The 144,179-nt window shown below is 44.6% G+C and overlaps 1 protein-coding gene across 12 annotated transcripts; it reads right to left on the bottom strand.

Annotated features, from left to right (window-relative positions):
- Window positions 1-32,273: 32,273 nt before the first annotated feature.
- Window positions 32,274-133,781, bottom strand: LOC119969567 (tumor protein D54-like). Of its 12 annotated transcripts, none has more exons than XM_038803341.1 (9): window positions 133,612-133,781; window positions 129,850-129,959; window positions 125,427-125,575; window positions 107,860-107,919; window positions 84,238-84,339; window positions 65,905-65,931; window positions 64,669-64,713; window positions 64,308-64,356; window positions 32,274-33,239 (listed from the first exon to the last, which is right to left on the bottom strand). In XM_038803341.1, exons 1-9 carry the CDS (start codon window positions 133,628-133,630, stop codon window positions 33,132-33,134), a joined length of 669 nt encoding a protein of 222 aa, XP_038659269.1. In that variant the 5' UTR covers window positions 133,631-133,781; the 3' UTR covers window positions 32,274-33,131. The 12 variants fall into 12 exon arrangements, with proteins under 12 accessions (XP_038659269.1, XP_038659266.1, XP_038659267.1 ...); XM_038803338.1 differs by having other exon boundaries at window positions 129,850-129,986; window positions 133,612-133,761; XM_038803339.1 differs by having other exon boundaries at window positions 64,669-64,710; window positions 129,850-129,986; window positions 133,612-133,761.
- Between the last annotated feature and the right edge of the window lie 10,398 nt (window positions 133,782-144,179).

Below are 144,179 nucleotides of genomic sequence, written 5' to 3'. Positions count from 1 at the left end.
TTTTCTATTTTACTTTACTTAAATCCAATAGTCGTGAAACGCCATTTCACGGGGGAACATATAAAGGCTGCGTCCAGAGAAAAATAACCAGTTCAGGGGCTGTAAATTTAATTTCCTTATCTTAATGCTGACAGATGTGACCCCACAAGAAATAAGCAGGAATTTGGAACACAAGCTTCATTGTTTCATGATGTGTCATCCCCACAGGGCTGACCTCATTCAAACCAGTCCATTTTCAATGCTATAACATGCTGCTTGATAGGTGCCTGCTTCATGTTTCACTTGAACCATTCTGTGCTGCCTTACGTCACAGGTCTAGTTCCCATTCATAAGCAATCAACAACCTTACTTGTCAGTCGCGACTGGAAAGCCACAGTGAACCAAACATTTTTATGTCATTTGCACAGCGGATTCTGTAGATTTGAAATATCTTCCATGGAGCCCTCCAGCCTCACCACATACCCCAGGCCCAATCACCATATCGTAAATTAATTACAATTCAGATTATGATAGTTTTTGGTTAGCTGCTGTGATAAATCACTGAATTAAATAGCCTCAAAATGACAAACTGAAGTATCTATGGTGATAAACCTACAGGTTTCCGGGGCTGAGACAACAAGAAAAATATACTGATTGTCTGAGTCCCACTGAGACTACAACTAACTAAAAGGACATTTGCATTTCTCCACATCAGGTTGTAAACTGACCCTGAGAACATTTGCACATTCCAAATTAATTGTGACAGATTTCAGTGACCGAGACCAGTTCAGAACCCAAATAACAGCACGTCATGGCCAAATCCTACCAATCTACAATGAAGAGCAATTCTCTGCCCATTCCCACCCACTTTCACAATCTAACGACAGAAGTTATATGAAGCCTTTGTTTCCCCCTTTCAGTATGTGTTTACATACTGTATTAATGTAATCTGACAATGTTTAATCCAATGTTGATTGGGCTAGCAACAGAAAACACCGAGAATGAGATTAAACAACTACAGTTTTAAGAATTAGATTGAAGTAGAAGGTTTTCCAGCATTTAAAATATGTCAATACCTCTGGGAATTTTATTCCACAGGTAGGAAGTGATGATCTGTCTTGATTCAACTGGAACTAATTGATTTCTTTTGGTGTTTGGCAGCATGGTTAGCAGTGGTTAGCACTGCTGCCTCACAACGCCGAGGACCCGGGATCGATCCCGGCCCCGGGTCACTGTCTGTGTGGAGTTTGCACATTCTCCCCATGCCTGCATGGGTCTCACCCCCACAACCCAAAGATGCGCTAAGTTGGCCCTTAACTGGGAAAAAAGTATTGGGTACTCTAAATTTAAACAAAGGAAAAGAAAAAAATGATTTATTTTGGTGCTAGTCATGGACAATACCATAGAATTAAAATTGTGCTAACTTTTCTGTAATGGCTTGTTTCTCTTATATTTTCAAATTTTTATTTGCTCTTCCCTGTATATTTCTTCTTTGTATTTGTTCCACCGTCTTTCTCCTTACTCTCTGTTCCTCTGTATGGCTATCATGTCCTTCCTTATGTTGTCTCTACACCTTTCCATCTCTGACCTTTTTCTTCATCTTTCTGTGGGTTAGTCCTTTCCCATCTCTTCTTACTGACTCTGCATGAAAGCAGCTCATGTGGGTGGCACGGTGACGCAGTGGTTAGCACTGCTGCCTCACGGCGCCGAGGACCCAGGTTCGATCCCGGCCCCGGATTACTGTCTGTGTAGGGTCTGCACATTCTCCCCGTGTCTGCTTGGGTCTCGCCCCCAAAACCAAAAGATGTGCAGGGTAGCTGGACTGGCCATGCGAAATTGCCCCTTCATTGGAAACATTTTTAAAAATATTTTGTTATTGATTTTATGAATGTATATCTTTAACATTCTTTTTGAAGGGCTCTGGCAAGATAAAAGGAGAAATACACCGGCCGGCTTTGGAGATCTGGGCTTGGTGAGGGAAAATTATCTGGGAGGTGCTGTAATATCTGTAAGGGGCGGTGTGTCAAAGCCTGCCAAGGAATGGAGCTACTAAACTGAATTTGCGACTCTGATTGATACCAGCATACCGCGAATCATTGCAAAACAGAGAAATGTGAGCATGGGCAAGACCATTGGCAGAATTAATGACCACTAACTTGAAATGGAAACACAGGAGATTTGAGGATCGGAAGAGTTGTACTCAGGGTCCTAGATTAGAAGTGGCAGAGTGCCATCCATGGCCCAATAGCAGAGGGGCAGGGTATACAGCAAGACCCAGAGCTAGAGCCAGAGCTGGGCAGCACGGTAGCACAGTGGTTAGCACTGTTGCTCTGCAGCTCTAGGGTTCCAGGTTCAATTCCCAGCTTGGGTCACTGTGTGGAGTCTGCATGTTCTTACCGTGTCTGCGTGGGTTTCCTCCGGGTGCTCTGGTTTACTCCCACAGTCCAAAGATGTGCAGTTAGGTGGATTGGCCATGCTAAATTGCCCCTTAGTGTCCAAAATGGTTAGGTGGGGTTACTGGGTTATGGGGATAGGGTGGAGGTGTGGTCTTAATGAAGGTGCTCTTCCCACAAGCTGGTGCACACTTGATTGGCTGAATGGCCTCCTTTTGCAATGTAAATTTTATGATTCCAGATACTTAGGAACTGGAATTGAGTCAGGAGTGGAAAAGAGCAGATCAAAGTCCATTGTCCAAAGGGGGTCCGTTTATATGTTATTGAGTTATTTACCTTTAGAGCTAAGAGAGGTTGGCTGGTTTCTAAGTTGGAGAACCATCAGCTTAGGTTTGAAGAGGATGCGCAGTTTCAATTTTAGACCCAATAGAGCATCTGGTTCCCTATTGCCGATGCTGCTGTTTCCCCTGATACAGTTACTTACATATTTTGGCCCAGCTATTCCCATATTCAGCACATGCCACTGATCACACTTCCTGGATGGATAATTAATGATGAATACATGGTAAAATGTTGTTTTATTGTATGTAATTTTATTGTACATTATTGTACAGAAATATTATGGAGCCGATCTTAAAACCAACCAACCCATCACTTTGAACAAAAGAGGTATTTTAATAAAAGAGATGGTGAAGGAATTACAAGAACAGGCTTTTATAATAAGCTTTAAATAAAAATCTTTATTAGTGTCACAAGTAGGCTTACACTAACACTGCAACAAAGTTACTGTGAAAGGCCCCGAGTCGCCTATTCGGGTGCACTGAGGGAGAATTCAGAATGTCCAATTCACCTAACAAGCACGTCTTTCGGGGCTTGTGGGACGAAACCGGAACACCCGGAGTAAACCCACGCAGACACGGGGAGAACATGCAAACTCCGCACAGACAGTGACCCAAGCTGGGAATCGAACCTGGGACCCTAGCACTGTGAAGCAACTGTGCTCCACTGTGCTACAGTGCCGCCTGAGGCTTATCTGACTGCAAAGATCGTGCACTATTTGAACGCATTGGCACAAACAGAAGTTTGATCAGTTCCCGGACACCAGGACTAGCCATTCCATTTGGGGGTTGTGCTTAAAGGTTGTCGGAGCAGATATGGAAAATAATGCACATTCCCCATATCACTGTCTGGTTGAACATGGAGAAACAGGTTCAGAGCATCATGCCCTTACAGCAGTGTACATGGTAGCCAGCAACCAAGAAAAGAACAACCAAATACAATTAATAATACAATCAGCCTGGTGGTGATAATAGTTATTGCAGTTAGTTTAATATTTTTCTAGCTCAGATATTAGTACTCATTCTAATCATTTTTTCCTGCAATTACAGGGAGGAGAGCTCACCTAAAATCAGTGTTTATGCCAGGGATTACGCTGATCACCAATAAATCACTGAATGAATTCCTTTGAAAAGGGTGCTCTGGGAAATGAAAGTGCCAGGAAGTCTCAACGCTCCTCCATATCACATTATTTAGTCTCTTCACAGTTCTTTCAGTTGGTAGGCCTGCAAAGCATCACTTCTCAGAAGGGAGGCTTGTCAAAGATTGCTCCAAGTAACGTCATGGAGCTGTAAATTAAGCTGCACATCTGAAGATCCTTCGTGTCCACATAAAGTTTGAGGCTCTGAAAACAGTTCATTTTAAAGTTTGACAAAAATTGTTAGGACATTTTATCATCAAATATTCTGTTTTAAAACTAGCAACATACATGTTGCAAGTTCCTGCACAAATTTGTAACATTAGAAATTACTTTTGATGATAACAATGGATGTACACACTGTGCAAGTTAGCAGGCCCATTAGCAAATCCTATCTTGGCCACCAAATATCACAAGCAGCCAAAAATAGGGTTTGCACCAGGGAGATTGTCAAAGATGTGCCGGATAGGTGGATTGGCCATGCTAATTTGCCCTTAGTGTTCAAAAAGGTTGGGTGAGCTAACAGGGTTATGGGGTCAGGGTGGAGGTGTGGGCTTGGGTGGGGTGCTCTTTCCAAGGGCTGGTGCAGACTTGATGGGCTGAATGGCCTCCTTCTGCACTGTAAATTTTATGATTCATCATCACTGCAAATTAGACTACCTCAGTCAGGCTAAAACCGAAGGTTCTGAACTGTACTGTAAATTCTATGATTCTATGAATCTATGATTTCACATCACGATTTTGCCAGGCCCTCCCTCTCCGTGACACAATCAGGATCACGCCCAAGAAGGTCACGAACCTGTGAGGTCCCGTGAGGTGACGGGTGCACTGTATGTAAGGGTTGTTGACTATGACCCCTTTGACCTGGACCAGCCTGGTAGGATAGGGGGGTTAGAGGGTTTGGGGAGATAGCAGGTCTGCCACAGCTGTAGGGGGTGAAACACTGCACCTGTGTTGCTCTCCGCACCCCCTGGCACTGGGGAGTCTTTCATCAATTGGGAGTGGTTCCACTCCCTCACTGTCCAGCTGGTGTGCGACCACCAGATATGCATCGTGCAGATGTGAGCCTGTTTCCCAGGAAGCATACATTACAGCTACATCCTCAGCTACATCCACAGGAATCTTCGATGGACACCCTAAGTTATAGGGATGGCCCCTTGAGGACAAGGGTTATCTCCACAGGTCGTGGCTGATGACGCCAGTCTGGAGATCACAGGCCGCAGCGGAGCCTGGTACATTGAGGTCACAGTGCGACCTGTTTGGGCATCGAGCAGTACATTGGTCTGTTAAAGATGCGGTTCCGCTGCTTTGACAGGTCCGGTGGGGCGTTTCAACACAGCCCCCAGATGGTCACCCACGTTGTCATAATCTGCTAAACCCTCCACAACCTGGCTCTGCAGCAAGGCGAGGAGCTTCCTGAAGACGACCTTGAGGAGTGGCACGTGTCCTCGGACGAGGATGACTTTCAGTATAGAGTTGTGGAAGTGTCCACTGAGGATCCGGAGGATGGAGACCAGGTGGTGACGAGCACGTGCATGGGCATCAGGGCTAGAGATGCCTCATCAACTCCCGCTTCATTAGCTCGCTGGCCGACAGTGTGACCAGGGGATGAAGGTGGAGGAGATCTGAATTACCAGGGTTCTGAGAAAGGGGAGTCCTTGAGTGCCTGATGCCCGGTCAATGCAGGAGGGCGATGATGACTCACAGTGAGTTCTGTGATACTCCTCTACTACTGCTAATGTTTGTCTCCTGTCTGTCTGCTGACAGCACACTGACTCCCCAGCCCATGTCAGAGCAATGATCTGTGCTACATTCCTTTGTCCTTTAGCTCTGGAGGGGGATTAGGGGTGAGGGTCTATGGTCCACTGAATCATGCCGCCTGAGTCTTATCACTGCGAGTGAGACATTCACACTGAGAGGGCCTAACTATCTGGCAGGCATGGAGGCCCAGTTATAACAGCGGTGTCCCAATGGGGAGAAGTGCCATGCCACTGGGAGGTGGGTTAAAGATCCTGAAGCGTTAAAGTGATGATGGACAATAATACTAGAACATAGAACATAGAACATAGAACAGTACAGCACAGAACAGGCCCTTCGGCCCTCGATGTTGTGCCGAGCAATGATCACCCTACTCAAACCCACGTATCCACCCTATACCCATACCCCAACAACCCCCTCTTAACCTTACTTTTTAGGACACTACGGGCAATTTAGCATGGCCAATCCACCTAACCCGCACATCTTTGGACTGTGGGAGGAAACCGGAGCACCCGGAGGAAACCCACGCACACACGGGGAGGACGTGCAGACTCCGCACAGACAGTGACCCAGCCGGGAACCGAACCTGGGACCCTGGAGCTGTGAAGCATTTATGCTAACCACCATGCTACCCTATATTAATATTATAGTGACATTTCAAAAATTGACAAGTGGCAATGTCTCCCAACATGTGCCGAACTTCACCTTTGCCCACACTGTGCCCCTTGATGCACCATCAATTGCACAAAGACAAGAGTTGAATACAACTGAGGCTTTATTACACTAAGATGTGTGGTATCCTACAGCAGCTGGCAAAATGGCTGCTGTATGGGGAGCACACATATTTATACTCTGCCTACTGGGCGGAGCCAGCAGGCAGGGACTACCCCCGTAACTGCAGTACAGGGCCTTACCATACATACCCTATTATATACAGCAGTGGTTACTACCACATTCACACCCTGTTAAAATTGAATCCGGCGGGGGTGGTGGAGAACTATATAGAGCACAAGTTTAATATACAGAGAAAAAAAATTGAGTCCAGAACCAATTACAGGTTTAGCCGGTCCGGAGCTTTGATCTGATGTTGGGAGCGACACAGTAGTGGCGGCGATTCCGGTGTCGGTGGGGTCCTTGGTGACTCCGCGAGCGTGCCGAGATCCTGTACATCCTCGGGCATGGGCAGGGGGAGGACAGATGGTCCTGGGGGGCTTGCTGCTGGGTGTGCCAGCGGAGAGGAGCATGGCGCCGGGCCGGGGGGGGGGGGGTGTGTGAAACCTGCTGGTGCCAGGTCCCTGAGAGAGACAGTATCTTGGCGGCCGTCGGGGTACGCTACGTAGGCATACTGGGGGTTGGTGTGGAGAAACTGCACCCTTTCCACCAACAGGTCCGACTTTTGGAGTCGTACGTGCTTACGGAGGATTACGGATCCTGGAGATGCGAGCCAAGTCGGGAGCGACTCCCCGGAGGTGGACTTCCTGGGGAAAGCAAAGAGATGTTCATGGGGTGTGTCATTAGTCGCAGTGCATAGGAGCGACCAAATGGAGTGCAGTGCATCGAGGAGGACCTCCTGCCAGCGGGAGGCCGGGAGATTTCTGGACCGTAGGGCCAGCTGGGCAGCCCTCCAGACTGCCCCGTTCTCCCTCTCCACCTGTCCGTTTCCCCGGGGTTATAGCTGGTCGTCCTGCTCGAGGCGATACCCTTGTGGAGAAGGAAATGACACAGCTCATCGCTCATGAATGAGGATCCCCTGTCACTGTGGATGTAGGCGGGGAAGCCGAACAGAGCGAAGATGGGGTTGAGGGCTTTGATGACAGTGGCAGATGTCATGTCGGGGCATGGGATGGCGAAGGGGAATCTGGAGTACTCATTGACCACACTGAGGAAATACGTGTTTCGGTCGGTGGAGGGGAGGGACCCTTTGAAGTCCACGCTGAGGCGTTCAAAGGAGCGGGAGGCCTTCACCAGGCGCCCACGGTCCGGCTGGTAGAAGTGCGGCTTGCACTCCGCACAGACTTGGCAGTCCCTGGTGATGGCCCTGACTTCCTCGACAGAGTAGGGCAGATTGCGGGCCTTAACGAGGTGGTACAACCGTGTGACTCCCGGGTGACAAAGGTTGTCGTGCAGAGTCTGGAGTCAGTCCAGCTGTGCACTGGCACATGTACCTCGGGATAGGGCATCGGGGGGCTCGTTGAGCTTACCAGGGCGATACAAAATCTCGTAGTTGTAGGTGGAGAGCTCGATCCTCCACCTCAAGATTTTATCATTTTTGATCTTGCCCTGCTGTGTGTTGTTAAACATGAAGTCTACCGACCATTGGTCAGTGAGGAGAGTGAATCTGCTGTCGGCCAGGTAATGCCTCCAATGCCGCACAGCTTCAACAATGGCCTGGACCTCTTTTTCGACGGGGGAGTGCCGAATTTTGGAGGCATGAAGGGTGTTTTGTCATGCTCTTGACGTAGCATAAGCTGCTTCCTTGATGTGCATTCTGACAAAGGAAGGTTCAGACTTGGAGATAGCTTTAACACATTTATTAAATTGTTAACGATTCTCCTACTTGGATTCGACTCTCCTGTTAATCCTGCTATAGCTACTCAGACTATCTAACCAGTCTGCTACAATCCACGTGGTGTGTGTGATATGTTCAATCAACCCTGTGTACTCACTAAGTGTCTCCACTGGAAAGAGGAAGATCATGTGTGCTGTGTCCTTATATATGAGTTGGTGTAATGCCCTCCTGTGGTCGTGTCAACTCTGTGTGTGTCTTGAATGCCCATTGGTCGTGTCCTATCTTACTGGCCTATTGGTTGAATGTGTGTGTCATGTCTCTGGTGCTCCCTCTAGTGTCTATCTAGTCTACATGTATGTACATTAACCCATTGTGTATTTACAGTGATGCATATCACCACAAAGGGTTCATGAAAAGAATGCCACGGGCCTGCCTGCCTGGTTGAGGGTGGCGGCTAGAGCGATGTCTGATGCGTCGCTCTCCACTTGAAAGGGTAACATCTCGTCGACTGCGTGCATCCCGGCCTTGGCGATGTCGGCCCTAATACGGTTGAAGACCTGTTGAGCCTCTGCCGTCAGGGGGAAAAGGGTGGACTGGATGAGTGGTCGGGCCTTGTCCGCATAATTTGGAACCCACTGGGCGTAGTAAGAAAAGAACCCCAGGCAGCGTTTGAGGGCTTTGGGGCAGTGGGCAAGGGGGAGTTCCATGAGGGGGCGCATGCGGTTGGGGTCAGGCCCCAGAACTCCGTTCTAGACCACATAGCTGAGGATGGTTAAACGGTTTGTGCTGAATACGCACTTCTCCTTGTTATAAGTGAGGTTTAGGAGAGTGGCAGTGCAGAGAAATTTGGCACGGTTAGCAGGATGGTCCTGCTCATCGTGGCCAGAGATGATGACATTGTCTAGGTACGGGAAAGTGGCCTGCAGCCCGTACCGATCGACCATTCGGTCCATCTCCCTTTGGAAGACCGAGACTGCGTTGGTGACGCTGAAGGGAACCCTAAGAAAGTGGTAGAGGCGGCCATCTGCCTCGAAGGCAGCGTATGGGCGGTCCGCCTTACGGATGGGGAGCTGGGGTAGGCGGATTTTAGGTTTACAGTTGAGAAGATTGACCATATTAGATATGCGTGGGAGGGGGTACACGTCGAGCTACGTGTACTGATTGATGGTCTGGCTGTCGTCCACGCCCATTCTGTGTTTCTCCCCAGTTTTCACCACGACCACTTGGGCTCTCCAGGGGCTGTTGCTGGCCTTGATGATGCCTTCCCGAAGCAGCCGCTGGACCTCGGACCTGATGAAGGTCCTGTCCTGGGCGCTGTACCGTCTGCTCATAGAGGCAACGGGTTTGCAACCCGGGGTTAGATTTGCGAATCGGGAAGGTGGGTCGACCTTTAGGGTTGCGAGGCGGCACACAGTAAGGGGTGGTAGGGGCCCGCCGAATTTCAATGTTAGGCTCTGGAAGTTACATTGGAAGTCTAGGCCGAGCAGCAGGGCAGCGCAGAGGTTGGGGAGGACGTAGAGGTGGAAGCTGGTAAACTCCACGCCCTAGACAGTGAGAGTGGCTATGCAGTAACCCCGAATCGCCACGGAGTGGGACCCGGAGGCCAGGGAGATTCTCTGATTGACGGGGTGTACCACGAGGGAGCGGCGCCTTACCGTATCGGGATGTATGAAGCTCTTGGTGCTCCCGGAGTCCAGCAGACAGGAGATCTCGTGTCCATCGTCTTCACGCTTGTGGAGGCGGTTGCTAGATTGTGTGGTCGATCGTGACCGAGACGAGCCGCAGCTGGTTGTCGCTGGTGTCAGACAATGGGGTTCCCGGGAGGCAGGGGTCCTGGAACGATGGTGGCGCCCACATGCTGTGGGGGAGACAAGATGACGGCGCCTGACAATCCTGAGGAGGACAAGATGGCGGCACCCATGGGCCGCATGTGGCAGGGGTTGAACAAGATGGCGGTGCCAATGGGCCGCACGTGGCATGGGGAGGGGAAGATGGCGGCGCCTACTGGCCGTGCGTGGTCCGCGGGGGGAAGCTGTCGGCGGCCACTTTCCGTACGCGGGGGGATCGGAGTGATAGCGGTGACTGAGCGAGCCTGGCACACCACAGCGAAGTGCCCCTTTTTGCCACAGGCCTTGCAAAGGGCGCTCCGGGCCAGGCTGCGTTGGCGGGGGTGTTTTGGCTGCCCACAGAAGTAACAGGTGGGGCCCCCGGGGTTGGCTTGTTGGCGCGTGGCACAGGCGTAGGGTTGGCTGAGTGGGGTCCCCGATGGGGCGGCTGTCTGAGGGGTCCACAATGCGTAGGAGGGGTGGGCCGTGCGGCTGGGGGTGTAGGCCTGGATATTGCGTGAGGCGACCGTCATCGATAGCGCCAGCTTTTTGGTTGCCGCGTGGTCGAGCGTGGTCCCCTCTAAAAGTCGCAGACGGATGTGATCTGACGCAATCCCCGTAACGAAAGCTTCCCACATGAGTAAATTCGAGTGTTCTTTCGCCGTGACAGCCTGACAGTCACAGTCTCTGACCAGGGGAATTGGGGCACGCCAGAAATTGACTCACCAGGGAGTTGACTACGAGTTGAGAGGACGTGCCTGGCGTAAAGCGTGTTAGTCCGCTGAGTGTAATTCTCTTTCAGTAGCGCCATGGCTTCATCGTAGGTCGGTGCGTCCTGGATAAGCGGAAAAAAGCTGGAGCTCAGCCGCGTGTAGAGGATCTGGATCTTCTGAGCTTCCGGAATTGGGTCTGGTGCAGACATGATGTAAGCTTCGAAACAGGCTAGCCAGTGTTCAAAGTCCTTTTTGGTGTTGCGTGATGCGAATCCAGCTTCAGGCGATCCGGCTTGATGCGGAGGTCCATCTTCTGAAAACTTTAGCGTAATAAATTGATGCACGATCAATTGCACAAAGTCGAGAGTTGAATACAACTGAGGCTTTGTTACACTAAGATGTGTGGCCTCCTACAGCAGCTGGTGAAATGGCTGCTGGAGGGGGAGCACACATATTTATACTCCACCTACTGGGCGGAGCCAGCAGGCAGGGACTATCCCCGTACCTGTACAGCAGGGCCTTACCATACAAACCCTAATATATACAGCAGTGGTTACGACCACACCCCTTCAACTCTTTAGCCTATCGTACCCTCCCACTATGTCTAGGTGTAGCCCCAGGATGCACATCAGAGGTGGAGCTGGCCTGCTGATTTCCATGCCCTGCTGCCTGGGATACCCTTGGTCGGCGCAGTGTAGATGACCTTGCTGGAGGGTGTCCTGCCAGTCTGAGGGTAGATTGCTGCCCTTCTCTCCTCCACGACATCCAACATTCTGGTTAGGGACCCCTTTGCGAGGCGTGGAGCTGGTTTCCTCGCTGCCACCCTCCTGGCTTTAGTGAGAGCAGGTGCAGTGGAGCCACTCAAATGCAGCGCCCCTTGATTAAAGTGCTCAGGTGATCCCCCCAGGGCAGGTGAATCAGACACCACAGGTGAGGTGTTTTCGCGTGGGGAATAATGTTTTTTTCAAAGTACCTCAAATTGCAGTCTGGATCGTGCCACTGGAGCTGGCAAGATTCGCCTCGGTTTTTGCGCCGTAAGTGACACTTGGCGGAATCCGCCGACTGTTTTATCAGAAGTGGCCGTTCATGTCAGAGGGATATTCCAGTCCCGCCGATGCTGCACCCCCACCACGGGTGAACAGATTACAACCTCCATATATCTGCATCCTCCAGTGTTGGAAATGGTGTGGTTCAATTATTAGAACTGCACAGGAAGGTTACTAACATACTAAAGATGGTAGAAATGAATTGAATATCATATATGCAAGGAATGAGAGAAACAGGAGCATTGAGAAATGTTTGTGTGTTTAGTAATGAGTAATTATCACACATTTCCAATTTTTTCAACTTCCCTTATCTGACTCTGCTTTTAAAGTTTCCTTCCCTGAAGATTGATTGTTTGAATTAGGTTGTACCTTTAGTAGACTACAGAAACTTTAAACAGCCTTGTTGCATGCATGTTCCAACTGTATAGATCGAAAGACTGAGCACCTCATTGGAAAATGGCGCGGACTGTGTTTGCACACATTGCACTCATTTGAAATTTGAGCCCAGGATATGTTACTGATCTCTCGTATTTTTTATGGTTGCTATTTATTATTCACATGTGTGCTCTACAGATCTCCAAGCCTATTTATAAACCCTGGGATTGTACCAAAGCTAAGTCTGCACCAGCAAACGGAAAGTTCAGACCACATGAAAGCTGATGAGAAACCCAATTGGAATGTAACTACCAAAAAAGTGTTCTAGAGTGTACAGTTATGGGACCATCATAAAAGTGTTGCCATAGATTTTGAGGCCAGGGAATAGGGTTCCAAACGCTTCTGGAATCTTGCATCTCTTCCCAGCATCTCTTCCCAGCATCTCTTCTCCAGCAGCCAGGGGGATCGGCCTTTTGATTTCCTGCTATGGAGCATCCATTCCATCCGTGACATGAGCAACAATACCCACAGAGCCAATTGCAGCATCAGCAACATGGTTAGTGGGATCAGTCAATAAAGGAGTAAATAAAACCCAGAGGACTTAGTGTGGGCAAATAGTGAAAGATCATTTCTATTGATGGGAAAAAAGGGAAACAAGGAATGGAAGCCAAGGATTCTCACCGAAAGAAGCAATTGGGGAGAAAGATTTGGTGGGGGGGGGGGGGGGGGGGGGGGATTAATAGATCCTGGACATACTTCACCATATCTGCCAAGTGAGATGCAGACTAAAGCTTTGTGCTGAATTTTATGAGGGATTTCTGCACCCCCCCCCCCTCCCCAACTCTCTGAACTCCTTTAAGTAAAGAACAATTAAAGACTACAAAAATCTTCCACAATCCTTGATCACTGCAGACACTCTGGTCACATGATGATGTAGTTACTTCAGAGGTGACGTGTCAAAGGATGTGGAGGAAAGCAGACAGAGGGACGTTTAAGGAGCACCTTTGCGTTTAACAGGGATGAATCCCTGGAAGAGGATTTCTCCAAGCACGGGCAGATCTCTGAAGTGAGTGATTAACGACAAAGACGGGGACAAATTGGCCAATTATAATCTAGCTGGGGAAACACAAGACTGGGAAATTAACAGATCTCCATCTCCCACCTATATAATAAAAAATAAATCACCAGTAACTGAAAGGGAGGAGGTTGGATCTCAGAACAAGACCAAGTCTCAATGTCATTGCTTGTTGGAGCTACGTCTTCCATAGCTGCTGCCTCCCTCACCCAAGGAGTAGCTGTCTCACCGAGAGTTGTACTGGCGAGAGCCACAGCCACTGCCTCCCGACCTTTTCTCAGTGTAGTCCACTTGGATCTGCTAACCATTGAGGGTTTTCCATTCATTGCTTCCAGTGCATCACTGGCATTCTCTGGGTTTTAGAAATTGATGAAGCTGAAACCGCGGGATGCCATGGAATGTCGAGAAACATATAGCTATGATTGACAGCTCAACCACTACAAAAGCAGTTAAGTGCTTTCTGCTGAGAAAAAGAGGATATGAAAGCATTTAACTCCAAGAAGATTCTAAACAATGCGATTAGTTTTGCAGCAGTGTACCTGAGATCCATTCAATCGTGAAGGAAAATTAAACTAATCAATCCAGACATCTGGCTGTCTGGAAGCTGTCAATTACAAGCTACTAAAAACTCTTTGAAGTGAATATAAGTCATGCAGGTCAAACGTGCTCAGGGGTTCATAGAATCATAGAATTTACAGTGCAGGAGGCCATTCAGCCCATCGAGTCTGCACCGGTTCTTGGAAAGAGCACCCTACCCAAGGTCAACAACTCCACCCTATCCCCATAACCCAGTAACCCCACCCAACACTAAGGGCAATTTTGGACACTAAGGGCAATTTATCATGGCCAATCCACCTAACCTGCACATCTTTGGACTGTGGGAGGAAACCGGAGCACCCGGAGGAAACCCACGCACACACGGGGAGGATGTGCAGACTCCGCACAGACAGTGACCCAAGCCGGAATCGAACCTGGGACCCTAGAGCTGTGAAGCGATTGTGCTATCCACAATGCTACCATGCTGCCCTTAAGAACAAATTAATTTACACTCCATTCATACACTCCTACAAAGAAGGCACCCACTCCAGAAAAACTTAATCCATGGCTGCGGCCACGGAATAGATTTACAGTTGGGAGCAGTGGCCAACTTTTTCCATTTACCTCAGAGCATCAATGACAGCTCAAAGATGTAATGCAGAAAGTGTATGGGCACATTCTTCGCTATTTTAATTTCCACCAAATTAATAAAGGAACAAAGGTTATGGATTCGAGTGAAGTAGATGCAGCTTCACACCACCCCCTGCTCCCTTGTTACTAACCTCTCTGATCACTTGCATGCTCCAGCTGGCAAGTTAGCTGCAGATTCCTCTGGGATAATTAGAATCTGCAACAAGGGACATACTAAGTACATGTTTATCAGACTTGCCTTGCACAAAAAAGACAAGCATCATGAAAAAAAAGGAAGATAAAGTATCTGCTTGCTGTCTATAAAATTCCAGAGACTTCAACCAGTTTATTATTTACCCAGGTGCCCTTATTTGCGAGATGAACAACAGACAGACACAAGTTCACAATTCAACCCAAGTTTATTTTCAAACACAATAAAACAGTTATCTCCCCCCCCCCCCCACCACAAAAAATTATACCAACTATAATATGCCCAAGATTCTAATACTACCTGTGCTGATGAACTGGATCGATTTTCCTTCTTTCCTCTGGTCTGCCGTTGAGTCTTCTCCGCTGCTTCTGCGCGAGTCTTCGGTGGGGAGGGTCTCTTGTTCTTATCCCCTATCCGTGACCTTCCAGAGGTTTCCCTGGTTCTCAGCCAATAAGGTCACGAGGCGGGGATCGCAACACCCAATGAAGTTGCCGATTGCAACTCTGCAGGTCATCAGGAACTCCCCCCAGGGGTCCATTGTCTAATATAAGGTAACTGCGGGAAATCAAGGTGCCAGAAATTCTGGCTTCATTTGGGCAATCCACAACCATTGATCCATTTGATTTGGACTGATTATCTTCCTATGTCTTGTTTACAGGGCAGACCCAGACTTGTCCTGGCTGTCTGTTTTTGTCCCGTGTATTTGAGTTTGGCTATTTGACTTTTCATCAGGCCTGTCTGGTGCTCACTGTGGTTTTAATTTAATGTATCCAATCCTTATTTAAAGTGTCCAATTCTGCGTTGGGCCTAAAATTCAGGCCATTTTATCACATGCTGTAACATTCAATGATTTTATCACAACTATTGGATCGCTGAGGTATCATTTCAAAATAATATTTGACCCGAAATCTAAATACAGATTGTACCAGAATGATTTAACATTCTTAAGTTCTATGCATGAAATAGATAGTATCACTAAATAATGCCTCCTTGTCTTATATTGATTCCCCATTAATAATCATTGTGTGTTATACTGAGAAAAGACCAGCATATGCTCCACTGTAAGCAACCATTGCGGAACTAACATTTTTTGCACCTCCCTAACAGAGAGGGCACCAGAGAGGTAAAACAAAATGCTCAGTTTGTTAGGAAATAGATAAGTTTTAAGTAAGTTATATTTGGGTTGTGGGTGTTTGAATAAGCCATAGCTTTAAATTTAATTTATATTTCTGTAGTTGTCTTTTATAGAACAAAGAACAAAGAACAATACAGCACAGGAACAGGCCCTTCGGCCCTCCAAGCCTGGACCGGTCATGATAGCAAACTTTGCCAAAACTTTCAGCACTTCCTTGTGGCATATCCCTCTATGTCCATCCTATCCATGTGTTTGTGAAGATGCCTTTTGAAATGCTTCCACAACCACCCCTGGCAATGCGTTCCAGCCACTCATCGTCCTGTGTGTAAAAAACCTGCCTCGCACATCTTTGCCCCACGGATCTTAAACATATGTCCCTTGGTGACTGACCCCTCCATCCTGGGAAAGAGTGCCTGCCCATCCACTCCCCTCATAATCTTGTAGATCTCGATCAGGTCACCCCTCAACCTCCGTCTTTCTAATGAAAACAGTCCGAGTCTATTCAGCCTCTCCACGTAACAAACACCCCCCAGACCAGGCAACATCCTGGTACACCTCCTCTGCACCCTCTGCAAAGCCTCCACTTCCTTCTGGTAGTGTGGCGACCAGAATTGTGTGCAATATTCCAAGAACTTACCAAGGTTCTATACAATTTTAGCATGACTTGCCAGTTTTTATACTCGATGCCCCATTCAATGAAGGCATGTATTCCGTATGCTTTCTTGACTACCTTGTCCACTTGTGTTGTCACCTTCCAAGACCTGTGGATATGCACACCCAGATCTCTCTGACTTTCTATATTCCTAAGAGTTTTGCATTTACAGTATACAGTAGTCCCCCGTTATACCGCGCTCCGCAATACCGCGGTTCGCGATATACGGCGGGGGGGGGGCTTATGGACCCCAATTTACTCGAAACAGCCGGTGCTGTCAGCTTCCCTCTCCGGATCAAAGTGAGCCGGCCGCTGAAGTTGACACTGCCGGCTGATTGGAGGGAGATTATGTTTCAGTGAGAGAGGAGCAGCTCACACAGCGTCCGGAAGTGGATAGTGCAGAGGATTGGAGCAGGGGGTTCTTTAAACCGGTGGCGGTCAGGATTCTGGATGGACCGGACCGGGGATCTTTACATTGCAGTAGCGCCTAGTCACTCCGTTTTAAAAGTGGCACCTGTCACTTTAACCAAGTTTAACTCGAGGCTTCAGGGGGTCTGACTGTTGCACGTTTTACTTGAGTGTAATTCGCGTTTATTGGAGTGTATTAACACGCCTCCGTTTAAAGGCCGTGTGCTTAACACTACTAGGCTCTATGTATGTATTTTCAGCTCAGGAGTCACCAGGTGCCGTATCTAGACACCTCACAAATATTCCAAGGTCAGGTTCAAAGTAATAAAACGATACACCGATTAGTAAGTTCCAAACAATCAATATTTATTATACAAATATAATAAATACGCATGCACACGCTAAGGGACTAAGCTACAACTAAACTAAGCGATCAGAATACTTAACTAAACAGGAACAGGCAAGGTCAGGGAGCGAGGCCTTCGTTCCGATCTTGGTCTGCAACCTTCAGAGAGTGTGCTGGTCGCTGGGGGTCTAGTGGGCCTGGTTCGCGTAGCGAGCATCGTACTGGCACTTACGGTTCGGCGGCTGGTGCTCAACGGCTGGAGTCAGGATACAGGTCGAAGTTCTTGGTCAAAGCCGGAGCACGAAAACAACAGACAGGACCATGTGTGGGGTCTATCTTTTATAGGGCCCCAATGTCCGTGCCTCTTTTGGGGCGGGCTTTACCTTCAGGTATCGATTGGACCAAATTCTAATCGATATCTTTTGAATTCCCCCAATGTGAGGGTCTCTTCTTGATGGAGGGGGCGGTTTCTATAGTGGATACTTCTGGTGCCGCTCTGTCTGGACATCCACTTAAAGTATCTATTCAAACCTAAATGTTGCCATTGTGTGTGCCCAGATCTGGATTGCCTCATTAATATGCAAAGCGTTTTGCCATTAACACCTTTGGTTTGAGATCTTCCACCTGGCCAGAAACTATTTTTGCTGCTTGCAAAATGCTAATCAGTCTTTGCAGACTGCTGTCTTGGCTAAACTGCTTTTTCCCTGCAGTCTGGTCTGACCTCTCCCCCCCGCCCCCCGTCCTCCATATCACAGAGGACTGAAGACACAGTCATGGATTGTATAGTGGTTTAAGCATGCCTCGTAGACTCACAATGGGAAGCGCATGCATAGATTTTAAAATAAATTTAAAACCCCCATCGTGGATATCCGCGGCTCGGATGTAACGCGGGTGGCTGTCTTGGACCCCAACACCCGCGTTATAACGGGGGACTACTGTATTGCCTCTCTATGTTAGACCTACCAAAATGCATTACTTCACATTTGGCCGGATTAATCTCCATTTGCCATTTCCTCTGCCCAAGTCTCCAACCTATCTATGTCCTGCGGTATCCTCTACCAATCTTCAACACTGTCTGACACTCCACCAACCTTGGTGTCAGCCGTGAACTTACTAATCAGACCGGCTGCATTTTCCTCAAATCGTTTATGTACACTACAAACTACAGAGGCCCAAGCACAGACCCCTGTGGAACATCATTAGTCACAACATTCCGAAAAAACCCCTCTACTGCTATCCTTTGCCTTCTGTGACTGAGCCACTTCTGTATCCAGCTTACCACCTCACCTCTGATCCCGTGTGATTTCACCTTTTGTATCAGTCTGCCATGAGGTACCTTGTCAAAGGCTTTACTGAAGTCCATGTAAACAACATCCACTGCCCTCCCCTCATCAATCATTTTTGTCACCCCTTCAAAAAACTCAATCAAGTTAGTGAAGCATGACCTCCCCTTCACAAAATCATGCTGTCTATCACTTATGAGACCATTTGTTTCCAAATGGGTATAAATCCTGTGCCTGAGAATTCTCTCCAATAATTTATCTACTACCGACGTGAGGCTCACCGGCCTATAGTTTCCAGGATTATCACTGCTACCTTTCGTAAACAGCAGTACCACATTAGCTATTCGCCAGTCCTCTGGGATCTCACTTGTAGCCAATGAGGGTACAAAGATGTCAGTTAAGGCCCCAGCAATTTCCTCCCTTGCTTTCCTCCGTATTCTGGGGTAAATCCCATCCCGCCCAGGAGACTTATGTACCTTAATATTGTTTAAAAGACCCAATACCTCTTCCTTTTGATGTTAACATGATCCAGACTGTCCACACATCTTACCCAAGAATCATCTTCCACAAAGTACCTTTCTTTGGTGAACACAGATGCAAAGTACTCATTTGGCACCTCGCCCATTTCCTCTCGCTCAACACATAGATTCCACCCACTGTCCTTAAGTGGTCCAATCCTTTCCCTGGCCATCCTCTTGCTTTTTACATATGAATAAAAAGCTTTGGGATTCACCTTAATCCTAGTTGCCAAGGACATTTCATTACCCCCTCCTAGCCTTCCTAATTTCCCGCTTCAGTACCTTCCTACTTTCTTTATACTCCTCAAGGGTTTTGACTGTCCCCACCGTTCAAGACCATGCAAAAGTCTCCTTTTTCTTTTTTATGAAGTTCACAATATCCCTTGTTATCCAAGGCTCTCTAAACTTCCCATACTTATCCTTTGTTCTGTCAGGACTGTTCATTTCCTGAATCGTAATCAACTGTCGCTTGAAAGACTCCCACATGTCCAACAGCCGCACCCAATCCAAATTCTTCAATTCCTGTCTAATGTTATCGTAATTTGCCTTTCTATAGTTTAGCACCTTAACGTGAGAGTTACCCTCAACCCTGTCCAAAAGTACCCTAAAACTTACAGAATTGTGGTCACTACTCCCAAAATGTTCCCCTACTGAAACCTCAACCACCTGTCCAAGCTCATTCCCCAATACCAGATCCAGTACTGCCTCTTCCCTAGTTGGATTATATTGCATCCAGAAGGCTCCCTGGATATACCTTACAAACTCTGCCCCATGGCCCTATGTGAGCCGCAGTCAATATAGGGGAAATTAAAATCCCCTACCACAACAACCCTGCACCTATCCAAAATCTCTCTATCTATCTGCTGCTCTATCGCTCACTGGCAGTTGAGGGCCCTGTACTAATTGGCCAACATTGTGATTGCCCCCTTCCTATTCCTGAGCTCTACCCAGATTGCCTCATTGTATGAGCCCTCCAAGGTATCCTCCCACAGTACTCCTTATTCTCCTTAACCAGTAATTATGAAATGGAAAATCTGGGGTTTGGTGATTCCTGCATGTCTGTGGATTTCTCTGTATACCAGCATTTTAATTAGGTTTTATGACACTTGAAGTAGAGAGCTGCGTTATCAAGGGGCTCGTGATTTAGTGAAGTTAAGACAAGGTAGAAAAACTAAGCTGACACAGGGAGAAACAGAAAACAGTTTTAATTCATTTGGAGGCAGGTGAGGATGGGGGAGGGAACTGCAGAAAGCAGATTTTCTAAAAGAACAAGGTCCCAGAAACCAGGGAATGGGACAAAAAGAAAAGAACTGGAAGACACTTAAGGTAAGGAAAAAGAACAGGATTCTGAACATGGTCCTGTTCAGTTAAAGTAAAGCAAGCAGTAGAGTATTAGGAATTTGGGAAATTAATGGAGTTAAGAGTGAATTTGAGTTGAAAACAAAATAACAGACAAGTAACAGGTCTAGCAGGCTACAAGAGGAATAATGAGATGCGATTTGCATACTAACAAGATTAGCAGGCATCTAGAGACATTGAGGTGTGAATGGCCATCAAAGAAATATTGTTTATCAGAGATTAATGGGGCTATGCAAAATGAAAACTTCTAAAGGCAAGGGATTTGAGGCAGACAAATCCACAGGGTGGAATATCAAATTATAACTCCTAGCAACCTCATTGGGGAAGCAGACTAGGTCTCCAGCTAACGGTCAGACAGGGCCATTCCATCTATAATCTGAACCATGGAGGTCAATTCCAGCTAACATCTAAAACACGGCGGATTGCAGGTATTCTCCTCTAAAAGATAGAGCTTTGTGCCTTTGCTGAACCAGGAAGAGATGTTTTGCCCAGACTTGGTCACCAAAGTGATATTGTGTGGTAATTAGTAGCTGGATGTGACCTATAGAGATATTAAAATTGGATGTTGCTTGGGAAAAGGGGTGTTTCAGGGAACATGACTATATTTTGGGAACAAGAGGTAACTTCAGATAAAATGATATGTTTGGTTATTAACATACTTAAGTGTCATAGTCTATATTAGTCTTTTGTAGTGTGTATTTTCCTTTCCTTTTACGTTAAAAAAATTATTTCTTTAATTGTTTACACAAAACTGGTCTGGTTGCTCAGTGAGGTGTACACTGTTCCCGACATTATTGCAAACAGTAATCTGCCACTAAGAACCAATGTTTCAAGTTATCCTTCGGGGTTTTGAGACACTTTCACAGGTAGCATCAGCGGGGTTCTTTGTTCTGTATCAGGCCATTTACTCAGCCGTAGACGGAACCAAAGAACATAGAACTCGTGGATAGCTATAACTCAACAGGTAGGTTTTTATCACTCTCACAGACTTAAATACAAGACTAGGCCCAAAGCCTGTGCACCTGAGTGATGACATCACAAGTGCTCACGTGACTCACTTCTTAAAGGGACAATGCCCAAACATAACATACACCAACTATACTACATAACACTCACTCCCCCTTTACTTTGAAACTTCTTCTTAAGCAAACACTCCCAATATTTACATAGTTCTAAAAGCAACACATACGCACAAGGATCAAAACTATTACATAGACAAGAAAAATAGTTTCCAGTAGATACACAAACATGATGCACACTTAATAAGAGAGTCTGTCTGGTGGGCATTTGTTTCACGCCAGCTGTCTCTATATTTCTAGTACAGGACTGTCCCCCATCTTATGGATATTGGGGACCGCAGGTGAAAAGAGTTTGTCCTTAGTGGGCATAAAGATAGTCCCTTCCTCAGGAGCGATATCCTCAGTGACTACAGTGGTTTGTTCTGGGGATGGTATGTGGACTTCAGCTAGTGAGGCCAATGCCTCTTCTTTTTAAAAAAAAATTTAGAGTACCCAATTATTTTTCCAAGGGGCAATTTAGGGTGGCCAATCCACCTATCCTGCACATCTTTTGGGTTGTGGGGGCGAAACCCACGCAGACATGGGGAGAATATGCAAACTCCACACGGACAGTGACCCAGGGCTGGGATTCGAACCCGGGCCCTCAGCGCCGCAGGCAACAATGCTAACCACTGTGCCACGTGCTGCCCTCTAATGCCTCTTCTTGAGGCCCTGTGGTGATAGGTGGTTCCAACACTTAGGAGTGTGCCGCTAACAGCTGGTCAGCAAGCTGGTTTAGCACATGGCTAAATCGCTGGCTTTGAAAGCAGACCAGGGCAGGCCAGCAGCACGGTTCAATTCCCGTACCAGCCTCCCCGAACAGGCGATGGAATGTGGCGACTAGGGGCTTTTCACAGTAACTTCATTTGAAGCCTACTTGTGACAATAAGCAATATTCATTCATTCATGCAATCTTATCCCTAGTCTGGACCATGTAGGATTTGGGATCTGTACCGTGGCAGATACCCACTGTCACGTTGTAACTGCGGGCCAGTATTGTCACACTATGACAGAAACTCCTCTTGGAGTTAGTTTCCCTTCTGGACATCTGGGATAATTGGTTCCTTTCAGCATTTCCCTGAATTTCTTCAGATGGCAAGAGATCAAAGTTGGTTCCCAGCTTCCTAGGAATTGTCTTAGTTTTATTACACCATATCCCTATTTGTGTGTGGAATCACTCCAGGAGCAAAGTATCCTTTCCTCACTTTAAAAAAAAAGTATTGGTGTTCCTGCCTGGTATCCGAGCAAATGTTGGGGTCTGGTCCGCGCTCGTAATAAGTCAAATTTGGGAAAAACATCTGCACCACTTAAAAGAACTGCTTGAAAAAACCCAATCTCGTCATGAATCTAAGAAGTTGCTAAAGCCCAAATTTAATATCTGGGACATATTGTGGGATGTGATGGAAAAACACAGGCCATTTGGGATTTTCCAGATCCCGCCACAAGAAAAGAGATTTTGAAGGTTTCTGGGATTGAACAGATTATATCGCTAGTTCCTGCCAATGAGATGTCATTTGAAGTATTAAAACTGTAAACTCAGAATAATGATGGAACAGGGAGAAGCCATTTGGTCGATCATACATATGTTCGTGCAAGATCTTCAACTAGACCTACTTATTTTAAGCTAATATGGAAAATAAACGGTAAAGACATTGTATCTCAGTTCTCCATATACCATGACTACAGGGAAAGGGTGAAAAGATACAAACAACTGAAAGGCTGCAGTCATTCAAGAGGCAATAGATGCTGTAATAGGGGATCATAAGAAGGATGAGCCAGATTAAGCGAAGCACCTGCTGTATTGGTACTACCTTTAATCTTATGTCAACCTAAACACTGGATAATCAGTAGGGTTTTTCTAGTCTTATAGAGATTTGTGGCAGAATTTAACTCCCTCCCACAAGGCAATCTTTGAGGTAGGGGTATTTAATTGGACATAACCATGCCCTCTGCGCTGATCAAGACTTAGGTGGGAAGGTTCATGGATGGCCTTGTTGCCCTGCTTCCAATTGAGGCTGTTAAATAGAAAATTCACACCCACTTAATGGCCACATCCTGCCGTTGGGCAACCAATCACCATGCAAATCTTGTTGGGGTTCCTTGTGGGTCCCAGAAGGGATCCCTTGTTCAAAGGAACTCGGTGCATCTTCAGGTAGGGGTAGGCATGCTGAGGGCCACCCCCTTCTGCTGGCCCTCATTCATGTTGCCCTAGTCCCTCAGCAATCGTCAGCCAGTGGATAAATTAATGACTGTTATCTCCACTCCCCAGAGCCACTGCCTGCAGCAGACAGACGCCGTCCTCTGAGTGGACGCTCTTGGGTGTGGGTCAGAGTTTCCACTCTCAGGGTCTTTGATCACGGGGAGCGCCTGGTCACTAGAAATTCTTAATACCGGGGCGCTTCCCAAACAATATGGGCCGGGGTTTTCGCCATCTCTTCAGCCGTTGCCTGCATTAAATACTGCTCTCTGAGAGGTTGGATTCTTAACTTGTGAAGAACCGTTAAATGAAGAACAATAAACATGCTGAAACTAATGGATAGCACTGCTCCAAATTATATGGCGATTTAAAGTGAACACTTTAACAGTTGTAGAATTAACACATTTTTTGTAAAAGCATTTAATGTTTTGTGCATTCTGTGTTGATTGGAATAGTGTGAACCAGAAACAATTTCTTAGCCGAAGAAGTCTTACATCACTTCTCTGTGGAATTTAGATGTTATACTTTTTTTTTTAAAAAACAATTTTATTGAGGTATTTTAGGCATATAGAAAAAGTGACATTGTACAGAACAAAAAACAGTCAAGACACAAATTAAATATAGTGCAAACCACGGCTCTGTTCACGCAAGGACCTGCCTCAATATCCCCCTACTCTGCTCTGCTCTACCCCCCACCCCCACTAACACTTACACCTCTGCGAAGAAGTCAATAAATGGCTGCCACCTTCGGGCGAACCCTAACAGCGAACCTCTCAAGGCGAACTTGACTTTCTCTAAGCCAAGAAAGCTTGCCATGTCCGATAGCCATACCTCAGCCCTCGGGGGCTTTGAGTCCCTCCATGCTAACAGTATTCGTCGCTGGACTACCAGGGAAGCAAAGGTCAGAACGTCGGCCTTTCTTCCTGGACTCCCGGGTCCTTCGAAACCCCAAAGATTGCCACCACAGGGCTCATTACCACCCCAGTTTTCAATACTCAGGACATGACATCTGCGAATCCCTGCAGTACCCTGTGAGTTTAGGGCACAACCAGAACATATGTACATGGTTAGCTGGCCCTCCGACGCATCTAGCACACTTGTCCTCCAGCCCGAAGGATTTGCTCATCCGGGCCACCGTCATGTGGGCCCAGTGCACGACCTTAACCTGGATCAGGCTAAGCCTGGTGTATGTTGCACCTTAAACTGGATCAGGCTGAGCCTGGCGCATGTTGCTAGATGGTATACTTATTGCTAAAACATTTCCCAGGCATTTCTCTTTTACTGATTGGACTGAATGTGAATCATAAGCCTGTTCACTCTCCTTCCCATTCTGGCATATTTCAATCGGTGGCATTTATTTGAGGAGGATGATGACCAGGTTGCTTGTTAGGAGAGTAAATTCAACACCCACAAGACTGTTTTTTCTAAAGGCTGAGAATATTCTTCCTTCGCCGCTAGGTGCATTACTTTATCTTTTAAAATACATTTTCCAATACTATCATTTGTCACCTACATTTATTTGCATTTTTTTAAAAAAACAACCAAAAGGTTAAAAGATGGATTTTCTAGGTAGGGCCATTTTGTAAAATCAGAGTACCTGCTGTGAGAGGAAAGAGATTCTGCCTGCCAGTCATACCTCGACAACAGAGTTGGCATGGCAACAACACAATTGAGGGAATGGGTTAATGTTGCACACTGGAAAAGCTGAACAATTGACATATAATCTTTTGCTTAATGCCGGTTTGGCTATTTTTAAATACAAGTATAAATTTGGCTTTAAATTGTGTATCTTCGAAATTCAAGCCATTCATGACAAAGACACAGAAAGCAGAAATGTTTAAAACTAGGATTAGGAGGGAAACTAAAGGGAAACTGTTGAGAACATGAACACTTTACAAATACAGCAGTTTTCTTAAAAGGGAATGGGCCCAGTGCACGACCTTAACCTGGATCAGGCTAAGCCTGGTGTATGTTGCACCTTATTGCAAGAGTCAAATTACTTGAATCTTTAACTTTAGCGAGTCAGTGACCCTTAATAACAAAGATATTGCAGTGTCAGTAATGCTCACTGTGCCAACTGTTTTATATTGAATAGGGGAATTTCAGATCCAAGTATGATGTTTTGATTATTTTCTAGATTTTTGTTCTTTACTTATCCCATTATCACCTCCTTTTGCCTTGCTCCTTCATACCGAGTATAACTGAATGCTTCCTGCCTTCCATACTGTCAGACCTTCCCCTTTGTTCTTTCCTCTGCTCCCTCACACTTTTTATCTGTCTCTGTACATGTTTATGAACGGTTCAACCTCTAACTTCTCTCAGTTCTGATGATCATTGACCTGAAATGCTGGGCAGAATTTTTGGCCGAGGCGGTAGGACCTGGGGTGGATGGACCTAATTTTCTACCACTAGCCGACATGTCAGTCGTCTGCCATAATCCAGTCTCTGGGCCTTTCAGGCAGAAAGATAAAGGGAATGGTGGCTACCTGCCTGCACGAGACAGGTAATCCATTAGCCAATTTAAAAGGCCCACGCTGTTGAGGTCGAAACACAGGCAAGGGTGGCAGATCAGAAAACCGCACCCGGCCAGTGGTAGACTTCAACTGCATCCAATGGAAAGGTCACCCCTCCACGATGACAACCTGCCTTGTTGAATTTAAAAGTAATTAAAACTCTTCGGAGGGTCTCTCAAATTTCTTGCAATCATGGGGCTGCCAATCCTTCAGTGCCTGAGGGCCTCATATTGGTTCTTCAGTTCTGGGAGCATGGAGGTGCTCTTAATTGCATGCTGGGACTGAGTGGCCAGGCATTTAAAATGGTGCCAGGTGCCGACAACACAAGGGTCAAGACCTGGAACTCCACCCGCAGTCCAGATCCCAGAATGAAAATGCAGCCTGTTACTTTCTCCACAGCTGCTACCAGACCTGCTGAATATTTCCAGCATTTCCTGCTATTTCCAATTTCAGCTTTCCAGCAACCATAGCATTTTACCTTCTTTCTATTGTCACTGGGCTGAGCATAAGCCCTCAGCTGATCAAAGCTTTCAAATGAAAATATTTCATAAGAACTGGAAAGGAGGTGATTTCATAAGACAGATGCTTAATGTGTTTGTATCAAATTCCCTACTTTTAATGAAGGCATAAACCAATTAAAAATTGACAACGCATTAACAACGGGAGGAACCTTTTTCAATTTTATATAGTTGACAATCACTTATTTTTATTTCAAATAAATAGGCACCAGCTGCATGAGGAATGTTCAAGCTTTTTTTCCCAAAGGTCCCATGTACAATTTGAAATCCATGATGCTATTCATTTACATATATTCACAAAGCTGCTGCTATGATCAGATCGTAGTGTTTTGATTTAGCATTTACCGATCAGCTCGTGTTCTTGAGGGTTTAAACTAAATTTGGCAGAGATAGCAAACCAAGGCATAGCATTCAAGAGTAGATGCAGAAAAGATTGGAGAGATGGATAATATTAGAGTAAGAAATAGCAAGGTATTAAGTCGGCGGATCCATACAAGCAGGTCTAAATTAAGTTTACAGTGCATTCAAGCACAAATAGCCACATATGAATATGATGTTGTGCTGACAATGGAAACTTGGCTCAAAAAAGGGCAGGACTGAGTACTAAATATTCCTGGGTATAAGTTGTTTGGGAAAGTTTGTTTTAAATAGAAGTACAGTTACACTACTGGAAGTTTTCTATAAGCTACCAACCAGCGAGAAAGATGTAGAGGAGCAGGTTAAGTTTGCAGGGAAATTACAAAGAGGTGCAAAACTACAATGTTAATAGAAAGCTCAGTAATCCTCATATAGATTAGGATAGTAAGTGTACAAGACAGGGATGGAGAAGAGGTTCTGAAGTGTGTTCAGGAGAATTTTCTTCACTGGTATGTTTCTAGCCCAATGAGGAAGGAGGCGTTGTTGAGGTTGGGTTCAAGATAATGAGGTGCAGCAAATGGATCAAGTGTTAGTGTCATTTATGGAACAGTGATCATAATATTTGAAAGATTTTGGTTAGCTATGGAAAAGGACAATGAGCAATCTAGAAAAAACTACTTAACTGGAAGAGGGTCAAATTCAGAGGGGTGAGAACAGATCCATGCCAGGTAAGTTGGAAACAAAACTAAAGCAAGATTCTGGAAGTTAGAAATAAATGAGATCATAAGAAATAGGAGCAGGATTGGACCATTTGGCCCACCATGCCTACTCCACCATTTAATAAGATCATGGTAGATCTAATTGTGGATTTAACTCCAATCCCCCCCCCCCCCCCCCCCCCCCCCCCTCCCCCAAAACACCCTTGTGGATCAAAAGACTAACTCAGTCTTGAATAGACATGTGGTGGCTCGAGATAATACACTAACGACTTCCAGTAACAAAAAGGGATTTATTAACAGTAGGCAAAAGCAACTACATACAGACACAGAGCAATGCTGGATAGGTCTTATCTCTCCAGCTCTGGGGTCCACACTGCCTGGACCCATGATCCTGGGGCCTCGCGCTGTCTCTCTATTGGCTGGGGTTTTCGGGCTCCGACGGAATGGATCATGTGGACCGTAAAGCCCAACCCCTGAAAGGGGCTACGCTACCACGATGTACAATGACCAAACCTCCACCACTCTCTTTGGAGAATTCCAAACATCAACAACTCAGAAGAAATGCTTCCTCATCTCAGTCTTAAATTGGAGACCTTAATTTATTAAATGGTGACCGATTCTAGATTTCCCCCACAAGATTAAACACACTCAGCATCTACTGTTAAGCCCTCTCAGAAACTGATACTTTCCAATATCATCTCTCATTGGTCCAAACTTCTCATAAAACCCTTACGTTTGTATGATATAGGAGCAGAATTAGGCCATTTGGCCGAGTCTGCTCCGCCATTCAATCATGGCTGAGCTCATCCTGGTCCTAACTCCACTGTCCTGCCCATTCTTCATAACCCTTCAACCCATTACTAATGAAAAATCTGTCCAGCTCCTCCTTAAATTTGCTCATTGTCCCAGCATCCACCGCACTCTGGGTAGTGAATTCCACAGATTCTCAACCCTTTGGGAGAAGTAGTTTCTCAACTCTCTTTTAAATTTGTTGCCTCTTATCCTAAGACTCTCATTCTGGAATGCCCCACAAGAGGAAGCATCTGTTCCACATCTACTGCATCCATACTTTCATCACAGGAGTTCGACTAACAAACTTTTTTAGATGCTTAGATAGTGTCAGGGTACTGGAGAATAGCAAATGTTGCTCCCTTGTGGAAAAACCGATGCACGGACAAACACAGAAACTATAGGCCAGTCAGTTTAACCTTGTATTAGTTTCTAAAAGCTTTCCCAGCACCAAGACAAAATGAGCAGTGACTTGGACATGTGTGCATTAATTAAGGGAAGCCAGTACAGGTTTGTTAAAGCAAATCCCGTTCAACCAATTTGACTGAGTTTTTTGATGAGGTAACAGAGCATTGATGAGGATAATGTGGCTGGTGTGTTGTATATGGACTTACAAATGGTATTTGATAAAGCTTAAAATAACTGGACACTGCTTTAACAAAAGTTTATGGATGATCGATGTAAAATTTAACCAACCCTCGTATGATTTTTTTTTCAATCTTCCATTTACCTTTTTATGCCCCTAAAATGTGGTCCAGGTATCAGTATTAACTTCGGGCTAGATAAATAGGCTTGTTTTTGGCAATGTATAGCTGCATCACTTAATCATTCTTTTATATTGCCATGAACATGTACTGTATTATTATAGATTTTGTAAAATGGACACAAGAAACCTTAAAAATGGCTGCCAAAAGATCTTTTCCACTGCAATGTGATTAAGCTTCCAGAAGATACTTTGTGGATTGCAGGCAGACATGAAAAAGACTTGAAATTCAATGAGCCCTCAAAATGACATTGCCTTTACCTGAAGGTGTAAAATTCTCAGCCCCCTTTGGATATTTCAGCTGAAAGGGGAACTTCAGATTGCTGAATAGGATTAATATTTGCCTTAGTAAGTCACAGGTATTTTAACCTGTTTAAAGATACTCTGCGAACAGCCCTTTATAGAATCCCAGTATGAATTGTGAGGAACATCTTCAGAAAGGGTTCTTGGCCAAGGGAGGAGAAATAATTACTATTTCTGCTGCAAAGTCCAGAAAATCTTCAAGTACCATAACCACAGAATGAGTGAGGAGGAAGCTTCTCTTCCAAAAACCTGCTGAATCCATCCCGAGGGGCAAACACCAACTGGTCAACTGCAAAAGCCATCACAGCAGCTAATCGAACCTCAAGTGTCAACCTCTTCACTTCAGAAAGAAAGGAACTCAAGCAACATGTGTGCAATACCTCTCAGATGGATTTAAAATCTCAAGTGTCTTTATCTGTTTTTAAACTTATCTGTATTTGAGTTCATAACTTGTTCACTTGTACGCAAGTGCCTTACAGTAGTTATTTTTGTAGAAAACTAACCTTTTATCTACTTTATGACTAAAGCTTGTCTGCTGGATTATTTTTTAATTGAATCATTCATAAAATAAAAAGGCCAGGGCGGTACAGTGGATAGCACTGCTGCCTCACAGCGCCGAGGTCCCAGGTTCGATACCGGTTCTGGGACACTGTCTGTGTGGAGTGTGTGTGGAGTGTGTGTGGGTTGCCCCCCCCCCCCCCAACAACACAAAAATGTGCAGGGTAGATGGAATAGCCACGTTAAATTGCCCCTTAATTGGAAAAAAATAATCGTGTACTTTAAATTTATTTTTAAAAATGAATACAATAAAAAGGGCTACATAAAAACTCAAATTCTTAACTCGGGTGACTTTACGCAGTCATGATAATGACTTTCTAAAAGATATTATACCATTTACAATCAAAGAGCGAAAAGTTAATTGAGAATCCATATCAAGGGAAAAAAAACATCAGAATTAGAAATTGTTGGAATTTGAAACTGCTGGAATAAGCAATTGAGCAAATTGAAAGAGGCAAAAACATTTATTATAATTAGATTCCATAATAGGAGTTGATATAAAAGGATGGGTATCCTTCCATTGGCCAAGTGGGTTTTCACATCAATGCATTGAATACCTTGGAAATGTTCCTTTCTTTTGCGCAAACATACATTGTAACTGGAGAATGCCATCGGTGCTGCTGACTAGATTTACAAATTCCTCTGCACAACTAAACTTCATGTTTGAAACCATCTCAAAAATCTACAGGAAATGATTATGACGATGTGCATTACATTGTAGAAACCATCCTGTGGCATCACCATAAGAGCATTATCAAAATTTGTTATCGAACCACACAAGGCAATTAGGTTAAATGATCAAAAACTTGGTCAAAGGGGTAGATTAGAAGGAATGTCACAGGAAAGTTGAGGTACAGAGGTGGAAAGGTGCAGGAAGGCCAGTCAGAGCTTAGGGCCGAAGCAACAGAAGGCACAGCCATCAATGGTGATTCAAATCGGGGATGCTCAGAGCCAAAATTAGATGAACACACACCTTGGGAGGATTGTGGGGCTGGTGAAGATTAGAGACAGAGAGGTGTGTGACGACAGCAAGTGATTTCTTTACCAGGAGCAGAAAAAAAAACAATCAGTAGACAGTCACAGGCTCAGCCTGAAGTCTCTGTCACAGCAGTGGTGGGAAAGGTTAATTCAAAGTTAATTTAAATATTGTGAAAGAGCAAATCTGAGACAAAACTTACGTCTTACAGTGTAGCCCAGAGCTGAATAATCTTCTCGATGTCAAGCTAAGTCAAAGAATATGAAGCCAAGTTTGAGGCAAGACCTGGAGTTTTCCATCTATTTCACTGCTCACAGATCAAACACAAGCAATTTTACAGTTTATTCCAACTTGGCCCAGCACAGAAACGTGGTCTTGGTGTCCAGAGAATTCCAGGAATTTGAAGTCAAATTTGAGAGAAGATCCACGAACAGGCCTTTTCTAAATCTTTACCGATCTCACAGTCATGGTAGGGATTTGAACAAACGGGGGCCATTTAAATGAACAATTAATTTGACGTTTGGGAAAAAATGCACCCAGATAGATCAGGGAGTTTGAAACAAAAGGAGGAGATTTAGGGGGTGAAAGAGCAATGGAGGGCAGCAGATAGGAGCTCCCAAATGAGCTGACTGCTAGCAGCCATCTTGGACTAAGTTCATGTTGAGGGCAGGGGGAGGGGTTGAGAGAAAGTTATGCCCAGTGAGAAGATTTTTTGAGAATTATGCTTCCTTTATTTATTATTTTCTAAAATTGCAATGGTGCAGAACTTGAAAATTAACACCATTTTAACATTAAAAATATTAAGCTCACAGTTAAATAGTTTGTTATACCTTCTATTGCTTCTTTGTATTTTTGAGAATGAGAAAAGTGAAAGCAAAAAGCAAACACCAATTACATACTGGGTGCTTAATCATGCAGTTATACAGCACCAGTAAATTCTGCTGCTCTTTAATAGAGACCAGCCAGTTAAAATGTGTATTTGCACTGTCATTGTGTGCGTATATAGGCAGAATCATATGTTACAGAATGGAAACAGACCATTCAGCCCATCAAATCTGCACCAATGCTTACCTATCCCCGACATGATCCACTCACTTGATACTCAAAAAAAACATGGAATTGTCAGTATAGGCTTCCAGTTGTCAGTGAAATTTCTAAGATTTTAATATTTTGGAAGCATTGTCCATTCAGAAGATTAAATTCCAAAAGGGGGCAGTGGGGAGAGCAGGTGGAGAAGGAAAGGGATTTGGTTTAGTGGTCAGTCAGGGTGGGAAGTGGGGAAAAAACAACACTTATTCTTTTGGAATGCTTTAATAGCCAATGTTTAATTGTGAGCATTCTAGTGATAGAAAGGGAAATGTACAATTATATCCTGGCATACATGGAACAGAACAACCCCCACCTATTGTTTGAAAATAGAAACGGTCAGATAATTATCCATAATGCATCAAAACATTTCTAAACTAAAACCCACATTGTTTAATTCCAGTAAAACCCACCAAAATTTCACATTTATATTCCTCATAGCCCACTGGATATAAACCATAGCTTATAAATAGCTAGTATTTTGGCTTTATTTTTTAAAAAGAAAACTCAGCTTGCTTCAGTCACTAACAAATGTACTAACCATACATATTTAAAGCTGCTGGATGTGCAACAGAAGCAGAAGTAATCCCTGTCCAAATAAGCACTCTTGAAATGATGTATGTTGTGGCACATAATCATCCTATACAAGCTTAAATAGTACTGGAAATTCTATCCACTTATATCCCAGAGTTGGCCCATACATATAAAAGTGGCATTAAAAGCACAAAGTAAGGCTAGTATGATATGAATCAGAGTTAATAGTAGTGTACCAAGTACTTGCTACCCTGTTGAAACTGAGGTTTTAAGGTAGTCAATGCTAGGTTTTCAAACAGTGACAACAGCTTTATAAAGATAATTTGACGATCTCTCAAATTTGGTAGAATTCTGACGGTCAATATTTTTGTTACAAAATGGTTATCAGATTTCCAGATCAGCAGTAATGTACTTTGCACCAAATGGGCATCAAATAACCATATGTACATTAACGGGATGGTTGCAACAGCACTAAATTCAATTTGTGTAGATTTGGGATTCAGTGAGTCACGTATGAAGAGAACAGCTCTTGTTCAGAAAGGTGCATTGTCCTGTGGAAGCTTTTCCTCTGCACTTGGACTTGAAGCAGTAGGAGTATGATAGCCACCTTTGCTGTTATTTTCATTTCCGATAACCTTGGCCTGAAAAAAATAACAATATTAGAAAATATAGGTAATGCTATCATGCTGTCAGAACGTTGGCAATTTAAAAAATAAGCACCTTTAAAAAATGATGAACAAATTGCAGATTTTCATTTATGCAATGTCTCACGTGTTTCACAACCAATTATTCATTGGTATACAATACTGTAATGTGGGTGAACACCATAAGGACCCACAAACAAATTAAATGGAAGGCCATCTAATCTTCAACGGACAAATGGAACATTTGAAAAAGGAATCATTCTGAACATGCAGGTTAAATACATGCTGAATACCTACAAGCTCAGAATAAACAAATTTCATCAATCATTTAATGAACCTGAAGTAAAATAAAGATGTTGCTACAAATCCTACAAGGAGAGGCAAAGGGAAATGGTTCACTGGGATAAATACAATAAACTGGAGCAACACTTGAAAACGACGATCAGGAGAAATAATAAAAGTTCTCAGGACATTAAGAGATCAGAAAAGATGGTGTCCAACTATTTTCTCCAATTAGTCACATGGGAATTCATCAGCAACATGCCCTCTGCATCCAGAGATAAAAGCATCAACTTTCGTCTTAGCTGTACGAAAATTCTGAACAGCCTTAAAAGGTTCAAGACAAGTCGTCAAAAACAGACAATATTAATGCCGAAGTGATGAATGAGAGAGTTTAAAAAAGGCAGAGATTCTTGGGTAGCTACATCATTAGGCCGGAATTTCTGGATACTGCAGCAGCGTCAGAAAATTAATGGGCTAGCTAGCACCCATATTTGAAAAGTGGGCAGAATAGATTCAGGCCCCATCAATTCTCTGTAAAATAATGGAATTATCTGCACAAAAAAAACACTAAGAAGCAGCATGGGTTTAGAAAGGCAAGATACTGCCTGATGACCTCTTTGAAAACTCTGAATCATCAATATAAGTGGACTATAGAAAGCCTTATAATGCTGTTAATATAGAATTAAAGTTCCATACCAAGAGTTTCTAGTTAACAACATAGGCAATGTTCAGGTTAAGCAGTACTGGTTAAAAAAAAATAGATGGCAGGTCAAAACAAGGTAATTCAAAGGTAATATGTCAGGGCAATACTGACAGAGATATCTCTGGACTCAAGCGTTGGGACTGTTTGTCGTTTGCATAAAATATGATTTCAAAAATAGTGTAAATTGTCAAATTTCCCAATGTTCACAAACTATAAGAAGCAGCTGAGTCACAGGAGCCACCCAATTATTGCAAAATGAGTTGGATAAAATATGCAAGGTGAAACAACGAAATGTAATGCAAGTGTTACACAAAGAAAAAATGCATCCTCCATGAATGTTGTTGAAGTAGTCTTCTTTTTGCTCCAGCTTGGCTAAGGAACTTGAGTAAATGAGAGACTAAGCATGTTCGATGTTAAGGCAACAGCTAGAGCACAAAATACAAGTCACAGAAGTCTGATATGATCATGTGTAGGTGAGATCATACGACATAGGAACAGGAGTAGGCCGTTCGGCCCCTCGAGCCTGCACCGCAATTTAATATGATCATGGTTGATCTGACATTGCTCACATCCACTTTCCTGCCCTTTCCCTACAAGCCCGAGAGGTAGTGCAAATATCAAATGTCTTGAATGACATGAAAAAACTGGAGAAACTTGGGACGCGATTCTCCGCAAATGCGGAGAGTCGTAAAGGCTGCCGTGAAACTGGCCGTGTTTCACGGCAGCCTCTGCGTCCCCTCCCGGGACCAGATTCTCCCCCCCGGGCGGGGCTAGCAGCGCGGCCCCGTGAAGCACGGCATCGCGGGCTTAGCGACCGTCGCTAAGCCCGCGCGCCAAGCGTCACGGCGGCTGACGCGCACGATGACGTCATCACGCATATGCGTCAAACCCGAGCATGTGCGGGCCGTCATGCCCCTCAGCCGCCCCGCGGACTGATCCTGCAGGGCGGCGGAGGAACAAAGAGTGCGTGGGTATCGGACCCGCTGCCCGCGATCGGTGCCCACCGATCGCGGGCCCAAGCCACCCTTGGCACAGCCGTGGTGCTGCCGTGCCAATCGCAGCCATGGTTGTCCGGGACGGCACTTTGCGGCCGTTTTCACGAACAGTGAGAGCAGGTGTGTTTGCGTTCGTGAAAACGGCCGTAAAGGCCTGGGAACTCGGCCCATCGGCCAGGGGAGAATCGCTGTTCGCCGTAAAAAACGGCGAGCAGCGATTCGTGTCGTGGGGCGGCCGTGGTTGGAGGGGGGGGGGGGGGGAGAGAGAATAGCGGGAGGTCGGGAAAAATGTCGGGAAGGCCCTCCCGCTATTCTCCGACCCGTCGTGGGCAGCGGAGAATCGCGCCCATGGCGCTTGCAGCCTAGAAAGATGACTTTTGGGGGCAATTTTAGAGTGGTGTACTAGTTACAAGAAAATAAATGGTAAGGCTGGAATATTACTCAAAATTAAGATGCAAAGTATGTACAAAATAGGATACGATAATGCTGCTCAAGCTAGGAAAAGGAATTTAGGGCTAATAACAGGAATTTTTCTTCAACAGAAATGAGCAAGCAACAATGTATGCAAAAACCCTGAATTCATCAGAGACAAATTGAATGTTGAAATGAGTTTTTTTTTTTAAGGAATCATCACAGATGGATGAAGATGGACTGAATGACTTTCAATCTTGTGGAAAGATGAATGTTAGGACACGGGGAAAAAATGGCTTTCTCTTCAAGTAGCACCATGATATATTTAATCACCATCTGAAAAGCAGAGGCCATCTCCCATAATGCAGAGTCAGTCTATGTTACATGCAGAAGTCCTGGAGTGGGGCTTCAACACACAACTGAGTCAGGCAAAACACTACCAAATGCACCATGGTAACAATTAGTCTAAGCTAAGGTTTTAATATATTTAAGACCAGAAGATCAGGAATTAAACTGTAAATGCTACATTGCAAACTCCCTTAGAATGCTAGTCATTTTGTGATGTTACGGTGCGCAAGTTCAATTTTTAAAGCAATGTTTGCGAAGGACAATGCTGTGTAGAGAATTTTCAGTGTAGTGTTCCATCTTATTTTAGCTTCCCACCACCACCCCCAGCTGTCTACAATTTCAGGACCAGGAAACCAGTCTTATTTCTTTCAAAGGAGCACAAGGCTAGGGTTATACATTAGAGTCAGATGGGGGTGTCTAAGCAGATTGCTAGGGATGGTAAAAGGTGGCTTAATATTTTATTAAATGTTCACAACTATTACTGCAAGTTCTATTCAGTTTGACTCAACAGGGATTATTACCAAGCTAAACTGTTAGATTCTGCATTGATAGTCAGGCGAGGAAACGAGGAACTGCAGGAAACTAGGTTAAAGGCCAAAATGCAGTGTAATTATTCTGTTAAAATCAAAGAAGACAACCTATTAATGCAAAGATGCATGGTGTTCATATTGTATGCTTTTATACAAAGAAGTTATATTGATTGATACATGAATCTGTTCACAATTGTGGATCTTTAAGCTCAAGCTCTGTGAAATAAAGGAGCTTCATGATTCATATAAAACGTAATCATATCAATTGTTTGCTTGCTCCACTTTTGAAGAAATACATATGCACAAGTAGATAAGAACATCCAGTTCAGGTCACAAGGGGGTACTGCTGTACCATAATTTGACCTGGAGCTACAACATACAAATGCGATTGACTGACAACACTGCATCCAAGAAAACGGCAGTGGCAATTTAAAAACATTTACTTACTGGATGTGGGCATCGCTGGCGAGGCCAACATTCATTGCCCATCCCTAATTGCCCTTGGGAAGGTGGTGGTGAACTGCTTTCTTCAACCACATAAAAGTCCGTGTGGTGCAGATACACTGACTGTGCTACAGTAGTCCCCCTTTATAATGCGGGTGTTGGGGTCCAAGACAGCAACCGAGCCGCGGATATCCACGATGGGGGTTTTAAATTTATTTAAAAATCTATGCTAGCGCTTCCCATTGAGAGTCTACGGGGGGCGGGGGGAGAGGTCAGACCCCCGTAGACTCACAATGGGAAGCGCTAGCATAGATTTTTAAATAAATTTAAAACCCCCATCGTGGATCTAATTAAAACAGTGTCAATTTCAGCGGCCGGCTCACTTTGATCCGGAGAGGGAAGCTGCTCTCTCACTGAAACAATCAGCCGGCCGCTGAAATTGACACTGCCCGCTGCTCTCTCCCTCCAATCCAACTTTTAAGTTTTAATGTTTCTGATTGGAGGGAGAGAGCAGCCGGCAGTGTCAATTTCAGTGGCCGGCTGATTGTTTCAGTGAGAGAGCAGCTTCCCTCTCCGGATCAAAGTGAGCTGGCCGCTGAAATTGACACTGCCGGCTGATTGGAGGGAGAGAGCAGAGAACACAGGAGGAGGTCATACGGGCCTCTGCAAGACCAGCATTGTCTCACATCGCCCCTCCCCTCTGTACCTGGGGTACAGGCCGTGGCTGCTGCGCTTCAGGCTGTGGCTGCTGGGGTACTGTGGCTGCTGGGGTTCAGGCCGTGGCTGCTGGGGTACAGGCTGTGGCTGCTGGGGTACAAGCTGTGGCTGCTGGGGTACAGGCTGTGGCTGCTGGGGTACAGGCTGTGGCTGCTGGGGTACAGGCTGTGGCTGCTGGGGTACTGTGGCTGCTGGGGTACTGATTGGAGGGAGAGCGCAGTGGGTAGCGTCAATTTCAGCGGCCGGCTGATTGCTTCAGTGAGAGAGCAGCTTCCCTCTCCGGATCAAAGTGAGCCGGCCGCTGAAATTGACACTGCCGGCTGCTCTCTCCCTCCAATCAGAAACATTAAAACTTAAAAGTTGGATTGGAGGGAGAGAGCAGCGGGCAGTGTCAATTTCAGCGGCCGGCTCACTTTGATCCGGAGAGGGAAGCTGCTCTCTCACTGAAACAATCAGCCGGCCGCTGAAATTGACACAACTGACAGTTGGGGTCCATAAGCCCCCCCGCGGTATATCGCGAACCGCGGTATTTTGCGGAGCACGGTATAACGGGGGACTACTGTATTAGGGAAGGAGTCAGTGACAGGGATGCAACGGCGATAGGTTTCCAAGTTCGGATGGTGGGTGATCTGGAGGGGAACTTTCTGGTAGTGGTGTTCCCATTTGTCTGCTGCCCTTGTCCTTCTATATGGTAACGGTTATGGATTTAGTATGTGCTGTTGATGGAGCTATATGGGCGAGTCCCTGCAGCGTATCTTGTAGATGGTACACACTGCTGCCACTGTGCGTCAGTGAAGGGAGTGTATATTTATGGAAGGGCTCTTGATCAAGCAGGCTTTGTCCTGGATGTTGAACTTCTTGATTGTTGTTGGAGCTGCATTCATAAAGGCAAGTGAAGAATATTCCATCACCGTCCTGATTTGTGCCTTCTAGATTGTGAACACCCTATGTCCATAACCCCACCTAACCTACACATCCCTGTACACTAAGCTGCAATTTAGCATGGCCACCTAACTTGCACATCTTCAGACTGTGGGAAGAAACCGAAACACCTGGACGAAACCCACAGACACAGGGAGAAACTGACCTCCAAGGACCACCACCACCGTTGTAGCAGGTAGGACTTCAACCAGCGGAGCCCCCCCCCCCCCCCCCCCCCCCCCCCCTCCCCTCCCCTCCCCCCCCCCCATTGACTCCAGTTGTGCTAGTGCTTCTCAATGCCATAATGGGTCAAATGCTACCTTGTTGTCAAGGGCAGTTACTCTCACTTCACCTCTGCAATTAAGCTTTTCTGCCCATGTTTGAACCAAGGCTTTAATGAGATCAGGAGTTGAATCACTGTTCACTTGGGGGATCAAGGCCAATGATTTATAGCCTTCACAAACATGGGCACAATCACAAAATACATTCACAAGCAGTAACAAATATTCAGGAATCCCATTCATGAAACATGAATGACAATCATAATTTACTGATCCTGTAATTATAATTTTGAAAAAGTTTCACACGACCTATGGTTACAGTACTAGTATCAGACAGTCTTAAATTCTGACAACTTATAGAAATGTTTTTGCCTCATCACATTAGCTATTAATGACTAACAACCCCTCTCCTACATTACCAAGTCTTATACATTTTAAATCTCATTGTGTCATTAAGATCAGAATAGGACACCGTTGACAAAAAGTTCATGGCACATATAAAATCACTGAAAATCCAACAAAGTGGGGCGCTGTCTGTATAGGCCTTAGTCCTTCAACCAGACAATTATTTGAATTCCTCAATTCCACCCTTGCCCACAAAACAAAATAAAATTGGTTTATTTTTTCAAACAACAAAACTGGAAAATATAATTGGGCTTCCATGTCTACATACCATTGGTGATATAATTTGTGATTTTCACATGTATGTTGATGATATCATGTCAAACTCATCATTAACTCTGTTGACTCTGATTCGTTACTGATTATTGTTTATTGTTGGTGGGTGTAAATTTGGGAGAAAATGTGCAAAAGGAGGATAAAAATATTTTTTTAAAAGCTCTGTTGACTCTTCCACTGTCTCGGTGCAACCAGAATCGAACTCGAGTCCTCGGCGCCATGAGGCAGCAGTGCTAACAATTACGCCACCATGCCACCCTTATGACATAGTTTTCAACTGTAATTTGAATTTCAAACCTGGTGTCCTTCCGATCCCCTACAAGACAACCACCGATTACCTCATTTCGTAACATCAGTTTGACCTAGTCTTGCCACTGAAATCATTCAAGCCTTTTTCACTGCCAGATCAAATTTTACCAATGGTCTTCTGAACAGCCTTGTATCTCCATCAAGATCAGCTCAGCCAAAAATCCACTGCTCATCACAATCCTGCTTTTTCAACATCCAAGTCTTTGCTGACCTACAATCAGCTCCTAGTTCTCCAATTCATCAAATTTGAAATTTTCACCGTCACATTAACTGTACCTATGATGTTGGAATATTTTGTTTTACAATGCCCATCAGGGAACTCTCCACCCCTTTGACTCCAGCTCCTTGTGCATCATTCCCCACTGGCAGATGTGTCTTAAGATGTTTAGGCTCCATATTTTGAAATTCTCTTCCTAAATCCCAATGTCTCTACATTTTTGCTCTTCTCCTTTAAAATCCTCCTTATAAGCATTTTCTTTCACCAACTTTTAGTTACCCCCAATGTCTGCTTCTTTAGCTTGGTATCTCTTTGTCTCGATGAAATGTCACAGGCTTTTTTCTACAAAGGTGATATATAAACAACATATATAATTTTCGTAATAAAAAACCCAAACGGAAAAATCATGATAGTTCATAAGATATAGAAGCAGAATTAGGCCATTTGGCCCATCAAGTCTGCTCTGACATTCGATCATGGCTTATCTCATCCTGGTCTTAACTCCACCACCGACTTCCGGTTGTGGCTATGCGGAGCTAAGCCGCACTTTCGGCAGCTTCCGCTAGAAACGGACTTTGGGGCTCTTTTCAGGGCCCCCAGCGGTGCTTTATCGACGATTCCCGACGTGGGAAGGGGTCCGCAGTAGATCCCCAGGGTTCTATGGTCCGGACCAGGAGTGGGGCGAGCAGAAAAGCGGTGGCAGCGCCTCTGGAAAAGCGGGGGAAGGAAAACAAAATGGTGGCCGGCGGAGCCCTCGAGGAGTGGAGGCAGTGGGCGCAGGAGCAGCAGGAGACTCTTCGGCGCTGCTTTCAGGAGCTTAAGGTGGAGCTGCTGGAGTCGCTGAAGACTACCACCGGTAAGCTGCTGGAGACTCAGACAGCCCAGGGGGCCACAATTCGGGAGCTGCAGCAGCAGGCCTCCGAAAGGGAGGATGAGGCCGCGGCCCTCGCGGGGAAGGTGGAGATGCACGAGGCGCTCCATAAAAAGTGGCAGGAGCGGTTTCAGGAGATGGACAACCGGTCGAGGCGGAAAAATTTACGGATCCTGGGCCTCACGGTGGGGCTGGAGGGGTCGGACCTGGCGGCCTATGTGGTCGTTTTGTTGAACTCGCTGATGGGAGCTGGGTCCTTCCAGGGGCCCCTGGAGCTGGAGGGGGCCCACAGAATACTGGCCAGGAGGCCCAAGCCGAATAAGCCGCTGCGGGCGGTGCTGGTGAGGTTTCACCGGTTCGTTGACCGGGAGTGCGTGCTTCGGTGGGCCAAGGAGGAGCGGAGCGGTGCGGATCTGCCAGGACTGGAGTGCGGAGGTGGCTAAGCGGAGGGCCAGGTACAACCGGACGAAGGCGGTGCTCCACAGAGTGTGAAGTTTGGCATGTTGCAGCCGGCGCATCTGTGGGTCACCTACAAGGACCGTCACCATTATTTTGAGTTGCCTTTGTGTAGGCCGAGAATTTGGACTCAAACTGAGGGTCAGGGATGGGGGTTTTGTATGTAAATGTAACTGTGTCTATTTTTTTTGGAGGGGGGGTTCTCTGTTTCATGCAGGATGTGTATTGGCTTTAGGGTGGGTGGGGCGATGTCTTTTTGTATGGGTCTGGTGGACGGGTTCGGGCAGGGATGTAAACTGGGAGTGCGGGGAGCTGGTGGTGGGGACCGGCAATGGGAGTTGCCCTAGAGGAGGCGGGGTTGGGCAGGGCGAAAGCGCGGGCTTTCCTCTGGTTTCCCACGCTGCGCGGTGATGGGGGTGGGGTCGGGGCTGAGAAGCACGGGCCTTTGCTGGTTTTTATTTTCCCACGCAAGAGGGGGGGGGGCCTGCTGATGGGTACGGAGGAGGAGGAGTAGCCCCACGTGGGGAGGGGTTGGAGGTGTGGCGGGAGTCGCAGGGGTCAGCAGAAATTAGCTGGCTCACGGGAGTGCTATGGAGGGGGGGTGCGGCTAGGAGGGGTCCTAGCCTTGGTGGTAGGGGGGGTGGGGGGGGGGTCTACTGACCCAGGTTCGACTGAGGAAGGGATGGGTGGGCCAAGTATTTCATTCAGGACTGGATGAGAAGAATCGTGGAGTCGCGATCCTGGTGAGAAAGAGGGTGTCGTTTGAGGCGTCAAATGTGGTGGCTGATAGTGGCGGGAGGTATGTGATGGTTATTAACCTGGGTGGCAACTTTCAGGGATTTATGTACCTGGATGCCGAGATCTCTCTGTTCATCTACACTACCAAGAATCTTGCCATTAGCCCAGTACTCTGCATTCCTGTTACTCCTTCCAAAGTGAACCACCTCACACTTTTCCGCATTAAACTCCATCTGCCACCTCTCAGCCCAGCTCTGCAGCTTATCTATGTACCTCTGTATCCTATAACATCCTTCAGCACTATCCACAACTCCACCGACCTTCGTGTCATCTGCAAATTTACTAACCCATCCTTCTACACCCTCTTCCAGGTCATTTATAAAAATGACAAACAGCAGTGGCCCCAAAACAGATCCTTGCGGTACACCACTAGTAACTGAACTCCAGGATGAACATTTGCCATCAACCACCGCCCTCTGTCTTCTTTCAGCTAGCCAATTACTGATCCAAACCCGCTAAATCACCTTCAATCCCATACTTCCGTATTTTCTGCAATAGCCTACCGTGGGGAACCTTATCAAACGCTTTACTGAAATCCATGTACACCACATCAACCGCTTTACCCTCATCCACCTGTTTGGTCACCTTCTCAAAAATCTCAATAATGTTTGTGAGGCATGACCTACCCTTCACAAAACCGTGTTGAGTATCACTAATCAACTTGTTCTTTTCAAGATGATTATAAACCCTATCTCTTATAACCTTTTCCAACATTTTACCCACAACCGAAGTAAGGCTCACAGGTCTATAATTACCAGGGTTGTCTCTACTCCCCTTCTTGAACAAGGGGACAACATTTGCTATCCTCCAGTCTTCCGGCACTATTCCTGTCGACAAAGACGACATAAAGATTAAGGACAAAGGCTCTGCAATCTCCTCCCTGGCTTCCCAGAGAATCCTAGGATAAATCCCATCTGGCACAGGGGACTTATCTATTTTTACACTTTCCAAAATTGCTAACACCTCCTCCTTGTGAACCTCGATCCCATCTAGCCTGGTCGACTGTACCCGAGTATTCTCCTTGACAACATTGTCTTTCTCCAGTGTAAACACTGACGAAAAATATCCATTTAACACTTCCCCTATCTCCTCTGATTCCACACACAACTTTTCACTACTATCCTTGATTGGCCCTAATCTTACTCTAGTCATTCTTTTGTTCCTGATATACCTATAGAAAGCCTTAGGGTTTTCCTTGATCCTATCCACCAACGACTTTTCGTGTCCTCTCCTCGCTCTTCTTAACTCTCCCTTTAGGTCCTTCCTGGCTAACTTGTAACTCTCAAGTGCCCTAACTGAGCCTTCATGTCTCATCCTAACATAAGCCTTCTTATAGGGAACATGCAGTCGGGGAAGGCGCCGGGACCGGATGGGTTTCCGGCCCAATTTTATAAAATGTATGCGGACCTGTTGGTTCCCCTGTTGGTTCGGACCTTTAACGAGGCAAGGGAGGGGGGTGCTTTGCCTCCAACTATGTCACGGGCGCTGATTTCCTTGATCCTTAAGCGGAACAAGGACCCCCTGCAGTGCGGGTCATATAGGCCGATTTCGCTGCTACATCTAGACGCCAAGCTGTTGGCAAAGATCTTAGCTATAAGGATAGAGGATTGTGTGCCGGGGGTCATTCACGAGGACCAGACGGGGTTTGTAAAGGGAAGGCAGTTGAATACCAACAAACGAAGGCTTCTGAATGTCATTATGATGCCGGCAGGGCAGCACGGTGGCACAGTGGTTAGCATTGCTGCCTACGGCGCTGAGGACCCGGGTTCGAATCCCGGCCCTGGGTCACTGTCTGTGTGGAGTTTGCACATTCTCCCCGTGTCTGCGTGGGTTTCACCCCCACAACCCAAAGATGTACAGGATAGGTAGATTGAACACTCTAAATTGCCCCTTAATTGGAAAAAATAATTGGGTACTCTAAATTTATAATTAAAAAAAAAAATAAAAAAAATTATGATGCCGGCTGTGGAAGCGGAGGCGGCGATAGTGGTGGCATTAGACGCGGAGAAGGCCTTTGATAGGGTTGAGTGGGGGTATCTGTGGGAGGTGTTGGAAAGGTTGGGGCTTGGGCAGGGGTTTGTCCGTTGGGTGAGGCTGCTTTATGAGGCCCCGATAGCGAGTGTAGCCCCGAATAGGAAGAGGTCGGAGTAATTTCGGCTGCACCGGGGGACGAGACAGGGGTGTCCCCTGTCCCCCTTGCACTTTGCGTTGGCAATTGAGCCCCTGGCCATGGCGTTGAGGGAGTCGGGGAACTGGAGGGGCCTGGTGCGGGGTGGGGAGGAGCATCGAGTGTCGCTTTACGCGGACGACCTGTTGCTGTATGTGGCGGACCCGGTGGGAGGAATGCCGGAGGTGATGAGGATTCTCAGCGAATTTGGGGACTTTTCTGGGTATAAACTCAACCTGGGTAAGAGCGAGCTGTTCGTTGTGCACCCAGGGGATCAGGAGGAGGGGATTGGTAGGCTCCCACTGAAGCAGGCAGGGAGGAGCTTTAGGTACCTGGGAGTCCAGGTGGCTAGGAGGCCCTGCACAAACTTAACCTCACAAGGTTGGTGGAGCAAATAGAGGAGGAGTTTAAAAGGTGGGATATGTTACCGCTGTCGCTGGCGGGTAGGGTGCAGTCCGTCAAGATGACGGTGCTCCCGAGGTTTCTGTTCCTGTTCCAGTGCCTTCCCATCCTTATCCCGAAGGCCTTTTTTAGGAGAGTTAACAGGAGTATTACGGGATTTGTATGGGCGCATGGGACTCCAAGGGTGAGAAGGGTGTTTTTGGAGCGGGCAGGGATTGGGGGGGGGGGGGGGGGGCTGGCGCTGCCCAACCTCTGTGGGTACTACTGGGCTGCCAACGCAGCGATGGTGCTTAAGTGGGTAATGGACGGGGAAGGGCAGCATGGAAGGGGATGGAGATGGCGTCCTGTGTGGACACGTGCCTGGAGGCGCTGGTAACGGCGCCGTTGCCGCATCCTCCAACGAGGTTTACCACGAGTCCGGTGGTGGCGGCTACCCTCAAAATTTGGGGGCAATGGAGACGGCATAGGGGGGAGTTCGATGGAGTCCCCGATACGGGGAACCACCGGTTGGTTCCAGGGAGCATCGATGTTGGGTTTCTGGGCTGGCACAAGGTAGGGATTAGGAGGTTGAGGGACCTGTTTGTGGATGGGAGGTTCGCGAGCCTGGGTGAGTTAGAGGGGAAGTTTGGGCTCCCCCCGGGGAACATGTTTAGGTACATGCAGGTTAGGGCGTTTGCCAGGCGGCAGGTGGAGGGGTTTCCTCTGTTGCCCCCATGTGGGGTACGGGACAGGGTGCTCTCGGGGGTGTGGGTTGGAGGAGGGATGATTTCGGACGTATACCACGTAATGCAGGAGGTAGACGAGGTCTCGGTGGAGGAGCTGAAGGGTAAATGGGAAGAGAAGCTGGGTGAGGAGATTGAGGAGGGGACGTGGGCAGATGCCCTGGAAAGGGTGAATTTCTCCTCTTCTTGTGCGAGGCTTAGCCTCATACAGTTCAAGGTGCTACATAGGGCTCATATGACCGGGACGAGGATGAGCAGGTTCCTCGGGGGCGAAGACAGGTGTGCTAGGTGCTCGGGGAGCCCAGCGAACCATGCCCATATGTTCTGGGCATGCCCAGCGTTGGGGGACTTTTGGAAGGGGGTAGCAAGCACGGTGTCGAGGGTGGTAGGATCCAGGGTTGAGCCAGGCTGGGGACTCGCGATATTTGGGGTAGCAGCGGAGCCGGGAGTGCGGGAGGCGAAAGAGGCCAGTGTTCTGGCCTTTGCGTCCGTGGTAGGATTTTGCTTCAGTGGAAGGGTGCAAGGCCCCCAAGCGTGGAGGCCTGGATCAATGACATGGCGGGGTTCATCAAGTTGGAGAGGGTGAAATTCGCCCTGAGAGGGTCGGTGCAAGGGTTCCTTAGGCGGTGGCAGCCTTTCCTGGACTTCCTAGCAGAACGGTAGGGGAATAGGCCGGCAGCATCAGCAACCAGGGTTGCTGCTGGTTTGGTGGGAGGGAGAATTGTGTACATGGGTTTGGTGGGTGTGGCAGGTGTTATCTCTTTCCTTTTTGTTGTTTGCTTTTTTTTGCTTTTGTAGTTGCTTGGGGGGGGGGTTGGTTGTTGTTCTTTGGTTTTTACTATGGTTGTTTTGTTGTTTGTATTTTGTGAAAACCTTAATAAAAAAAATTTATTTTTTTTAAAAAATTATTTAAACTCCACCATCCTGCCTGTTCTCCATAACCCTTCGACCCATTGCCAATTAAAAATCTATCTAATTCCTTAAATTTACTCAATGTCCCAGCATCCACCGAACTCTGGGGCAGTGAATTCCACAGATTCGCAACCCTTTGGGAGAAGTAGTTTCTGAGCTGTTTTAATTTTGCTACCTCTTCTCCTAAGACTATGATCTCTCGTTCTAGAACTCCCGACAAGAGGAAGTCATCCACACCATATCTACTTTATCTGTACCATTCATCATCTTGTATATGATAAAGTGTTATGTAGAAAAGTTGGACCACAAAAATTGTCTGTGCAACGAGAAATATACAAACTTCAGCAACATAGGGGCCTTTCATTTTGGACTCACGGTAGCATGGTGGTTAGCATCAATGCTTCACAGCTCCAGGGTCCCAGGTTCGATTCCCGGCTGGGTCACTGTCTGTGTGGAGTCTGCACGTCCTCCCCGTGTGTGCGTGGGTTTCCTCCGGGTGCTCCGGTTTCCTCCCACAGTCCAAAGATGTGCGGGTTAGGTGGATTGGCCATGATAAATTGCCCATAGTGTAAGGTTAATGGGGGGATTGTTGGGTTACGGGTATGTGGGTTTAAGTAGGGTGATCATTGCTCGGCACAACATCGCGGGCCGAAGGGCCTGTTCTGTGCTGTACTGTTCTATGTCTATGTCTATGACTTTTAAGCTAGATTCCAGGAATCAAACCTTCACAGTTAAATCCAAGGGGCAGCTGACTATTAACTGGTTGTATATTTAATCAAACGTTAAAAACTCAGATTGTAAAGAACCATCAGGTTCTCCAACAACAACAATAATAATAATCGCTTATTGTCACAAGTTACTGTGAAAAGCCCCTAGTGGCCATACTCCGGCACCTGTTCGGGGACCCTGGTAGGGGAACCTGTCTTTGTATACAAATTCCAAGAACAATTTGCTTCTTCACCCATTACACTCCTTCTGGTCTCAGTGAGCCACCCACAATGAGCCCCTTCCCCATCTTATGTTCGGTCTTCGAACTACTGATTGTATATAAAAAAGAGTAGATGATCTCAACTTCATCAGATACTGCACCTGTAAACAATGCTGCAAACTTTAACATTACATGATCGGAAAACAATGGGGCACCACTTCATCTTTCATAACAGTCCTAATAATATATTTCTGATCAACGAAGGTTGACATAAAATTCATGATTGCAACTACATGCTTTTACCAGCTAGGGTCACTGTGGACTAGCTTAATATTTGAAACTGCGTCTATGTTGTTGCAGATAAAAAAGGCAAACATTATTTTTACATAAATGTTACTTTTAAGGTGAATAATTAACTCCAACTCTTACAAAGCACCTGGCTAAAATTTTTCAAATTGATGCTCTCAAACAATATCTCACTAGCTGCAACATTTCAAAAACAAAGTGTCAGCACAGCATAAAAGCCAACATAAAAGCACAAAACACACCATGCCAAAACCATCAATGAAGCTTTGTTCTCTAGTCTAAATTCACTGATAACAGGCAGGACAAAAAAAAAGCTAAACAGAGCTCAAGCTCTGCTAATGCAAACACACCAATCTTTCTGCTGTCCCACGAGGCAGAAAACCAAAAGAGCTCACAATTTTCCCCATACAGGCAGGAAATACTCAGCACCAATTACACCACCACCAACTTTCTAAAGCAAAACTTGTACTCTCTATTGACCACCAGTGGCAAAGGTTATTGGGTAGCAACTCCTCTGTGTCAATGCAAAAATTCAACTCCACGGCAAAGTTCTTTCCCTTTGCTTCTCTCCCCCCCCGCCGCCATTGAATCAGCTATTCCTCTTTTCCTACTGTCTTGGTGCAATTTAATTGCCCTGCCCTTGCACACTGTTTGATCTGAAAAGTGCCATTGGTCTCTACTATTCATGTGATCATAGGAGATAAACTAGTTCAATTTACTTTCCTACTTTTCATTTCTTACCTAATCTTATTAAGCATTTGTCCCCATCATACCTACCACAAGCGAAGATGGTTGTGGCTGTTGGAGGTCAAACATACCAGTCCCAGGACATCATTGCAGGAGTTCCTCAGAGTAGTGTCGAAGGCTCAAACAGCTTCAGCTGCTTAATCAATGACCTTTCTTGCATTATAAGGTCAGAAATTAGGATGTTCGCTGATGATTGCACAATGTTCAGCACCATTCACAGCTCCTCAGATATTGCAGCAGTGTGTCCATTTGTAACAAGTCCTGGTCTTCATTCAAGTTGGGCAGAAAAGTGGCAAGTAATATTCATACCACACAAATACCAGGTAACGACTATCTCTAAATGATCACCCCTGCACATTCAATGGAATTTCCATCGCTAAATCCCCCACTAACTGGGAGTTACCATTGGCGAGAAACTGAACTGGAGTAGCCACATAAACACTGGTTACAAGAGTAGGTCAAAAGCTGGGAATTCTGTGGCGAGTAACAGCATGATAGCACAGTGGTTAGCACTGTTGCTTCACAGCACCAGGGACCCCGATTCGATTGCCGATTTGGGTCACTGTCTGTGTGGAGTCTGCACGTTCTCTCCGTGTCTGCGTGGGTTTCCTTCGGGTGCTCCGGTTTCCTCCCACAAGTCCCGAAAGACGTGCTGACGTGCTTGTTAGGTGAATTGGACATTTTGAATTCTCCCTCAGTGTACTGTAGCCACCTGGTGTGGCCACGTCCCAATTACAAAATGGACACTTGCAGAGAATGAAGGGAAAAATGGACAATGCTGAAAAAGCAAGCAGGTGCAAGGTTTGTCTGTTGATTGGAGTTTGCAGCTCCCAGACAAGGCCGATACTGCAAAACCATTAGCATACTAATGAGCCATCTCCCGGGACAAAAGAGAAACATTTAGGTAAACGGTATCAAAGCAGACACCCCGGCGCCTGAGGAGACTAGAACAAAGCAGGCCAACGGTCACCTAGGCCCCGCAATCAGGGCAGCCACCCCTTTATTGGAGGATATCGATACCAATGATCAGGATATGGTCCAATTAATTGGGACCAAGTTCAAGGACCGCCCAAAAGCACGCGAAGTCCCCTTTGGGTATAAGAAGCCCCCAAGAGAGAATCGCTCTTCTTGACCTTGGCTCTCAGCGACGAGAGGTCTGCCTAGCAGCTGCACCAGAAAATTTAAGTCCAAAGTCAACGCACACTACGAGATAGACGCTCCTAGCTACTATTCCGTACCAGCTCGACCCCAGCAGCCGCAGAACCGGAAAACGGCCATTGTTCCTCTGACTGAGTGGGCACCCAAAGCTAAGAATAGGCTTTAGTAGTAGTGATAGTTTAGTTGGTAGAGTTTGTGCATGAGTATAATTGACTGTGTGTGTAAATAAATGAGCATTGATTTCAAAATTACTAACTGGTGTATCGAGTCTTTGATCAGATTTCGGTTTTGAACCTTGTGGCGGTATCAAAAAGATACCTGGAGACTCTTGAGCAAACGTGATTAGAATTAAGGAAGGCGACCATATTAACCGCCATAGACAGAGCCAATTAAAGAGAGAACTCAATGAGCAACATTACCGAAACAGGTGCCAGAGTGTGGCAATTAGGGGCTTTACACAGTAACTTCAGTGCAGTGGTAATGTGAACCTACTTGTGACACTAATAAAGGTTGTTATTAGATTATTCCCTCCTGTTTCTGCAAAACCTGTCCAGCATCTACAAAGCACAAGTGAGGAGTGCGATGGAATACTCTCCACTTGAATCCAAGAACATCACCATCCAGGACAAAGTAGTGTGTACCATATAGAAGATGCACTACAGCAACTCACCAAGACTCCTTCGACAGCAGTTTCCAAATCAATGACCTCTACCATATTGAAGGGCAAGGGCAGCAGATTCATGGGAACACCAACTGCAAGCTCCTCTCCAAGCGAACACCAGCATGAGTTGGAACTATACTGTCGTTCCATCACTGTTGCTAGGTCAAAATCCTGGAACTTTTTTCCACAGCAGTGTGTGTGGGCCTACACCACATGGCTTCCAGCAGTTCCATGCTCACCGCCACCTTCTCAAGGAAAATCAAGGATGGGTGATAACAGTGACATCCAGAACCCACAAATGAATTTAAAATGATGCCTTTGTCAGATTCACTACCTTCCCAATTTATTCACACCCCTTCATTTTGCTTGCATTTTCCCATTATTTGAATACTCTCCTCTGTGCAATTTAGTGTAATCTCCAAGTATATTTAACGAAAGTTTGATATTTAATATGCCCGTAACTTTTCTCAAATTTTCAATTTTAGATCTTCACCATTTTCTAATCACTTTCACCTCATTTACATGCATCTTGGTCCATCATGCTGTCCACTATTTTATACTTTAGGAACAATCTCTTTCTCCTACCCTTGTATTCCACAATAGGATCAGCTTCAGACAGGATCCATTGAGCACCCTTATCTTCCACATCATTCTTTTCTCTTGCTGCATATCCAATAATTCCAAACCCCACTGCTGTTCATATCTACCTTTATTTTTACTGTTACCTGCCTTCCTAGCAACACACAGTAGTTTTATACTATGTCCAATAGAATTTTTCTTCCTTGGTTTCATTCTCTTATAAATGCTGTGCAATTACTTAGACGACTCCCACAAACAACGCCTAAAATTAAAATCTTAAAGAACAAAGATTCAAAACGTGTGTCCAATCTAAAGTCCCACTTCTTCAACGCATATCACACTTGCACGGGATGGTCAAGGTGAGGAAATTAAGAGTTTGTAGCGAGATAGTAAGCCAGAAGTATATGTAACACAGACAATTATTAAAGACTAGCTCTTTTAATTGGATTTCCATGGTCGATCTAACTTCATTTTCATTTAAGACCAGTTCTAATCTAATATTGATCAAACGAGAATGTGTTTTTTTTTTAAACAATGTTTTACCTCACATCGCCTGACACAGTTTCACTTCCTACTCGAGCTAAGTTTGATCATTCTCAGCCACAAATTTGCTTCCTTCTTTGGTTGTGTTTTTTAACTAGGTCACAGAGGTTACACTATTCAAAATCAACAACAACTTGGTGCTTACAGAGGGAAAATCCTGTCAAAGACACTTTATATGTGCAACCATCATAAAAGTATTTACAGTTCAACACATGCCATGCTGATCTGATCCATGCCAGTGCCTATGCTACACACGGGTCTCCTCCCAACCTACTGAAAAAGAGATGTTCAATCCAGCTTTTAAAAGTGCTGTTGCAGTACAGGTCAGGACTGCCTTGTGGCAAGGGAGAAATGCATGGAGACGACAGGCTTACAGACTACCACAAAGCTCAGTGCTAACTCCAATCTTGTTCAACATATATACAAATGACTTGTCAGCAACCATGACCTGCAGAATCATCCATGCTGATGACCTTATACCACCGAGGCTCTGTCCTTATGTACTCTAGACCAGATTCAGAATGAAAATGTTAGAAGGGTGATGGACTACGAAAGGACATGGCATCTCATGTGACATCCCACTAAAGCTAAATTGAGTATATTCCGCCTCCACAGTGTTAATGTTAAAGAACTGTATATCATAGAATTTACAGTGCAGAAGGAGGCCATTCAGCCCATCGAATCTGCACCGGCCCTTGGAAAGAGCACCCAACTTAAACCCACACTTCCAACCTATCCCAGTAACTCCACCCAACCTTTTTGGACACTGATGGCAATTTAGCATGGCCAATCCACCTAACTTGCACATCTTTGGACTGTGGGAGGAAACCGGAGCACCCGGACGAAACCCATGCAGACAAGGGGAGAACGTGCAGACTCCACACAGACAGTGACCCAAGCCAGGAATCGAACCTGGGATCCTGGAGCTGTGAAGCAACTATGCTAACCACTGTGCTGCCCATGGCTAGCCAAGGACAAAGCAAAATCCCAACCCAACAAATTTAGAAATGATTCTAGATAGGATCCTGTCCTTCAGGGAACATTTGAAGAAAACAGCAAACGTGAAAATCAGAAACAACCTACTAACCAAACTTGCTGGATCGACATGGGTACTGCTCCCACATCACTCCGGACCTCAGCACTTGCCCTATCATGGCAGTACTCGGCACCTGTCTGGCAAAGGTCATCACAAACACATCTTGCTGACACTCGTAAATGCAACAATATGCATCATAACTGGAACTCTCCACTCAACACCCCTCCCCTAGCTTCCTATCACTCCCCAACACATCTGCTGACTGCTGAAAATCCACAAGCTGGGTTGAAATGATCCCTGATGCACCTCATTCACCACTTCATGACGACTAACTGAACTCACCTAATCCCACCTATCATCTTGGCGTCCACATGGAGCACCCTTTCTGTGCAAGATCTACCAGCAGACATGTTCTGGATTAATGAATAGGAAACACGGGAATTTACTAACAAGTTTCTTGTGGCAAACCCTATCTGTCCAATGGCTTTGAACTGTCCTAGCGAGAGTGGTCCTTGCTAATAGGGTCAGGTCAGGCCAGGGAACTGATGCAGGCAACCTCCAGTGGGGCCTGAGTGCAAATCCCTTATGCACTTGCAGAAGAACACAAACAATGATGCACATTACCACGGTCTGTACCTTCAAATCATCTTAAACTCAGCAAATAAGGAGGCTTGGCTTCACTAAATAAATAATTCCACACAACACGATGGAAGGCATTCTCCGTGTGAAGACATGCATAGTCCCTACAACGTTTCTGTGGTGGTCACTTTTAAGGATACTGTCATGGACAGATAGATGCATCTATGACAGGTCGATAGGCGAGGACGAGATCAAGTAAGTTTTGTCCTCATCAGTTCACTTACCACTTGCTATTTACCCAGTCGAGCACATACATCCTTTAAGACCTGGCCACATCGGTCAGTAGCGGGATTGCAGCGTCACTGTTGGTGATGGACCAATCAACCAAGGTACATTTGCCATTGCCACCTTGTGCTTCCTTCATGTGGTATTCAACGTGGAGGTGTATTGATTAATCAGCGAGGCGGATGCAGTAAATGGGAATCAACAGGAGGTTTCCTTGTACAAGTTTATTCTGATGCCATAATACTTCAATGTTGAGGACACCCAGGACAACTCCCTCTCAACTGTGTATACCACTGAGCTGCAATGTCTGGTGGGTCTACCTTGCCAATGAAACCGGACATACCGAGGGATGATGATGGAAGTTTGTGGGGCATTTTTCTAAGGTATGATTTTGAGTATGAATACGTCAAGCTGTTGCTCAACCAGTACTGACAGTTTCCCCAGTTTTGGTATGAACCCCCAGATGTTAAGCAAGGGTGACTTTGCAATGTTGATGGGGCTTAGCTGCACCACTGTAAGCCAGATCAATGCCAGGTGGTCCATCTGGTTTCATTCCTTATGGACCTTTCTGTAGCAGTTTGATACAACGGAGAGCAGTTAAGTATCAACCAAATGCCGACGGGACTGTTATATGTAGGCCAAGCAAGGACAATAGATTTTCTGTCCCAATATCAAAGCTAAATACTATGGATGCTGGAGATCTGAACTAAACTCGTTATTTCTGTCAGCATCTGTGGGACGAGAAACAGAGGTTACATTCGAGTCTAAAATGACTTCTATGGAGCTACTTCTTTCGAAGAAGTCATATTGGACTTTAAAACATTAGCTCTGTTTCTCTCTCTAGGTGTTGCTAGACCTGCTGTTTTCCCAGTACTGTTTTTATTTCAGATTTCCTACCCTAAAGGGTACCCTAAAGTGAACCAGTTGCATTTTTACAACAATCGACATGGTTTCATAGTCACCATCCGAGACTAGTTATGTTCCAGATTTATTCATGGAATTTAAATTCCACCGCCTCCCATGGTGTGAATTGAACCACTGTTGCCAAAATATTAACTCAAGTCTCAAGATCACTAGTCCAATGGCATTGCCACAATGCCACCATCTCTCTTATACAGACCCTGATTGTTGTCAAGTTGTGCTAAATGCTAATTAGTTAGTATATGTCAAATATTCACAATATTCAACATAGCTCTTTCATCCAGCAACAGAAACACATGATCAGTTGTGCACTTTTAGGAAGAGGGTTGGGTACAATTTATGCTAACCCTCCACACCTTGGAAAAGCGCTCTAAAGTTCCTGAACAGAGCATGACTCGTGGGAGCATAAAAGAATGGTGGCAGAGCACTGAGAACAAGAACAGACTGAGACCAGTGGGGAGATAAAGCATGTTGGAAGTACGCATTTGAAAATAATCTGAGGTGTGGCGTCACAGCATAGTTGGTAAGTGATTGGTTGGTGAACATTTTTCCTCTTCCCTCCTTAAATTGAGAAATTACATTTTTAAATTGGATGACAATGACAGTAAGTGTATGAATAAGAGTGGAAGTTTAGCATAAGAAGCATTAATTTACCGAGACAATGGGTTTATCTGTGGTGGGGTGGAAAAAGAGATAAAAATATTACACTAAGGTTACAGTTTAACTAGTTAAACAACTTAATATAACTATTAATAAGTGCTATTTCTAAACTGGAGACCTATTTAGTTAAATGGAACACAAAATGGCAGGGGTGATGTGTTGTAGCTGTAGCATGTAGGAGCTAGTTGACACCTGTGTGATCCACAGCAATCTGTAGCTCGAGGAACCTCTGGTCAGAGTTGCTGAGCTGGAGTCTGAGTTTTAGGCATGGCAATGCATCAGAGGGGAAAAGTTACCTAGATACATTTTTTTCCCAAAAGACGGTCACGCCCATTAGGTTCAGTGTTGCTGAATTGGTCTGTGCTTAGGGACAAGGGGGTGTGACTACATGTGAGGCAGGTATGGCGATCCAGATAACAATTGAGCAGGCTCTGCTCTTCTCCAACAGTAAGAAGTCTTACAACACCAGGTTAAAGTCCAACAGGTTTTATTTTGAATCACTAGTTTTCGGAGCAGTGCTTTGAAAGCTAGTGATTCGAAACAAACCTGTTGGACTTTAACCTGGTGTTGTAAGACTTCTTACTGTGCTCACCCCAGTCCAACGCCGGCATCTCCACATCATGGCTACCTTGTCCAACAGGTTTGGTGTTCTTTTGGGACGGAAATCTGCCAGCTTTATGCAGTCTAACCTAGGTGCTTGCAGATGTGGTTCATTCTTACTGCAAATGGCCTAACCGGCCACTCAGCTCAATGGCATTTAGGGGTGGGCAATAAATGCTGGCCTTTCCAGCAACACCCAGATCACATGAACGAATAAAGAGGGGGGGGGGGGAGAGAATGTGTTTGGTGGGTTGATACTTTATACTGCAACTAAGGAAAGGTGAAACCAAAAATTGTGCTTTATTTTCATTTTATTTCAAAAAAGATGTATAAGAATGCCTTCGCAGCCATGTGTAACGAGAAGACAGTGATCTACTTTTTGTTCGGGACAAGCTGTATGAATATAAAGTTAATTGACCTCAAGAAGACATCTTTCTACCATGAATTTTAAAACTGAGCAGATAGCAGTCCTGCAGAAGGACAAAAACAAAGGATACTAATTTGGTTTCACAGACTAGGGTACAGAATTTGGGGATCACTTTTTGATTGTGAGCCATAGTTGAGATATTATGTGCATAGAGGAAGACTTAATGGTCTATTCTGACATGGGGGATCAGAAAAGCATGATCATATCTTCACCCTCCACCTGCAATATTTACAGAAGACATCATTCAATAACCTTGGCTGATTTTCCCGCCTGCTAATCTGACAGCATTAGGGTAATTGAGGAAATATTTGCACCAAGTTCATCCATTTAACTCAGGTGTTCACTACACCAACTAACTGGCTGATGTTGGTGCGTGCACGTGTATTTTTGATAATTGTGCAAGTACAAAATTCTCCACAGATCTAATTTAATGCAAAAAGTTAACAGTACCCTCTAGTTATTTGTACCAAAATCTGGAGGGCATAATGAAACACAGTAAAGCCTTTTCCACAATTTGGAACACTACGAATTGACCAGCAGATGGCAATAATAATGCAAATCACCACTGTATTTAGCATTGTACAGAAAGCTGGTGGCCATTTTGTGTGTTGCAGCAGCCATTCAGGATCCTACTGAAGATGGGAACCTACTTGCTGGATGCCATTTAAATGCTGCCTTGGCAGGTTCATAAATATTAATGTACTGCAATTTATGTTGATATCCCAATTCTAAAGTTCATAATTATTATTCCCCTCTCTCACAATTATACCACTGACTATTTTGACAAGGAACACACACAATTCCAGAAAGTCTGAAAATGTGCATTTAAAGTGCTATATTAAGAATGAATGTCTAATTAATAATTTTACAGTCAGGTTTGAATATGCAATTTAATTGACCTAATTTTGGCATTGTCCAACCAGAATTGGGGGGCATGGTGGTTGGCACTGCTGCCTCACAGCACCAGGGACCCGGGTTCAATTCCAGTCTTGGGTGACTGTGTGGAGTTTGCATTTCCTCCCTGTGTCTGCGTGAATTTCCTCCGGGTGCCCCAGTTTCTTCCCACAGTCCAAAGATGTGATTAGGTGGACTGGACATGCTAAATTACCCCTTAGTGTCCAAAGATATGTGGGTTAGGTTTGGGGGTTACAGGGGAGTAGTAGTGTGCTTTTTCAGAGGGTTGGTGCAGGCTAGTTGGGCTAAATGGCCTCCTTCTGTTCTTTAGAGATTCTATGAATAAGTTCCATTTATGGATTGGTCTTAGGTCAGGTTTTTTAAAAACAAATCTAGGTCGGAGACTGGACTGGGGGCACAGTATATCAGCCCTGTAAAACCCATGATGGTGACTGATTCTCACCGTTGGTTTTGGATTTCAATTATGCCACATTGGTAAGACCATAATACCAAAGCAAAATACAGCAGATGCTGAATATCATCGGTTCATCTTGAGTTGCTGCTCTAATGCATTTCCGGGCAATCTGCTATTAAGCTGTATAAGCAGAAGCAAGAAACAGGTCTGCAGTTAGTTGTCTTGACTAAGAAAGATTTCAAGAGATGTCGGAGGGGAAGAAAAAAAACAAGGAATCAGAAAAGGCGACAAAGTAAAGCAAATAAACAACTGTTAATCAGAGACTCAAACTCCCAAGTTAGAATCAGTTCAACAGTAACAATGTTAAACCCAGAGAGATTCCTGAGAATTTTGTTCAAGGTCCAAACTGACGTTTCTGATTATCAGAAAGATGGCTAAAATTCTCAGAAACCGGAGGCTATTTGCTCAATTGCACTTTCAGAAACATAATTGCTGACACTGTCTACCCCCTGGTGTGATAAATTCATGCCAAAAACGTGATGGATATATTCCCTAGTTTTTTTTTCCAGAATACAACTCCCTGGCAGAAGATACTGGAGTATCAGGTCCTAGTACACTGCCTCACCTATTATTAACCTAGTCAATGTGAATGTATGCACCTTTGGTTAACTCGCCCACTGATTTTGCTGTTTTCCTTCAAAGAAACACTGGCTAAGTTTTTCTGTTAAATAACTGCAAACAAGGAAAAACTCAACTGTTACTACTTCATGAAGCAAATGTTCACAACTCAGATAGATGTCCAGGAATGAAAATCATTTTAATATCCATTCAGAAGATATATCATACAATATGTGCAAAGGGACTACTATGAAGTAGTCCGTAAATAAAATTATTCAAAAAGAAGCTGGTTTAAAACGGCACGTTAGAAAGAAAGTCTCGGTGTTTTAGCCAAAAAGTCCATGATTTCATCAAGGAATATTCAGTACAAATTATTATCACTGTTGTTCTTGTACTAACATCTAGCCTGCACAGAAATTTGTTAAGAGTACCAATCATCATTTCTACTTGTAAATGTTAACCATCCCCCTTTGTGTCTGGATTTGATGCACTGGTGCTCAGCTGAGTACATTATCCCCTTCCTTGATGTTCACCAGCTGGAATTCAGCTTTGCAGCCAAGAGAAGCATTGCAGCTAGGTAGCATTCAAAATGTGTGTAAAAAGTCTCAACCACCATTCAGTGAATTTAGAAATTCAACTTGTATTTGCCGTTACACCAATTTCAATTTTACCCAAAACAGTAGAAGCTCACCAATTCAGCCAGCGAGTTCCAAATTCAGACACAGCTAGAATCTCTAGCCTACACTGTCACTCAGACAGAAGCAGCTCAGCCACTTAAATATTTCAGACAAATCCTTTCCAAAGCAGTTTAGAGGCAGATCTGGAGAACATTTTTCAATTGATACCCAAGATGGAGATTTTCATGTTTGATTATTTTTAAATAAAGTGAGTTCTGGTGATGCTGTGTGCACAGTTTGAACAAAGCCAAATTCTCTCAGATTACATTAGTAATATTGTAGATAAAACTATAAGGCCTCTACTACTCAGGAAACTCGATCTAGTAATAAAAGTGTGCACCTGTAGGCATGACTACACAATAAGTAAATTAGCAGACAAAAAATCTTAGAGATGCTTCTTAGAGACAGGACAGTATGGCAATATTCAAATAATGAGTGTGAATGTGCATTGCAAACTTGTATAGATTAATTATGAACATACTAGATATAAAATGTTTGTGCAATATTATTTATGTCAAGTCTCCAACAGGCTATTTCCTGGGGTTTCCTCTGGATACAAAATTAGCATTTGACAAAAACAGGAAGGTGCACCCTTACAGAGGTACAATAAAGTTCAGAGGAGCAGTATCACTGAAAAATATACATAATTAACTCTCTAAAATACTGGTTAAAAATCCTGGAAAACAAAAATAGACGGTTCGAATAGTATTTAGTCACCTTAAATTAGTAGCCATAATAGAAAAGTGAAAGTTTAAAAAACAATTCCAGGATTCCAATTCAATGAAAATGGGATTTGATGGGGTGGCATGATGGTGCAGTGGTTAGCACTGCTGCTGGCAGGGAGGACCCAGGTTCGATCCTGGCCCCGGTTGGTGTCCGTGTGGAAAATGCACATTCTCTCCGTGCCTGCGTGGGTCTCACCCCCACAACCCAAAGAATTGCAGGGTAGGTGGATCAGCCTCTTAATTGGAAAAAAGAATTGGGTACTTTAAATTTTAAGAAAAAAAAGGAAATGGAATTTGGTTTATACGGTCACACTAAATCCATAGTCCTGGCAAGGGTATTTTTTAGTAAGGATATTCCTGACCATCATTGCAGCTCACCGTTTACTCGCAAATACTTTACAATGATCAGTTCCGAGTTGGGTATAAACCATGAAAACAGAGAGGCTCATTTCACCTTGTCGAAATATACCTTTCGTCACAGCTGAAACCTTGCTGAATGTCAAGGGGTGGTTTCCTTATTTAAGGAATGACGTAAACTGCATTACAAGCGGTTCAAAGAAGATTTACTAAACTAATATCAGGACTGGGCAGATTATCTGTAAAGGAAAGATTGGGCAGGCTAGGCTTGTATCTTCTGGATTTTAGAAGATTAAGATTTTAAGACCTCAAGGGATCTTGATAGGATTGAAGTGGAGAAACCCCACAGGAGCAAGGGGGCAGAAGCCCCCCACCAGAATAGTCACCTGGAACGTAAGGGGACTTAACGGCCCAGTGAAGAGATCTAGAGTCCTCACCCACCTTAGAAACATGAGGGCCGACATAGTCTTCCTCCAAGAGACGCACTTGAGGGAGCGGGACCAACTGCGGGTAAGAAAGGGCTGGGTGGGACAAACCTATCATTCCTGTTATGGGGCAAGGGCCAGGGGGGTGGCGATCCTGATTGGCAAGAGGACAATGTTTAGGGCGACAAAGACGGTTACGGACCCAGGGGGACGGTATGTCATGGTCAGCGGGGCCCTGGATGGGGCGCCGGTAGTTCTAGTTAACGTGTACGCGCCCAACTGGGACGACACGAGCTTCATCCAAAAGACCATGGCAGAAATCCCGGACATAGCGACGCACCGACTAATCATGGGGGGGGACTTCAACTGTGTACAGGACCCAACGACGGACAGATCAAACCCCAGAACGGGGAAAACCTCAAACATGGCAAGGGAACTCAGCCACTATATGGAGCAGATGGGAGCAGTAGACCCCTGGAGATTCGCCCACCCGGGGGAGAAAGAATTCTCTTTCTTCTCCCCAGTACACAACGTGTACACCAGAATTGACTTCTTTGTGGTGGGGAAAACGGTGCTTCCAGAGATAGACAAGGTGGAATACTCCGCAATTGTGATATCAGACCACGCTCCACACTACATGGATGTGCGGCTAGAGACGGGAAGGGCCCAGCGCCCCAAATGGAGGTTGGACGGTGCCTTACTAGCTGACAAGGCCTTCAGCGAAAGGATAGCGCAGGCCATAGCGGAGTACACTGAGATCAACCAAAACGGGGAGGTCTCACCCTCCACGTTCTGGGAAGCGCTTAAGGCCGTACTAAGAGGGGAAATCATAGCCTACAAAGCGCAAAGAGATAGGGAGGAAAGGGTGGCTAGGCAGAAGCTGGTCGACTCCATACTGGAGGTAGACCATAAATACTCCGAGGCCCCGACTGTAGAACTCCTGGCGGAGAGAAAAGAATTACAAAGGAACTTTGACCTGCTCTCCACCAGGAAAGCAGTACACCAACTCCGCCAGGCACGCGGGGCCCTATACGAACACGGAGACAAAGCCAGCCGCCTGTTGGCCCACCAGCTGAGAAAGCAGGCAGCCAGCAGAGAAATTGCGCAAATCAGAGATACCAGAGGCACGTTGGAAACAGAACCAGAGAAGATTAACAAAACCTTCAAGGCCTTCTACCAAGAGCTGTACACCTCAGAGCCCCCAACGGGGAAGGCTGGGATGAACCGGTTTCTTGACGGACTGAACATACCAGTTGTGGGAGAGGGCAGAAAACGGGATCTGGAAGCACCACTAGCACTGGGAGAGATCATGGACAGCATTAGCTCCATGCAGGCGGGGAAGGCGCCGGGACCGGACGGATTCCCGGCGGACTTCTACAAAAAATTTGCGACAGCGCTGGCCCCGCACATGCGGGAGATGTTCACAGACTCGCTAGCTAGGGGCACGTTGCCACCCACGTTAGCACAGGCCTCAATCTCGCTGATACCTAAGAAAGACAAAGACCCAACGGAATGTGGGTCATACAGACCCATATCTCTGCTGAATGCAGACGCCAAAATACTGGCCAAAATCCTAGCCAAAAGGCTAGAAGACTGTGTACCTGAGGTGGTCACAGAGGACCAGACGGGCTTTGTCAAAGGTAGACAGCTGACCGCGAACATCAGGCGCCTGCTGAACGTGATAATGACCCCCTCCGGGGAGAGAACACAAGAGGTGATCGTCTCCCTGGACGCAGAAAAGGCCTTCGACAGAGTCGAATGGAAATACCTCATAGAGGTACTGGAGCGGTTCGGGCTTGGAACAGGGTTCACCGCTTGGGTAAAGCTCCTGTACAACGCTCCCATGGCGAGTGTACAGACCAACAATACCAACTCCCAATACTTCCAGCTGCACAGGGGCACCAGACAAGGATGCCCACTGTCCCCGCTGCTGTTCGCACTAGCAATCGAACCGCTAGCAATCGCGCTCAGGGCAGCAAAAAATTGGAGGGGGATCCGAAGGGGAGGTAGAGAGCACAGAGTCTCACTCTATGCGGATGATCTGCTCCTCTATATCTCGGACCCACAAAGCAGCATGGACGGAATCATCGCGCTCCTGAAAGAGTTTGGAGCCTTCTCGGGCTACAAACTCAACATGAGCAAAAGTGAGATCTTCCCATTACACCCGCAAGGGGGGGGGGGGGGGGCAGCACTAAAGGGGCTGCCGTTCAAACAAGCCCGACATAAATTCCGCTACCTGGGGATCCAAATAGCCCATGACTGGAAAGGGATCCACAAATGGAACCTCACCAGCCTGACGGAGGAAGTTAAAAAGGACCTGCAAAGATGGAACACACTCCCGCTCTCCCTCGCGGGGAGAGTTCAGACGATCAAAATGAACGTACTGCCCAGGTTCCTCTTCCTGTTTAGATCCATTCCGATCTACATCCCCAAGGCCTTTTCAAAGCGCTGGACAAACTCATCATGGCGTTCGTATGGGGGGGTAAAAATGCTAGGATCCCAAAGAAGGTCTTACAAAAAACAAAAACCAGGGGAGGGTTAGCCCTCCCGAATCTACAATTCTACCACTGGGCAGCAACAGCCGAGCGAGTAAGGGGATGGATCCAGGAGCCAGAAGCTGAGTGGGTGCGTGCGGAGGAGGCCTCCTGCATGGGAACCTCCCTCCGGGCCCTCGCCACGGCAGCACTCCCATCCCCACCCAAAAAACACTCCAGCAGCCCAGTGGTGACAGCCACCCTCCAATCCTGGAACCAACTGCGGCAGCAACTTGGCCTGACCAAAATGTCGAACAGGGCTCCCATCTGCAACAACCATAGGTTCAAACCAGCACTGACCGACGCCACCTTCAAAAGGTGGAGGCAGGACGGGGGGACACTGACAGTCAGGGACCTATACACGGACGACAGGATCGCAACACTGGACGAACTGACAGAGAAATTTCAGCTAGCTGGGGGGAACGAGCTACGGTACCTGCAGCTCAAAAACTTCCTACGAAAGGAGACAAGGACGTACCCACAACCGCCACGACAGACACTACTGGAAGACCTACTGGACGCAAGTATCCTAGAGAAAGGGAACTGTAGTGACATGTATGACCGACTGGTAGATAGGGACGACACCGTACTGGACGCAACAAGGAGGAAATGGGAGGACGACCTGGGGATGGAGATCGGGTGGGGACTCTGGAGCGAAGCACTGCATAGGGTCAACTCCACCTCCACGTGCGCAAGGCTCAGCCTGACGCAACTAAAAGTGGTACATAGAGCCCACTTAACAAGAACCCGTATGAGTAGGTTCTTCCCGGAGGTGGAAGACAGATGTGAACGGTGCCAAAGAGGCCCGGCCAACCACGCCCACATGTTCTGGTCCTGCCCCAGACTCGTGGAGTACTGGACAGCCTTCTTCGAGGTAATGTCCAAAGTGGTGGGAGTGAGGGTGGAGCCATGCCCGATAGTGGCGGTCTTCGGGGTTTCAGAACAGCCAGATCTATTCCTGGGGAGGAGGGCGGATGCCCTTGCCTTTGCCTCCCTGATCGCCCGCCGTAGAATCCTGTTTGGCTGGCGGTCAGCAGCACCGCCCAGAGCTGCGGACTGGCTGTCCGACCTCTCGGAATCTCTCCAAATGGAGAAAATCAAATTTTGCCATCCGAGGGTCGGACGACGGCTTCCACAGAACGTGGGAGCCATTCATGCAACTGTTCCGGGACCTATTTGTGGCCAATGTACAAGAGGAAGAATAGTCGTGGGAAGGTAGCGGGAGGGGGGGGGGGGGGGGCTACAGGTTCGTTACGGGGGTTCGATGGCTAGCTAAGGCCCAAAACCAAGCTAAATAAACATGTTGAGGGGGGGAGGGGGGGGGGGGGGGCGCAGTTACTACTACGAAGATGCTTACCTGTAAATATGTATGTTAATTTTTGCGTGTTTGTTTTTTTTTCTCTCTCCTAACAATTTGTAATTTGTTCAATATAAAATACGAAAACTGAATAAAAACATTTATAAAAAAAAAGGATTGAAGTGGAGAGGGTTTTCCTCTTATGGGAGAATCTAGAACTAGGGTTCACTGTTTAATTTTAAAGGAGTCGTCCATTTAAATCAGAAGCTTTTTTCTCTCGGAGGAGTCCATGCCTTTGGAACACCCTTCCTCGAAAGGCTGTGAAAGCAGAGTCTTGTTTTGAAGGCAGAGGTGGATAAACAAGGGGTAAGCAGGAGGTTACAGTCAGGTCAGCCATTTTCTTATTGAATGGTGAAGCAGGCTCGAAAGGCCGAGTGGCCTGCTCCTGTTCCAAATGCAACTGATTTGCTCTACAATTAGAAGGCAAAATTGAAACATTTGGCTGGTAGATATTGCTTTCATTTCATACCTTTAGATTTCCAACGCTTTCTTCAAATGACTTAAAGGTAGGCGATTCCCTGAAATCAAAAATACAAGTTTATGAATGATAATAAACCAACTGTATTGAAATCTCAGTTGCTGATAGATCAACAAGTACATGTCAACTAGTAAACTAAATAACTACATTTAATATAAATCATAAAACTATATAATTACAGTAAAACATGAGGAATGATGTTGCTAAACTTGGAAGTATACAAGACAAAGCTTGCAACAAAACAAAATGCTGCACTTTTGGGTAATTAAAGAAGTAGGCATTACCAGCAATGCAGCAACTAAACAGAAAAGGGAAAAAAGACTCTGATCAAGTTAATATAGTAATACATTACCTCATAGCAGGCATGCTTATTGAATGCCGGATGGAGTAGCTGCTACTTGGAAGCATTAAGAAACGAACAAATAGCCCACGTTATAAAAATAAATAATTGCCCAGTGGGCAAAATTATCAAACTATGAACAAGTATGCATCACCTTTTCATGACAGCAAACATTTCTAACAGTAATTTTAGAAATACAAGATCAAAAGCTACATAAAGAAAAACCTGTAACTCATATGACCAAGTTAATTCTTCACACTTTGAAGTAATAAAATATTAGAATTAATTTCCTTTAATGGCAAGAATGTCTGAAACCTATGTTAACTAAGATAAAGATAACCAATATTCAAAAAAGACGACAATTTTCTCCCCTTCATTATATTCCCCATGACATGCCCAATCTCAACTGTATGGGGAACATGACTAGTTTCCAGGTCTCTGCACATGAGCATTGCTCAGTAAACTGGCCTGCTGACTCGCAAATCAGTTAGAATCATCTGGCCTCAACCTGGTGTCTTAAGAATCAGTTCAAATTAGACAAGTAATGTATCTAGGAGGGGAAATAATTAATGATACATTCTTAGAACAAAACATTAGCACAAAGCTGTTTTGATTTTGTACTGGAGTGAAAGTTGCACGAGACTATTTCCTCCAGGAAATCATCTTCGGACAGACTATTAAGTAGTCTTTCAAATTTAAATGGTTCAGAGGTGATCAATGTGATTTTTTAAATGACACAACGATTTGGTAGGGTAGATACCGAGGAACTATTTCCTCTAGGAGCAAAATTCTGCAACTCCCAGCAACCCCCCCCCCCCCCCCCCCCCCCCCCCCCCCAAACAAACCCAAAATAATGCTGGTCAATTGAAATTTTCATGGCTAAGACTGACAAATTATTGTTTTTTAAGGGTTTCAAAGAACATCAATCAAAGATAGTTACATGCATTTGAAGTAAAGATCATGATAGAACAGGCCCTAGGGCCCAAATAGCCTATTTCTATATTCTGGTGTTGGGTCAGGCTCCAAATCAAACTCAAGACTAATTTTGTACTAACTGCAACATCTGTGAAATCAAAACTTCAGATCAAAGTTGGAGTTATTGTGAGAATGTGTCCTTAAACTTGAATTTAGAAAAGCAAGAGCCAATGGTGAAGAAAAAATAAAAATGTAAATCGCCATTTTATGAATACAAAAGGCTCATGTCAGATTTGAGTCTGTGCCCCAGGAAAGTCTATACATTTATCTTACCTAAAGGACTGAGAAAAGGGGTGAGACCTGAAACAAGGCAATAACAAAAAGATAGGTCAGCCAGAACAGATAGAATTCAGGCCAATAGCACCACCAATTTGACTACAGAAAACAGCAAAAGCGTCATATATAATTCATTTGGTGATTAATGTTCATAAAGTCTTATTTCAGGATTATGAAATACCAGAAGCGTACTTCTGAATCTATCAGAAAGCGTTTGGCTGCCATATTGAAAATATACCCCAAAGAGGATTAGAATGAAAGTTCGCAATCCAGGATTGTTCCAATATCAAAAACAGAACTTTTCAGTTTTAGACTTAGAAGAAAATCAGGCTTAGAAAAAAAATCTAAACAACCACTCAAAAACATAAAAATATTCACTATGGGCAGAACGGTGGCACAGTGATTAGCACAGCTGCCTCACGGCACTGAGGTCCCAGGTTCGATCCCGGCTCTGGGTCACTGTCTGTGTGGAGTTTGCAGGTTCTCCCCGTGTTTGCGTGGTTTTCACCCTGACAACCCAAAGATGTGCAGGGTAGGTGGATTGGCCATGCTAAATTGCCCCTTAATTGGAAAAAATGAATTGGGTACTCTAAATTTTTTTAAAAATAAATATTCACTAAAGTAGTTCCAGTTTAATGTAAAAATATAGACACTGTAAAAAGAAAATCTGGTGCGAGAAGCAATACCTGTACTAAGTGCCCATTTTCGGCTCTGAAATATAGACATTTTTAGCAATGCTGACATTGCATCGACTTGATGCAAGCCGTGAATAATGCAGTGATTATATGCATATTGTGAAAGTACTGTCCAGTCAAAACCAAATTGACCTTTTAGTAACACTGTTACTAAACTCAAGGGAGACAATTACGTTTTTTGCCAAAATAACTCAATTTGGCAGCCAAATGGTCCAAGAATTTGACAAATCACCTCCAACCATTAATTCTCATAATTCCCACTAAATAAAAATTGGATCTCAAGAGTACACAATGCACAAGTATGGAAGGATATCCATATATTGGAAGCCCGAGGTAAAGTTGGGAATTTCTAACTTTTTAATTAATTATATATAAAGATAGTCGAATAAGGATCATCTACTTATTTATTATACTTCAGAATTTAATTCAATTCCACCATGTGCATTGAATATTATCCTACGGACTTCCTGTTGCGGCTATGCGGAGCGAAGCCGCACGTTCGGCAGCTCCCGCTATTTAGGGACTTTTGGGCCGATTTGAGGGCCCCAAACGGCGCTGTTTTAACGCATCCCAGTGGGGGAAGGTGTCTGGAGGAGCTTTCCACACGATTTATGGTGCTCACCCGGAGTGGGACGAAGGAAGAAGCTGCAGCAGCTCCCCAAAAAAAAGGGGGAAGAAGAACAAAATGGCGGCCGGCGGGACACCCGAGGACTGGTGGAAGTGGGCGCAGGAGCAGCAGGCCTCTCTCCTGCGTTGTTTTGCGGAGCTGAAGGCTGAGTTGCTGGACTCCATGAATGCAACTACAAACAAGCTGCTTGGGACCCAGGCGGTCCAGGAGGCGTCTATTCGGGAGTTGCAGCAGCAGGCCGTTGAAAGGGAGGAGGAGGCCGTGGTCCTCGTGGGGAAAGTGGAGTTGCACGAGGCACTTCATAAAAAGTGACAAGACCGCTTGGAGGAGCTGGACGTTCGCACGAGGCGAAAGAATTTGAGGATCCTGGGCCTGGCGGAGGGGCTGGAGGGGTCGGACCTCCCGGTGTATGTGACTACGATGCTGAACTCGTTGATGGGAGCGGGGTCCTTCCATTTGCCCCTGGAGCTTGAGGGAGCTCACAGAGTGATGGCCAGGAGGCCCAAGGCAAATGAGCCCCCGAGGGCGGTGCTGGTGCGGTTCCATCGATTCAGTGACCGGGAGTGTGTGCTGCGCTGGGCCAAGAAAGAGAGGAGCAGTAAATGGGAGAATTCGGTAGTGAGGATCTACCAGGACTGGAGTGCGGAGGTGGCTAAGCGGCGGGCCGGGTTCAACTGGACGAAGGCGGTGCTTCATCCCAAGCAGGTCAGGTTTGGAATGTTGCAGCCTGCGCGCCTGTGGGTGACATACAAGGACCGGCACCATTACTTTGAGTCCCCGGAGGAGGCGTGGGCCTTTGTACAGGCGGAGAAGCTGGACTCGAACTAGGGTCTGGGGACATACTATGGCCGTTGCTGTTTTCGCTGTTGCTGTTTTTTCAACTTTTTTTAACTTCGACATGTGTGCTATGTATGCTGGGTTTTTTCTTTTTGCTCTGTTTACGGGTGGGTTTGTCTGTTGGGTATGGTTGTGGGTTAGGTGGGGAATGTTGGGGGTTTGTGTTTTGTATGTTCTCTTCTGTACGGGGCTGGGGGTTGGGGTGAAACTGGATGTTGGGGAACAGCGTTAGAAGGGTGGGGTGTGGCAGTGTGAAAGCACGGGCTTTCCTCTGGTTTCCCGCGCTGCGGGGCAGGGGGGGGGTGGAGTTGGCGGTGGGGGCGGGGCCTCTACTGGTCTTCTTTCCCGCGCTGAAGCGGTGCCAAGGAGGTGTGGCAAGAGGGGGATGACCCCACGCCAGGAGGGCATGGGTGTTGGCGGGAGCTGCCGGGGTCAGCAGAAGTCAGCTGACTCAAGGAAGTACTATGGAGGGTGCGTCGCGCCTAGGAGGGGTCCTAGCCTTTGGGGGGGGGGGGGGGGGGGTACCGGGTTGCTGCTGGAATGACCCGGAAGGAGCTGATGAGGGCCGGGGGGGGGGGGGGGGGGGGGGGGGGGGGGGGGGGATTATCGCCATGGGGAACGAGTTGGGCGGGGTGTGCTGGCCTGGGGCAGACATTTGATAAGCTGTGGCTAGCCGGCGGGGGAGGGGGGCGGGTTGCCCTCTGATCCGGCTGATTACCTGGAACATGAGGGGGCTGAATGGGCCGGTTAAGAGAACCAGGGTATTTTCTCATCTGAGGAGGCTGAAGGTGGACGTGGCTATGCTCCAGGAGACCCACCTGAAGGTGGCGGACCAGGTTCGTCTGAGGAAGGGGTGGGTGGGGCAGGTTTATCACTCAGGATTGGACGCGAAGAACCGGGGGGGGTGGCGATTCTGGTGGGGAAGAGGGTGGCGTTCGAGGCGGCTGAGGTGGTCTCGGACAAGGAGGGCAGATATATCATGGTGAAGTGTAGGCTGCAGGGAGAGAGGGTGGTGCTGGTAAATGTATATGCCCCGAATTGGGATGATGCGGGCTTCATGAGGCGATTGTTGGCCGCATCCCGGACCTGCAGGCAGGGGGCCTGATCATGGGGGGAGATTTTAACACAGTGCTGGATCCCACACTGGACCGGTCCAGTGCAAGGACGGGTAGGAGACCGGCGGCAGCCAAAGTACTGAGGGGATACATGGACCAGATGGGAGGGGTGGATCCCTGGAGGTTTGGGAGACCAAGAGCGCGGGAGTATTCCTTTTTCTCTCATGGCCATAGGGTTTATTCCCGGATAGACTTTTTTGTCCTTGAGCAGGGGACTGATTCCGAGGGGGCAGGATGCCGAGTATTCGGCCATAGCGATTTCAGACCATGCTCCGCACTGGGTTGATCTGGAGATGGGGGAGGCGCGGGACCAGCGCCCGCTCTGGCGCCTGGATGTGGGGATGCTGGCGGATGAGGAGGTGTGCAGGAGGGTTCGGAGAAGCATTGCGGGGTATCTGGATACCAATGATACGGGGGAGGTCCGGGTGGGGATGGTCTGGGAGGCTCTGAAAGCAGTGATCCGGGGGGAGCTGATCTCCATCCGGGCCCACAGGGAAAGGAGGGAGAGGAAGGAGAGGGAGAGACTGGTGCGGGCAGCTCCTGGATGTGGACAGGAGATATGCGGAGGCACCGGAGGAAGGGTTGCTGGGGGAACGGTGCAGTTTGCAGGCCAAATTTGACTTGCTGACACCAGAAAGGCGGAGACACAGTGGAGGAGGGCGCAGGGCGCGGTATATGAGTATGAGGAGAAGGCGAGCAGGATGTTGGCGCATCAGCTCCGTAGGCGGGATGCGGCTAAGGAAATTGGTGGAGTGAAGGATGGGGGTGGAAATGTAGTGCAGAAGGGGACAGAAGTAAACGGGGTCTTTAGGGACTTTTACGAGGAACTGTACCGGGCGGAACCTCCAATGGGGAGAGAGGGGATGGAGAGCTTCATGAACAGGCTATGTTTCCCAAGGGTTCAAGAGGGGCTGGTAGAGGGGCTGGGGGCGCCGATAGAGCTGGAGGAGCTAGTCAGGGGGATTGGACAAATGCAGTCAGGTAAGGCCCCGGGGCCGGACGGGTTCCCGGTGAAATTTTACAAAAAGTATGCGGACCTGGTGGGCCCCCTGCTGGTACGAGCCTTCTACGAGGCATGGGAGGGGGGGGCTTTGCTCCCCGACGATGTCGCGGGCACTGATCTCTATGATCCTAAAGCGGGATAAGGACCCCTTGCAGTATGGATCATACAGGCCTATCTCGCTCCTCAATGTAGACACTAAGTTGCTGGTGAAGATCCTGGCCACCAGGATAGAGGATTGTGTGCCAGAGGTGATACACGAAGATCAGACAGGATTTGTCAAGGGGCGGCAGCTCAACACGAATGTGCGGAGACTGCTAAATGTTATCATGATGCCGGCAGTGGAGGGGGAGGCGGAGATAGTGGTGGCGCTGGACGCAGAGAAAGCGTTTGATAGAGTTGAGTGGGGGTACCTGTGGGAGGTGCTGGAGCGGTTTGGATTTGGGGAGGGATTCATCAAATGGGTGAGGCTGCTCTATGTGGCTCCGATGGCAAGTGCAGTTACAAATGGAAGGAGATCGGAGTACTTTAGGCTCTATCGTGGGACTAGGCAGGGGTGCCCCCTGTCCCCCTTGCTCTTTGAACTGGCGATTGAACCTCTGGCTGTGGCGTTGAGGGAGTCAGGGAGATGGAGGGGTTTGGTGCGGGGTGGGGAGGAACATCGGGTATCGCTGTATGCGGACGACCTACTGTTGTATGTGGCGGACCCAGAGGGGGGAATGCCGGGGGTGATGGAGCTGTTAGCGGAATTTGAGGGCTTCTCGGGCTATAAGCTAAATTTAGGAAAGAGCGAGGTATTTGTAGTGCACCCGGGAGATCATAGAACATAGAACAGTACAGCACAGAACAGGCCCTTCGGCCCTCAATGTTGTGCCGAGCCATGATCACCCTACTCAAACCCACGTATCCACCCTATACCCGTAACCCAACAACCCCCCCTTAACCTTACTTTTTGTAGGACACTACGGGCAATTTAGCATGGCCAATCCACCTAACCCGCACATCTTTGGACTGTGGGAGGAAACCGGAGCACCCGGAGGAAACCCACGCACACAGGGGGAGGACGTGCAGACTCCACACAGACAGTGGCCCAGCCGGGAATTGAACCTGGGACCCTGGAGCTGTGAAGCATTTATGCTAACCACCATGCTACCCTGCTGCCCCAAGAGGAGGGAATTTGGAGGCTCCCTTTTAGGAGGGCAGTGAAGAGTTTCAGGTACCTGGGGGTGCAGGTGGCCGGGAGTTGGGGGACTCTCCATAAGCTTAACTTCACCAGACTAGTGGAGCAGATGGAGGAGGAATTTAAAAGGTGGGACATGGTGCCGCTGTCATGGGCGCATGGCACCCCGAGGGTGAAGAGGATCTTTTTGGAACGGGGTAGAGATGGGGGGGGGGGTTGCCCAATCTCTCGGGGTACTACTGGCCGGCCAATGTGTCGATGGTGTGCAAGTGGGTGATTGGGGGGGGGGGCAGCTTGGAAACGGATGGAGAGAGCGTCCCGTGGGGATACGAGCCTGGGGGCCCTGGTAACGGCGCCGTGGCCGCTCCCTCCCACGAGATATACCACGAGTCCGGTGGTGGCGGTTACCCTCAAGATTTGGGGGCAGTGGAGGCGACATAGGGGAGAAGTGGGGGGCTCGATGGAGGCTCCGTTGAGGGGGAACCATAGGTTCATCCCGGGGAACATGAATGGGGGATTTCAGGGTTGGTACAGAGCGGGCATCAGACAGCTGAGGGACCTGTTTATCGACGGGAGGTTTGCGAGCCTGGGGGAGTTGGAGGAGAAATTTTGGCTCCCCCGGGAAACATGTTCAGGTATCTGCAGGTAAAGGCATTTGCTAGACGGCAGGTGGAGGGATTCCCTGCGCTTCCCGCGAGGGGAGGGGGGGGTGAGTGACAGGGTGCTTTCAGAGGTCTGGGTCGGAGAGGGGAAGATATCCGATATCTACAAGGTTATGCAGGAGGTGGAAGAGGCGTCAGTAGAGGAGCTGAAAACTAAGTGGAAGGGGGAACTAGGGGAACAGATCGAAGACGGGACATGGGCTGATGCCCTGGAGAGGGTTAATTCTTCCTCCTCGTGTGCACGGCTTAGCCTCATTCAATTCAAGGTGCTGCATAGGGCCCACATGACTGGGACGAGGATGAGTAGATTCTTTGGGGGTGAAGATAGGTGTGTCAGGTGCTCGGGGAGTCCAGCGAACCATGCCCATATGTTCCGGGCATGCCCGGCACTGGAGGAGTTCTGGAAGGGGGTGGCGAGGACGGTGTCAAGGGTGGTGGGATCCAGGGTCAAGCCAGGATGGGGACTCGCGAATTTTGGGGTTGGGGTGGAGCCGGAAGTGCAGGAGGCGAAAGAGACCGGTGTGCTGGCCTTTGCGTCCCTAGTAGCCCGGCGAAGGATTCTGCTACAATGGAAGGATGCGAGGCCCCAGAGTGTGGAGACCTGGATCAATGACATGGCGGGTTTTATTAGACTAGAGAAGGTCAAATTCGCCCCAAGAGGATCGGTGCAAGGATTCTTCAGGCGGTGGCAACCTTTCCTCGACTTTCTGGCTCAACGATAGGGTACTGGGACAGTAGCAGCAGCAACCGGGGGGGGCTATGTTTGTTTATTTTATTTAAATTTGATTTACTTAATTTTAATTTATGGTTAAGTTCTCTTGTTGGGGTTGGGGGGGTGGGATACATGTGTTGATATGGTTTGGGGGGTGTTACGGTTGTTATGGGGTAGTTTGTTGCATATTATTGTTTGTTGTTTTTTTTATATTTTCTGTTAAAAATTCCAATAAAAATTATTTTTTTTAAAAGAATATTATCCTACAGAGATATGGGACATAAACGTTTCAAGATCAAAGTGAAGTAATTTCTGAAATGTGTACGAAAGCTCTCGATCTGAATGCTCCCAGACGAATGAGGACAGTAGTATTGCTGGATCTTTGGGGAAACATGGTGCAAAGGATGATTTGAAAAGCAGTTTAGAGAAGTTACAGAAAAGGATAAAGGGGGAAAAAAATCAAATGGAAAATACAACTAGAGAAGAATTAATTTCAGAGTTGAAGATTAATCTGGTTCAGGCAGATTGGAATTAAAGCTTGGCAAGAAATCAGACCTTCCCACGAGGGGAAAGGAAGGGCATCCAAAACTAGAAGCTCTTCAGATGACAAATGAAATAGAAAAAAAAAATAATGGTAAATATTGGGTTTATAATTCAGTTGAGAAACAAACTGAATACAAAACAAAGGAGAACTGAGCAAGGTAGTGTGTTGAGCAAAGAACATTTATGAAAATAACTAAGGGCTAACACGCAAGGGGAACCCAGACATCTTTCACTGACCTACAAACAGGAAACAGGTAGCCAAGGAAGGATGGAACTGTTTAAGGACCAAAATGAAGTCCTCCCTGTGAAGCAGGGAGCATGTTTGTGGTATGAAATCAGGTATTTTTGCATCTCACTGAAGAAAAAGACACAGCTAAGTAGATAAACTGGACAGGATAAGGTTGGTCATACTCAAAGCAGAAAAATCACCCAGTCCAGATATGATGGTTCCAAGGTTCTTATGGGAAGCAAAAGTGGAAATTGCAAAGATTATGGCCACAATCGTCCAATCCTCTTTAGAGAGTGCCTGCGGCGCGGAGGGCCCGGGTTCGAATCCTAGCCCTGGGTCACTGTCCATGTGGAGTTTTGCGCATTCTCCCCATGTCTGCATGTGTTTCACCCCAAAAGATGTACAGGTTAGGTGGATTGGCCACGCTAAATTGTTCCTTAATTGGAAAAAAAAATAGGGTACTCTAAATGCATTTTTTAAAAATAGGGGAATGGTACAGATGACTGGAGGAGAACAAATGTTAGAACCCCATTAAAACTAAAGGACATCAAGCCAAAAGCAGAAACAGATTCCAGAGTGTGGGGTGGTTAAATCGGAGATTAAGAAGATTTTTGTTTGGCAAACATGTTAAGGGATATAAGCTAATGGCAAGTATATGGAGTTAGGCCACAGATCAGCCATGATCTCTTTGGCTTCAATATGATCTGCAATTTATCGTCTGCAGGGGAGTGGAAAGGGACAAGTACCATAGGGAATGAGCAGGAAAATGGGACTCACTGGATATTGCTCTCAAATAGCCAGCATAATAGGTTGAACACAGGGCTCCTCCTGTGTTCTGACATATTCCGCAAATTTCACGTCCGTGCTTCTTTACAACCTTCCGTGACCAAATACAGATTTTTGTAGCACTTACCAAGCACGAGTGAAGCAATTATGTTTTTTACCATCCAAACATTCTACAAATTTTAGGGCGGCACGGTTGCAAAGTGGTTAGCAGTGCTGCCGATGACCCGGGTTCAATCACAGCCCTGGGTCACTGTCCGCGTGGAGTTTGCACATTCTCCGCGTGAAGTTTGCACATTCTCCCCGTGCCTGCGTGGGTCCCACCCCCACAACCCAAAGATGTGCAGGATAGGTGTATTGGCCACGCTAAATTGCCCCTTAATTGGAAAAAATTATTTAAAACATTTTTTAATTCTAAAAATTTGACAACCACCGTCACGTATTAATTCTTATAACTCCCATTAAATAAAAATGTAATCTCAAGGGTACATGATATACAAGTGACTGAGACTGATTTGTCAACTGACATATCCCAACTGTTTACAAGGAATGAATTCCTGAAGCTTACTCTTTATAGTACAGGTATAACACATACGTTTCTTTTTTTAAAAAGGTGACCTTTCATCTGGGAAAATGCTCAACACTATTACAGAATTATATAACATACATACATTTGCTTGAAATGGAATAAAAGTTTAACCACACAAACAAATCAAAATGAGAATCTGAGTGTCCTGAGTACACACAAAACACATGCCACTGTACATTTCAAACTAAACTCAGAAAAATCCAAATTTGATTTTAACATGCAAAATAACACACCGTAATCATCATGCAGGGTGACTTAGAAAAACACAGAACTATAGTCTCTATTCACTTGAGTGAATTTTTTCTTCTTAAAAAAAGATTTTCTTAATCTGTACCTGAATCGATTCAGAGACAAAATTGATAATCAACTTAATTTTTTGAAAATAAATCACAAAACATTTCAGATGCAGCAGTGAAAACAGGGATGGAAAGAGTAAAAACTTGTTTTTAAAAATTGTATTTTACAAAAAAAGTGTCAACAGGTGGACACTTAAATGTTATATCAAACGAAGAACAGAACCAGCACCCTCCACACATTTAACTCTTAATTTCACTGAGAAGATGCTTAACGTTATCGCAGTTAAAAAAACCACTGGAAAAAAGGAGTGGAACAAGGAGTGAAACAAACAAAGTTTTTTTTAAATTTAGATTACCCAATTATTTTTTCCAATTGAAATGAAAAAAATGAAAACGGGGCAATTTAGCATGGCCAATCCACCTACTCTGCACATTTGTTTTGGGTTGTGGGGGCGAAACCCACGCAAACACGGGGAGAATGTGCAAACTCCACACGGACAGTGACCCAGAGCCGGGATCGAACCTGGGACCTCAGCGCCGTGAGGCAGCTGTGCTAACCACTAGGCCACCATGCTGCCCGGAAACAAACAGAGTTAAGATGAAAATCTTGATAGTTGGCAAAAAGAAAAGGATCTGAACTGATTTTTTTTTTTGTTATTTAGGTTACCAAATTATTTTTTCCAATTAAGGGGCAATTTAGCGTAGCCAATCCACCTACTCTGCACATTTTTTTGGGTTGTGGGGGCGAAACCCACGCAGACACGGGGAGAATGTGCAAACTCCACACGGACAGTGACCCAGAGCCGGGATTCGAACCTGGGACCTCAGTGCCGTGAGGCAGCTGTGCTAACCACTAGGCCACCGTGCTGCCCTAGATCTGAACTGATATAACTGACTATTCATTAATTTACTTCTTCCTAATACTGTAGCAACTTTTGCATTGTCACTATTAACGGTTGCCTAAACACCTTTGTATACATTTCCCGGTAATGCAAAAGTACCTAAAAGGGTTTTAACTGAGTACTTTGCATCTATGTTCACTAAGGAGAAGGATAATGTAGGTAAGTAAGTCAGGGAGGTGCATTGTGATTTATTTCAACAACTTAATACCTCTCGCCTCTCAAATGTTAACAGTTTTAAAGGACCTAAAAGTGGAGAAATCCACAGGGCCAGATAAGATGTATCGCACGGTGCTGTAGGATAAAGGAAGGAGATTGCAGGAGCTCTGACAAAAATGTTCAAATCATCTCTGGCCACAGGAGAGATGCCCGAGGACTGGATGACAGCTAATGTGATACCATTATTCGAGAAGGGATGCAAGGACAAACCAGGAAATCACAGGCCAGGGTATAACTTCACTGGTAGGGAAACTACTGGAAAATATTTTGAGGGGCAGAATTAATCTCCACTTGGAGAGGCAAAGATTAATCAAGGATAGTCAACACGGTTTCACCAAAGAGAGATTACGTCTCATAACTGAATATTTTGAGAAAGTGACCAGGTGTGCAGATGAGGATAGTGTAGTTGATGTAGTCTACTTTAAAGCCTGACTTTAGTAAGGCTTTTGACAAGGTCCCACATGGGAGGGTGAAGAAGAGTTAAGTTCCCATGGGATCCAGATTTGGCAAACTGGATCCAAAACTGGCTTTGTAGTAGAAAGCAGAGGATGATGGTTGAAGTGTGCTTATGTAACTGGAAGCCTGTGTTCAGTGGTGCTCAGCAGGGATCGGTGCTGGGTTTCTTGTGTTTGTAGAAACCATTAATGATCTGGTTGTGATGATCAGCAAGTTTGCAGATGACAAAAAATTGGTGGTGCAGAAACAGTGAGGAGGAAGACCTTAGATTACAGGACGACATAGACAGGCTGGTTAGATGGGCAGCAGAATGGTAATGGAATTTAACCATGAAAAGTGAGAGGTAATGCATTGTGGAATGACTAAGAAGGCCAGGGAATATACAATGAATGGTCAGACCTCAGGAAGCATAGAGGATCATTGGTGTGCATGTTCACAGATCTCGGAAGACAGCAGGGCAGATAGATAAGGTGGTTAAGAAGGTCTATGGGTTTCTTACCTATACTAACCGAGGCAATGAACATAAGAGCTGGGGGTTTATGCTGGAACTGTATAAAATGCTGGTTAGGCGGCAGCTGGAGTACCACATTGAGGTGTATAAAATTATGAGGGACGTGGATAGGGAGGTACTTTTCCCCTTAGTGGAGGGGTCAGTAACCGGGGGGATAGATTTAAGCTAAGGAACAGGAGGTTTTGAGTTGATGCAAGGAAAAAAAATTTCACTAGAGGATGGTTGGAATCTGGAACTCACTGCCTGAAAGGGTGGTAGAGGTGGGAACCCTCAACATATTAGTATATAGATGGACTTCCGGTGGCGCCCTCGAGGAGACAGGTCACAGGTCAGATCGCTCCCGCCCGCGATGGGCAAACGGACCATTTTTAACTAACTTTTTTGGGACCTGGCAGCCTGAATCGGTGGAGGAGGCGATAGAGAAGAGGCTTCCTTTCCCGGGTATGGGCAGCTGGACTAGAAGTGGTCGAGTGGAGCGGTAAGGATCGAAGCGGGAGCAGCGGGGACCCCAGACCGGGCGGCCAAGCATGGCGGACGGCGGGGAGCGGAGGCTCACTGGCCAAGGGAGGAGCAGATGGAGTTCTTCAAGAACTGCTTCGCCGAGCTGAGGAGGGACACGCTGGACCCGATGAGAGCGGTGATGGACCGAATGGCCGAGACACAGGCGGTCCAAGGGAAGGCGCTTAGGGAGGTCGAGGCGAAGCTCTCAAGCCAGGCAGGCACGGTAACAGAGCCGGAGCACGAGGTGGAGGAGCTGAACGCTCGTCAGAGGAGGATGCAGGAGCAGCTTGAAGAGCTGGGGAACAGAGCCAGGAGGCAGAATTTAAGGATCAGATGTGGGCGCATACGTGACAGGTATGCTTGAGGCGCTGATGGGACCGGAGGCCTTCCCTCAACCCCTGGAGTTGGATGGGGCACATAGAGCCCCCGCAAGGAAGTCCAGGACGGGCGACCGACCGAGGGTCTTGGTGGTCCACTTTCACCGGCTTGCTGACAGGGAATGTGTGCTGCGATGGGCCAAGGCGGAGAGGAGCAGCAGATGGGAGAACTGCGAGGTGCGCATTTACCAGGACTTGGGAACGGAGCTGGCCAAGAGGCATGCAGGATTCATCAAGGTAAAGGCAGCCCTCTACAAAAAGGTGAGGTTTGGAATGCTATATCTGCAAAGCTCTGGGTTACGTTTGAGGAACTCCACTACTATTTTGAGACACCAGAACAGGTTTGGACCTTTATTAAAGATAAGAAACTGGACTTGAACTAATGGGCACTTGGTTCTTTCAGTGCTGTATAGTGGAGTCTGTTAACTTAATTTGCTCTGATTAGGTGTGGACTTTTATTAAAAGAAGCTGGACTGGAACTAAAGGACTTTGGCGGCGGTTTGTTAAACTATCCTGTACTGTAATGTTTTTTCCAAGATCGTTTTCAGCCTGGACAAAGAGTGGGGACTGGAGGGGGCACTGTTTAGGGTGTTTTGGGGGGATTGCAACAGGGGGGGGGGGGGGGGGGGGGGGCCTTGGCCACGTTAGTTTAATTGAACACGTGTGGCATGGGCAAACAGAGCTGGCAGGGGAAGTGCCTTATTAACTTTTTATTCTTTCCCACTGTTCGTTTTCACGATGTTAAGGCTCTTTGCACAGGGCCATTTTTCTCTCTGTAACTGTTACAAATTTGTGTTAAATAAAAAAACTCAAAAAATAAAAATTAGCATTTAGAGGAGCACTTGAAATGCCATAGTATACGGGCTATGGGCCAAATACTGGAAAATTGGATTAGGTGCTTGATAGCCAGCGTGAAAGCGGTGGGCTGAAGGGCCTCCTTCCGTGCTGCAAAACTCTTATGACAGCTGTGAACAGATTGGATATTTAGTTCTAACATCAAAAAAAGAAAGTCTCTGAAATGATCCTGGTCAAATGCAGATTATGAATCAAACCAAATATTTTATCTCTTTAGTCTTAATTGTCTGATGCAAACAAAGACCAATTTTGTATTTGCCAACCAATATTATGTTTAGACTTCACCACAAAACTATTCTGTACCTTAGTCCATTTGTTTAACTGCATACAAATAAAGCCAGTTACAGTATAGTGTTTGTTTTGCTGGTTAATAGAAAAATGAGCTTGACTTTAAGTTATAAATTGGAGAATTTGAACACAAAACAATTCAAAGTTGTGTGTTATAGACACATGCTACATTTAGCAACCCTGACCATTAAATCATTCGAAAGCAGCAAAACAGTATTTGTAATACAGGGTTTATAAGCATCTCATTAAGACACATAGCAACGTCAACAAATAATTAGAGTAGTTTTACATTAACCTTGTTTACTACTGGAGACACAAATTACTTCACTTCTCATGGCCGACAAATTACCTTGTGCATTTTGCAACGTAATATCTGCTTTTAAAGGATGTTGACATTTGACCCAGTTCTTTGATCAACAGAAACTTAAAGATTGATTTTGTTAATTAAAACTGACCTTCCAGCTAACCACATTTTACGAAATTGATTCAAGCTCCAGATAGTGAGATGATGGAGTGGTTGAATGATAGGCGAGATTGTCTTAAGTAGTAAAAAGGAATAAGATTTACTTATGTCCTTCAGAGAAGGCAGAGCCATTGTTAACCATTCTGGTCTACATATGACTGCAGACTTTCATCAATGATATTTGCTCTTAAATGTCCACTGAAATGGCCAAGCACGCCATTTAATTGTATAAAAGCTTGACAGAAAAGTCAAAGAATAAAGCCTAACGGCCCACCATTCTACTGACCTCGGGTGCAGAAGAGAGCTCTGGATACACACCAAAATTAAGAAATGCCCTCAAAATTAGTCAAGCAACAATTTAACATAGTCCTGCTCATTGAATCATACCTTAATGTCCCAAACCCTTTAAGCAGCTCCATCTCACTGACATATCAGACCCAACAGAGGTGCATCCGTTGGTATACAATAAGGAGGCAGTAGCTCTGGGAGTCCTCAGATTGATTCTGGTCCCCCTGAAGTCTTGTGGTTTCAGTTCAATAAGGGGCAAAGAAATCACCTCATTGACCACCTACCATCGTCACGTAGCTGATGTACCCAGTACTCCTCAATGTTGAAGCACTCCTCAATGTTGAAGCACTCATGGTAGCAAGGGCGGAGACCAAAGAGAAAATGCTGGAAAATCTCAGCAAATCTGGCAGCATCTGTAGGGAGAGAAAAGAGCCAATGTTTCGAGTCCAGATGACCCACTATCAAAGCGGGTCATCTGGACTCGAAACATTAGCTCTTTTCTCTCTCTACAGATGCTGTCAGACCTCCTGAGATTTTCCAGCATTTTCTCTTTGGTTTCAGATTCCAGCACCCGCTGTAATCTGTTTTTAATTAGCAAGGGCAGAGAATCTACTCTGGGTAAGGTAAATATCTATTCACCAAAAGTAGCTCTAACCACTACCTTAAGCATTCACTGTTTCCACCAGTCGCAGACCGTAGGAGCATGGAGCACTATCTATAGGATGCATTACAGCTACTCTCCCAAGGATCCTTCAACAGCACTTACCAAACTTGCAACTTCTATTACCTAGAAGACCAAGGTCAGTAGAAGCACGGGAACACCACCCCCTTCAGGATCCCCTTCAGGTCACACATCTGGATTTGGAACCATATCACTATTCCTTTACTATTGCTCGTTCAATAGTCAAGAATTCCCCCTGCAACAGTACTGTGGGTGCACCTATAGCACCAGGACTGACTGAGCTGGTCGAGTTCTAAAAGACAAAGCTGGGCCTGCGGAAAGTGGAGAGAACCAACACAAAAGGAAAAGCCTTCTTGACCACATCCTCACCAACCTACCCATCACAGAATCAGTCCATTAGCGTTGACAGTCGTGATCACCACAGTTCTGTGCAAACGAAGACACATCTTCAAAGAGAATATTGTACATTTTGCTGTACTACACACCACCAAACCAAAAGATGGTAGATTCAGGGCAGATCTAGCAGATCAAATTTGGGCATTCCATCAGGCGCTTTGGATTTTCAGCAGCGTGACATTATATTCCACCACTGTGTTTAACTTGACAATTGGGGATATTCTCCACCCGACCAGTACCATTGGGGCAATGGTACCATTGAGTACATTGGTTCAATGAGCAGTGTAAGGGAGCATGCCAGGGGCAGCACCAGTGTTATGGGCAAGGGTTTAGAGAACCCGAAAGAGTATCATGGAGTTCACCTGACCCACAACTTTCAATAGATTGTGGTATGGGGAGCACAGCGCCTACTCTACAGCTGTGGTACAGCAGAAATGGAAACATTTTTTTTAAAGCAAAACAATGTTTATTCTATGAACTCAAGTTAACCTTTTTAAAACATAGTGAACATCTTAGAAACCATTAATTCGAATACAACCCCCAAAGAATACAACACTAAGTAATCCGAAAGCTGTCCTTTTAACATCCATCAGACTTCAAAAAAGAAATGTTAAGCAGAAGCACATCAGGTTAAAGTCACTACTGAGAGCAGTTATTAGTTTTAAATCACCAAAGGATCCATTTATAGTTTTTACATTAGAGAGAGAGAGACTAATACCCCTTCTGGCTGTGACTGCAGCTATCCAGCTTGGAAAACAAAACTAAAACTAAAGCACACCCTGCAGCAAACAGCCTAAAACAAAAGTAAAAAGCTGACAGACAGCCCAGCTCCACCCACTCTAACATGACTGCACTCTGCCATTTCTTAAAGGTACTCTCACTAAGATATTGATACACATACCCATTTATAAACACCCATTTCTTAAAGGTACTCTCACATGATACCAGGCACACCCAAAACTGAGGTGCCAACTTTCCCACTGGAACACAGGACCACATGCATACTAAAATAGCAGAAGCAGCAGTCTATGGACAAAGCTAAATGATTCCACAACCCAGAGAACGAACCAAAGTTCTGCGGTCCTTCCACATTCATTTGTGAATGGTCGTGGACAATTTAGAGGAGGCAGCTCCAAACATCCGCAACCTCACTGATGGTTGATCACAGTACATCCGCACCAAAAAAAAGGTGGAAGCATTTGCAACCATACTCAGCTGGAAGTGCCAAGTCAAAAGGTCCTTTCTGGCCTCCTAAGGTCATCAGCATTACAGATGTCAGTCTTCAGCCAATGGGATTCACTCTACAAGGTATCAAGAAACAGCTCATCATTCTGCATACAGGAAAAGCTTTGGCCCTGCCAACATCCTGGCTGTAGCACTGAAGACTTGTGTTCCAATCCACAATTGCTACAGAGAAGGTGGTGTAGTCCATGCGGTATAGGTGCACCCACAGTACTGTTGCAGGGGGAATTCTTGACTATTGAACGAGCAATAGTAAAGGAATAGTGATATGGTTCCAAATCCAGATGTGTGACCTGAAGGGGATCCTGAAGGGGGTGGTGTTCCCGTGCTTCTACTGACCTTGGTCTTCTAGGTAATAGAAGTTGCAAGTTTGGTAAGTGCTGTTGAAGGATCCTTGGGAGAGTAGCTGTAATGCATCCTATAGATAGTGCTCCATGCTCCTACGGTCTGCGACTGGTGGAAACAGTGAATGCTTAAGGTGGTGGTTAGGGTGCCGGTCAACTGGGCTGCTACGTTCTGGAAGGTGTTTAACTCCTTGATTGTTGTTGGACCTGCATTCAGCCAAGCAAGTGGAGAGTATTCTATCACACTCTTGACCTGTACCTGTGAATGGTAGACTGGCTTTGGGTAGCATTGAGTTACATGCCACAGAATTCCCCAGACTGGCTTTGAGTAGCTTTGAGTTACATGCCACAGAATTCCCCAATCTCTGACTCTTGTAGCTACAGTGCTTATACAGCTGATTCAGTTAAGTTTCTGGTCATTGGTAACACCCAGGAGGTGGATGGGGGAGATGGTTAGATTCTCCAGTTGCCTGGTACTTCTTTGGCACACATTACTGTCCGTTTATCCACCAAAGTCTGAAATGTGAAATTGTTACATTCATGGACTGCTTCAGTATCTGAGTTACGAATGGTACAGAACATTGTGCAAAATTAGTGTTTATCCCTACTTCTGACCTTATTATGGAGGGACGGGCAATCAGAAAGCAGCTGAAAATGGTCCTTATTATGGAGGGACGGGCAATCAGAAAGCAGCTGAAAATGGTTGGGACTAAGACACTAACCTGAAGAAGTACCGGGGTGAAATAATTGGCCTCTAACAACTACAAACAACTTCTTTATTCCATGTATGAATTATACCAGTGGAGAATGTTCTCCCCAATTCCCATGGATTTCAATTTTGCTGAGGCTCCTTAATGCCACACTCAAGTCAAATGTTGGCTTGATTTCCAAGGCACTTACTCTCATCTCACTTCACAAGTACATCTCTTTTGTCCATGTTTGAACGAAGGATACAATGATGTCAGAGGCAAGTGGCCTTGGTAGAACCTAAACCCATCATCTGCGAGCAGGTGATTGCCGCGTTAAGTGCAGCTTGATTGCACAGATGACAACACATTCCATTACTCTGCTGATCGGGAATAGATTTGACGGGGCAGTGGCTGGCCAGATTGGATTTGTTCTACTTTTTGTGCACAGCACATACTGGGCTGTAATAGAAATGTTTAGCCAGGGGCACAGCTCGCTATGATTTTATCAACGGGTGAATCATTCAGTGTGTCACGGTGAATCGACGGTTTTGTTTTAAGGTGTTTTCTACCAGGCTTCATCAAATTTAAATTCTTTGTACTTTTAATTTAAAGGTGTGGAGATAACACATCAGCAGAACACAAACCTGCAATTAATAATGATTCAAGTTTCGCTAGTTTTGGATTGGCAGATTTAAAATAGAGGAGCACAATTAAAATGATTAGTACTTTAGCTTTCAAGGACTTGTCAATACATTCTGAAACCATTGTTACAAAAATAAATAGTTTCATGACTTTATGCAGTTTAATTATCTTTGTACTGGAAATGACACAAATATCAAAAGCAAACTTACTTAATTTCTCCCAATGTTCTACTAAGAACTGAGCCAACATTGGAGATGGCATTGGTGGTCTTACTTCCGGCAGTAGAAAGTGTTGCTTGTGTCTTCTTGTACCTGCATTAAAACATTAACAGTTTGGGTATTATGCATAAAGTTAAACTGACTTTCAAAAATTCAAGTAATACTGCTTCTTTTAGTGGAATATGATAATGAAAAGTGAGTTGCGACAACACAGCATCTCAGTCTGATGAAAGCTGGTAAAAGGAGGGGTAAAAAGCCCAATGAGTTTAGTAGCTGTTTTTTTGCACGTAGAACCTGTAAGGAGAGAGATCAAAATTAAGTAAAACACAACAATTAAATAGGAGTAAAGCTCACTGTAGAAATAAGAGGTTCTGCAAAATAGACTGGATATCAAGAAGTTAAGTCAAATCATTGATCCATTAATTCTGAAGAAAAGGAAATGGAAAATAAAGGTGGTAAAAGGAAGATAGAGTAAATTTGGATGGTTGCAGATTACATCAGCCAACTATTAAACAGTTCAAAGTGTCAAGCCACAGGCTTTGTCATCAAATCAAATAAAGATGAAATTAGCATTACTCTCGCCCCTTTGCTTCACTTCTGTTGCTTGTTCTCATTTCTAGTTACGTTTCCTTGCATTCACAACAGAAGCAGGTACCTTGCTCCCACGCCTTCATTGTTCCATTCTTCGTAATTGCAAGGTACAAACATTCGCACCTTTTCAGTTTATTTACTTAATTCAGATAACTATGACAGAATGCACTCATTGGCAAATGAACCCTTGATCTAACAAGTATGTGCCACTATCATTGGCAGAAATTAAGTGCATAAATGAAAAAGATGCAGCCCTTCTACTAATACAGAGTTGCCTTTAATTTATTTGTTTTGCTTCCTTGCCCCTTTCCAAAAATGTGCACTCATTAAGGCGAGGGATGAAAATCTTGAGGACTGAAATTATTTCAAAATCTCCATCAGCATCAAGCACGCTTAGGTCAGGTTTGCACCACATAAAGTAAAGCTTCAATTCTTCTGCCCCAGTGTGTTCCACTATTTCCAACACCAGATCACCAGCCACCTTGTGGTATTTCTGATTGAGAGCCGACTAATTAATACAGGATTAGGGAAAGTTCTGCACTGTCATCATGTGCACACATGACCAGAAACTAGGCTGATGATATCTAATCTAATTTCACAGCGAAGTGGGGAGACTTGTACTTGGAACCCAAGATGTTAATTTTGTCCAAGTCTGTTGCAACATCTATTCATTGCTGATCTGTGATCTTGCTCTGTATACTCAACCGTTGCCCCTTATAACTTAATACCTTTCATGAATAAAATCGATCAACTCCAGATTTAACATTAACAACTGATTTTGCATCAATTACCATTTGTTGAAGGAAGCTCCAATATTGTGTTGTAATGTTGCTGTATTTCATTCCCAAGAGGCTTGATTTTAATTATTAGACAATGCCCCCAAATCATCGACTCCACAACCACTGAAAAGAGCTTCCCTCTCTCTTTCTCTGCCTGACCCACACCCCTTTATATCATGACAATATTGAAAACTTAAGACTAAATAATTCCTTAATCTTAGAAATTCCAGGGAATACAGACCAATTTTGCGCAATTTCTCTCTTCATAATTTAACACGAGTCGAAAGATCATCTGGTAAACTACGCTGCACTCCGGCCATGACTTCCTTCCCAAGGTGTGGTGCCCAGAATTGCTCACAGTACTCCAGGTGTGTTCTGATCAGGGCTGTTTACAGTGATATATCTTCTATGCTTTCGTATTAGGATTCTCTAGGACATAATGTTTAGCAATCCATTAGCTTTCTTGATCATTTTCTATACCTCTTTGTACCTTGTTAAGGAGCCACATACTTGAACACTAAGTCTTTTGGACCTCCACTATTTCCAGCTTTATCATTTAAAAACTATTCTTTTCACATTGGCCACAGTCTTGTCTGTTCTCTTAATCATAAGAACATAAGAACATAAGAACTAGGAGCAGGAGTAGGCCATCTGGCCCCCCGAGCCTGCTCCGCCATTCAATTAGATCATGGCTGATCTTTTGTGGACTCAGCTCCACTTTCCGGCCCAAACACCATAACCCTTAATCCCTTTATTCTTCAAAAAACTATCTATCTTTACCTTAAAAACATGTAATGAAGGAGCCTCAACTGCTTCACTGGGCAAGGAATTCCATAGATTCACAACCCTTTGGGTGAAGAAGTTCCTCCTAAACTCAGTCCTAAATCTACTTCCCCTTATTTTGAGGCTATGTCCCCTAGTTCTGCTGTCACCCGCCAGTGGAAACAACCTGCCCGCATCTATCCTATCTATTCCCTTCATAATTTTAAATGTTTCTATAAGATCCCCCCTCATCCTTCTAAATTCCAACGAGTACAGTCCCAGTCTACTCAACCTCTCCTCATAATCCAACCCCTTCAGCTCTGGGATTAACCTAGTGAATCTCCTCTGCACACCCTCCAGCGCCAGTACGTCCTTTCTCAAGTAAGACCACCAAAACTGAACACAATACTCCAGGTGTGGCCGCACTAACACCTTATACAATTGCAACATAACCTCCCTAGTCTTAAACTCCATCCCTCTAGCAATGAAGGACAAAATTCCATTTGCCTTCTTAATCACCTGTTGCACTTGTAAACCAACCTTCTGTGACTCATGCACTAGCACACCCAAGTCTCTCTGAACAGCGGCATGCTTTAATATTTTATTGTTTAAATAATAATCCCGTTTGCTGTTATTCCTACCAAAATGGATAACCTCACATTTGTCAACATTGTATTCCATCTGTCAGACCCGAGCCCATTCACTTAACCTATCCAAATCCCTCTGCAGACTTCCAGTATCCTCTGCACTTTTCACTTTACTACTCATCTTAGTGTCATCTGCAAACTTGGACACATTGCCCCTGGTCCCCAACTCCAAATCATCTATGTAAATTGTGAACAATTGTGGGCCCAACACGGATCCCCGAGGGACACCACTAGCTACTGATTGCCAACCAGAGAAACACCCATTTATCCCAACTCTTTGCTTTCTATTAATTAACCAATCCTCTATCCATGCTACTACTTTACCCTTAATGCCATGCATCTTTATCTTATGCAGCAACCTTTTGTGTGGCACCTTGTCAAAGGCTTTCTGGAAATCCAGATATACCACATCCATCGGCTCCCCGTTATCTACTGCACTGGTAATGTCCTCAAAAAATTCCACTAAATTAGTTAGGCATGACCTGCCTTTTACGAACCCATGCTGCGTCTGCCCAATGGGACAATTTCTATCCAGATGCCTCGCAATTTCTTCCTTGATGATAGATTCCAGCATCTTCCCTATTACCGAAGTTAAGCTCACTGGCCTATAACTTCCTGCTTTCTGCCTACCTCCTTTTTTAAACAGTGGCGTCACGTTTGCTAATTTCCAATCCATCGGGACCACCCCAGAATCTAGTGAATTTTGGTAAATTATCACTAGTGCATCTGCAATTTCCCTAGCCATCTCTTTTAGCACTCTGGGATGCATTCCATCAGGGCCAGGAGACTTGTCTACCTTTAGCCCTATTAGCTTGCCCATCACTCCCTCCTTAGTGATAACAATCCTCTCAAGGTCCTCACCTGTCATAGCCTCATTTCTATCAGTCGCTGGCATGTTATTTGTGTCTTCCACTGTGAAGACCGACCCAAAAAACCTGTTCAGTTCCTCAGCCATTTCCTCATTTCCCATTATTAAAACTCCCTTCTCATCCTCTAAAGGACCAATATTTACCTTAACCACTCTTTTTTGTCTTATATATTTGTAAAAACTTTTACTGTCTGTTTTTATATTCTGAGCAAGTTTACTCTCATACTCTATCTTACTCTTCTTTATAGCTTTTTTAGTAGCTTTCTGTTGCTCCCTAAAGATTTCCCAGTCCTCTCTCAGCAATCTTTGCCACTTTATATGCTTTTTCCTTCAATTTGATACTCTCCCTTATTTCCTTAGATATCCATGGTCGATTTTCCCTCTTTCTTCCGTCCTTCCTTTTTGTTGGTATAAACCTTTGCTGAGCACTGTGAAAAATCGCTTGGAAGGTTCTCCACTGTTCCACCATAAAGTCTTAGCTCCCAGTCTACCGTAGCTAGTTCTTCTCTCATCCCCTTGTAATCTCCTTTGTTTAAACACAAAACACTAGTATTTGATTTTACTTTCTCACCCTCCATCTGTATTTTAAATTCCACCATATTGTGATCGCTCCTTCCGAGAGGATCCCTAACTATGAGATCATGAATCAATCCTGTCTCATTACACAGGACAAGATCTAGGACCGCTTGTTCCCTCGTAGGTTCCATTACATACTGTTCTAGGAAACTATCGCGGATACATTCTATAAACTCCTCCTCACGGTTGCCTTGACCGACCTGGTTAAACCAATCGACATGTAGATTAAAATCCCCCATGATAACTGCTGTACCATTTCTACATGCATCAGTTATTTCTTTGTTTATTGCCTGCCCCACCATCTCGTTACTATTTGGTGGCCGATAGACTACTCCTATCATTGACTTTTTCGCCTTACTATTCCTGATTTCCACCCAAATGGATTCAACCTTATCCTCCATAGCACCAATGTCATCCCTTACTATTGCCCGGATGTCATCCTTAAATAACAGAGCAACACCACCTCCCTTACCATCCACTCTGTCCTTCCGAATAGTTTGATACCCTCGGATATTTAACTCCCAGTCGTGACCATCCTTTAACCATGTTTCAGTAATGGCCACTAAATCATAGTCATTTACGATGATTTGTGCCACCAACTCATTTACTTTATTCCGAATACTACGAGCATTCAGGTAAAGTACACTTATGTTGGTTTTTTTACCTCTGTTTTGAATCTTAACATCTCCAGTTTTAATCCTTTTGTTATTACTGGGCCTATTCACTGTGCTCCCCTCAGTCACTGTACCTTGTACTGTCGCCCTTATGGATTTCTGACTATGTCTTCTCTGCCTTGCACTTTCCCCTTACTTCCTTTTGTTTCTGTCCCTGTTTTACTACCTTCCAACTTCCTGCATTGGTTCCCATCCCCCTGCCACATTAGTTTAAACCCTCCCCAACAGCTCTAGAAAACTGGACATCGGTTCCAGTCCTGCCCAAGTGCAGACCGTCCGGTTTGTACTGGTCCCACCTCCCCCAGAACCGGTCCCAATGCCCCAGGAATTTGAATCCCTCCCTCTTGCACCACCTCTCGAGCCACGCATTCATCCTATCTATCCTGACATTCCTACTCTGACTAGCTCGTGGCACTGGTAGCAATCCTGAGATTACTACCTTTGAGGTCCTACTTTTTAGTTTAACTCCTAACTCCCTGAATTCCGCTTGTAGGACCTCATCCCGTTTTTTACCTATATCGTTGGTGCCTATGTGCACCACGACAGCTGGCTGTTCACCCTCCCCCCCCCAAGAATGTCCTGCAGCCGCTCCGAGACATCCTTGACCCTTGCACCAGGGAGGCAACATACCATCCTGGAGTCTCGATTGCGTCCACAGAACCGCCTGTCTATTCCCCTTACGATCGAGTCCCCTATCACTATAGCCCTGCCATTTTTCTTCCTGCCCTGCTGTGCAGCAGAGCCAGCCACGGTGCCATGAACCTGGCTGCTGCTGCCTTCCCCTGGTGAGCCATCTCCCTCAACAGTATCCAAAGCGGTATATCTGTTTTGCAGGGAGATGACCGCAGGGGACACCTGCACTGCCTTCCTACTCTTGCTCTTTCTTTTGGTCACCCATTTTCTATCTCCCTCAGTAACCTTCATCTGCGGTGTGACCAACTCGCTAAACGTGCTATCCACGACCTCCTCAGCATCGCGGATGCTCCAAAGTGAGTCCATCCGCAGCTCCAGAGCCGTCAAGCGGTCTAACAAGAGCTGCAACTGAACACACTTCTTGCACGTGAAGCAGCCAGGGACAGTGGACGTGTCCCTGAGCTCCCACATCGCACACGAGGAGCATGACACGGGTCTGGGATCTCCTGCCATGTCTTAAACCCTTGGTAAACTTAAACAACTAGAATTTCAAAATAAAAATAAATAAATTAGACAATGAAAAGAAAAAGAGAGACTACTTACCAGTCACTTACCAGGGTTAAAAAGCACCTCCTCACACTCTGCACTGAATTACCTCACTGCACCAAATTACCAAGTTTCAATCTCCCACTCTGTATGAGTCTCACTCCGGATGAGTCTCCTGGAAAAGTGCTCGCTTACTGTGTGCGCTGTCTGTCTGTCTTTTATACAGACCTCAGCTAACCGATGACTCAAAAAATACCTTAACTTCAAAGAGAAGAATACAATGTGCCCCTAAACAGGCCTCAGGCGATTGACAGATAACTGCCTCTCAGCAATTAGGGTGGGGGAAGCTTCAACCAATCAGACACTAAGCTCCACACTGCACTTTTAACTGAAAAACAGCAGAATTAGATTTTCCACTTACCTTTGCTGATTTACCTCACTGCACCAAATTACCAAGTTTCAATCTCCCACTCTGTATGAGTCTCACTCCGGATGAGTCTCCTGGAAAAGTGCTCGCTTCGATCAATATCTCTTGATAATTTATGCTTCCATCTATACTACACTGTTTACAATGCCACCTAATGTCACTGGCAAGTTCAGATACCTGGCTTTTTATCCCATCACCATTAATTAACCAAAGTCAACAGCTGAGATTATAAGATGAATACTTGCAGCACACCCACAAGTTACCTGCCCATGGTGTCTACTTTATTTCCTGTCATTCAGCCAATTTCCTTGGTCAGGTCAATACTTTATCAACAATTCCATGAGTTTGAACTTGAGAAAGCAATCTCGAGGGTTTTTAATCAAATGCCTCCAGCAAGTATGCATAAAAATCATCCATAGCGGATAACCCTATCCACTACTTTGATCAGCTCTTCAAAGAAAATTCAGGCATGTCAATCATGGCTTACCGTTTACAAATTCATGCTACCTCTGTGATCAGTTCAAAATTTAAGCTGTTCAGTCACTCCATTCTTGAATTAAAAACTCTAGTAATTTCCCGACAATAGTTATGAGGCTAACTGGTTCACAAATCCCTGCTTCCTTCATTTCTCCGTTGGCACTGTGTTCCACAAGGTACTGGGATGCAGAGTGTGGGACTTGCTTCCTTTTCTTTCTCTGCCTCTACTTTGCCTCATCATGAAATGCTGTTCCTCAAAGTGTAATGCAGGTTGATCGACAAGTTGCATTCACTTTGAACCACTGGAAGTACACTTTTCCCAGTCATTTACATCAATGCTGTCATGCTTCAAGGATAGCTTTGGAGTGTCTTTAAAGTGTTTTCTTTGTCCTCCCCTTGAATCCTGGCAATTTGAGACTTGGGAGAAAATAAAAGAGGACTTGGTGGGGGTGGCGCCTTTTGGCCATCTGCACGGTGTCCAGCCATCAAAGTTGATTTTGCATGTTTTTTTTTCTGAACACTTGTGGAGCTGGCCTCAAAATGGACACTAATGTTTGTTCGACTGTCCTCACATTGAATCTGCAGGATGGGGTAGAAGTATTGCTGATGAAATTTCTCTCGCACTCATTCGCTGATACAGTACAGGTCTCACTGCAGTACAGGAGTTTGGAAATGGTAATTGGTCTGTACACTAGGGCCTCTGTTGACTTGTGGAGCCTTTGTCAAACACTCGCTGCCATACTTTGTAGATGGCTGAACTGGCACAGCTGGTCCAGTGTTGTATCTTTTCAATATGGCTTTTTGAGAGAGATGGCTGCCAAGGGTTAATGCGTCAGAGAGGTTAGAGATGAAGACATTTATTGCCGATGTGCTTGCTCAGGTTTTGCTGTTCACCAACTCCTATACACTTTGGAGGGTAAAAGCAGCAGCTCCTCCAATCTCTGCAATTGCCAAATTCTCCTCATGCTCCATTTGTTTTATGATCACTGTGTCAGCAGACATTGTTTACTTTTATAGGACTGTTTGAGCCATACCCAAGTTTCAAGTGCTCCTTCAGTTTTGTCCTCCTAGTAACAGCTCCTGCTTTGGCAATCACATACAGGCAATTGACAAGTTAACAGAAACAGACAATCCATGACAGTTAAGTAAACTGCAGTTTCCTTTGCAGGTTTTGAAGTTATACCCAAAACGTGATATTTAACTATCAGTTTGGGATTCAATCTAGGTTGAATTTCAACCAAGGTCCTGGAGGTGATATTTGGGGAAAAAATGAACAGTATAATAAGTCGGGTAAAATACAGGGAAATAAAAGAGAAAATAATATAAATGGCCAAAGATTTTAAGCAAAATAATAGACCAGGTTTAATGCATTTCCAAATTTTATCCCATGTTCCACTTCCACAACTGAATCTTGGGTTTAGTTTTTTGCTGCTGTCTCATCAGGATTTTAAATATATATATATATATATATATATATTATTCTTAATTTGTGACAATAAATTATTAATTGACATGCAATGATCTAGCTGAAATGCAATGACTAGTACTCGAGTTCAACAACTGTCCGGCTTATGGATTGGACTCTGAAATCTGTGTAAAAAAAACTCTGGGAAGAAGATTTGGCATTGAAGCGGGGCAGTGTATATTAATTTGTCACAGGAAGGCTTACATTAACAGTCCCAATGAAGTTACTGTGAAAAGCCCCTAGTTGCCACGCTACAGCGCCTGTTTGGGTACACTGTGGGAGAATTCAGAATGTCCAATTCGCCAAACAGCACATCTTTCGGGACTTGTGGGAGGAAACCGGAGCACCCAGAGGAAACTCACGCAGACACAGGGAGAACGTGCAGACTCCGTACAGACAATGACCCAAGCCGGGAATTGAACCTGGGACCACGATGCTGTGAAGCAACAGTGCAACCGTGCTACCATACATCTTTACACACACACACATTTTTTCCCTTTATGTAGTGGGAAGTGGTGAAAGGATTTCCAATCTGATTATCAGTCCGTTGAGCCGTGTTGTGAACACCTCTTCCTGATATTGGACTTGAACCTGAAGCATTTAGGCACACCCACGTCCCATTAGGAATTTCAGCTGAGCAACATATACACTGCTCCACTTCAATGCCAAATCTTCTTCCCAGAGTTTTTTTTACACAGATTTCAGAGTCCAATCCATAAGCCGGACAATTGTTGAACTCAAGTACTAGTCATTGCATTTCAACTACATCATTGCATGTCAAATATTTTGACTCCTCTGAAGATGTAACAAGGGAGTGTATAAATGGATTATTTAAAGTGAAGTGAAGCATGTATTCATTCTCACAATTAAGAGTATCGATCAAGAGTTCTCAGTAAAGCAGTTAGCTGTGCAACAATGGGTTACTCCAGTGTTTCGCAAACATTTTTCCCTCCGGGATCCACTTTTACCAATCGGAGTCCTTCGCGATGCACCATTTCTTCTTACTTTTAATGCGACAGGTGAGCCTGCTTGGTCCTCACAATCTCACTTGCTTTGTTATTCAATATTAAATTTCTGCTAAGGACTTCAGCTGATGATTTAAGTTCTCATTGCATCCTTTGGAAAAACTCAAGAGGTGTGCCAACGAATTCACCTTGCCTCAGAAGTTTTATGGAGTTTCAGCTCTCATTTGCCAGTAAATCCTGCATATAACACACATGGGCTTTGGATTGGCACATTTAACAAAGCAATACCTCACGTAATAACCTTTTATACTGCTTTGTTCCTGATTTTAGTTTTTTCTTAGTAGACTGTACACCAGAGGCCCTGGAGCTCTGTACTCATCTCACATTAGCACTGATTTGTCCTGCTGTGGACTCTCCACAGCACTCTCTCCAGCAGATCCAATTGTGAGATCCTGGCCTGTTTATGTCTCTGGACCTGCCTTCCTTATAACAAAATGATCCATCTTCAGTTCTTCATAGTCCTGTTGCCTGGTTTACTCGCAGTGACAAAATGCAGGAATGTCTCCTCCGTGATTTCATGGCAAAAGCATGAACGTACAGGGGACGTGCCATCAATGTACGTGCCAGACGCGCGACATGTTCTCTGCCGCCACTTCTGGGTAGGAAGACTGCATCGTTCGCCATTTCAAAGCCGGGCGGGTCCAGCATTCTCCATTTGAAAGCCGGCCCTGTCTGTGCTGTACGATTCTATGAATACACCCATCTGTGCTGTATGATTCCATGAATACACCGATCTGTGCTATATGATTCTATGAATACAGAGATCTGTGCTGTATGATTCCACGAATACACAGATCTGCACTGTATGATTCCACGAAGACACAGGTCTGTGCTGCATGATTCCGTGAATACACCCATCTGGGCTATATGATTCTGTGAATACACCCACCTGTGCTGTATGATTCTATGAATACCACCATCTGTGCTGTATGATTCTGTGAATACATCCATCTGTGCTGTATGATTCTGTGAATACATCCATCTGTGGTATATGATTCTGTGAATAGACCCATCTGTGCTATATAATTCTGCGAATACACCCATCTGCGCTGTATGATTCTGTGAATACATCCATCTGTGGTATATGATTCTATGAATACATCCATCAGTGCTATATGATTCTATGAATACATCCATCAGTGCTATATGATTCTATGAATACATCCATCTGTGGTATATGATTCTATGAATACATCCATCTGTGGTATATGATTCTATGAATACACCCATCTGTGCTATCTGATTCTATGAATACACCCATCTGTGCTGTATGATTCTGTGAATACACCCATCTGTGCTATATGATTCTATGAATACACCCATCTGTGCTGTATGATTCTGTGAATACACCCATCTGTGCTATATGATTCTATGAATACATCCATCTGTGGTATATGATTCTATGAATACATCCATCTGTGCTATCTGATTCTATGAATACACCCATCTGTGCTGTATGATTCTGTGAATACACCCATCTGTGCTATCTGATTCTATGAATACACCCATTTATGCTGTATGATTCTGTGAATACACCCATCTGTGCTATATGATTCTATGAATACATCCATCTGTGCTATATGATTCCATGAATACATCCATCTGTGCTGTATGATTCTATGAATACACCAATCTGTGCTGTATGATTTCTATGAATACACAGATCTGTGCTATATTATTCTATGAATACATCAATCTGTGCTTTTTGATTCTGTGAATACACCCATCTGGGCTGTATGATTATGTGATAGTCTGGGGTGCTGATGCCATCAGGCTGGAATACTGAAGTATTTCAGATCACAAAACAAAGTACTTATTTTTATGCAACAAGTTCCATTTGTCATCTACCAAGTACATTTCTGTTTAATTTTAGTTCCAAATTGCTGGTTATTTTTCCCAGTGTGATCATTTCTATTACATACAAGCAGGACAATATCAACTCTTACATGCGGACAGTACAGAGTAGGGCTAATTCTAACCAACAAATTGGTAATTTGTATTTGGGAAGGGAAAATGCAGGCAGATTTCCAACAATGGATGTCTGAAAGATAAACAAGATTGGGTTGATAGTTTTACACTACATTTTGTAGTTCTGATCTGGGACCGATGAGGGATAGCCCGCAAACACTGCTTAACAGGGTCAAAATGTGCAACAGATATCCATTCAACCACTATATATACGAGCATTTTCCAATTATGTTAAATATTACTATAGTAGCTAATTTTATAAAGGATTTTAATGGGTACGAGTTCTGTTAACACAAAACTGAGAAATGTGCTGCAGAGTGTCTCCAACACTGGCTAAAATAAAAAATTTGGAAAGCTCAGAAAAATATATGAACACCATATATCGATGCACTAAAAAGTGCTGCTCAAGGCATACATTTCTCATACACATCAACTTTATTCTCTTTGCCGTTTTGTTTTAAATGGAGAACTAACAGATCAACATATTACAACAGCAGAACTGCACATGAACTTTCACTGCCAGATTTGTTGATGAACTGAATCCAATCACTTAAAATTCTTGCCTCACTAACTGAAATTCCTATTGCCCAAAATAAAGTTAAAAATAAAATCATAGGTTGCACATAAACAACATCACAAAGTAAATTGAATTAGTGGGCGGAATTCTATTGTCGTTCAATGGTGACGAGATTCTCTGATCCTGCCCACGGGTTTCCCGGCAGCGTGTGGTGGTTTCAATGGGGATTCCCATTGGCAAGCAGCAGGAATAGAGAATCCCCCCGCCAGAGAACAGCACGGCCAAATTCTCCATAGCACTCCATAGCAGTGGTAGCAGAGCGGGCTCACAATGGAGAAGCCTGGCCACTGTGTTTTAATACCTTTGTTAACTCTTGAATTTAATGCTTCAATATTTCTAAATATTTAGGCTTGTACTGGACATTTTTCCCAGCATTAATATATTGGAAAAGTGAAAAAGAGAGATCATGGGTGGGATTCTCCGTTGGCTAACGCTGAAATCAGGAAACGAGATTGGGTACAGAATAGGTTCCGATTCCAACATCATGGCAGGTGCCAATTTGCCGCCAAATCGCAATTCTCTGTCACCTCAACTGCAGCATCAATGCGTTCCGGAACCCAAGTACAGTAAACACCATTTGCATGTCATTAGCAGGCCCGACCCGGTATTCTCCGGGACCTCCGCAATTCTCCTCCTCCGATGGGGGCTTCCGGTGACGGCGGGCGGGAGGCGGCTGCGCAATGGAGGGCTCCCGTTCGGAACGGCCTTTTTGGGGCTTTAAGCCCGGTCCCAGGATCCACGGAGGCGTCAAAGGCACGGAGAAGGCGCAGAGGAGGCACAGCAGAAGAAGATGTCACGGGTCAGTAAGAAAACGGCCGTTAAAAAAGCAGCTGAGGGCCCATCGGGGAGAGGAGAGGTCACCACGGGGTCACCACGGAAAAGGGAGGCTGGAGCACCGGGGGGGGCCGCATTGCTTAAGGCTGAAGAAATAACTACGTTGATGGCTGCAGAATTCGAAAGGCAGTTTACAAAACACTTAGAGGCGATGAGGGAGGTTTTGAGTGTGCTGGTGGAGGAGGCAATTTCCCCGGTGACGACAGCGGTGGCGAGTGCAGTGGCAGAGGTGCGGGCGCAAGGGGAGGTGCTGAAGGAAGTGGAGGAGACAGTGTTGCAGCTCGGTGATCAACTTACCTCGATGGAGAAGGAGATGCGGAAGGTGATGGAGGTGAACAAGGATCTGCAAGGAAAATTGGAAGGCCTGGAAAACAGATCCAGGCAACAGAATTTGAGGATTGTGGGTCTGCCCGAAGGAGTTGAAGGTCCGAGGCCAACGGAGTATTTTGCCGCAATGCTGGTGAAGCTATTGGGGCAGGATCCCTCCCAATATGAACTGGATCGGGCTCATCGGTCGTGGAGGCATGTACCAAAGGCGGGTGAGCTGCCAAGAGTAGTGACTTTGTGCTTCCATAGGTACAGTGTGAAGGAGAAGGTCCTGTGCTGGGCCAAGCAGAAGTGGGTGGTGCAGTAGGCTGGAGCTGGTATACGTATATACCAGGACTTTACGGTGGAGCTGGCGAGGAGGCGGGCTGCTTTCAATCGGGTGAAGAGGGCACTGTACACTAGCAAGGTGCAGTGTGGCATTGTATATCCAGCAAAGCCGAGGGTGACTTATAAGCTCAAGGACTTTTATTTTGGAATGGCGGAAGCAGCGGAGGAGTTTGCGAAGGCAGAAGGACTGTGGCAAAACTGAGAAATTGAGATATGGCCATGTGCCGATGTAACCTCAGGACTGTATTTTCTTCTTTTTTGTCTCTTTTTGTTTCACTGCGAGCGGGTGTATGGGCTAAAGGAGGCAATGTTGTATATATTTGGACAAGGGAAGTGATGGGACTTACACTAGAAGTGAGGGCTCTTTGGGGTGTAGGTAGATATGCAGGGTGTGTGCGCTAAAAGGGGATTTCTGGGTTTTTCTCGGGCCAGGCGAGGGGGAAAGGGACCAGGGTGGGGGCCTCCGCGCTGGCCGGTTTAAACCAGCCAGTGAACGAGAGTGAGGTGGGGGGAGGGGCTGCGGCCATCGGAGCCTGGCAGAACATGGTCCGAGTGGTCTTGCCAGGGTGGAAAGTGGGGGGGGGAAGGAACCGAGGTTGGGGGGAGGAGTTTTGCAAGAGGCAGTGGGTGGGAGGAGTTTTGGGGGGGGGGGGGGGGGGGGGGGGGGGGGAATGTTTACAACTCTTGGGTATCACGGTACGGTATTCTTTCAGAGGTTGGACAGCGTTGACTGTGGTGGTTGGGATGGGGAGGGGGCAGTGGACTCTAGGGTGACCATGGGCGGTCCTGGACTCTTTTTTCCCTTTGTTTTTTTGTTTCCACCTTGGGAGGGTTTGTTTATTGGATGCATATATTGACAGGTGGGCCGTGGTTTGGGGTGGTGGGAGGATGGGATCGTTGTTATTGTTAAGGGGATTGATTTTGTATTTGTTACCGTCTACTGTTTGTGGGTGGAGTGTGAATTTGAGGAAAATGTGAAAATGGAGAATAAAAACATTTTTTTTAAAAAAATTCTCCTCCTCCGATGGGCCAAATTCTAAAGGTGCGGTTCAGTTGTGCTTTTGAAAATCGTGAAACTGGCGTTGTGGTTGCAGAGGGAGAGAGAGGGGATACGGAAAGCGTCCAACATCACCTTAGCAGGGCCGGGGGTGGCCAGTTGGGTCAGGGTGGACAGGCACAGAACATTACTGCCGCAGCTAGCACAGGCTTCTAACAATCTACTGTGAACTTTGGGCCACAGGTCGCATTGGTGCCACCCGTTAGGTGCCCTCTGGCCCCAGCCCACTCATCAGCTGTATGGGCGAGGTCTAGTACAATCCAGTGCCATCTTGTTGATTGGGATGAGTGAAGTGTGTATATGCGACTGCAGCTTGTTAGCCTCCAGAGAGTCAAACACGGATGCGGTGAATCCCACACCGTTTTCATTGGAATTGATTGTGTTCCACAAGGTGCTGGTGCTAGCCCTTCTACATTGCTAAATTGATCCAGGTTCGGCACCAGCGTCAACAGAAACAGAGAATCCCGCCCCATGTATTTTGTGCCTGAGGTATCATTTTCCATGATGTATTGGCATTTAAACTAGTCAAATGAAAGAATATTTTCCTTTGAATCTTTAGCATTGCACTCACCTGCAAAAATCAGCAGAAAAAATGCGAAAGATATTTTTGACGTTTCTTTGTGGTACACTATTCTTGACGATAGACACAAGCACAGCATCAGAAAGGAAGGACACCGATATGGTTAACAGATGGTGGAAACAATGGATAGAGTTGTGGAACAGTAAATGTAGAAATGTAGAAAATGTACCACAGAGAAGGCCATGCTGCTGGTCCCCTTGGGTTTGTGATGGCCTAGTCCCACTTTTGGTCTGCAGACCTACAGCTCATGGCACATCAAGTCAATATTTAAGTACTGATTTAAATAAAAGATGCAATAATGGTTTCTGCCTCCATCATAATTTCAGACAATGAGCTGCAGAACTACCCCCAGGTGAAAAACATTCTCGGTTTCCTCTGATCATTCTACCAATTACTTTAAATCTATGCCTCCTGGTTATTGATCTCTCTGCTCCGAAAACAGCTCCTTCCTATCCACTTTACCAAAGTCCTTCATGGGGCAGCACGGTGGTGCAGTAGTTAGCACTGCTACCCCACTGCGCCAAGTACCCTGGTTCGATCCTGGCCCTGGGTCGTTGTCCGTGTGGAGTTTGCACATTCTCCCTGTGTCTACATGGGTCTCACCCCCACAACCCAAAGATGTGCAGGTAGGTGGATTGGCCACACTAAATTGCCCCTTAATGGGAAAAAAGAATTGGATACTCTTAAATCTATTTTCTAAAAATCTAGTTCCTTCACAAATTTTATAACTTTATTTATATTGCCCCTTTGCCTTCTCTGTTCCAAAGAAAATAACCACAACCTATCCACTCTTTCCTCTTGGCTGTGTTCTGAATTCCTGTCAACATTCTTATAAATCCCTGCTGCATTCCAACTCGTGTGATCACATCCCTCCTGCAGAACAGAACTGTGCAGCATTCTCCAGTTGCAACTAACTCGTGTTTTATACATTTGTAGCAAAATCCCACAGTTCTTACACACTATACCTCAACCAATCAACAAAAATATTCTCTCTGAGCCAACTTACAAAGCCAGCAAATGGATGGGCTTGGAAAATGATGGTCAGAGCCTCTACCATTTCTTCTCCTACTTCTCTTCACAGCTTGGGGTACATTTCATCTGGGACTCTCAGTTTATCAATTTTCAAGGATGCTAAACATGTTAATATATTCCTCCCTCACCGCGTTTAACCCATCTAATATTTTACACTCCTCTTTAGCTATGATGTCTGCTTCGTCCCTCTCTTTTAAGTAATTATTAAACTCCACACACAAGTCATCTTTCTTTTTCTGAATCAGCCTTACTCTTGTTTCAGCTATCATTTTGCACTTCATGTATTTTTAAATCTTTCTTTTTTCAAGCCCTAGCTTTAATTGAGTAAATTCTTGTTAAATTTCACCCCTGTACTTTCTATATTCCTCAAGCTTTCTGCAGTATTCAGTTCAATATCTGAAGCTTCACTTGTTTTTTTTGCTTGAACTGTACTGTATGCTTTCTGGCACCCAAAGGGATGGGCAGGAACGTTACGGTACAGAGTCCCACCCTTTTTCTCAGTAGGAACATATTTGCTGTGATCCTTCAACTCCCTGAATGCCCCTGACTACTCTGACACTGATTTATCTTGAGTAAAGGATACAAGACTCTGATGGGAATTTTTTGCAGATTCCATGACAGCTGAGATGTGAAGGGGATGGGAGGATGTATAAATAGAGCTAAGAGAAGTGTGCAACAAACACAATAAAGTCATTATGGAAAGTTTTGATTGTCACACACTCGGAGAAACAAAATGGCTCAAAAGCAATGCTATTTCGTGAATTCTTTGGGACAATTATCTGAAACAACACATTTAAATGCAAAGATTATGGGATTAATTGGATAGATATACCAAAGATCCAGTCCAGGTATAATAGCATCTATCTGATAGAATCATAGAACCCCTACAGTGCAGAAGGAGACCATTCGGCTCATCGAGTCCACACCGACCCTTCGAATCAGCAATCTACCCATGTGCACTCCCCCGTTCCACCCGCCCTATCCCCGTAACCTAACCTGCACATAAGGGCCAAGTTAGCATGGTCAATCCACCCAACCTGCACATCTTTGGACTGTGGGAGGAAGCCGGAGCACACGGAGGAAACCTACGCAGATATGGGAAGTACATGCAAACTCCACACAGTCACCAAAGGCTGGAATTGAACCAAGGTTACTGGCGCAGCTGTGCCGCCCGTACTGTATGATTCTATGACTATGGTGTGTCCATTTTCAGTCGAGAAACAAGAACTGAAAAATAAATTGTGGGAATTAATTTAGTACAATATTAGACTGTCGAACAGAACTAGAGGCAAATTACCAGGAACTAATGATTTTCACTCTAAGGCGTTAAAAGAAACAGGTGAGAGACTGAAGCCGAGTTAGTCATGTTTTGCTAAAGTTCAACAGATTAGGGAAGTGCACCATTGAATTGAAAAACTGCAAATGCCACTCCATTTGAGGTGGAACCAGAAACCTGTCAATTTGACAGTTGTGGGTTAGTTATTGGAATCTATTAGCAACTACAGAGTGGCTGGGGACATAAACAAGTATAAGCTAATCAAAGAGTCAGCTTGGATTCTTCAATGGTAGGTTATGACTGACCAATCCAGCTGGATCCTTGGAGAAGATCACCAGCAAAGGGGGGGGTTGAATGTTTACATGGACCACCAGGAGGCATTTAGTGAGATTCTGTACAAGGGACTAGTTGCAACAAAAATAAAATGGCTGCATATGGAAGTAACCTTGGTACATGAATTGGGAGATAGGAAACAGAATAGGGAAAAGAGGGATGCAATCTGGGCCGGGATTCCCCCCCCACCCGGCGGGGCGAGGGGTCCCGGCGTATTGGAGTGTCTTCAACCACTCCGGCATCGGGCCTCCCCAAAGGTGCGGAATTTTCGGTGGAGCGGCAACCAGTCCGCCGCGGGCCTAGCCCCTCAATGTGAGGGCTTGGCCCCTAAAGGTGCGGAAAATTCCGCACCTTTAGGGGCCAAGCCCTCACATTGAGGGGCTAGGCCCGCGGCGGACTGGTTGCCACTCCACCAACCGGCGCAAACGGCCTTTGGTGCCATACCAGCTAAGACCGAAAGGCCTTCGCCGGCCGGCAGAAGTCCGCGCATGCGCCAGCAGCTGCTGACGTCATACCGGCGCATGCGCAGGGGTCTCTTCCACCCCGCCATGGTGAAGGCCATGGCGGGGAGGAAGAAAGGGTGCCCCACGGCGTGGGCCCCGATCGCGGGCCAGGCCACCGTGGGCACCACCCCCCGGGGTCAGATCTCTCCCCCCCCCCCCCCCCCCCCCGGGAGCCCGCCCGCGCCGCCAATCCCACCAGCACCAGAGGTGTTTTGATTTCCACCAGCGGGATTGGCCTGTCAGCGGCGGGACTTCAGCCCATCGCGGGCCGGAAAATCGCCACGGGGGGCCCGCCGACTGGCACGGGGAACCCGCTGACCGGGGCAGCGCGATTCCCGCCCCTGCCGATTACCGGCTGGCGGATAATTCGGGCCACAGCGGCGCCGGGATTGACGCCGACGCCGGGCAATTCTCCGACCCCCCCGGGGGTGGATTAGTGGAATGTGACCAGTTGTGTTTCCTCCCATCTGTACTGGAATATCAGCTTTGCACTACATATCAGTGATTTAGAATAAGGAAGGGATAGTTGCATGTCCAAGGTGGCAGATCAACAGAAAGTCAGAATTCGCTAGCATCGGAACTGTTAAGGTTTTGGGGCAAAAATTCAAAAGAAGAGCCCATACCGATTTTAAACCAGCAATCCGATGAGTCAGACTGAAGGATTTGTCACATGCAGTACAGTAAGACACAGAGTAGAGCGGGGTAGGGAAGAAAAGATCATAGCTGGCATGAAAATTAACGCTGTTACAAATTGCTAACCTATCTTGAATGAAAAAGACCATTGAATTAAGCGAAAGGGGAGAGCATTCCGATACCATGAAAAATGACATGGGCTCTTTTGATGAGGACTCAGAACGGAAAATCATTTTCGGAGAGATTCCATTATCATATTCTAGTCAATAAAATTTCAGACGAGATTAAGTTCCCTGCATTCCTAAGTACAATGGGAAACAAAACTTTAAATTTACTAAGAAGGTTAGTTCAGCCAGAGGTGCCCAGATTTGTTTAAAATATTCTAAGATCATTATTTACTAAAGCCATTGATTATTGCAGAGGTTTCATTTTCATCGAAGGAATCAGTTTGTTGCAACTTGCAGCTTTGCAAATTTCATGACTCGTTAGATGACACAATTAGAGATCATAGAATTGTCGAATTTACAGAGCAGAAGGAGGCCATTCGGCCCATCAAGACTGCACTAGCCCTTGGAAAGAGCACCTTACTTAAACCCATGCCTCTACCCTAACCTTTTTTGGACATTGAGGGCAATTTAGCATGGCCAATCCACCTAACCTGCACATCTTTGGACTGTGGGAGGAAACCGGAGCAACCAGAGGAAACCCAAGCAGACATGGGGAGAACATGCAGACTCTGCACAGACAGTGACCCAAGCTGGGAATCTAACCTGGGACCCTGGAGCTGTGAAGCAACAGTGCTAACCACTGTGCTACCGTGCCGCCGTTTAGAGCATATTGAAAAATCAGGTCATTCAATAATTAAGGCACAAAATCTAAGTCTGAAGACATTGGATATTGTTGCTTCAATACAGCTCCCAGTCCAGAGTGGTTCGCTCAGTTTTTGGATAATGCCAAAACTTAACCTATTAAAATGGAGGTCAATACGGGGGCTGCTGTCTCGCTAATTCCTGAGACCATCTACAAACGTAAACTTGATCACCTTCCTTTGAAACCTGCAGTTGTGATCTTGAGGACCTCTACTGAAGAGATTTTTCTCCAGTGCGAAAGACCAGTGACCTAAACAATAATTGTTTCTCTCTGCACAAGTGTTGAACCTGGCCTGCTGTTGTCAAAATGATACTGACAACACTCGGATTATTTCTGAGATTCATGAATTGTAGCCATTTCCTCTCAAATTACTGTGCAATCTCATTTTGAGCCACTAATGGATAGTGTATCGTGTGTCATTTGTATGAAGGGAATGCGCAGAGCAAGAGAGAACACAACAGAAGTACTTGATTCTTGTCTTAGTATAAAGGACTGATTAAAAGTATGGGGCTTGGGAAACTATCTCATGTGAAAAACATGGATAACTACAAAAGCACTCAAGGTATGAATGGATTTAAAGGGCAGTACAGTGGTGTAGTGGTTAGCACTGCTGCCTTACAGCACCGAGGTCCCCGGTTCGATCCCAGCTCTGGGTCACTGTCTGTGTGGAGTTTTCACATTCTCCCCGTGTTTGCGTGGGTTTCACCCCCACAACCCAAAGATGTACAGGATAGGTGGATTGGCCATGCTAAATTGCCCCTAATTCGGAAGAAATGACTTGGGTACTCTAATTTTTTTTTTATGGTATGCATGGATATAATGCAAAGCCCTGCTCGGCCTCTTATGCTGTCTCTCCCCATCCAGCCAGGAGAGAGGGCTCAGAGTGCTGAGATTACACTTGAGCGACAAAGCACAGTGTGACTCAACAAAAAAAACGAACATGACTTAAATGCATAGTATTCTGAAGGAGGTACATTCAAAATTTCCCCCACATTTAACAACTAACGAGGGATAAGAGCACAAAGGCATCCTAGTATGGAGCAAAGCTTAAGGTAGACATTTTATCCCTACCTGTAGATCCATTTGTACCAGGCAAAATATATATTTACATGCCAGGTTGCATAGCTAATCGTTGCATGCTAGGATGGAGAATACAGCAAAAGTTATTTATGTAACATTTGTATTAGCTTTTTTTGTTCAAGGGGCAATTTATCGTGATCACTTCACCTACCCTGCACATCTTTGGGTTGTGGGGGCGAGACCCATGCAGACACGGGGAGAATGTGCAAACTCCACACAGACAGTGACCCAGGGTGTAGACCGAACCCGGGTCCTCAGCGGCGTGAGACAGCAGTGCTAACCACTGTGCCATCGTGTTGCCCATTTATGTGACATTTTAATCAAGAAAATATCCCAATGCATCTTGTGGAATGGAGGAGGAGCAAGAAGATGGGATGGAAACAATTGCTTTGGTTTTCAAGAACTTGAGGGGGAGGAAATTTTGGCCCATTGTGGCAATATTAGGATCACTGGCAAAGTAGTGCGATTGAACACGACACTAAGTAAAGAAATTCACCATTGCACCAACCAGCGGACATATACTGCAATATGTGTGGATCTCTTCTCTACCTAGTTACAGGGAACCACAAAATCCTATGTCTAAGACCGCAAATGGAAATACTAGAAAAAACAAAAATGTTTCTTAATTGTACTCCCATCGTTGAAAAGATTGAGGATCACCAAGAGGAGTTTCACAGGCATTTGCATTGCAAGAAATGAGTTACCTCAAAATGAATTTTCAACAATGATCTGTTATTTGCTTCTCTTCTCCATGGCCTAAGCTTGGAAAATAGTTTCAAAAATTTGCATTCATTATGTGTACCAGTAAAGGACAGGTTTTGTCCAATGTGTGATAGCCAGAAGCTATCAAAGAAGAAACTGCAAGAGACATTGTTATATTGCATAGATACCACTTGTTTCTGGCATGCAACTCCTACTAATCTAGAGCACCACCGAAAATTATCCCAAATTACTCTACAAGCCAAGCAACAGCAGGGAAAGCCATTTCTACAGCTAAGTCAGGCTACTAAATGCAGATAACCAGCTTCAATACCTCCATGGACTGACATCATACTATGAGCATCCAGACATCAGCACAGAGGTACGCAAATTAAATATTTGTATGATATTTAGTGTCTCATTCTCATCCTAGCTGGAACAGATTATATATCCAATACTTCTACAGTGTGCCTCACAATGCTAATTTATGTGCATTACTGTCGTCAGAGTAAACCTCAACTCAGTGATAGTTTCCCTGTCGCAGTCAAGAGTCATCGGTTTCTGTGCTGCTCCAGGCAGCCAAGGTGAGCGAAACAAGAATGTCCAAACTGCACTGGTATTCAGCGTAGCAATTTCATTGCGTGGAGACCAACCCAAATCACATTTATAAGCACACAACAGCATCACAAGGAAACAACTTTACCAGAATATGAAATATAAAAGCCTCCAAGACTAGATATCTAAAAATACCAAGAGCTTGCATAATACAAAGCTAGATTAGATAGTAATTCTTTGTACGAATGCGATGGAGGAACATCATTTCACTCCCCTGGTTCAGAGTTCAATCATCCCGGTTATGCCTTTAACATCAGGTAAGCAAACCCAACATAATCAAATTACCCACCCAACCAAGTTTCCCAATCCTTCCTGGCATGTTAAGTTCCCTTCGTTGCCCATTGTAAAACTCTAGATGCATTTACACCATACCATGCAAGAAGGAAAACTGCATTTCAGAGAAACTTATTTGTTACAGAAGTTGGCAATTGGACATTCAGCTCATAGGCTGAAAGCAACCAAAAGCATCTTTACGTTACAAAATTTCCCAAGTGTTCACATAAAGTGAACTAAATTGTGTAGTTACTTTTATATGGGTAAATGTGGTAGCCGTGGATGAAAGGCCAGTTAACTTGTTCTTGTTGACAGCAGTTGAGAGAAGAATGACAACGAGGGGAACTCGGTGATCTTGTCCTAAATAGTGCCAAAAGATCCCAAACGTCTACCTCAAGCATTCAGAGCCAGGGCTTGACTTAACATCTCACTTAAAGGGTTGAGTAGCCTCTCTAACAATACAACACTTGCTCAATGCACTGAAGTGTTAAAATCCTGGATGTGGCTTGAACTAAACATTTCACACTCAAAGGTAGAAGTGCAATCAAGTGAGCCAAGTTGAAAGAGGACACAAGTGGCAAAATCAACAACCTGCAATAATATAAAACTTCAAAAAAGAAAACGGCACTATTTTTAATATAGATGGGCTGAAGAAATTTAAGTCATGTTTACCATGATCAAAAGGGAAGTGCAATTAATCTCAGCACAATTAATCTTTGACAACTACATACCCACTGGAATAAATTTGTCACCTTGAAAAATTTAAAGGCATTATCCTCTTTACACTTGCCACAACTCGCGTTAAAAAAAAGTCACGCCTTAAATGGCGAGGATGTGTCACATGACAGCCACTGCAGTGCTTACAAGATGCATCAATTTACACTGTAACAATAATTGCTCTTCAAAAGCAATTAATGCAAAATAAAAACACTTTAAGATGTCCTTTAGAGCAGTGATGTGGCTCAACCAGTCGACAATGCATTTACCCACTAAGCAGCCAAGGAAGGCAAGAGTAACTTAAGCACGGTATCGGATTTGAATGGTCATTTCATTTAGTATTTCACCTTGTGATAAGTAAATAAGGTTCTCTGAACACAAACACCACAGTTATATCCCATCTCACTTGCACCAATTTCTGAACCATTGAAAGATCACTCACACTTCAGACTGAGTGATTGTCTTATTCAAATCTTCAACTTTTTCAGATGCGCCTTTATAGCTATAAAGATAAAGAGAATTTATTCAGTTGATCATGAAATTATTTTAAAAGCAGAAATCGGAAATACTTTATAAACTTACAACTTAGTACTGTTGCAGAAGTGATGAATATTTTACACGTTTCGGCTCAACACAGTCCAGATTGATTACTTACATCATGAATGCCCACCTCGTGGGGTTGCAGCTAATTTATGCATGCACATAATTTTACTACTTTGCGAATTCAGAATTTCTATCAAGTAAAATTCACATCTGAAAACGCACGTCAGATACAATGAACATTTTAAAATCGGGCTCTCAAGCCGCTTACTACATCTGTTATTATGATCCCAGACCAGACCCCAACAGTGGCTAGGATACTGGACCAAAACCCCAATATGTTAATTTATTTAAGGCTATGCGGAAAGAATGATTTGCGCCAAGAGTGATTGCATGAAAAAGAAATAGGGCTTTGGTATTTCTAAAACAAAACTTTATTAGGAATACAACATTAACCTTCACACCTGAAAATAACAGCTTTCCTTAACACAACTATACAATTTACCATTAATAAACAAGAAAAGAAACACACAACTCTTAATCCATCTTAAAATTTGCAGGGCATCGAGTAATATTTGCTTCACAAAACAGATTTGGCAGTTGGAACCCCTACAGACTCTGGCTGAATATCTGCAAATAGCTGCTTCAACTAGATTATTTCAGTCTCTTCCTTGACTTCAGAAAAGACAGCTCTGTTTTAAAATATTACTATTTTCTTTCAACTATTGAACTTGGAAAGAATTGTGGACTCAGAAGATAAGAACTCAGCTCCTCTCTCTCTCAAAGCTTCTCCTAACTCACTGCCTATCTGGGCACCACCCAGCAATGACATTATCTCACCAAGCTAAAAATATTATATCTGCAAGCTGCAAAAGCACATCAACTCTTCAGGGACCTCTCCAGTCAAACCACAGTCCATTACCCTAGACTGAAAAACACATTCCTGGTGAATTTCACCTATTTACTAGAAGCAAATCAAAATCATTTTTATAAACATGACCAGTGCAGCCAAACACACAATACCCCCAGGCTTTTAACTCTCAACTTGTCCCAATATTTAGACTCCAATATTCCTAAAATTGTCCAATCATCACACTATAAAACAAATTGATATCCAACATTAAATACATGTTAGGTAATAATTATTTGGGGAAATTCTCCATGAATTATGTGTTTTTTCCATGGTTGAAGTTATATGCTGCTTAAATGGGCAACTTTCAACGATCAACATCTAACAAGTTCACCTTGCATTTTGGAAGAGCATTGTGCAAGGTTCCGAATAACAAGCTGGAAACTGACCTTTTCTTGCTGATAAAAAGCTTTGTTAAGCGCAACAAATATTTATTAGAATACATCAGCCAGTCTGTAGGATCTGCCACAAACATGTCACTCTATAATTCTAAACTTCAAATCAAGTCAAGCTCCACTTCAAGTTGGGAAGACAGATTTTGAACTGAGTGCATGGTCTCTTATGCTAACAACTCAAGAGCTGTGCTTGAGCTGTTGAGGAATCACTCCACTCTTAACATCTGCAGTAAATTCTTTCCAATACATTGTCATATGGACAGGTAGAGGCAGGGAGGGGTGAAGATGAAACAAGTTAATGAAGTCTGTATACTGGTGGCACAGTGGTTAGCACTGCTGCCTCACAGCTCCAAGGACCCCAGATTCAATTCTGGCCTCGGGTGACTGTCGACGTTGAATTCGCACATTCTCCCCGTGTCTGTGTGGGTTTCCCCGGGTGCTCCGGTTTTCCCGCACAGTCGAAAAATATGCAGGTTAGGTGGATTGGGCATGATCAATTGCCCCTCAGTGCTCAAAGGGTTATCTTTGGCAGGTAGGATCAAGGAAAACCCAAAAGCTTTCTATAGGTATGTCAGGAATAAAAGAATGACTAGGGTAAGAGTAGGGCCAGTCAAGGACAGTGGTGGGAAGTTGTGTGTGGAGGCTGAGGAGATAAGCGAGATACTAAATGAATACTTTTCGTCAGTATTCACTCAAGAAAAAGATAATATTGTAGAGGAGAATGCTGAGACCCAGGCTATTAGAATAGATGGCATTGAGGTGCGTAGGGAAGAAGTGTTGGCAATTCTGGACAAGGTGAAAATAGATAAGTCCCCGGGGCCGGATGGGATTTATCCTAGGATTCTCTGGGAAGCCAGGGAAGAGATTGCTGAGCCTTTGGCTTTGATTTTTAGGTCATCGTTGGCTACAGGAATAGTGCCAGAGGACTGGAGGATAGCAAATGTGGTCCCTTTGTTCAAGAAGGGGAGTAGAGATAACCCCGGTAACTATAGGCCGGTGAGCCTAACGTCTGTGGTGGGTAAAGTCTTGGAGAGGATTATAAAAGATACGATTTATAATCACCTAGATAGGAATAATATGATTAGGGACAGTCAGCATGGTTTTGTGAAGGGTAGGTCATGCCTCACAAACCTTATCGAGTTCTTTGAGAAGGTGACTGAACAGGTTGACGAGGGTAGAGCAGTTGATGTGGTGTATATGGATTTCAGTAAAGCGTTTGATAAGGTTCCCCACGGTCGGCTATTGCAGAAAATACGGAGGCTGGGGATTGAGGGTGATTTAGAGATGTGGATCAGAAATTGGCTAGTTGAAAGAAGACAGAGAGTGGTAGTTGATGGGAAATGTTCAGAATGGAGTTCAGTTACGAGTGGCGTACCACAAGGATCTGTTCTGGGGCCGTTGCTGTTTGTCATTTTTATAAATGACCTAGAGGAGGGCGCGGAAGGATGGGTGAGTAAATTTGCTGATGACACTAAAGTCGGTGGAGTTGTAGACAGTGCGGAAGGATGTTGCAGGTTACAGAGGGACATAGATAAGCTGCAGAGCTGGGCTGAGAGGTGGCAAATGGAGTTTAATGTGGAGAAGTGTGAGGTGATTCACTTTGGAAAGAATAACAGAAATGCGGAATATTTGGCTAATGGTAAAATTCTTGGTAGTGTGGATGAGCAGAGGGATCTCGGTGTCCATGTACATAGATCCCTGAAAGTTGCCACCCAGGTTGATAGGGTTGTGAAGAAGGCCTATGGTGTGTTGGCCTTTATTGGTAGAGGGATTGAGTTCCGGAGCCATGAGGTCATGTTGCAGTTGTACAAAACTCTAGTACGGCCGCATTTGGAGTATTGCGTACAGTTCTGGTCGCCTCATTATAGGAAGGACGTGGAAGCTTTGGAACGGGTGCAGAGGAGATTTACCAGGATGTTGCCTGGTATGGAGGGAAAATCTTATGAGGAAAGGCTGATGGACTTGAGGTTGTTTTCGTTAGAGAGAAGAAGGTTAAGAGGTGACTTAATAGAGGCATACAAAATGATCAGAGGGTTAGATAGGGTGGACAGCGAGAGACTTCTCCCGCGGATGGAGGTGGCTAGCACGAGGGGACATAGCCTTAAATTGAGGGGTAATAGATATAGGACAGAGGTCAGAGGTAGGTTTTTTACGCAAAGAGTGGTGAGGCCGTGGAATGCCCTACCTGCAACAGTAGTGAACTCGCCAACATTGGGGGCATTTAAAAGTTTATTGGATAAGCATATGGATGATAAGGGCATAGTGTAGGTTAGATGGCCTTTAGATTTTTTCCATGTCGGTGCAACATCGAGGGCCGAAGGGCCTGTACTGCGCTGTATCGTTCTATGTTCTAACAGTACAGAACAGGCCCTTCGGCCCTCGATGTTGTGCCGAGCAATGATCACCCTACTCAAACCCACGTAACCCGTATACCCGTAACCCAACAATCCCCCCCATTAACCTTACACTACGGGCAATTTAGCATGGCCAATCCACCTAACCCGCACATCTTTGGACTGTGGGAGGAAACCGGAACACCCGGAGGAAACCCACGCACACACGGGGAGGACGTGCAGACTCCACACAGAGTGACCCAGCCGGGAATCGAACCTGGGACCCTGGAGCTGTGAAGCATTGATGCTAACCACCATGCTACCGTGAGGCCCCTATTACGGTTACGGTGGGGTTCTGAGGGTAAGGCCGAGATAGGGTGCTCTTTCAGAGAGTCGATGCAGACTCTATGGGCTGAATGGCCTCCTCCTGCACTGTAGGGATTCCATGATTCTATACTGGCAAGAAACTTGCATTCAACAGCAGGAGAGTGTTTTGAACATAAGGATTTGGTTCACTCAAAAATCCAATTTCACTCAAAAGATTTTGAAGCATTCCGACCTGTAGATACATTTGTATACTTGCAGCCTCAAAACAAAGTCTGTTACTATTTTCTACCTCGGCATCAATGTACCTGCCAACATATCTAGATTTTCATGTTCTAAAATGAGCACTTTAACTCAGACTTAGATCTGTAATTTTATATTTACACATACTGACCATTTTAAGTGCATTTCATAAAGTTTCAATTAAAAAAGCACCGCATGTCTCCCATTTGACATTATTTGTATTTCAGGCTTACTTGGGTCTCTCACCAACATTTCACACCTCACAGCTCACCTCATGTGCCCTTCCAGTGTTATTTTGAACCATTGTATGTCTCCAATCCCTTGTTTTGCCTTAGAATAACTATCTTTTTCTCTTAAGTATCAACAAACTCTTGGTTAACTAATGGTTTTGATGAGACAATTTGATGAACTCAACTCCTGGTCTTATTTTGCCCATCTCACTTTAAATCTCTTAATTTCAGCTCTGGTACTAGGTTTTTAAATTTGAATTTAGAGTCAGACCATTTTTAATTGTGTTACATTTCACTGTAACTGGCCAATATTTTATCCCTCAAATCAACATCACCTAAACAGTTAATCCAGGCATCCATTTTGTTGCTTGCAGTACCTTGCTTCTCAAGAAATTGTGATCTCAAGTAAACATTGACAGACTACGTGAATGGGCAGAATTGTGGCAGATGGAATTGGATGTCAGCAAGTGAGAGATTATCCATTTTGGACCAAGAAAGGATGGAGCAGAGTACTTTCTCAATGGAAAGAGGTTACATATAGTGAACGCCCAAAGAGACTTGAGGGTTCAGGTGCATAGGTTCTTAAAATACCAGGACCAAGTGCATAAAAGAATCAAAAGGGCGAATAGAATGCTAGCCTTTATATCTAGAGGATTTGAGTATAAAGACATAAGGGTTTCATAGAATTTACAGTGCAGAAGGAGGCCATTCGGCTCATCGAGTCTGCACCGGCTCCTGGAAAGAGCACCCTACCCAAGGTCAACACCTCCACCCTATCCCCATAACCCAGTAACCCCACCCAACACTAAGGGCAATTTATCATGGCCAATCCACCTAACCTGCACATCTTTGGACTATGGGAGGAAACCGGAGCACCCGGAGGAAACCCATGCACACACGGGGAGGATGTGCAGACTCCGCACAGACAGGAACCCAAGCTGGAATCGAACCTGGGGCCCTGGAGCTGTGAAGCAATTGTGCTATCCACAATGCTACCATGCTGCAACTATACAAAACCCTGGTGAGACCCCACTTGAGAGGACTGCAAATAGTTCTGGGCGCCACACCCGAGGAAGGATATTTTGATCTTGAAGTGTGTGCAATGTAGGTTTACAAAAATGATATCTGAATTACAGAGGTTGAGTTAAGAGGAGAGATTACTCAAATTAGACCCTTTTTTGCGAGAGTTTAGGCGGTTAAGGACTGATCTAATCAAAGTATTCAAGAGATTAAGAGGGAGAGATAGGGTTAAACTATTTCCATTGGTTGGAGATTCCAAAACTAGGGGGCATAATCTAAAAATTAGGGCTCGACCATTCAGGAGACATGTTCATCAGAACTTCTTCACTCAGTGGGTTGTTGAGGTTTGGAACTCTCTCCCACAAACAGCAGTTGAAGCTAAATCAATTGTTAATTTTAAATCTGAGATTGTCAATTTTTGTAAAGTAAAGATATTAAAGGATATAGGCTAAAGGCAGGTATATAGAGTTAGGTCACAGATCAGCTTTAATCTCATTTAAAAGTGGAACTCGAGGAACTGAATGGCCTACTCCTGTACCTATGTTCTTTTACCCATGCAAGTAACTGCACTTCAAAAATAAATAAATGCTGTAAAACACTTTTTGTGATGGTCCAAGGTCATGAAAAGTAATCAAGTAAAAGAAAATTATTCTATGTTATTATTTTTCTCCCACAGAATTCACTGAGTCATATTTTTGGCAGAACAGTCATTACTGCAAGTTACTCCCTGAATAGCATGAATACCATTTAACGTTACTAACATGTCAAAACCGGTTCAGTATTTTTATTACATACTTGGAAGTTATCAAGTGATTCTGTTCTTGAACCCAAAGGATATCAAAGGATATTTTGGCATCCAAACCGAACATAATTATTAAAAAATAAATAAGCTGTAGGTTTGCCACAGATACATTTGAGAGAAGGGGTGAGAGGCCATTCACTGTCACTGGGTCAAAATCATCGCATTCCCTTCCTAACAACACTGTGGGTGTTTCTACAACACATGGACTGCCTCCTAGTTCAAGGAGGCAGCATTCCACCACCTTCAAGGGCAATTAGGGATAGGCAATAAAGACGCCATGCTCTGCTCCCTTCGGCCTAGTTTCCTTTATTGCAACATCATTTAGTTCAAGCTCGAGGCAGCATCCTACTATTTATCTTTCAATAGTCTGCACAACAACTGTCTTTGACTTATGAAATTTTGGACATCATCCATGGGCCATTTATTAAACAAATCACAGTTTCCAAATGCTAATGCACAAAATATTTTGTATAAAACCAGTTCAGATCCTCTGGTCTCTGGATAGTTGACCGGATATACCCCTGAAGATGTACTACGAGACCCCCTCGGAGGTTCCAACACATGGATTCCGTGGAAATTGCCTCGGAAGTTTGAACTTCTAATTGAAAATTCCCCCATTCCCTGGGATCCTTCAAAAAGAATAAACTCTACAACTCAGTTAGAATCGGAGACTTCGAACGGTTCAGACTTTCTTACCTGGAGTGTTGCCCGGGAAATGTTACACAGAAAAATCCTAGTCTATCTCCTGGGTAACTGACAGACTAATATCCCAACTCACCAGTGTTCCGACCAACTCTGACCAGAGTCAGCCAGTCCCCACCAACTAAATCTGCCCTGCTAGCTGACCAGCCCCACCAACTTTCCACTCTGCTGCTGCCCCCCCCCCCCCCCCCCCCCATGCTAAATTGCCCTTAGTGTCCAAAAAGATTAGTTGGGGTTACTAGATTGCAGGGATATGGTGGAGGTGTGAGCTTAGGTAGGGTGCTGTTTCCAAGAGCTGGCGCAGGCTCGATGGGTTGACCGGTCTCCTTCTGCACTGTAAATTCTATGAATACATAGAAGAAACATAGAAAAAAAAAGGAGGCCATTCGGCACTTCATTCATTGTGCTCATGGCTGATCACCCAACTCAATAGTGTAATCCTTTGATCACCTTCGCCATAAGTGCTATATCTAACTGCTTCTTGAAACCATGCAATGTTTTGGACTCAACTACTTCCTGTGATAACGAATTCCACATGCTCACCACTCTCTGGGTGAAGAAATTTCTCCTCATCTCAGTCCTGAATGGTCTACCCCACACATCATCGGACTATGACCCATTGTTCTGGTCATATCCACCATCGGGAACATCCTTCCTGCATCTACCTTGCCTAATCCTATTGGAATTTTATAGGTTTCTATGAGAACACCCCCCCCCCCCCCCTCCTCCTCCCCTCTCATTCTTCTGAATTCCAGCGAATACAACCCTAACTGATTCAATCTCTCCTGGTTAGTCACCCCAGGAATCAGTCTGGTAAACCTTTGCTGCACTACCTCTATAGCTAGAACATCCTTCCTCAGATAAGGAGACCAAAACTGCACACAATATTCCAGGTGTGGCCTCACCAAGGTCCTGTATAATTGCAACAAGGCATCCCTGCTTCTGTACTCGAATCCTCTCGCAATTAAGGCCAGGGTACCATTTGCCTTCTTTACCAAATTGGATAACGTCACATTTATCCAAATTGTACTGCATCTGCCGTTAATTTACCACTCACTCAGGATGTGTGGTTTCTACATGGATTCTCGGTGCTGCTTCCTACGAGGTTTGTTGCACTGGGTCAGATGTGAAAAATCTTCCATTAGAAAATCACTCATAAAAATCAGAGTAATATGCATCAGGGTCAGAAATAGGGTTGCAATTCTGATTGGGTGATGTGAACCACTATCTCTTACTAGTCCTGGGCCAACCAGGAATAGGAATTTATTTTCCTATACATGTCCAATTGGCATAATCAGCAGCAATATGCACCTTTGCTACGTTGCTGTCATCAGCTACTAACTTTCCAAAAGGAAGGCAAACAACTCGAATTATAAAGAGCACAATGTTTGTCTATTCTCAGCCTGAAAGCCATATGCAGACCCACTTTGCTGTTAGGCCTTCGGCAATCAATCTGCTAATCCTCTTAACTGAAAATACCATACTGTATGAAAACCTAGTTTTTTTTAAAAATATTTCATCATTTCCTCGAGGCACAGAGTCTTATAAAGGCAAGGTCAAACACTAGCTATCCTCATGTCAAACACTTATTCTTATGTGCAGCTGTCAGCAAGCCATTCAATGTTTGGGGCACAATCAAGAAGCGGGGGGGGGGGGGACACATCTTTCACATCCCTAGAGCATGATTCTGGGTCTCTGGTTTACTAGTCCAGTGCTGCCCTCACACTCTCACTGATGCCTGTCAATGCAACTTGCCAGGCTGAACAGGCCCAAATAAACACCACCAACTTCAGTCATATCTTTTTTTTTATAAATTTAGAGTACCCAATTATTTTTTCCAATTAAGGGGCAATTTAGTGTGGCCAATTCACCTAACCTGCACATCTTTTGGGTTGTGGGGGCAAAACCCACGCAGACACGGGGAGAATGTGCAAACTCCACACGAACAGTGACCCAGGGCCGGGATTCGAACCCGGGTCCTCAGCGCCGTAGGCAGCAATGCTAACCACTGTGCCACCGTGCTGCCCTACTTCAGTCATATCTGCTAGAATATACTGGTTTCACATAATTATGTGCGATGGCCACCATCAAACATTCTAAAATATTTGACCTTTTGAAATTTGGTCACTAATTTTGGCAATCAAATATGCAACCAATTTGAACTGAATAAGATCCCACAAACGGCAATGAGATGAATGAACAGTTTTAATGATGTTCAAAAGGTGCTTGAAGATTATCCAGGAGGACAGCAGGGTAGCATGGTGGTTAGCATAAATGCTTCACAGCTCCAGGGTCCCAGGTTCGATTCCCGGCTGGGTCACTGTCTGTGTGGAGTCTGCACGTCCTCCCCCTGTGTGCGTGGGTTTCCTCCGGGTGCTCCGGTTTCCTCCCACAGTCCAAAGATGTGCGGGTTAGGTGGATTGGCCATGCTAAATTGCCCGTAGTGTCCTAATAAAAGTAAGGTTAAGGGGGGTTTGTTGGGTTACGGGTATAGGGTGGATATGTGGGTTTGAGTAGGGTGATCATGGCTCGGCACAACATTGAGGGCTGAAGGGCCTGTGCTGTGCTGTACTGTTCTATGTTCTATGACACTTTTTAAAATGGCACGTTTCTGAAGAGCATCGACCTGAATAAGCAGCTGGGTCCATGGTTTAAATATCTCACCCAAAAATAGTACCCCTAACAGTTAAACTGTATCAAGTAACTGCTGTTTGTAATGAGTGATTAGTTATACATTACTGTTTGTCGGAGGTTGCTGTGCACAAATTGGCTGGCAGTATCCTATATTACAACAGCGATAACACTTCAAAAGTTCCTCATCAGTTGTAAAGTGCACCGAAATGCCCTGTGGTCTTCACAGGGACTACGTAAAGTGCAATTTTTAGACCAAAATCCCAGTGAAGCAAGACTGCTGAAAATGCACGCTCACTGATTTCTTTTTAAAATTTAGAGTACCCAATTCATTTTTTCCAATTAAGGGGCAATTTAGCGTGTTCAATCCACAGACCTTGCACATCTTTGTGTTGTGGGGGCGAAACCCACGCAAACACGGGGAGAATGTGCAAACTCCACACGGACAGTGACCCAGAGCCGGGATCGAACCTGGGACCTCGGTGCCATGAGACTGCAGTGCTAACCACTGAGCCACAGTGCTGCCCTCGCACTCTCTCTGATGCCGGTCAATGCAACTTGCCAAGCTGAACAGGCCCAAATAAACACCACCAACTTCAGTCATATCTGCTAGAATATACTGGTTTCACATAATTGCATGCGATGGCCACCTTCAAAACATGGCAGCCGTAATAGATTTGCAGGCATTGGGTCATGAATATTCACAGGGCCCTGGGATACTGTGTTAGTTCCAGGTGTTACCCCACCTTTGCCACAGTATTACTTTAATTCTCCACCACCAGGAAGTCAGTTGGCAGCTGTCTTTGTCAGACTGCCGAACTATGGCAGTAACTGCGATTTAAAAAATGAATCCACACCACAAGCAATTGTACATCAGTGCGTGTTACTAAGGATTCCCATTAGAGTTACAAAGGAGCACAGGTATAGCCGAGCAATCTCACTGACATAGTTAATTTCTGGTATACTTTGAAATCCATTATTTTTGGTGGGTTGGAGGGGAAAGAAAAGAAAAGTAGTTTAGCAGAAACCTGCATTTCAAAAACAGCCTGCACTGCGACACATGTACAAGATCCATGGATAAGCATCGTCATGTTCAGTGTGACAAACAAAGAAGGGTGGGAATACAGGATCAAAATTGAAAAGCTGGCACAGACGCATTGAGGTGCACTTTTGTGCTGTTTTTGAATACCCTATTATTGAAGCAAAATTGTCAGCAAGATTACAATGATTTTCATTTGCTTTAAAGGAACGGAAGCTCATCATAAGTGGTGTTAACAATGTCCAAGTCCATCACACGGGATGGTAAGTCAATCAAATCTTTGTGATGGGTTTTTCTGAGATGTGGACATCATAGGCAGGACATGGGTGTCGCAGGCTATGCCAGCATTTATTGCCCAGCCCTAATTGCCCTTGAGGGGGCAGTTAAGAGCCAATCATATTTCGGTCAGTCTGGAGTTACATGTAGGCCTTCCAGGGAAGGACTTCCTTCCCTAAAGGACATTCATGAACCAGATGGGTTTTTGTCACAATCGGCAGCATCATTAGATGATTTAATTCCAGATTTTTACTGAATTCAAATTTCACCGTCTGCAATGGTGGGATTTGAACCTGGATCCCTAGAGCACGATTCTGGGTCTCTGGTTTACTAGTCCAGTGACAATACCACTGTGCACCGCCTCCTTCTGCTACTAAAAGAAACTGCACTTACTGGCACTTCCATTGTATTAATTACCCAGCTGCTGCACAGAAATGCCACTGTTAAACTACAAAGTGCCTCACCAATAATTTAAACTTTATATTAAATCGAGTGTACAGTAGACCAACTGCATAACAAGGACACCAGAAATAAACGCAATGGAATCAAAATAAAACCGAGACAAATAATGTACACATGTAACAAAAAAATGGAAAGCATGGGTCATGAATTTAAAGGAAAGGGATTTTTTTGGTAGTGAAAGAAATACTTTGAGAAGATTATATTGTTTTATACAGGACAAAGGAACAAAGCAGAAAAATGTCTGACTTCTACTGATGAGCAGATTCTGTATGCATAATGCACTTCGGTTTCATTGGAGATTCAGAGAATCTTCTGGGAATACAGCGCAATTTCAAGTATTTTTCCAGAGCAGGTGTTACTCTCAATTTACAAATACAATGAGCTCAATCACAAGAACCACTTAGAACTATTGTATACAAACTATCATTTGCTCCATTAAATCTGCCACCAATTATGTTGGTCATCATTTTTGGGAGCATTACATAATTTCATTACACCAGGTATACAAAAATGCATTTGGAATTTGGTATAAAGGCTAAGAAAAGAACTGGCAATACCTTTAAAAGTCAAGAAGAATAGAGAAAAGCAACAGCTAATAATTAGGTGTTATTTAGGTTCCGAGTAACAAACAAATATTCCCAAATGTAGCAAGACGGTGATCCACAACTCTACCTAACTAACCAAGCACTATTCAAATTAACATGCCATTTAATGAGTGATCTAAGGTCCGCCCAATTTCTCAACAACCATGTTTCTACAATTTCAGACCTTTGTAGTTTAAATTAGTCATAAAATTTAGTCACTTAATGTAATGGATCATAATTACAGTTGGCATAGCCAGTTTGCAACACTCACTTGCCTAATCTTTCCTGCAATTTAAAATCCATCAGAGATGTTACTTACACCGACAAAACATTTAAATCTTTATTAAAAAGATTATATTTATAATTCCTAACTGTGGGAGATATTGGTCTCTTAACAAGCTATAGTCATTTAAATTTTCTTCCAATTCTACAATTGTGCTCAAAAATGTATGTGGAATACAGATCAATCAGCCCTTACATAAACCAGCAAGCAGCTGGTCACAATGTCACAGCAGAAATTGGCTGTAAACTACCTAGTAGTGTAACATGATGCAATCGGCTTCAATTTACTTTATGAAGAGTCTGAACCCTTTTTAAATCCTTTACCAACTGTCAATGAAAATCGTTTAGACATACAAATCTAGCTGTAAAATAGAAAATGAGCTTGATGCGAAGTTGTCAGCCCAGTGTTGCCATTGCCTGCAAAGCAAGTTTTGCTACAATAAATCAAAACTTTTTGTTCTTCTCAAATTCCTCCTTCCGCAAATTGAATGAAAAAATGAGAACAGATATAGCAAGATTTTTTCTTAAGCGTACTATCTTACTTGAAGCTTTGAAAGCAGCAAAGAAGAGTGGAACGTCCAAGTTAAAAACAAAGAATAATTAAACTACTTATTCACAGCAACAAAGAATAATTAAACTACTTATTCAAAACAATAGTATTCCCAAAACATGACCCTGATATATTGCTGCAGTTGCTTCAGCCAGAATAGACTTTTTCGCCAGGGGCCCCACAATCTTTGTCTGTAGCTATACAGTGTGCCAACTATACTAGTGGGCCTATTTCCCCAGAACTTGAAAAATAACCATGCAGCTTTAGAAGCACAAATTCATACAAACTCCTTGAAAATTGAGTCATTTAAAGAATTTAAAAATGTGGCTTGCATCGAATGGCTCAAAACAAGTTTGTTCAGATTGAGTATTCCTTATTCGAAATGCTTGGGGCCGAGTGTGTCACGGATTCCGAAATTTTTCAAATTTTGGAATACCTGTGTAGGTATAGCTGTGAAACGTTGCATAGCTAGAGGACCTCAGGTGAACACCATGTTATTTTTTACTAGAAACACGATTTTGGTGCTCCAAAAAAAGTGCAGATTTCAGAGCTTTCCAATTTTGAATAAGGAGAGCTCAACCTGTATAAATTCTTCTTCAGAAAGAGAACAGAGAAAGATTGGGTAGAGAGACAGACAGAAATTGATTTAAATCATCCTTCACATTCATTCTTTCACTATGCTGGATTAAATGTATGCATTTTATTCATCTATATGAGCAGCAAAATATCTTGAAAAAGGAAACTGCATAAGAAACTTGTTTCTTATGCAGAAACCACACTGATATTCAAAATTACCTATAAAGCAGAATGATTTTTCCTGTTCATGTTTGAGCAATTACCTTTAAATGTTGCACAAAAAATTCACTAAGAAACAAGACAAGTGTTAGGAAAACAAATGTAAGCTTTAAGAAATTTATATTGGGAAACATTAGAAATAAGGTATAGTTTTAAGTGGATTAAATTTAATGTTTCTTTGCCTGGAAGGGTAAAACCTACGGTTAGATTCATGCTGGAGAACAGTTTTTGTATGTGTCGGGAGTTGGTTACAATATAACTGTGTTTCTATTGTGTTTAGGGAGGGTTATGGCGTAAAGAATAAATAGGCATTGCTTAGCAACTGGAGGCCCTCGTAAGGTAATAAAGCTTTTAAGTTGTAGATGTAAATATTGCAGTTGGAGACAGGACCCCGGGAGAGTGAACATCTCAACTGCCAGGAAAAGCTGGGCAGGACAAGGGAGTTGCAAAGATGCACGTTCCTAAGGAACAAAATGTAATCCAGATAACGTGCAAATTGGGACAGAAAGAATGTTTAAGACGATTGGAGTTAAGAGAACAAAAGCCCAGGTATTGTTTAGTAGAATTCAGGGAAGAGTAAACAAAGTATTTAGAATTAAAAAGAGAATTGCAGCAACCAGGTTTCAAGTGGGGCAGCAGACTTCAGAAGCAACTTAAACATCCAATGCAATTTTAGTAAGAGTCAAGCATTCAAAGGAATGAATAGGTGAACTCAAAGGTGTTTATTCCTATTTGACGCAAGAGTAGAACGCGAACTGTGGCCAAACCATGGCTTACAAAGGAAATTAGTGATAGTATTAGATTCAAAGAAGAGGCATACAGTATTAGTAACAAAAAGCAATAGACCTGAGGATTGGTAACAGTTTAAAATTCGGCAAAGACAGACCAAGGGATTGATTTGGAAGGGGAAAATACATTTTTAAAGTAAACTAGTGGGGAACATAAAAATTGACTGTCAAAGTTTCTACAGGTATACAAAGAGAAAAAGATTAATAAAAACTAATATAGGCCCCTTACAGTCAGAAATGGGGGAATTCATAACAGGGAACAAAGAAATGGCTGAGGAACTAAATTTGTACTTAACAAATCCTCCCCGTGTGTGCGTGGGTTTCCTCCGGGTGCTCCGGTTTCCTCCCACAGTCCAAAGATGTGCGGGTTAGGTGGATTGGCCATGCTAAATTGCCCGTAGTGTCCTAAAAAGTAAGGTTAAGGGGTGGGGGGTTGTTGGGTTACGGGTATAGGGTGGATACGTGGATTTGAGTAGGGTGATCATGGCTCGGCACAACATCGAGGGACGAAGGGGCTGTTCTGTGCTGTACTGTTCTATGTTCTAAAAGAAGACATGAATAATGTACCGGAAGTTCTGAGAAATACAAGTTTCAGTGAGGAGCTGAAGGAAATTAGTATTAGTAAATAAATGGCTTTGGGAAAATTAATGGGTTTGAAGGCGGGCAAATCTCCAGGGCCTAATAATTTTCATCCCAGAATACTGAAGGAAGTGGCCCTAGAAATAGTAGTTCCATTGGTGGTCATGTTACAGAATTCTTTGGATTGTGGAATGGTTCCAAAAGGGAGGTAGAAAGGGCAGCACAATGGCGCAGTGGGTTAGCCCTGCTGCCTCACGGCGCCGAGGTCCCAGGTTCGATCCCGGCTCTGGATCACTGTCCATGTGGAGTTTGCACATTCTCCCCATGTTTGCGTGGGTTACGTCCTCACAACCCAAAGATGTGCACTAAATTTTTTTTTAAGAAAAAAAGGGAGGTAGAGAGTAAACAGCAAACTATAGACCAGTGAGCCCAATGTCAGTAGTAGGGACATTGATGCTTTCAAATATCAAGGGTTTCATAGCACAGCATTTGGAAAGCAGTGGTGTAATCAGACAAAGTCAGCGTGGATTTACAAAAGGATAATCCGCTTGACAAATCTACTAGAATTCTTTGAAGATGGATCTAGTTGGCCAGGGAGAACCGGTGGATGTGGTTTATTTAGACTTTCAGAGGGCTTTCGACAAGGTCTCACATAGCAGATTAATCTGTAAAATTAAAGCGCATGGGATTAAGGGTAGTGTCTTGAGATGGATTAAAAGCTGGTTAGCAGATAGGAAGCGAAAAGTTGGAATAAATGGGTCTTTTTCTGACTGGCAGGCAGTGACTAGTGGGGTACCGTAGGGATCCATGCGAGGAGCCCAACTGTTCACATTATACATTAATGATTTGGACGAGGGAACTAAATGTATGATCCCCAAATTTGTGGATGATACTAAGTTGGCTGGGAGGGTGAACTGTGAGGAAGTTCTAGAGATGCCCCAGCGAGATTTGGACAGGCTGAGTGAGTGGACACATGCATGGCAGATGCTGTATAACGTAGATAAATGTGAGGTTAATCTACAAAATAGGAAAGCAGATTATTATATGAATGGGGCAAATAAAGAGGCATGGGGCAGATACTCGGCGAGACCTTGGTGCCTTTTCGCTGAAAATAAGCGCGCTGGTACAACAGGCAGTAAAGGTGGCAAATGGTATGTTGACCTTCATAGTGAAACGTTTTGAGTATGTTTTACTGCAATTGCATAAGGCATTGGTGACGCCACACCTGGAGTATTGTGTGCAGTTTTGCTGTCCTTATCTAAAGGAAGGATGTTCTTGCTATGGAGCGAAGGTTTATCAGGCTGATTCCTGGGATGGCGAGACTGTCATACGAGTAGAGACTAAATTGGTTTGGATTATATTCATTGGAATTTAAAAAAGAGTGAGGGGGGATCTCATACAAAATTCTAACAGGATTAGACAGGGTAGATTCAGAAAGAATGTTCCTGATGGTGGGGGAGTCCAGAATTAGGGGTCATAGTTTGAGGATAAGGGGTAAACAGTTTAGGACTGAGGTGAGGAGAAATTTCTTCACCCAGAGAGTGGGGAATCTGTGCAATTCACTTCCACAGAAAGTAGTTGAGGCCAAAACGTTGTGAAATTTCAAGGATGAATTAGATATATCTGTTGGGGCTAATGGAGTCAAGGGACATCGGGGAGAAGGAGGGATCAGGGTATTGTACTTGATGATCAGAACGAATGGCAGAGCAGGTTCAAAGGACTGGATGGCCTTCTCCTGCTTCAATTCTCTATGTTTCGATGAAACAAGAGTTAAAACAATTGTGAAGTTTGTAAAGCAGTCAAGAGACAGTCCTAAAAGTAATGGTGTAAAATACTGGACTGCATTCGCTGATCGGAAGAATTGTTTGAGAGAGTCATTTGGAAAACCTGGACTGAATTTTGGAATGCAAACCACTAACGTAAAGCGTTGTTGTGAACAAAGATTTAAAGTGTTTATTTTAAAGAATGTAATCCGAGTGAATCTTAAAATCTACAGTTCACTCACTGTCTGAAAGAAATTGTAAACTATTGTATGCATTTAACATGTTAGAAAAGTTAAACTCTTAAAATTGGTAGCTATGATGGTCATCTGCACGTTTTGAATCGAGGACCAGGACCAAAAAATAAACTTCCAAAAACACCACCCTCTAACAATCTCCTCTGGAAAACGCAGTCATTAAATATGCTCTACAGAGGTTGAGGTTAGATTGGTGAGGGATAGTAAAGCATTCTTTACTTCACATCTCACCTGAAATGGTTTGGTATAAAATTGAACTAAAAATGCTTTAATAGTCCCATTGTCAAAAGTGCTACATTTCAGTTTAGTTATCTTTTGTACTGCATAAAATCAAAAAATTCATGTGATTCACCTATGTACAGTTCAGGAGAGTGGACAGGACACACCACAAGTGTGATATCTCTTGTGTATCCCAGACACCGACTCTTCCCAAGGATCAAACTGATGAAATGCTTTAAGAAACGTAAAAAATGGAAAAGATTCCAGTCCCATGTTCCAAGTACTCACGCATTGGATGCTTGCACATCTTGCCAGCTCTTGCTGAGGTTTTGCTTGAGTTCATTGAACGGAGTTAACCCTAACTTTCTTTTGATCTCAGAAGCATGTCTTTCTTTGGCAACTAGCACCTGCCGAAGTGTTGCTATTTCATCTTCAACCTAGAGGGAAAAAAACCCAGAAAATTCTAACTCAAATAAATAATGAACACATCAGTTGTTATAAATATGTCAGGTTTTCTACTGTTATAGACAGTGAGCGCGATTTATTGACTAAGATTCAAATGCATGACCTAGAACATTTTTTGTTGGTAAAACTCTTTACCACTGCCTCTGTAAGAGGAGGCGGTGGCATCGTGGTATTGTCGCTGGACTAATAATCCGGAGACCCAGGGTGATGCTCTGGGGTCTCGAGTTCGAAACCCACCATGGCAGGTGGAGAAATTTGAATTCAATAAATTAATCTGGAATAAAGTTGAACAATGATGATGAAAGCATTGCAGATTGTTGTAAAAAAAAATCACCTCATTCATGAATGGCCTTCAGGGAAGGAAATCTGCCAACCTTAGCTGGTCTGGACTACATGTGACTCCAGACACATACAGCAATGTAGTTGACTCTTAACTGCTAACCCCCCCCCCCCCCCCCCTCCCAATTAAATGGCCTAGCAGGCCATTCAGTTCAAGGGCAATTAGGGAGAGGCAACAAATGCTGGCACAGCCAGCAACATCCACATCCCAAGAACAAATTTATTTTTTAAATTCTACTCCATGACACGAAGGAAAACAATTTTTCAAACAATTCAGTCTAAAAAATGGTATTTGCAGAGGTCCTTTTAGAAATCACTCAAAGTAGCCCCAATGCCACAAATGTGAATTTCTGGCAAAATATTGTCAACACGTTGACTTCGGCAAAAAAAATGAACTTTAGATTCAATGTAGAAGCATACAATACCAACTAATTCGATAATTTTACAGAGATGTCTGCCAGCACAGGCCCTTCCTGAACTAGACTGATTCAGCACGAGGACTTTCACTGTCACAAATTACAATCATTACCCACGTCAGTTTTTTTAAAATATAAACGGCGCTCTCAATGCAATTCCCGACCAACCCCAGAAAAAAAAGCATCTTCACTAACGCCCACAACAAATTCCAATTAACTTCCCCTATTTAGCAGTTTTGAAGGGAGGAGAAAAAGGCTACTCCTACACACCTCCGCATTATCAAACTAAATGTCACACATATCTCCAAGAGCAGTACAGTTCCCCACAGTCAGTTAATGAATGACCCAGGGGGCCAAAGCGGAAAGGAAAAAAATATATAAGTGCTGCTGCAGGACCATCCTGTTACTCGCTCAGGGAACAGCTTGAGTCTATGTTCCTTCCTGTCTCCACTCGGAAGTGACTCGTATTGGAATAAAATTCAGAAGTTATTAGCAACCATACATTCTCGTTCAGCTGCCATTTATTATGCATGAAACTGGAGAATTAGTTTTTGATGATGAAGGACCTATTACAGACAAGCTAGACCATTTGATCTCACCTGATGTCTGCAATCACATCCATTTCAGCAGAGATTAATGCATAGCAATCAGGACTGGAAATCTGGATTTAATCTTCCTTTCCCTGGCCTCAGGCCTGCCCAGGATAGGTGGAGTACTACCATCAATTTAGTTGACATCAGGTCAACGCAGAACAGATTATGGATAAAGCCAGAGATTTCCTTTATCTGTACTACCACATAGACTGTTGCATCTGCCAACAGATCCGTCACAGAAAAAAAGCTAAATCTTTAAATTAGTGAGAAGCTTGTGAAGCAGAAAAATAACTACATAAAAGTAATGTATCACTATGGAACAAACAGAAGAAACAAGTTCAGGATTGGCATCAGGAAGCAATTCATCACAGTTATCAGTATGAGCACAAGAAATCCTGTTCCAGTGGAGGACTGAACTCTGGGATCACAAAAGAATAGAAGTCGAGTGTTGCAATGGTCACAGATCCTAGATTGTGACAGAAAAATGAATTAAATAGGCTAAACACTCACTAATCATCACTGACGTTTGTGAAATTAGAAAATGTATTAGAGCTGTTAAGTAGAATATTTTGGAAAATAAAACCCATGATAACTCCTGGAAACAGCAATGTTTCCACAAGAAATTACCACAAATGTTGCTATTGTTACTTAACTGGCACTTAATTTATAACTTTTCCAAAATTCTTGGTGTTAGCTAAAATGACTTGGCACACCTCGCAATTATCACCAACAGCCTGTCCTGGCTCCCCCATGCCGACACGATAGTTAAGAAAGCCCACCAACTACTCTACTTTCTCAGAAGACTAAGGAAATTTGGCATGTCAGCTACAACCCTCACCAACTTCTACAGATGCACCATAGAAAGCATTCTTTCTGGTTGTATCACAGCTTGGTATGGAGCCTGTTCTGCCCAAAACTGCAGGAAACTACAAAAGGTTGTGAATGTAGCCCACTCCATCACGCAAACCAGCCTCCCATCCATTGACTCTATCTATAATTCCCGCTGCCTCAGAAAGGAAGCCAGCAAAATTAAGGATCCCACGCACCTTGGACATACTCTCTTCCACCTTCTTTCATCAGGAAAAAAGATACCAAAGTTTGAGGTCACGCACCAACCGACTCAAGAACAGTTTCTTCCCTATTGCCACCAGACTTTTGAATAGATCTATCTCGTATTAAGTTGATCTTTCCTCTACACCTTGCTATAACTAACATTATATTCTGCAGTCTCTCCTCCCTTCCCTATGTACGGTATGCATAGTTTGTCCAGCTTGCAAGAAACAATATTTTTCACTGTATACTAATACATGTGACAATAATAAATCAAATTATGCACAACGTCAGCAAAGATCTCATATACACACTTAGGAAACACTGAAGTCACAAGCAGAATTGTTCATAAAATGATTTCAAGAACATTGCATTGTAATGCACTTTGTGTTGTCCAACCATTGCATTGAATGGGCCCAAACCAACATCAGGTGTATTTTTATCCCTTTATAAAGTTCCCTAATTTGTGCTAGAGCTTGTTTGTCCTGTTGAAAAACCATCAGAAGGCTAGTCAGGTCAGTCAGAGAGAAATGAGTCACTCTCCATTTTCACTTGTGCATCGGAAATGGCTGTGTGTGTGCGCGTGTGTGGTGTTTTCAGCCTTCCCCCACCTCACTCAAAAAAAACTTCTACTTGGACATAAATAGGTCAGTTTTGCAAACATTTTTGTCATTCAAGGACAACATATTTCTGGCAATATCTAAATTAAAGGATTAAAGGTGTCAAGGAAAGCAATAAGTGAAATAGCCTGCATAGCTCAACAATGCTCCAACTGTAAATTTAATTTTCCTTTGAATCTTTAGTTCCACACTTCCAAGTGTTAGGGGCCAACTGGATCGGATATTTTGCCCATGTAAAAAATATTTTCTTCAACCTTGATAGATGAACAGTTTCTGTGCTGACTACACAACTAAACAACTGCCTCCCAGAACATTGGAAATTAATGCAATTCTGTACTAAATGTCCAACATAATTTTTTTTTCAATTTTACATGCGACAAGCTGTACTGAGTAAGTACCGAAAACAAACAGATGGAAATGCACATGATTTCATGCCCGGTAACATGTTTGCAGGCTGTTAATCTTCTAAATTTTACAAACAAGACTCATCGGCAACTGTACAGAGCGGAGAGCCACAGATCAAGTAGAGTAATTGTAAACATGTATGCAAATATAGAGTCATTTTGCCTTCAACTGTAGACAGATCATTACATCATGGGGGTGGTAACTGTGCGCTGAACATCCAGGGTGAGTAAAAGTCACTAAGTGTAATTACACCACACCCAACATTATAACTGACTGATTAACTTGTAAGCTCACAAATGCAAACAGCCAGCTTGCACAACCCAAAATTCAACAATGGGAATTACTCAATTCTGTGGTACGCTGTTGCTCTGATATTTGATAGATTAAAAAAAATAGCAACCATCCTATTTATTCATTCAATACAAGTGGAATGTACAAAATAAATCAGATTATTTCTCTGACAAGCATCTCAAATCAATATCTATACGGTGTTGCACATGATAAGCCTGATTTTAATCTATTCAAAACCACAAGCTAAAACTAACTCATTAATTCAGCTGCCAACAGTTAAAATAGCTGACAGGAAAGGACAGAAGTATAGCAAAAGACAGAAAACAAATATCCTGCACATAATACTTCACCTATGTTTTCAGTAACCTTTTCTAAACCTGCTAGTCTAAAGGCCAAACATTTTCCTAGAGGTCCCAGTGGTCCCAGTTTTAAACGAACTCACAGCACATGAAAAAGAAATCACAAAAATGTTGTGTTACGGTACAATGGTTTTTGGAGTTTATTTCATATTGTAAAAGTTCTTGCACTATACCTTAGTAAGTTCGCTCTTGAGCTCCTCTGTTTCAGCTTCAGATAGCACACCAACTCCATCCCCACTTGCTGGAGTGTCCACAGGTACATCAGTCATGTTTCCAGGCAGACCTTTGTTAGGAGAGTTAAGGTTGATATCTGTCACAGGTAACCAAACAAACGAGTAAACAGCTAGCAACGGGCCTCAAGCTGCAGTGAACCCAAGCACAATTACTGCAAACAGCCGTACAGTGTCCCGCTATAAACATGACAATGAAACAGGTACAAAATTACTTGTTCGTGATTCCCCTCTTCAAAGACAAAGCAGCACAGCCGGTTCATAGGTACAAAACTAAAGTCTGAGAAAGGGAGGGGAAGGCAGTATAATACAACAAAAATGGAACTTCAAAAAATATTGATAAAACAAGAAATGTCGAAAGAAAGATAGATCCATTTCCAGGATTGAATGCGTTTCAGTAATTTAGGTTCACAAAGAAACACGAGTGGGAAAGCGGTTTCCCCATTAATGACAATCAATGATGTTAAACAGATTTTTCAGAAAAAGCACAAGACACACAAATATCGTTGAATCCAGAAGACAACCGACAAAGAATATTCACCTAAAAAAAAATTTTTATATAACTGCACTCTCCGCATTTCCTTCAAACCCATTTAATGGAGCGGGGCAGCATGGTGGCACAGTAGTTAGCGCTGCTGCCTCACGGCGCCGAGAACCGAGTTCGATCCCGGACCCGGGTTACTGTCTGTGTGGAGCTTGCACATTCTCCCCGTGTCTGCGTGGATCTCACCCCATAACCCAAAAAAGATGAACAGGGTAGGTGGACTGGCCATGCTAAATTGCCACTTAAAAGGAAAAAAAAGAATTGGGTACATTAAATTTATATTTTTAAAATTTTATGGAGATGAAGGGTCAACATTCATTATTTGTAATTTTCCACACATCTCATGTAGAATTTAACCATCACACTTTATAGCAGAGATTTCCTTTTTGTTTTCAAAGCGTCTGTGAGGGAAGGCAACACGATGTATGGCACTAAGTGATACAGGCCAACAGTCCCAAGTTTGAGCAGCAGGCTGTACTGTGTAGGTAATCGCAGCAAGGGCAGCAATTGGACAACTAAATCTTGCCTCAACAATCTTGCACTAGGAAAAGTAGCCAGTCAGGAAGCTCCCATTTCCTATTTCTATACAGTGACGCCTGCTAGAAACAGCACATTTTTGAATGACAGATTTAAAAGAAAGAGATTGGGCTTAACTGGGATACCCTCTATGGTCAGGCATTTTGCATTTATTAGCTGGCCTTGCATCTGAATAACAGCAAAATACAAGTACAACTGATGCCTGTGCAGTTTCACATCCAGCATGATTTAACAGTCAAGTGGGTACAGTGAAAATTATAAAAAATTAAAAAGCATAAAAGCTCAATTTCCTAAAAATTGAGAGCTTCCATTCACTGATTTAAATTAGAAAGATGTCGTGGGAAACAAAATCACACTTCCAGTTTGGGTATTTCCTTTTCACAGCTGAAGAAATGTTGTAAATATTATTCAGCGTTGTCACAGCTTTTCTGTAAAATACAATCTTCACTGTTTGAATGTTACAACTGCTACAATACAAAACTGTGGAAAGATAATACGATATTGTAAAGACCTTGAGGTAAACTTTTTGTAACAATCACATTTGGCTTTCATATGGATGCTTTAAAAACAAAAGTGGCCAGAGTTCTTCTCATTATTTTCTCTCCTTCACAAATCTCTCTCTCTTCAGGTCAAATAATAAATGACGGAAAGAATCAGGGTTTGATCTTGCTCAACATATACACTTGCATGTTTCTAGCAATAGCTGTTCAATTGGGATAGGAAGCAACCTTTAAGCTTAGGCCCAATTGCAATGTCTCAAAATATCCTAAAAGACCACAGCTGCCAATTTAGCAATAAATCTTGGAAGTTCCTAGCATATCCTTCTTAGTTGAATCTGACACAAAAATGGTACATTTATTTACAACCATCATGATAGCTATCTTGTTCATTAAGCCTCACTAACTGCAGCAAGGCCTGCAATAAGGTTAACTATAAATATCCTCTTCTTCGACAGCAAACCTGTAACACCTACCACCCAGACGCAGAAGGGCAGCAGATGAATGACAACACCATTGCCTACAAGTTGCTCGCCAAGTCACACACCATCCTGGTTTTATTGCTGTTCCTTCACTGACACTGGGTCAAAAACCTGGAACTCCCTCTCTAGCAGCACTGTGGGTGCTGGGGGCCTGTAGCGGTTCAAGAAGGCACCGCATCACCTTCACAAGAGCAATTAGGCATCGGCAATAAAGGCTGGCCTGGCCACGTCCGCATAATGACTAAAAAATGCTGTCATAGCATGCCAAACAAAGGCACCAGCTTTCAAAATTCCAAAGTTAGCACAGAACCAGATTTTTGTGGGCCTAGCACTCTTATCATAAGATTATTCACTGCCTGTTCGGACTTGCCAACAATGTAGACACTATTTTGTGTGGGGACGTTTGCATCAAGATGGAACTAAACTGATACAGTGAATCGGCTCTGCATCGATTCATCTGCAGTAACAACTCTTTTACAATAATTGGTTCACAATCTCAAAATTCATTACATAGAGGATACTTTTAATCACATGCGACCTGAATTTATTTTTACACCATAGTTCTTTTCCCACTAACTAAACAGTATTTACAGTGGGAGGATGTTCTACTTCTAAGATCCAAACGCAATGCAAAACTTACACTATAGGAGGTGGAGAGGCTATCAGCATTCGGTTAGAATGTTAAATATTTTCTTGGGGCCATAACTACAGAATTTAAATGTCCTTACAAGTGGTACCTCTTATTTGTTTTATTTCTTATTTACTAGTATCAAAATCCAATTTTCTAAGTAAAAACTGGCAAGGTTGCAATTCATATTGACCTCAATTGTGCAAATATTCCACCCATGTGCTTTACATATTTGGTCGGCAAGCCGCCCAACTGACAGTAACCAATTCCTCTGCACCCATGTTGCTGAAAATGTCAACATCAACGTGAAAGAGTATTTTCAAACTTTTTCCTTTGGTCAGAGACCATTTCCATATCCTGTCACATCACCTGAAAGGCAATGGAATGCCATAAGCAATGCAGTGATGCCACCTGACATGAAAACAGCATCCCTGGGAGGGACCAGAAAGTAAAAGCATTTTAACTTTGGCTTCCTACTAACATTCCTGGTGCACTTGACATTTTGCTGCCTGCCTGGTGAACTCCCAATTTCACGCAAAGATCAAACAAAAATAAAACTTTACTTTTGGCTGGGGTGGGTGGAAATAGAACCGGTGTGAACGATTTGGAGCGCGACCGAAGCTGCAACTGGGGGGGGGGGGGATATAAAAGGGAGAGCAAAATAAACGACTCATGCCCGCAACCTACATTACCAAATGCCTACCAAACTTCGATGGTGTGTGTCAGGAGAGAGAGAGAATATGAAGGAAGAGAGGAAGGAAGGGGTCGATTTAAGTGATAAGCGGCTGTTGTCGGCCGGACTACATACAGAAATCCAGGGGGACGACTGGTGGCTCCGAGTCTCGGCCTAGCTCTCCTTTTTCCTGCCTGCCTTCGATGCCCGAATCGCTGCGATTTCCGGCTCGGGCAGCGGCCCAACCTGAAAATCACGGATGGGGGTGGGGGAACAAAAACAAAACCAAACGCGGGAAACCAGGCAAGAACCAACGGCGCGTCCGAATGGCGAGGATTCAATACCTTGGTTGGGGGCGTCCATGGAGACGGAGGGGGAAAGTCAAGCTGCGCCAACTGTGAAGCGAGGACTCGAGGGAAGGAGCCAAACCAGCAGCCCGGCGCCCTCAGCACACGTCACCAGCCCCACGTCAGCAGCAGGGGCACGTGACCTCTCCTCCCACGTGATCGCCTCCACGCCCCGCGAGTTGCAAAGTAAACAGCTACACTCTGGGCTCAGCGCCTGAGGGAGGAGCTGCAGGCGGGCAGGCAGGGAGGGAGCGGCTGGGTGGATGGAAACCCTCTCACCCACCAAAACGTGGGCGGTAAAAAAAAAACAACAGAAACCGCCTCCCTTTCCCTCCTCTCTTGTGCCCCAAAGGCAAAATGCCGGGAATCTGATTGACAACCCGATATACTCACCATCTACAGAGAAGCATTTCAAGCTCTATGACCTCTCATTACTATTTTTCTCTGCCCCCCCCTCTTTCATCAAACAATCCCCCCACACACGCACTTTTTGACATATCGAGTATAGAAAAAAAATAATTGCTGGGAATGCACGCAGTCAGCACAGTCTCCCCAAAAAAGAAAGACGTTGAGAAATGACATCTTGATTTATTTTTAAAAACGGCAAGTGTTTTCGTAAGGTTGGGAAAATAAACAAAAGGAGGAGCAGGCTTGCAGTATCAGTCATGCCAGTGGAGGGAGGTGATCATGGAGTTGTGGTGACTGCTTCATCCGTTTCATCTCGCCTATGTCTTTCGGCTCCACACACAGGTTGCCACTTTGGTCCCCAATGGGCCCTACTCTTTCCCTGGTTACCCTCTTTCCCTTATACTGATAAAACACTTGGGATTTTCTTTTATTTTGCCTGTCAGTGTTCTTTCATGCCCCTCTTTGCACTCCTAATTTTTTTTATGTGCCCCCTATTACTTTCTATACCCTTGAGGGCATCCACTATTTTTAGCCCTCTGAATCTGCCATAAGCTTCCCTTTTTTCTCTTATCCAATGCTGTATATCCCTTAATATCCAGTGTTCTCTGGACTTCACCTTACGGAAACATGTTGGCTTTGTACTCTATTTCCTTTTTGAATGACTCCCACTGCTCTGATGTGGATCTTCCTCAAAGTAGCTGCTCCCAGTCCACTTTGGCCAGATCCTGTCTTATTCTGTTAAATTTGGCTTTCCCCAGTTCAGAAACCTTATTTCTGGTCCAGCTTTGTCCTTTTCCTGAACTACCTTAAACTACCCACTGAGTTATGGCCACTATCACCGAAATGCTCCCCCGCTGACTCTCTACCACATCCCTAGCTTTGTTCACTAAAACTAGGTTGAGTACCGACCCCTCTTGTCGAACATTCTACATACTGACTCGAAAAGCTCTCCTGGATGCACTTTAACAATTCTGATAGTTCCCGGATACTTGCTGAGAACTGGGAAGACCTGATAGTTCTGAATTTTGTTTAAATTCCAGCGGAAAATCACAACGCTCCCGGAAGGTCAGAAACAGCAGTTCCTACTCACAGTAACAATCAGCGAAACTGATAGTTCCAATTTCTTTTTAAAGCTCGTCAAAAAGTGTGAAGGTCAGAAAAAAAGATGTCAATGGTTGATTTTCGAAAATTCGAAGTCGAAGATGGAAATCTTTCATCCCTGAGTTTAATGAAAAGTTCTTTCAATTTTTTGACGCCCCTTAAATTTTTCACTCTGGATGACCACCTAGTTTATCCGGTGGTTACACCACGCCTGAGCGAAGGATAATGAAGGAGAGGAATATATAATGTGGAGGAAGAACATTTCCTCTTTGTAAAACGTAACCATGACAATGATGAAGAAGAAAATCATGAGCATCAGATCTCACAGCAGTCTCTGGAGTATGATCCTGCACACGGTTTCTGTTCCCAACTTTCAATGCTACCCGCACTGTGGCACTTGCTTCTTCATTCCCAAGCACCATGCACAATTTCATTTCTGGCCCCTCCCCAATGATGCCACGCCCCTCCCGAACCCTTCCGCCCACGCCTCACGGAAATCAAAGGCGCAAGTCACAAAAATACACAAATTGATCACTGCTTAACTGCATTATTGCTTTTTAACTTGTAAAAACATGTAAAATTGCTGAATTGATGCTGCCTACGGCGCTGAGGACCCGGGTTCGAATCCCGGCCCTGGGTCACTGTCCGTGTGGAGTTTGCACATTCTCCCCGTGTCTGCGTGGGTTTCACCCCCACAACCCAAAGATGTGCAGGATAGGTAGATTGGCCACTCTAAAATTGCCCCTTAATTGGAAAAAATAATTGGGTACTCTAAATTTATTTTAAAAAATAAAATAAAAATTGCTGAATTGAAATACAAGCTTCCCGCTTGTCAGAATTATGGTAAGGCTGGTCAATATTGCGATGAGTGTCTTGAGGCAAACCAAACATGGAAATTGCTGATGAGCAACAAGATGGAAAAAAATATCAGCTGATGACATCACTGCAGCACAGGTCATTGCAGAACAGAATGAACCAGTCCAGTGCATGAGCAAATTTTCTCATCAACAAGATGCATGTGCTGCAATTCAGTATATTCCAGAGTCTCATTCAGAAGCAAAAGCTCTTCTGGATACACTTTAACAATTCCTGTCACGAAATCAAAGAAGGTATTGCCGTAAATTCATGTGAGTGGAGTGTCCAGTGAGTCCAAGTCCAATATCAGTGGCTCTTTCTGCAGGATTTTATTCTTTGTCCTGAAGAGACTTTCTCATGACCAGCGTTGAGAGCGATGGTAGTTAGAACTATCAGCATGTGACCAGCTGCAGCCATTATATCAAACCAGCAATGGTCCATTTTGACAAATAGAATTTAAGAAAGTGACTATGGAAGACAGACAGATTGTTCAGATTTTCTTGCTTCATCTCTTATTGGCATGTCAATTTAGATAGCTTTTTTTCTATACTTTTTCCTCACAAAATCATCCATTACACCATTGCAGGTAAAATCTTGGAACAACCCACTTTCAATCACCAATATTGCTGAACCTTGTCAAATGTCCCTGACTCATCGTACTTCTCAAATCATTTTTAACTCTTTTGAATACAGAAAAAGAATCTTCAACTGAAGCATTTATGAGGGGTATTGTGAAAAAAAAGTTTTCGGAATAGTTTCCACATTTGGAAATGTTGACTGCAAACCATCATGTACAAGTCTGTACATTATTGTGTCACAAATAACTTTTTTTCAATTTAGAGGACCCAATTATTTTTCCAATTAAGGGGCAATTTAGCATGGCCAATCAACCTAACCTGCACATCTTTGGGTTGTGGGTGTGAAACCCACGCAGACACGGGGAGAATGTGCTAATTCCACATGGACAATGACCCAGCTCTGGGATTCAAACCCAGATCCTCAGCACCGCAGTCCCAGTGCTAACCACTGTGCCACATGCCGCCTTTGTCACAATTGTCATTGAATGTCTCAATGACGATCTTCTCTTTCCCTTTTAAAATAACGTCATTGTATTTCATCAAAAAATAACTTCCTGTATCTTTTATTCTTCTCATTATCAGAGGGACCTATATTTTTTGTTCATGTTAGTGCCTCTGCTTCTACTGATCTATAGTCAGTTTGAACCTCCATGACAAAACTTTTAATTGAGGCTAACAATTGTGCAGCATTCAATAAGGTTCTATCAACATCTTGCAGCGGTTTACTGACAGCATTAATTCTCTGAAGTAAACTGTTCTACGAAACACTAAAAATAGCAATATTGTACTTTTCAAACTTTTCTGCTAAGGACTTTGCTTTAGCTTTTACAAGAGGTTTTTCTCAATTTAATGTGGATATGTCTAATAAAGTTTCCTTTATATCAGTAAAGTTAAATTTCAAAGTCAAAACAGCATCTGCATGAGTGCACCAACTGGTGTCACAAATTCTTTTTTTTTTAAATATAAATTTAGAGTACCCAATTCATTTTTTTTTCTATTAAGTGGCAATTTAGTCTGTGCAATTCACCTATCCTGCACATTTTTGGGTTGTGGGGCGAAACCCACACGAACACGGGGAGAATGTGCAAACTCCACACGGACAGTGACACAGAGCCGGGATCAAACCTGGGACCTCAGCGCCGTGAGGCAGCAGGGCTAACCCACTGTGCCATCGTGCTGCCGCTTCACAAATTCTTTTTTTTTTTAATTTTAGAGTACCCAATTATTTTTTCCAATTAAGGGGCAATTTAATGTGGCCAATCCACCTAACCTGCACATCTTTGGGTTGTGGGGGCGAAACCCACGCAGACACGGGGAGAATGTGCAGACTCCTCACAGACAGTGACCCAGGGCCGGGATTCGAACCCAGGTCCTCAGCGCCGTAGGCAGCAATGCTAACCATTGTGCCACCGTGCTGCCCTTCACAAATTCTTTTGACCATCAAACATGTCTGCTCCAAGCTTGATGCGTGGAAACAGAAAAAAAAGGCATAAGCATTTTAAACAAAGTCAAAGGAACGTACAGCTCCCTCATACGATTCAGCTGCAGCGTTACAGATTAAGCTCAGATTACATCTTCGCAGCCTTCAACAAGTCATTGATGAAGATGAACATCTTGCCAAGGTTATCCCCACAATTTGCCTTCAAACAACCGCGCAACCTCAAACAAACCATTGTTTAGAGCAAACTACCCAGCCTTCAGAACAGCGACCACGACACCACATAACCCTGCCTTGGCAATCACTGCAAGACATGCCAGATCTTCGACATGGGTACCACCATTACACGTGAGAACACCACTCACCAGGTACGGGGTACATACTCATGCGACTTGGCCAACGTTGTTTACCTCATACGCTGTAGGAAAGGATGTCCCGCAGCTTGGTACATTGGCGAGACCATGCAGACAGTGCGACAAAGGATGAACGGACATCGCGCGACAATCGGCAGGCAGGAATGTTTCCTTCCAGTTGGGGAACACTTCAGCAGTCAAGGGCATTCAGCCTCTAATCTTCAGGAAAGCGTTCTCCAAGGCAGCCTTCAGGACACGCGACAACGCAGAATCGCCAAGCAAAAACGTATAGCCAAGTTCCGCACACATGAGTATGGTCTCAACCGGGACCTTGGATTCATGTTGCATTACATTCACCCGCCACCATCTGGCCTGGGCTTGTGAAATCCTACCAACTGTCCTGGTTTGAGACAATTCACATCTTTTTAACCTGGGATTACCCCTCTCTCTGGATCTGTAAAGAGTTAATTAGCTGCAAATGCTCGCATTCAAACTATCGTTGGCATCTTTGACTTTGTTGATATATATGTTTCTGGAACCTACCTCCAGATAGGAGGAAGGAGCAATGCTCCGAAAGATAGTGATTTGAAACAAACCTGTTGGACTTTAACCTGGTGTTGTAAGACTTCTTACTGTGCTCACCCCAGTCCAATGCCGGCATCTCCACATCATAAATTCAAAGAATGACTGGAACATGGGATGAATAATGCACAGGTTTGCATTGTTCAGTCTTACTTGTTGACCTGAATATCTTCCTGCCATATTTGTGGCATCATCAAATCTCTGTCCACGACAATTTTTGATGTGTAAACCTAAATTTGCAATGATTTCCAAAACAGTTGTCCCCAACACTCAGAAGTGTGGGAACAAACAACGAAATTGCTCTACAACTTCACCATCACCAGTCAAATATCTTTAAATTAATATTAATGATTCCCATCTGATGTTGAAGCACTTTTTTTTAAAATTTAGAGTACCCAATTCATTTTTTCCAATTAAGGGGCAATTTAATGTGGCCAATCCACCTCGCCTGCACATCTTTGGGTTGTGATGCCGAAACCCACGCAAACACGGGGAGAATGTGCAAACTCCACACGGAAAGTGACGCAGAGTCGGGATTGAGCCTGGGACCTTGGCGCCGTGAGGCAGCAGTGCTACTCACTGCGCCACATGTTGAATCAATTTTATGGAATAGTATTTGGCATCTTTTAATTTCATTAGTGGATTGGTTTCTCAGTCGCTCTGCCATTATAGTGACAAAGTCACATAGGTATTGTGCATCAAAATGTTGATCTTCCCTGAACCACACTATTGATAAATTTTCAAATGATCTTTGAGAAGCTGATGAGATTCACTGAGATATAGGGCGGCACGGTGGTGCAGTGGTTAGCACTGCTGCTTCACGGCGCTGAGGACCCGGGTTCGAGCCAGGCTCCGGGTCACTGTCTGTGTGGATTTCGCGCATTCTCCTCCTGTCTGCATGGGTCTCATCTCCACAACCCAAAAATGTGTGCAGGATAGGCAAATTGGCCACACTAAATTGCCCCTTAATTGAAAAAAAAAAGAATTGGATACTCTAATTTTTTTTTTTAAGAGATTCACTGAGATATTCGAGGCAGGCTAAAAAATTACCTCTTCAAGTTGACAATGATGACTCATCGTGTCATTTTAGAGATAGTCCCAAAGAAGACAGCAGGTTGACGGTGGCAATAACACGTCCCAGTACTTTCCTCCAGTAAGAACAGTCCTTTTCAAACTGAGCACTGGGGATTTAACCACCTTCAATCGCATCAATTTTCCCAGCACCATTTCTCTACTAATATTGATCTCCCTCAGTTCTTTGCTCTCACTAAACCTTTCATTCTCCAACATTTCCAATACCTGATTTGTGTCCTCTTTTGTGAAGATAGAATCAAAGTATGTATTCAATTGCTCAGCCATTTCTTTGTCCCTTATTATACATTGCCCAGTTGCTGTCTGTAGGGGACCTACATTTGTCTTTACCAATTTATTTCTCTTCACATATCTATAGAAAGTCTTTGTGTCAGTCTTTATGTTTCCTGCAAGCTTACTTTCATACTGTATTTTCCCTTTTTTATTAATCTCTTGATCCTTCTTCGCTGAATTCTAAACTGCTCCCAAACCTCAGACTATTATTTTTCTTGGCCAATGTGTAGGCTTCTTCCTTGGATCAGATACTATTTGTAATTTCATTTGTAAGCCATGGATTGGCCCTCTTACCCATTTTGTTTTGTGCCAGACAGGAATGAACAGTTGCTGCAGTTCCCCCATGCGTTCCAGGAATGTTTCCCATTGCCTATCCACTGTCATCCCTTTAAGTAACTCTCCTAATCTATCACGGCCAACGCACGCCTCATATCTTCATAGTTTCCTTTATTAAGATTCAGCACCCTAGAGTCAACTACTTCACTTTACATCTTGATAAAAAATTCTATCATGTTATGGTCGCTCAGACCCAGGGGGTCTTGCAGAGCCAGGGTGGCAATGAATCCCTTCTCATAACACAGTCCCCAGTCTAAGTTGGCCTGCTCCCTGGTTGGTTCCTCCACACATTGGTCAAGAAAGCCATCCCGTATACACTCCAGGAATTCCTCCTCTACGGCATTATGGCTAATTTGATTTGCCCAATCTGTGTGCAGATTAAAATCACCCATGGTCACCAATAATCCCTTATTACATGCATCTCTAATGTCCTATTTAATGCCATTCCCAACATCACCACTGCTGTTTGGGGGTCTATATATGACACCCACTAATGTTTTTTGCCCCTTAGTATTTCTCAACTCTACGCATACAGACTCCACATTGTCAGAGCTAATATCCTTTCTCACTATTATGTTAATTTTCTCTTTAACCAGTAGTGTCATTCCACCACCTTTTCTTTTATGCCTGTCCTTCCTAAATACTGAATACCCTGGGACATTCAGTTTCCATTCCTGGTCACCCTGCAGCCATGTCTCCGTAATCCCAATTATATCATACCCATTTATATCTATCCGCGCGATTAGTTCATCCACTTTATTTTAAATGCTCCGTGCATAAGGCACAGAGTATTTAAGTTTGTCTTTTTCACATTGTCTTGCTCCCAATATTTTTCACTTTTGCCCTGTTTGAATTTTGCCCATGGTTTCTCTGCCTATCACTTTTCTTATTCCCTTTTCTACCTTTTGCTTTTGTCCTTGCTCCCTCTTTCTCTAACTCCTTACCTAGGTTCCCAACTCCCTGGCATATTAGTTTAGACCTCCCCAACCACTTTCGCAAACAGTCCCCCGAGGACATCAGCCCCTGTCCTGCCAAGGGCAACCCGTCCAGCTTGTACAGGTCCCACCTCCCCCAGAACTGGTCCCAATGCCTCTGTAATCTGAAACCTTCCCCCTGACACCATCTCTTCAGCCACTTATTCATCCAATATATGCTGTAATTTCCACTCTGACTAGCACGTGGCACCGGTAGTAATCCTGAGATCACTACCTTTGAGGTGGAATTTTTAACTTACTTCCTAGCTCCCTGTATTCTGCTTTTCGGACCTTATCCCTTTACTTACCTATGCCGTTTGTACCGATGTGTACCACGACCACTGGCTGTTCACCCTCTCCACCAGAAAGTCCTGCACTCGCTCTGAGACACCCTTGACCCAAGCACCAGGGAGGCAACATACCATCCTGGTGTCTCATTTGCGGCCACAGAAACACCTGTCTATTCCCCTTGCAATTGAGTCCCCTATAACTATTGCACTGGCACATTTATTACCCCTCCCGTCTGCAGCAGAACCAACCATAGTGCCATGAGTTTGGCTGTTGCTGTTTTCCCCTGACAGGCTGCAGCTGTGGTTGCCCCTGTTATGGGTCTCCACAATGTTTAAAGATGTCTTGAAGGCCTCACAGACACAAAACGACCCCCCCCCCTCCCCTCCCACTGGCCCAGGGGCGAACCCTGGAATGCTTCAGCCCCCCAATCAAGCCCAACCCCCCTGAGGGCTCCCCCCTCCCCTGAGTACTGGCCAGCAGCTCCTGCACCCCTGCACTGCATGGCCAAAAATGGAGGTGGCTACTCACCTCCTCACTTCCCTCAGCAGCCATACATGGAAACATACATCAAAAATAGAAGCAAGAGGAGGCCATTTGGCCCTTCAAGCCTGCTCTGCCATTCATTATGATCATGGCGGATCAGGGCAGCATGGTGGCCTAGTGGTTAGCACAACCGCCTCACGGCGCTGAGGTCCCAGGTTCGATCCCGGCTCTGGGTCACTGTCCATGTGGAGTTTGCACATTCTCCCCGTGTCTGCGTGAGTTTCGCCCCCACAACCCAAAAATGTGCAGAGTAGGTGGATTGGCCACACTAAATTGCCCCTTAATTGGAAAAAATAATTGGCTAATCTAAATTTATTTTTTAAAAATGATCATGGCGGATCATCAAATTCAATACCCTGATCCCGCCTTTCCCCATTTCCCTTGATCCCTTTAGCCTCAAGAGCTATATCCAATTCCTCCCTCGAACTACACAATGTTTTGGCCTCAACTGCTTACTGTGGCAGTGAATTCCACAGATTTACTACTCTCTCTGTAAAGAAATTTCTCCTCACCTCAGTCCTAAAAGGTTTACCCCTTAGCCTCAAACTATGACCCCTAGTTCTGGATTCCCCACCATCGGGAGCTTGTTTCTGAATCTACCTTATCTAACCAAAAAGGTTAGGAGGGGTTATTGAAATGAAATGAAAATCGCTTATTGTCACAAGTAGGTTTCAAATGAAGTTACTGTGAAAAGCCCCTAGTCGCCACATTCCGGTGCCTGTTCAGGGAGGCTGGTACAGGAATTGAACCGTGCTGCTGGCCTGCCTTGGTCTGCTTTCAAAGCTAGCGATTTAGCCCTGTGTTAAACCAGCCCCTGGGTTACGGGGATAGGGTGGAAGTGAGGGCTTAAGTGGGTCAGTGCAGACTCAATGGGCCAAATGGCCTCCTTCTGCACTGTATGTTCTATGTTTTATGTAATCCTGTTAGAATTTTAATGTTTCTATGAGGTTCCCTCTCACTCTTCTAAACACCAATGAAACAAATCCTCACCGATTTAGTCTTTCCTCACATGGCAGTCCTGCCATCTGCAATCCGCCTGGCAAACCTTCACCGTACTTCCTCCATAGCAAGAACATCCTTCCTCAGATAAGGAGACCAAAATTGCACACAATACTCCAGGTGTGGCCTCACCAATGCCCTGTACAATTACAGCAAAACATCCCTGTTCCTATACTCAAATCCTCTCCTTTGAAGGCCTTTGCCTTCTTTACTGCCTGCTGTACCCACTGTTGACTTTCAGCGACTGATGCACGAGGATACTGAGGTCTTGCTGAGTATCCACCTCTCTCAATTGACAATTTGGATTTATCAGCCATCTCAGAACTCATTGAACTAGAATGGAAGCAATTTACCCTCAATCCTGTCAGGCTGCCTAAGAAGATTTTAGGTGTGACCTCATCCTCACCGAGATGTGTGATAAAATAATTAACATAAGAATAACCACTCTATTCTAAAACAGCTGAGGGTTTCCTCAGTTTAGTCTCCACTTGAACAAAAATGCTGAATGTATCAAGTAGCAACTCTAAAAACATTCTGTTCACTTAGTTAAATTATATAAACATGACGACACTTGAAATAATTATGTGGGCAGAGAGGAAAGGATCTATAGAAAGGTCATTGCAGAATTCAGTTTACAGGTTCTGGAAAAAGGGCCCAGGTTCTGTTATTTTCAAGAAATCAGTTTACTTCATATTCCTCCAGCACTGTTGAATATTTACTCCACAGAAAAGTTCAACCTCAG

Source organism: Scyliorhinus canicula, chromosome 7, assembly GCF_902713615.1.
Source record: "Scyliorhinus canicula chromosome 7, sScyCan1.1, whole genome shotgun sequence".
Classification (NCBI taxonomy): Eukaryota; Metazoa; Chordata; class Chondrichthyes; order Carcharhiniformes; family Scyliorhinidae; genus Scyliorhinus; species Scyliorhinus canicula.
This window is presented reverse-complemented; position numbering and strand designations above follow the sequence as displayed.

Excerpts from the sequence above, each read along its gene's own strand:
- LOC119969567 (XM_038803338.1), bottom strand. Across the intron at positions 125,576-129,849 it reads TCAAGAGCGAACTTACTAAG|GTTGAAGATGAAATAGCAAC; the intron begins GTATAGTGCAAG and ends TTTTCCCTCTAG. Across the intron at positions 33,240-64,307 it reads AAAGCGTTGGAAATCTAAAG|GCCAAGGTTATCGGAAATGA; the intron begins GTATGAAATGAA and ends TATTTTTTTCAG.